Raw genomic sequence first — 144,179 nt, forward strand, 5'->3', positions numbered from 1 at the left:
TGATGGCGTGGGCTTAACAACCATACAGGACTCTAAACTCAAAGGATTTAACTTTTTCACAAGGACGGGGTTACGCACAGTTTTTCCATTTCTCAAAGGGACCTGGTTCTCAAAGAAAAAACATCTCCAAGGATGATCCGGCAGTACGAGCCATGAGCGTGCCTCAATGCTTCGAGCCTGCCTGTCAGTTAGGATCATATTACCTGGACTTATGAGCTTTCTTCCACTGCTGAAATTGTCAAAAGTTGTGCACAGTTAACAGCAACTCCCAGAGAGAATGACATCTCTGCTGAACAGACTCTCTCTGTGCCTCTTTGTCCTCCGTGTCTTTGGTAAGATAAGCGCTCATATGAAGTCTGATGAAAATGATATTTAAACATGTTTTGTGTTCTTTTAATACTATATATCTTTATCCCCTGCCTTTACTGACCCCTTTATTGTGCTGTGATTGTTTAATGTGTTGCCTATGCGCCGCTGTACTCCACTATTCGCAGCGATAAAGCAGCTGTGTGTCACACATCAAACGCATCGGAAGTTAAAAAAGGCTTTTTAAAAATATCATGATGCACACTTTGGTTTTCCTGTACCCTATTAAGGCCTAATACAGTATCTGAAGCATATTCATGAGCTATGTTTTGCAACCTCTAAAGGCATAGTCAGTTTTCTCAAGAATACATAGAGGAGGGCTGTTAGGAAACACTCCTGGCTTCTATTTCTGGAAAAACTGGTTGCTGTTGATCAATACGCTTCTTTCTGCAGCATTCATATGAACTCTGTGGATCCTCCTAGTGTGTATGTGTGTGCGCTGCTTAAGTATAAATATGTCATTCAAAAATGTGATGATATGATAAATAATATCCACACAGCCTTCATAAGACTTTCTACTACATATACTTAAACACAACACTCAACGTTATAAAATAATGTTGCTAAATTTACCCAGAAATGCAAATACTCCCATGTTGTCTACAGGTGTTCCGCAAGGCTCTATCCTGGGCCCACTATTCATTTCATATTTAAATACTATGTACAAACATCACTACTCAAATGTATGCAAAACATGTCAGAAGCTGCTGATGCACTTACAAAATACATGTTATACGGGTACTCCAGAGGTCTGAGTGATTTAAACTTTCGCTTAAAGCTCAAAGGGGATAAGGCCTGTGAGTCAGAATCAGTCAGACTGATCTGAGATAGAAGGTAAGGTCATTGTCTGTCACCATCTCACTATTGGCAGTCTGCCCTCATCTACCTACATACATATCTCACCATTGTAGAGATGTAAGATGTGTATGTGATTTAAAGGTAAGAGATCCTGATCCCGATTTCTTATCTTTAAATCACAACAGTGGACACAGGGCTTTGTGTCATGACTCTGAGTACCCTTCCAGTTTCTACTGCATTTTAGTGTGTTTTTTGTGTAATTTATGTGGCTTTTTTGTCTTTGCTTCAGCCATGGACATTTTTGTTTTTAAACAATACATCATAATTTTGCCTGAATCAGTCCTTAAGTTTATAGATTGGTGCTATTATACATCTTTTGTGAGACTTGGGGTGCATGCTTAAAAAACAAAAAACCTAATATTGTATGAGATGAGAACTTTGCAGGTAATTCATGGACAAAAATGACTTGGAAAAAGTTAACATGAACAGATAATGCTACACTAGACTGAAGAAAACCTTTCAATCCCATAAAAGCAGGGTAGGCTGGGCATCATTCCAGTAATGCAGCACAGGCAGATTCCAAAGTAGGTTTAAACATCAGGGTGACACATACACACACACATTCATGGAAAAAAAAACACACCTGTCTGATGAGAAGAGTCATCAGGTCTGCTGGTAAATGCATGATTCACATCGTACCCACCGACATATCTGAACAGATTCTACCACATCAGCTACTGAATCAACGTCCGAACGAAGCCATGAATGAAAATATGAATATTACTAAAAGCTCGAATGAAAACTAACTTATGTGGATAAACTGACTTATTCTAGCTGCTAGAAACCAGCTGAAAAGTTTAAATGAAACAACCAGAGTTTTCAGTTCTTGTTTCCAGATATATATGAGTATTAAAAACAAAACTACACCTTGTAACCTTATTAGGCAAGCAAGCTGTTTTTAGCTTTCAGCCTTTAGATGACAACCGGAAATGGTGGCATCGTAGTATCAATCAACTCCAGCTTGATCTAAGAGCAGCAATATGACAGCAGGCATTGTGCGTATAGGCAAAACTTCCACAAAATTGAATTCAGTTTTATTTTAGCATTGTGCCAAGGTGAACATGCACAAATGCAAAGAAGCATTAAATACAGTTTTAAACCGTGTAACAGTGCGCTGCACATATTGCAGGTAACGTGAAGGATTGTAGTCTGTTGAGAGCAAACAGGTTAGCAAACTGAAAGGAGGAAGGGGAGAAAAGTAAAAAAAAACCAAGATATTTATGTAAACTTGTGGTTTGCACTAAATAATGCTGCTTTGTGACAATGAGACATGTGATACGATGCACTTTGTGTTAACTTTATGTTTTCTGGGGTCCCTTTGTTTGTGTGCAGACACTGAGCATTTAGTTTCTTTGAAAGCTTATCTTGAACAACTAGTTATACGACATATCTTCACTTGTACTGACTCATGCTTATGATATACAGCTTGTTTTCTGTACTAACTCTGTGCCTTCAAACCTCATCCGTTGCCTTTAAACACTGCCATTTTTTAAAACTATGTTGCTGCCAGTCAGACTAGTGCACACCTGTCTCTACCGAAACTCTGCTCCTGAAACACTATATTAATGAAATCATTTTAAATGTTGCTTAGTCCTTCCAGACAGTTTGGCAAAAAGACAAAACTACTATCAGAGCTGCATTAAACCCTGCAGCTTGTTGGCTCAGCTTAACAGAAAAGCGTGACAGTACGAGAAGCAGCTCTGGCTTCCTGTGCTCGGACAAAATAGCCACCCCACATAACCACAGCTTGCTTACTCAAATAATATATAACTCCGGCACAGCCAGGCCACCATTTTCCACACTATTATGCTTTTAATTGAACTGGGACTTTTGACGCACGGCATAAAGCAGCTTCGCAAAGTTACTGTAGAACTGATGCAACTTCGTATTAATGTAAAACTGTATGCTTTTACTTTTCTTTAGGTAGCAAGTTGAAAACAGAAAACAAGTTAAAAGCCTTATCACCACTACAGCACACAAGTTACAGTAGTTACTGGCACATATAACTGAGACTTCTCTTTTTAAAGATACAACACTGTTTAAAAGTGTGATTTCTTTATATTTTGCCAGGAAAATTTAAAATAGATGGAATTATTTATATAGTGTATTTATAGATTTAATAAGAAAAAACTGAGATTGTGTGTTTCTAACAAGCTTTAAAGTCACTATTTGGTCACTTTATTTTTTTTTTTAACACATCCTGAACTCTTTCTTTTCTTCTAATTTTCTGATGTTGTTTTCAGGAATAGTTTTCCAGGCTTCTTGAAGGACATTCAAAACCCTTTTTGCTGCCTTTTGTTTCATCCTCTGTTGAGATGATAGTTCTCCATTGTGTGTTTCTCTATCCAGAAATGCTTTTGCTGCACTCTCAGTGTGTTTGGGATCATGCTGAAAAATGAAGCAATGCCAATCAGACACTTTCCAGATGGTACATTTCTGTATTCATAATTCCATCAGTATTCCCGATCTCCTACATCAGTGGCTGAAATGCAGCCCCAAACCTTGACAGCGGCTCTGCAGTGGTGCACAGATGTTGTACCTCTCTCCTGATGTCCTCTGTACATATTGATCCATCTCTCAGGTCCTATCTCTTCTTTGTTGGACATTTTTCTGTTTCTCATGGATGTGACTTTGAGATTAAGATCAAACAGTTAAGGTTTTCATTTTCATGTTCATCTGCTGTACGTCTTTTTAAACGCCTGCCGCTTGTTCAGTTCACCATTCTGAGATAGGCCAAGATTTCGGCTTCTAGCTCTTCTGGAATCAGCCTGTTGGTGCAGAATTGCAATGAAGCTGTGTTTTCATTTGCATTTTCTGTAGATTCAATTAAAGACATTGGAAAAAAATTCTTTGCTTTTGCCACAGGCTGGGATTAACAAGTTGCTAAAGACACTGTTTAAAATTGTTTTTCTTTGTTATGTTGTGTGTTATTTGTAGAGACAACCCTGGTTCTTCTATTAAGTTAGGTGGCTTCAGTGATTAATAAATTGCTGTTAGTTGTCTTAATGAAGAAACAAAGAAACAAGCATTCCTTTAAAATTGTTATTAATAAGGAGTCAACTGAAAATGATTGAAAAGACAGTCAATGTGCAAAGAAAAAAGAGCTTCAGAAAGCCTGTAGATCACTTCAAAAGAGTCTGGGGTTTGAGCCCAGGCAGAGTCCTTCTGTGAAGAGTTTGCTTGTGTTTTCTGAGTCTCAGGAGTTCCACTTTCTGGTTAAAACTTTTAAAAATGTGGCACTTGTAATGGGATTCTAGTATTTACGACCAGCGTGCCAAGCTCAGTGTCACTGTGTTAGAGATGAACAAGCCACCGTGCCGTCAATTAGCTGCAAGTACTTGATTCTTATATCAGATGAATTTATGGTCCTATCTTTCTCTTCCAGTGACAGTGATAAAAGGAGACTTTGTGGCACCTCCTCCAAACTATTCCTTAACTTCCCTGGCGGAGGAAGAGACCATCCTACCCTGTCGCTACGAGCCAGATGCCGAGAGTACAGTGGTGCAGGTCACCTGGTTTCAGGAGAAACCTGATGGTACCAAGGAGCAGATCATCACCGCACATCATGTAAATGGAAAAACAGGTAACTGGCACTGTGTCTGAGCTCCAGTTCTCTTTCTGCCCTCGACCTTGTCTTTACGTCCTCTGCCAAGTGCTAAAAACTAAATTGTCACATTGAGTTACTTCCCTTTTCCTCACAGTGGGAAATGTTTTCTTTATCAATCCCTCACAAAGTTTCCTTGTATTGCAAGTTAATGCGTCTGTTTTAGCTGACAAGAGTTATTTAGTGGCTTTGTTTCTCCTCCCAGTAAACATATCATGCACCAAGGCTTGAGCTCATAAATGTCTAAAAGCAGTTTGCCAGAGATTTTTATAGTTTGGTGTAATTTTAGGTGATATTGGAGTCTTTGCTCACAGAAGGCATTAGTGCCCACGCCGTAACGTAATTTCAGTTATAAGAGAGGGATTCAGACATGTGTACGGAACTGAAAATGCTAAAAAGAAAGCCTGAGGTTTGTTTGAACTTGCTGGATTTAACTTTCTGTGTGACATCCTTCCTCTTGGGTTCCCTAAACTGTCTTTCTCTTTTTGTCTCTGTCTGTCCTTAGCGTTCGGACCGTGGGCCGATCGCGTAGAGTTTAACAGCAACCAACCCACCAAGGACTCGTCTCTGGTCATCAAGATCACAAAGATCTCTGATGAGGGGAAGTACACCTGCCATGTCAGCACTTTCCCCTTTGGAAACTTTGAGACAGAGTTGTCACTCCTTGTGTATAGTGAGTCCTTCCATCATGACTCTGGCATACAATACACAACAGAAGAGACAATATGTTGTCTTCTCAAGGATGGAAACTAATTCATATTGTCACCAGGTTGTTAGTTTATTAAGGCGTAGCTAATACATGACTAATAATGTAGTAACACAGACAAAATATGAATAACACACTTACTCATGACTGTATTTGTCACTCGATTAAGCATTTGTAGCACCTAATAAGGCATTACAAGTGGTCGTATTTTCAGGTTTTTACATTTAAGGTTGTAACTGAAGTTTATTGTTCAGAAGTATATTTTGTCGTGTTTCCAACGTTCACATTATCTTATCGTCTTACTGTCGATATATGGTTCTACACTTTTGAATTAATAAAACTGATCAAGTGCAAGTAATAATCAGTATATAGAATTTACAAGTGCTTCTAGGATTCAACCTCTAACAACACGTTTCCTCTAGTATGTAGCAAAAGAAGCCTTGATCAGGTTGCACTGAAGATTTTCTGCTTTGGTTTGAATTCAGACCAGAATCTACCTCTTGATTATTTGCTTATAACTCATTAGGAGGCAAATCAACACTAATAACGTTATTATTATAATGGTATCATTAGTGTTAACTGCATTATTCGACAGCAAAATCAGTCATCATCAGCTCTACTTAACTCTGAAGAAAATTGTTTTTACTGCCTACAATAATTGATATTTGGTGATATAGCTTCATTTTTGTCCCTCTTTACTTTACCACACATGGAAAGTCTGACCGTGACAGCAGCAGCAAGATCCCACAGTACTGAACAGATATGGCACTGATTAAAATAGATACAGTATCAAGAGGATGTGGGGTGGAGGAAGGTTGCTTGCATAAGCTTTAAGAAACTGTAGGCAGGTTAAAGCACTTTAAATAAATGGCTTTACATGAGATTTGCTCAGTAGTAAATCAGCTGAGATGTCAACACTGAGATCAGCTGTTATCAGCTGATCTAACAAGACTGCAGACTTAAATGAACTCTGACTGCCTGAAAAAAAAACTATGCTCACTTAATTTTATTACCCTGAAAGCATTCAAATCTTATTTGAGCTTTAAATATTTAAGCATAAGCAGTTATTGCTGTTGTTACCATAAAGTTGTTTAATACTGATAAGTGAGGAAAGAAAGAAACTATGTATCTTATTTCTTCTCTAAAAACGTGGCCACACGCTCTTCTAATTAGTGAGCAAACTTTTGCTGCGACCCGCATGTTGCATAAGACCAGACACGCTTACTTAGAAAGACCTTTAAATATCTGTTTAAGTGTACAGCTGCCTTCAACACTGGCTGCTGAGTGTGTTGATCTAACCATCATTATCTCCTCCCTGATCAAACACTGTAACCACCCCTCTTCCAGCTCATCCCATTTCCACAGTGGACTCTGTGACTGTGGTGGAGGGACAGGAATTCAGCCAGGTTGCTACCTGCCGCTCCGTAGCCCGACCCCTGCCTCAGCTCTCCTGGGACACCGAACTGAACGGGAAGTCGATCAATCGCACCTCAGACACCGGGGCAGTCTCCTCTCACTTCTCCCTGTATCCCCTGAGAGGCATGAATGGAAAGAAGTTGGACTGCCTGGTTTGGCATCCGACTTACTCGGAACCCCGCAGGTTAAAAAACCAGCTGGTAGTGCACTGTGAGTTTCCCTCCACATTACACCCAAACTGGACTATGTTTTAAAAATCAAAAGAGTTGAGATGATCCAGTAGTGCAGAAATGAGACACATTTAAATCATGAAAAACACAAGCATACGTAGAGTTAAAGCAGTAATAGGACCGATGTTCTCACTTCCTGTTTTTATCACTGTTGTGATCCCTTCAGAGTCACAAGAGACTTTCTGAACACTGTGTTGCTACACACGTTTCTCTCCATATTAGCAAGTCTAGCTCACACTACCTACATTTTATATCTATAAAACTCTCTTCACCTTTCATTTTCAAGATGAAGAGTGTGTTAAATATACATAAAAAATAGTAGTACTTCCCCTCCTTAATTTTTAATGCATTATCATTCACAATACCTTACACTGACGTTAAGCCGTGGCAGTGATTTTAACTATTTGTAAAATGTTGCATTCATATTCGCATCAGCTGTAAGTCTGATTATTCCATCTCAAAGCGTTAAAGTTGGTAAATTATTATCCTTTCTCTCAGATCCGCCGCACGCAGAGGTATCTGGCTACAATGGAAACTGGTATGTGGGTCTGGAGAATGCTGCCCTGAGTTGCGTGAGTGGAGGAAACCCCAAACCACACGTCTTCACCTGGATCAGGTATGGTAGGATCCACCTATCTCTCCGGGTGTCTGCTGTTTGTATGACTAACTGTCTGGTCATGGTTACTTTAATCAGAAGTGCCAGTTGTGATGCCAGTTTTGTGTCCCATGATTTCACCACTTTAATTTAACGTTTGGTGAAAGCAAATTCAGGTCATCACCAACTTACAGTTACTTTATTACTTATTAATTATGTATTAGTTACTATTACATACAGCAAGTCTTGTTGGAAAATGCTTCGTAGAAGCAACAGTCACTGTTGTTTACACATTAGGAGTTTACTTAAACACACAGAAAGACACCAGACAATATGATTAAACTTACAAAACTTTTAATTACTACTGTAATACTCTTATGCTGGGTACACACTGCACTGCATGTGCACAAGTGCATACATGGCAAAATGAAAGAGGAATGGTGACACCACTGTGAATAGGTGAAACTGTGAACTGGAGTTACACAATGCCGGCAGTAGACTACACATCACGGTAGTTTCTTGTCTTTTGACATTCTTTTCATGGAAATGTGTAGCTAGTGCTTCCTCCCCAATAATTCCTGCGTACTTATGTTATTAAATCTAATGTCTGTGTCTAATTTATGAATTTATGGAAACTAACCCTGAATTTCCAGTTAAATGGACTAAAATCAACTTAAATATTGTATATTTTACATATCTAAAATATACAGTTCATGCACTTACATTTGAATTATATTTAAATATTGTGGTGATATCATTAGCATCAGTGTTTTTGCATTGATAATTGTGAAGGCCTTACATGAAATCCTCATAGTGTGCTTTTGCCATCATACATCTGTCAAATTTATTCCAGCACTTCACACAGCTAACAGATTTTAGCTGTGTGAAGTGATTTTTTTTTGCGAGTAACACAAAAGCACAAAGTTGCAAAAGCAAGTGAGCAAGTTAAAGAATTTGAAGAAAAGCTATCTGGAGCATGTGCAGACTGATATTAATCTTTAATAGGGCTGTCAAAATTCAGAGCAAACAAAAGAACTGCTGTATAATGCCCTCCGCTATCTTAGTTTAATTGGTTACATGACTGCATCATATGACTAACATGCGTCATTGTTTTAGAAAGTCTGCGTTTTTGAGTGTCCACACTGCGACGCAATAGCACCGTTTCCAAATGTATGCGTTTTCGAGAGCGTTTTCAAAATGCTGCGTTTTCCATCAGCAAAAACGCCGTCTCAGTGTGGACGGGAGGCCAAAACGGAGAGAAAATGATGCGTTTTCAAACAAAAACGCATTAGTGTGGACGTAGTCTTAACCAAACAACCTCATTTCACTGTCACTTCCTGCTTCTGCGGCCTCAATGGAAGGCTGGAAGGCAGCTCATTCAGGAGAAGCCCTGCTTTCAGCCAGCTGAGGGTTTGACTCAGGTGTTTCAGTTCTTCTGCTTGAGTCACCAGCTGTCATTTTAAGCTGTTTGTTTCAATGCATTAATATATTCTCAGGGTGTGGTGTAGCTAGAAAAAATGCAGGCCTTGAAAAGCTGGAAGAGGAATGGCACCGATTAAATCTAGGCATGTGACAGTTAGGCTTTCACGGGGGAAAAACACGCAGAAAATATGTTTATCTATCTGAAGTTTTTGAAAGAAACAACAAGAAAAAGAGCAAATGTTTGGTTATGTCTTCGCTGTTTTGACAGAAAGTAAAGCATCTAATACTTTTTTTTAAATAGTTATCAAAACAGGAACATACCTTATGAAAGGAGGTTTTGTGAGTAAAGATTAAGAGGCACACACCGTGTATACACGCTTACAGACTTATGAATGACTGTGTATGCACGTGCACACACACACACACACACACACACACACACACACACACACACACACACACACACACACACACACACACACACACACACACACGCACACACTGGGAAAACCTGTTAGTAAATGGCGGCAGGTGAAGTAATAGCTGCTGTCACAGTGTCATGTTCCGGCTTGTGCCGAGAGCAGACAGATGAGACAGTTTCACACGAAGGAGGGAGCAGGAGGGGGATGAGAAGTAAAAGGGAAAGGGATGAGCAATAATCAGAAGTTAACTAGTAGGAGCAGGTAGGCAGGGGTGGAGGGTGGAGGAAAAGGAAGCAGCGTGAGATCTGTGTGAGATGTTATCATGAAAATGTGTTGCATATGTGGTACAAGTATATGGTTCCTCCTTTCTGCTTAAAAGAAACGACTCTGTGAAACAAGAGTTCTATGCAACACACTTATGACATCTCTAATATAGATTACATTATAGAGTGGCCTCTATACAAAAGAAGATGTATTTCTGAGAATGTTCAAGTTGTGTCCTTTTTTAACTGTATGTAAAAGATGCAACCACGTCACCCAGTAGTTTCGGGGCTTTGCACTTTGAAGCCTCGTTGTTTGTCTTTTGGTCTCTATCGCGCTACTTTATTGGATCTAGAAGTAACCATTTTTGCGAGATAAATTATTATTTCATACTAGGACGCTTGGCTAGCAAGCTGCATTCATAAACTGTTCCGGTACAATGTACAGACAGATCCCTGCTAACTAATTTGGGTATTTTAACATGGTTGTCTGTGGGGAATAAGTTCTCTCTGTGGCTGCATTTCTCAGCCCCACAGGTAGCTGTTTGATTTTTGACATGATACAGTAGATAAACAATGTGTTCAGCTACTATATCATTAAGTTCTCTTCTAGAAGGTACAGAAGTATAATTAGTGTTGCTGGTGGATGGGGTGTTCAATTTTCTTTAAGATCTTGTGGAATTGATTGTTATCATTATGCGAGCATGCCATGTCCCACTGAATTATTATCTAAATAATACGAGGCTGCAAGCTATGAAAGAGTCTTTACTATAAAAGATGGTATAAGGTACACCAAAGTCACCCATTGCTTTCAGGTGGCTGTACGTTGAAGCCTTGGCATTATTTATTTATTTATTGCTATCATTTGTTTACAGCCATTATTCAGCATCTTAGGACCGGAGGGTGGAGTGACAGTTATCAGCTAATGCTAGCAAGCTTGTTAACCATTTATATCCCATAGCTGTTGTGGCTAGCTAGCGTGTTTCTACTACTGTTTTTGTATGTACACACTATATTAACGAAGATTAATATGGAAGTAAATCAGTAATAAGAAAAACAAATATTTGACAAATACTTTGTGATATTTTCGCTTTTTGTCCCCGAGTTACCTCAAACACTCCAGCTGGCTTTTATCTAGTGAGTCTAGGCTGTCGGATCACTGCTTAACTTATAATGCTGGGGGTGGAGCATCCACTTTGCAGGAGGTTATAAATCTTTGTGAGAGGAGTCTGATACAGGTCGATTAGTCAGCGAAACTCACTTCTGCATGATGACAGTGATAAGCACTTCTGTTTTTGCTCTTGCTATAAGCCGGTGTCACTGAACTTTCTTTGAAGTGGATCTAACATTGTTAGCGACTCGGACACTCAGCAAATAAACTCTAATTTATCTCATTTATTGGAGCGAAACTGCATTTTTTTTAGGACACTTGAGCCTAATAGGGTAAACATGTTTGTATGGGCTCTCTCTGGGTTCTTATCTGTTAGCCTTCAAACAGACTGACAACCTGTCCAGAGAGTTCAAGATTGAAGGTGACATTAATTGGTGTGGATTGACTGTGATGTAGTATTGTCTGTGTACGTTCTCTCTACAGGAAGGATGGAAAATTGCCGAAAGGCGTCATCGAACACCCGAATGGAACGCTAGCTTTTGGGCGACCCCTTAACCTTTCAGATGCGGGCACTTATCAGTGTGTGGCAACGAATAAAGTGGGAGTTGGAAAGACAGAGGTGGAGATTAATGTGGAAGGTAGATGGCAGCAGTATCAACATACTTCTCAAAGTAATATAAACTATGTGTATAGAAGTGGATATCCGTTTAATTCTAATCTTTCTAACTCTACCTTCACAGAAATTGCCCCGAAGCCGAGAGGTGTTGAAAAGGAGCTGATGTTCATTGTGGGGGGCGTGGCCATTGGGCTCCTGGTCTTGTTGCTCACCATCATCATTGCTGTCACATGTTACCACAAGCGCAAGAACAAGAAGCTAAAGAGACAGCTGACTGAGAAAAAGTATGAGATAATGTGATGTTTAATTAAGATGCGAAAAGATGAGATGAATTAATAATATCCGCAGGCTGAGAAGAATATATATAAAAATGGGGCAAATCACAGCTATTAAGAATATTCCAGCTGACAGATACAACAGCGGAGCGTGTAAAATTAGAGGAGCATAAAGTGTAAAATGCACAGGCTAAATGACTCTGTGTGGGGGACTTGTAAATTAACAGCAGGCACAAATATGCATGAAATCTAAATTTCAAAAATGAAGCTTTAGCATAACTTGAGCTGCCAGAGAATAACACACGTGGCATTATAAGCCTCAGTGCCATTTACAAATTAATTTTTCTCTCTTTTTTTTTCTCACAGGGAGGAAATACACACTCTCACAAGACAAGCCTCTATCAGGAGAATGAACTCCACGAGTACAGACACCAGGAGAACGGTACGTTTGCATGATTATTCTCTCACACTGCTCAGCACTGATCCAAATCAGTGGACCACTTGTATCACACAAACCTGTTTTCAACGTTCAGATTTCACTCTGACTAACTCCAAATACTTCAATATAACCACCGGCATCTGTTAGTCGCAACAGATAAATATTCATATCTTCTATCAATAATACCATCAGTTTTAAAGTAATCAAAGCATAGTATGGTAAGGTTTGAATGCACAGATTTTTTCACGATTTAGAATTTTGTTGTGTTTCTTTTGATTGCAGACAGAGGAAAACATCCCTCTGAGGGTGGAGGGAACACTGAGGAACAGCCTGTCTTCCCTTGGGGTCAGTCTACGTATCCATATAAATCTGCATGCAGGGCCAGGGCCCGGGACTGAGGCTTTACTAGCCAGATGCCAGATGGCTAAGTTCTGACTTTCAACATTTCGAATCTGCATGTAGTGCATCACAGCTCTTTTTCTCTTTCTCTTTTAACATCTCTGTTCCTCTCAATGGGCCCTAAAGTTCATGCTGAGAATTAGGCCAGACATTAGGCTGTTTTAAACTACAACCAACTACAACTGCAAGCCAGCAGCTCTAATTGGTGAAGTATAATGTAGCGTGGTGCAATTGGGAGGTTAGAAACTTTGTTACTGTGGACAGATGAATTTCCTCCTTTAGATAAGGTATAAAGCAAACAAAATTGAGGGGAGAAGAAGTTTGGGTTCACGTGTTTATACTTCTTGTCCTCATGCTCATTTTTATTTGATGCTTAGTTGGTTTTCTAGGCTGATAATAAGTCCATGATTTGGCCTTTACAACTTTATCAGAAGAGCAAAAATAGTGGCTGATTCTTTTAAAGAGAGTTAAAATGACAATGTTTAGCTCAGACATATGTCACTATGTAATGTGGTGTTAAGAGTCAGTAGTTACCTTTCACATTTTAGTGAGATCAGACTGGTTTAATAGTGCTCTGTTTCCTGAGCTAAATTACTGCTGGTTGTAGCTCCTGTAATTAGCATGAAGACATGGGAGTGGCAGGCTTTTATGTTTCAGGAAGAATACGCTGTAGCATATTTCCCAAAACAACAGAAAACCCATTTAATTTCATCTGTAGTGTCATCAAATGCAGCTTACTGAGAAAAGAAAAGTAACATTTTGTATGTGGCTATTCCCATTTTTTTGTCTTTTACAGCCCAACGTTTAGGCCCAAAAAGCTACTTTTTAAAGCTTTCATTGCCTAATTGTATGTCAGGCCTGATTCAATCAGGACCTGGAGTGAAGTTTGGGGCCTAAAATTAAATCCCTTATATCTAATATATTATCCTTTTTTTATATATATTATCCTTATATATTATCCAATACTGTCCTCCGAATTTCTTGGAAACGGTGACTAATTTAATGCAAATAAATAACAGACTATTTTCCATTAAAACTGAATGTATTTTATTATTATTATTATTTTTTTTTAATTATTTTTAACATAACTAATTATGCCATTTTTTTATTTATTTATTTAACATCAAACTATTGGCATCAATATTATGTCAACTCCTTTTTGGAAGACTTTATTGAAGACTTCCAGGTTTAGCTTTATAATGGTTAAAGGGATATTACACAGTAATACCAATTTTTTCATCTGTCAGCAAGACAGCACATTTCCCCAGTTAATGCTAAGCTATTGTTTTAAAACCACTTTTTTTTTAATATACATGTAAGTAAATGATCTAACTATAATCAGGGATTCTTTAAAAAATGTGTTTTTTATGTGAATTTGGGGAGAATGTTTGTAGCAATTCTGTTGTTTTGAGCATAGAATTGCTACAATCTATGCACCTAATCAGTGTGTCGAATAATAGTTACTAGTGTTTTGTTTCCATGCCATAAACAGGAGCAGCCTCACTGCCGTGACAGCCGATCTACTATCTCAGGCAGTCGGGGAGGAGGAATTGCGTATGACTCTCTGGGCAGACCAGCCATATACAACAACTCCCGGAGGGGGAGAGAAAGGCCTCTGGACAGAGACGAGGAAAGCCGTCTCAGAGTGGAGAGATATGTGAAAAACAGCTCTTTATCTTTGGTAAGTGTGTCTTAGTGTGCGTGTCAAGGCTTGAGTTCGCCAAACTGTGGAATGCCTCGGCTCCATATTACTAACCACTGCATAGTTAACCTGATGATGATGCAATCAAAATCTGTTCTGTGTCTTTGTAGCCGGAAACTCACTACCACGCTCCTCTCACGCAAATGCCTCAGAGAATGCAAACGCCCGACTTTCTGAGGTCGATGAACGGCAGCCCCATTGTCCCACTGGATGTGGGTTTGCGACTGGGAAGCATCACCAAAAATCACCAACACCCTCCCGTGAGCAGCACCTGCCCACCCATAAGGGACGACGATGATGAAGTGGACGAAGGGCTGGGCGGTCCTGCCAGTCAAGAGCAACCTTTTGATCAAGACAGCGAGACGAACAGCTCTCAGGTGTCTGAGGGTCACAGCGTGCCCTGCCACCCCAGTAATGGCCTGTTAAAATACAAAAGGATCCCAAGCCCCCATCCGGTCAATCCCCACGCCTCTATAATCCACAAGGCTCAAATAGTTTAACAGCTGGTGAGAAAATAATACGTGAAACTACAGAACTGCACCGCTTTTGTGGATGCGGTTGACTCCAAAGCATCTTTAGGGCATTTCTTATTGCTGCCTGCTGTTTGGGTGTATTCCCCAAATGTTTGCAGAGCTACTGGAAACCAAAGACAATATCACACATTTTCCAGTGCAGCAAATTCAGCATCATCACCGATGATATTCCTTTCTGAGCTTTCACAACACAGCTGTTGCTCTAACCAGCTGCAGGTGAATGCAGCTGCCCGAGCTTATGAGGGGATATCGAAAGCACTTGTTGTGGAAAAAACAGGAAATACAGGAGGAGTAAACAAGGGTGTGGGAAAGTCGGTAAATCTAAAAAGGAGATTGCAAGAGATTGTGGTGAGTGTAAGAGTAACTGCCTGTGTTACATTCTCTTACACAACATTGGTTGGGACCTGATCCAGATTTTTTTGGCTTGTTCATCTCTGGCCACACCTGCAACCTCCATACCTTCATATTGTCTTACTGTCCTGCCGCCGTAGGCACTGAGACAGTTTGAATCAGATGAAACCTTAATACCAAAACAAGATTAATGTCCCTTACATGTAGTGATCTGTAAATCTGTACAAATACACGAGTGATCTCCCTTTTCTTAAAAAAACAAAGAACAAAAAAACCAAACAAAGAAAACTACAAACGCCTTTGAAATGGAGCTGTAATACTTAAATCTGAAGTAACAAAGACACAGCATAGTAACAACAACAAATAAAATGTGCTGCATCCATCTGCCAGGTCACGCATCCTTCTGCCTCAGTGGCCTCTTTCACATGCACATAGTACATGTGTACTGCAAACATACTGATGTATACATATATAAGATTAGAGATGAAAAAGCATATACGAAGCATGCACACTTAATACATTAGAGTGCATTTATGTTCAGTCTGTCGATGTTTACACACACAGTATGAATGTCAACGTCAATGGAATCTGGAAAAGCTGCCAAACATTTGGAAAACATAGTTAGAATTGATCAGAGTCTGTAAGTATTCCTGGATTCTCACAAAGCAGATCATAGAAATGAAAAAAAGGTTGCCACACATGGACTTTCTGTACAGTTTGGAACATTTCCTCCAAAAGAGGACCGTGTCTTTCCAAAAGGAGTTTCACAGGGACATGTTACAGCCTTTGATTGCAGCATAAAAGCCAAACATGTATTGTTTATCTGTGTACACATTTTTAAAAAAAATATCTGTTATGAGTATTGGGGAAAATGTGCCAAAGGGAAAACATGAAAAAAAAAAACAGGTTTGCTATTCTGACAAATATGAAGTATTATATTGTTTGTTACATACATTTTATTGTACAATTGTATAATTGTATTGTTTCCTTTTTGTTATGTTATCTGCTGTAAATACGACTTTTTTCCGAGACACTTGTCTGATGTTGTTTTAGTTGTGTAAAAAGTGTGCTGGGACAGTTTGTGGCAAACTTAAAGTGATGTGTGACTATTATCTGGCAGCACCTAACAAATGAGAAGCCATAATGTCTGAAAGCAAATGCATTTGCAGACAGCGCCCCCTGGTGTATACTGCTGGAAAGTGCAGGGGCCTGACTGAGGCAACAAACTGCAGAACTAACCAACTATGAAAGATTGTGATCCAGATGATCTTTTTGGACATTTGCCTGGATTTCTAATTATTTGGAGAGCTTTGGATGGTTATCAGCTAGTACTGATGGGTTGAAATAAATGTATGTGGTTTTTCTAAAGGTGCAGGTGTACAGCACTTTAGTTACCCCTGTTCATTCATTTTTTAAACTATTTTTTATATTGTAGAAAAAACTGAAGGCACAGAAACTATTACATTTTGTAGTTTTCTTCTTCTTTGAGCTGCTCCAGTCTGTCTCTACCAACCGTCTGCATGTCCTCCTTTACTTCATCCATAATCCCCCTCTTTAGTCTTGCTCCCAAAGAACATCTTTGCCACCTCCGCCTCCCGACTTCATCTCCAAATCATACATCACAGCAGGTCTCACTTTTAAACCTTCCCTTATGGGTTTTTTTGCTGCCTATGTTCACTGTCTGTTGCTTTGGTTGATCCCAGGTATTTAAACCCATCTGCCCTCACAGCTGAAATCAAAAAATGTTCAAGTAACGCCAATTCTTGCCTCTTCAGTCTCAGTGCTCTCACTCAGTAGGTACTGTTAATTGCAGAATTAGGAGGCTAATTAACCTTTTCACTGCAGCTCCTGGGACTTCTGGTCTCCTTCCCCAGAGGCTCTCCTTGTAATAGGAGCTTCATCATCACATCAGATGGGTTTTTTCACTTGAAACAGAACTTGCTCAAAGCGGGGACGTTGGGATACCAACAGTTTTTGCTCTTTTGTTGTAGTTATCGTAGCAAACTAAACCTTAAAGAAACATCTTGGCCACTGAATAATTTACTATATTTTTAGTTCCTGTCCAATGGCTTCTACCACTGTGCATTGTCCATATATCCAATTGCTTCATCAGAGTTAATGTAGTCATCTTGGTTGCAACAGGATGAATATGTTTAAATGAACCAGCACCCACTGAGTCATGCTAACTGTCAGAGTCCTCGAACCACAGGCACAGCAGGAGGAGTGGCAGCCTTCCTCAAGGCTGGTTCTGCCCTACTTTGTTCCTGTTAAAAGGGTGTTTTTCCTCCCCACTGTCACAGAGTGCTTACTCATATGCGCTTGTTGTTGTGATTGTTGGGGTTTTCCTAAGAGTACTGTTGGGCAAGGGTGTCAAACATAAATCGGTCTGGTAAAGACTCCAGTTCAGACCACTGGACAGCTATGATAAATATGATGGAGTTTAATTTTTCCATGCATCTTAATGTTTTCCCCTCCCTTATGGAAATTCATGCATCAAAACTAATAGATAAACAATTAGATGACAGGACCCTTTCTGTTATTTTTTTAACTACTGATTCTGATACTATCAAAATGTCTCTTTTTTCATCCATAGTAACAAAACAAAACAAAAAAGATAAATAAATACATTTAAAAAACAGGATGTTTCCTGTGAATTAAGAAAAACGTTGTTTTGTAATAACAGGGCAGACTGGAGAATGAGCTACCATTTTTTTTAGAAATGTAATTTGACACTTTTATTTCTTAAAATGTATGCCCAAAGAGAGACGCAAGAGATTTCTTACATTTATGTGTTTATATTTAGATATGTTGTTGAAAGTGCTCTGCTTTTTCTAATACTAAGATCAAATGTGCAGTTAAACACCTTTATACTGACAGGAAAGGGCCAACTCAAAATCACAGAGGATGAATGTACAAAACGAATTGTTTGTGGTATTTTTACCTTCATCATAGATACTAAAGAACAGCCACTAACTTAATAAATAAAAACAAGCCATTTAGAACTAACGTATGCAGGGATTTTCTAACTCCTTAGCCCTTCTAATTTTAGAGTGAATTAGTGCATAATTTTCCCCATGTTTGCAATTAAACAAATGACCCCAAACCAGTGACTGTACAGGTCTGTGAGGGTCCATGGTTTTGTGGAAGGACTGCACACTTCACCTGCCTCATAATCCTGCCTGACCCTCAGAAAAGAAACCTGTTATAATGGCGTGGAGCAACAACACGAACCCTTTGACAACACTACCAAATATTCTATTCATTTTAGTTAAAGTTTTTAATTAATAAAGAAATAAATGTATATTAAATATGGTATAATACTGTAATTATATAAATAAATGCATTATTTACTGGAAGCCTCGTACGACGCTTTAGCTTTGTTAACAAAGTCATTATTCATGCGAAAAGGTTGCCCACCAACTAAATGAATGAATGAATGAATGAATGAATGAATAAATAAATAAATAAGTAAGTAAATAAAGTAAGTTTACCGTTGACCTGCGCTCGGAAGTGTGCGACGAGTGATGTCATGCGGAGGGAGGAAACCGATCTCAGCAGCTAAGATGGCGGAGGAGCAGCAAGAGTCATCACAGGGAGAGATGGAGGGTGAGAGAAACAGTTACACCAACAAATGTCAAGCAAAGTGCGCTGTCATTTCTCTTCTAAACAAAGCTCTTATTCACACGAGCATCTGTAAAGCGTTTCAGCCGTTACCTCCTCCGTGCTGAATCTGGCTGATGTGCAGCGGTGAGGGGCACACAGAGGCCAGAGCTTCTGGGCTAACGTTAGCTAGCTGCCACTGCTACACAAAGAAAAAAAAGCTTGTTTAGTTAATGTCAGGGCAGCAGTGAGTGACAGTTCCAGAGGTTTTGACTTTTGGAAATGCTTAAAATGTGTACTTAATATTAAAGAAAAGACGTCGTATTTTTAGTTTGTAAAACTGCGACTGTCGTCGTGGCTAAAATTTGTTTTGTTTTCGCACAAGTCGCGCTAGCCAAGTTTAGCTGACTGACGTTAGCTTGTAGGTTAACTTGTTTTCATGTTAAATGCTGACCAAGGGCTAAATGCGCTCTTGTTTGCTTATTGGTGTCGGCAGGTGACGAAAACGGAAAGGGGAAGTGTGTCTTTGTCAATTGATTTATTCCAGATTTTATTACATTTTGTTTACATGCAGCTGTCTGGCATTATAACGAAATCAGTGGTTTCGCCAGTGAGAAGGAAAACACCGAGCTAAAAGGGCTTTTTGACAAAAGACAAACATTTAAAGCAAAACGACATGCAGGACCTGGCACCGTTACTTTTATTAAGATACTAGTTCCTTACCTACACTGTATTACGGGTAATCAAGTTTATTTATTTATTTTTACATCCAAGATAATGTAGTCGCATTTAATTGTGATTGCTAAATCCAAGCTAGGCGTTTTTAAAAAATATCCTAGAATAACCAAGTAATATAAAGTTATTTCAGTTTTAGTCCCTGGCTTGTTCGGGTATTACATTGTCACACAGCGTTGCAGGTGCAATGCAGGTACACTGACAGTGTCACTAGGTCACATCTGCTTAAACACACCAATTGTAAAAATGAATGCAGTCAGCGATGGCCCAAATCGGCTTGTTCTGAATCCCATCCAATACCGATACCTTAGCTTTGCTAACTGCTAATACTGACTAGCGATAGGATACCAGTTTTAATTGAATAATCTATATCAATGTGAGCAAGAGACTAGAAAGTATTCTTTTATGTTTCAGGAAACACGAGACTCAAGTTAAAACATTTCCTAACTTTGAAAAAACTAAAAAGGAATGAATAAATAAATATAATTCTATACAATTTTTGGTATTTGTTAGTGAATTAAAAGAAAACAGCTCTAGGATACACGTGGCAAAGTAAACACAGAGCAACACAGAAGTGAATCGAATGGGCTGGCTCGTTATCACTGATAGCCGGTCCAGTTTTCACGGTTGGTATCGGATCAATATCCAATCCAAATATTGAATTTGTGCAACAGTTGTTTTCCTAGTAGCAAACGCTTGCATCCTAACTTTCTGAAACACTAGAAGGTGGAACTAGCTTTCAGTTCATCCTTTTTTCAATTTTTTCATTTTTTTAAACCACAGATCTGGGCAGTAGATCACATTAGGGTCCCTCTACTAAAGACGTTAACCTAATCAGTTTTTAAACATTAGAGTTTTCTCAGACTAGCATCCTTTGACGAAACATTAACACCTCTATACAGCTTGCACAGTTTGGGAAGATGGAGTTGTGCTTTGATACTGTAGATGTTTGTAGGGCAGTTTCAGTCTCAGTTTCAGAACTGTTACAGTGCTATTGTCTGTATATAGCACCATAAATGCTACTACATTTATGGTATTGTAAATCTGCTTCTAGTCTGATGTGCAGTTAAAATCCCAATGCCACAGCTTCACCATCCTCCATGTCGGCCAGTATGTCATTTAAGTACTACTCTACTCCTGAAGCCTCTTAAATATGTCACCTTTGTCTTACAGGAGTGAACTGCCTAGCATATGATGAGGCCATAATTGCTCAACAGGACCGGATTCAGCAGGAGGTAAGAAAGCCTTTAGTTTGGAAAGCAAAAAGAAATAAAGATGACTTTGTGTTATTCTCGGGATCCGGATGAGCAAATTTCCACATTCCACTGTAGGGCTGCCACGATTAGTCGACTAGTCACGATTACGTCGACTATCAAAATCGTCGACGACTGATTTAATAGTCGACGCGTCGTTTGAAGCTTTGTAAGATCCCAAAAGCAGGAATAAGTAGCAGGATTTAAGAGTGTAATAACGGACTGAAACAGAAGATGGCAGCACTGCATGTACAAGGATGCCAGCTGCCGTTAAACCCCGAAGAAGAAGAAACTGTGTCCCAGAATTCATAGCGCGGCCCAGCGCAGTTGTCAACAATGGCGGCAGCTAGTTAGTTTTAATATTACTCTTATTATTCTTTCTGGGTCACAAAATAAACGTTTAACATATTTTCAGGCGAGAATGTAGCTGTGTAAACCTCAAATATCGGCTCAGTTTATCAGGACACCACATATTTTCAAAAGCGCTCCGACGTTTTCAGAGACGTCTGTTACCCACTAGCTCGATAGCTAGCCGGGGGCCATGAGAGCACCGGACTCCCGGCAGATCGTTTTCAAACCCACCGCCCTACTCAGGTTAAACATGATATATAAGTCACTTAGATAACTTAAAAATGTTATTGTTTGGCTTTTTTCAGTATTTTATTTGTTCCTGAGTAAATCGGCTGAGTTTATTAAACTCCACCGAAACAATCTGCACATTTAATTAAAATTCAATTAACTATCATCTTGTCTTTATTTTTAGTTAGCACAGACCTTAAACACTTAAAGCTGTAAGCTAATGATAGTTATATAAGAGCAGATGCTGCTGGTGCAATAAGCTGTACTTTTACGTTCAATGGATGATGATCTGATTAGTCGACTAATCGCAAAAATAATCGGTGACTAGTCGACTATCAAAATAATCGTTTGTGGCAGCCCTATTCCACTGTCTTTATTTATTTATTTTTTATTTTTATTTTTTCACAGTTACAACTTCAGAAATCTCAGATGACATGTGGACAGGGCTATAAAAGCATCATTTGCACTCTGAACACAAATGAGATGCATTTCTTTGAGAATCTATCTGTGCAGTAATTACACTGACCTTGACCTGTAACAGGCTTTATGTGCACAGCTGTGAGATTATGATGAGCATAAAAAGAAATGTCACTAATGCATAATCACTGACATACTGTTTAATAAAAAGTCTAAAAACAAGTATTGAGATGGATTGCAATGACTAATTTGCAATTTTGTGTGTGTGGTTGTGCAGATAGCCAACAGTAACCCTTTAGTGTCAGACAGACAGGACCTGTCGGTGCTGCAGAGCGAGTACGCTGAGGATGACACGGTTTATCAGCTCAAGATCAAGGTCAGTCAGAGCGCTGCACCTCTCAGGTTACTGCAGCCACACGTCAATCCAAAGTTTCTCTGTTTAAATTCGCAAAAACTGTTTTGGATCTGGTGTTACAGATTTTTTAAAATTATTGTTATTACAGGACCTGCACAAAAAATACTCGTACATTCGCAAGACGCGACCAGATGGAAACTGTTTCTACAGAGCCTTTGGCTTTGCACATCTCGAGTCCCTGCTAGATGACAGCAAAGAACTTCAGAGGTGAGTGCCAGAGTGGTTACTGTGTGTGCTCTGCTGGCTGTTAGTGTCTATGCTCAAATTCACACTTCATCATCATCTCAGACGTTTTAAATGCGTTCTGCTGCTGTTCTGTCTGTTCATTGGATGTATGAGTGTGTGTGGGCAGTACACTGTGTTCTGTTTTCAATATTTTAAAATTCGGATAAGCACATAGGCGGCTGTAATATTTACAATTTTTACTTTTTAAATACACATTTTGTCTCATCAGGTTCAAAGCAGTTGCAGCTAAAAGTAAACTGGATCTGGTTAACGAAGGTTTCACTGAGTTTACTATTGAAGATTTTCACAATACTGTGAGTATTCTGGCAAACCTAAATGACTATTTTTGTGAAGTTGCTACAAATGCAAATGGATGTCATCTAGTTAGATACATTTGTTTTATTGTCTGGTTTTTTTTTACATTGTTGCTGTAAATAAGCTTAAAAAAAGAGGTGTAAAACCCTCAACCTGATTGACAGCATATCATTTGTTATGTTGGTTAAGGTGCAAATGATTTTTCCTTATTGATTAGCCAATTTTAGATGGCCATCTGCCAGAGCACATGTTTTGGCCAGTTAAATAGAAAGTTGGCAAGCTGAGGCCTGAGTACATGAGTCTAAACATGTAAATCTTGTTTTTCTTGCTAGTTCATGGACCTGATTGAGCTATGTGAGAAACAGCCGAGCCTGCAGGAGCTGCTGAACTCCTTCAATGACCAGAACGTATCAGACTATGTGGTGGTGTACCTGCGGTTGCTCACCTCAGGCTACTTGCAGCGACAGCATACCTTCTTTCAGCATTTCATAGAGGGTGGGCGCACTGTCAAGGAGTTCTGCCAGCAGGTGAAGGTTTTCCCTACGTAGATAATCATTTTCCTGCTTTTAAATTTAAATATAATGTACATAACTGTTGAACTGTTATGACATGTTATGACTGTTTGCCATTCTGGTACAAAAAACACGTTTTATTGTCTGAAACTCGCACCTAATGTGCTTTTTTCTTCTCTTTTTCCAAGGAGGTAGAGCCAATGTCTAAAGAAAGTGACCACATTCACATCATCGCCTTAGCTCAGGCCTTGGACGTATCCATTCTGGTGGAGTACATGGATAGAGGAGAGGGAGGAACAGTCAATCACCACGTCTTTCCCGAAGGCGGAGACCCCCGCATCTTCCTCCTCTATAGACCTGGCCATTACGACATCTTGTACAAATAGCACTCCTGGCCACAGCCCATCTCATGCATCTCCTGCTGTGTGCCGCAGCAGCGCATTCAAGAAATCCTACCAGCAGCCATGCTGATGAAGCGTACATCTGTGTATGAGATTACACTCGTGTATTTGGAAAAAAAAAAACGAAAAAGAGAGAGAAAATCACATTACTTGCCTCATTTGCCCTTCTTGCCCCAAACCCCCAAATTTACCTTCAGTCATGACAAAATGATTAAATTAAAAAAAAAAAATCTTTGGAAATATAGAAGTGACTCCAACCATTTAGAGTTGTACAGGGTTTTTTTTTCTTTTGTGGTTGTAAATGTTATCTACTTGCTTTGTTTCTTTTCCTTTGTTACACTGCGTTTCATTGAGTTTTATTAAAGCAATTTACATCTTATTTCTTGTGTCAGTATGATTTTTGTTTTTCAGTTAAATATTGAAAGTTGAGAATAACGTTCTAAGTCTTTTTGTGTAAACAACACTGCACGTTGATGAATATTTGATGTCAGAACTGTGCTGCATCCATCTGTAGGAACCTGGTATAACCATACTTGAATTGAAAGCATTATTGCATTATTCCTGCAGGGAGAGGAGAAAGAAGAATATGGGACTATACAGTAATAAATTGTATATGACCTACAAGAGAAAACGTACATGTTAAAAGGTTTTTGGTACCTAGAAAGCGTTTGATATGTAGTTCTCAATATACAGATGTCAGTGATGTACACGGACAGCTGCTTTTTGACAGAATGGTTAAGTGGGTGTATGTTGTTTACGCTTGCACTCACACACATGCGCAGTTCCGTCACTGCAGCATAACCGAACCAAAGATCGTCTATAACCATAAAATACTTTGCTCTTTAGCATTTTATGGACGTTGAGTCCTGTTGGTACCAAGAAAAAATACCAAAGTGAGAACTCTTACGTTAAAGGTTAGAGTGAAAGGCAAGATGTCTCCGTTTTTAAAGTCATTTTTGTCAGGCAGAAGAGTTTTGGGGGCTTATTTGCGGTATCATTCTTCTCTAACTGGTATGTATAAACATGTTATATTTTTTTAATACCAGGCTAGCCTGACTGAAATGTGTTCATGACATTTCATGCTACACGTGACTGCAGACTAATAAGCTACAGCTAGCAACTAGCTACAACACCTTAGCCATTCACAGAGACGAAGGACTCTGCTGTGACTGGGGTGCAAGCTAGTGACTTATTCACTGAAAAAAAAGCAGTTGTACCACGAGGTAGTCCTGTAGTACAGTCGGCTGCTAGTTTACACATTAAAGCCCATTAAAGGTCATCGTAGCTGTGTAGAAAGATGTGCTTTAAGTCTCTAATCGCAGCCGCAGTGTGCCTTCTAAACAATTGTGCAGACCACAGTTGGGCAACACTTAGCCAAACACCTGTCAACAACATCATAAACCGCAGCTTCCGAAAAGCTGAACCAAACAGCAAAGCATGTTTATCACGTGGATTTGACTGAAAGGTTTTGTGCATCTTTACAACAATATCAGCAATGCATAAATGTATCTTATACACACTGCTGTTGTATAAACTTGGAAATCACATTAAAGTTGAGGGAACTTCCTCAAAAGAAACTATTAATGTCTATTTATAACCTAAGAAAAGAGCTCAGTCATGATCATGCTAAAATAACCGATGTTTTGTGTATTACTGATAACTCCTGTGTCCCATCTTTGTTTCACTGTAGCTGAACTGATTGAAAACATGGATAAGAAAGCAACCTGGGACCGCTTCTACACCGAGACCAGCAGCGGGAAAGCCACCTTCAAAAACTTTGAGTGGTTTTTTGGTTTCGATTCTGTCCGAGACTTCATCATGCCCCTCTTGCAAACTATGTCTCGCCCAGACGCTGCGCTCCAGGTGGTGGATATGGGCTGTGGTACGTCAGCACTGGGACCCTCTATCTACAGGCACTCTCCTGTCTCCGTCCATGTCACTTGTGCTGACATTTCCCCCATAGCTGTGAAACTAATGCAGGAACACATTCAAGCTAAAGCCATTCAACCTCACAGCTGTTCTTCTCAAATTGAGTTCGTAGAGCTGGACTGCACACAGCTTGATAAACGCTTCAGTCCTAGTACTGTGGACCTTATAATTGACAAGGGGACCACTGATGCCTTGTTAAGGTCCAGGGAGGGGAAGCGAAATGCCAGCCTGGTCTTGAAGCAGTGTTTAAGGGTGTTGCGGAGTTCAGGGTCCTTGCTCCAGTTTTCTGATGAGGACCCTGACTCCAGGCTTATTTGGCTGGAGACGGCTGCACAGGATCCGGGAGTGATGACAGCAGATGTTGGGGTGCAGGAAGTTGGAGAGCTAAGGGGGATCCATTACTACTGCTACCAGGTGACCCCTCATCCTGCTCTATAACTGAAACTTTTTACTCCAATAAATAAATAAAATAATACAACACAATTGTAATATCATCTCTGAACTGTAAATCAGTGTTTCATGTTTGAGTTGCATAGATTTGGAAATCTCTCTCTTTCATTACTTGTCACACACTGCCATCTAGTGGCCAGCAGGCACCCAGCATCCAGGATTTCAATCCCATCCAGCAGAACACAACACTGTGATACAATTTGCAAAGTAAATGTTCTCTATACTTACATCACACATATGCCTCTTTTAGAGAAATATTTTAAAGACATGTAGAGTAGAGTAGAAACATTTCCAGGCCTGGAGACGGCAGTTTTAGGTACACGTTAGTAATGTTTAAAGCCCAGTAGTTTTGGGCGATCATATTATGGAAGTACTTCTATATATATCTAACTTATATATAGAGAGATAAGTAGGCAAAGTTGTTGTGATGTTGTGGCAGTGTGTTTTCCAGGTCGCGACCACATTGCTCATTTCCTCTTTGTAAACAGAAGAGTAGCTCTAGGTACAAAGTACCAAAGTTACAGTGCACTACAATAGGGAAGAAAGAAAAGGGAAGAAAAAACATCAGCTAGACACATTAATGGTTTCCAATCAAATTAATATTTTTTGGCAGTGATGGATCTCCCGCATTCAGATATTATTTCTGATTTATTAATTCATGTTACTCAGATTTATTTATGAGAAACATCTAAATACCTTGCAGCTTTACATAATGCATTACAAATGTCATTCGGTTCATCCAATTCTAGCTTTTTGGGAGGGTGGGTGGGTGGAAAAGGTGTCTCTCTAACACAAACACAACCGCTCACACCTATGGGCAAAACAACCTAACCCCACTGAGGCTTTAATGCCTCTGTGGGAAGAAGCTGGACTACTCACACACAGAGAGAAACGCCACAAAGAAATGATGATGAGGGATGCTTGTTGGGAGGTAACAGTGCATTGTGCATTTCAACCTGTCAGGCAGTAGTCCCATGCGTTTTCGAATCCTCCACCATCATACCAGTCTCCAAAAGACCGGACATGTCCACCTTAAACGACTTCAGGCCAGTGGCACTCACACCAATTGCCATGAAATGCCTCGAAAAACTGGTTCTCACACACATCAACCACATGGCCCAAGACACTGCTGATAGCCCTCAGTTTGCCTACCCCCCCAGTCAATCAGTGGATGACAGGGTGTAGCAATACCCTTACACCACGCTCTGCAACATCTGGAAAGTAGCAGAATGTATGCCATTAGATTTATTTCTTGATTTGTCCAGTTTTGTTGTGGAAGGTGTGAGGTTAAAATATTCATTTGAAGTCTTCTTGAAGTGGGAATGGCAAAATGCTTCTTCAGCTTCAGGATCTTCTTTGGTGTGATACTCCTGAACTTTGCCAACATGCCACCCAGTGGGACATACCAGTGGCCTTTAGTCTTTGTGTTGTTAGTCTGTGAGTATTGATTATTGCCACACTCCTACTGCAGTTTGTGCAGATCAGTGAAAAAAGTATCAGGAACAAAGTATCAGGCTCGACTTTTCTGAATTTGTTTTTATTTTCTTATGACATAAATGTTAAAACACTAATTTAACCGATAAACTGTTATGGGAAAATATTAAAAAAGAGAAACAGTGTGATTAAAAATAGATTTTAGAGGAAACGCTGCTCAATCTGATGAATGTAAAATATGTATGAAAATACTCTGATTAAATATTAGCATGAATTTTAACCAAATGAAGCTTGTTTATGAATGGCAGCAACGCAGTTCAGTGACTCATCATCATCATCATTGTCACCACCATTTGTAAAATCATTCTTTAAACAAGCTGAGAAATGTTACTGGCTCGTCTTCATCCCCCTGCTCAGCATTCATGCAGAAAAATGGCGGGTTGAGTTTTTGGGGATCGACTAATCCAATGACATTGTTATAGAAGCTGAAAAACAGAAACAAATGAAGCAAAAATGAATCAGAGGATGCCAACAGTTTTCTTCAACCAGGATCACAGATTCTCAGAGACTTTAGAGTGTGAGAAAAAGCCAGTGCCCTACTGAGGGACCCAGTTCAGTGTTTACTGGCAAATATTAAGGAAAAAAACGCAACGTGACAAATAGTTTTGGAAACATGCATGAAAGTTCTAGAACAATATTAAAAGCCTTCTGCCCACTGACCTGTTGACCACCCAGTCACCGCTGCTGGTGTGGTACAGAGTACTGACGGGGATGCATCCAAACTGGGTGACAGTGGTAAAGTACTTGGCTGCAGAAACAAGAAGTGGATCACATGGGAGCCGAGGCAGCGCAACCAGACAAGCAGGTTTGTTTGTGATCAACACAAGCTTATGTAAGAGAATGTCATGTGTTACAAACTAACACATGACTTTGCAATTTTTCGCTTTGATTTCCTCTTATTGTACCTGATCCCGTCTTCGTCTTCTCCTCCCCGTACCAACTGTTGACCAGGACTCCCTGTCCAGGACCAGAGGAGGCGCCCAACACAACCTGGCCCATCAGGGTGGCATTTCTTGGAACTGCCAGCGGATGGAAGTCAGGGCTCAGATGCTGCTTAGTGCATGTGCGGTTCTTGTTGTTTATTTTGTACATAACACCCTAGAGGACAGGGCACCATTACACAGTCATTTATGGTATCCAGGATAAACTTGAATGCAAATATTACTGCTGTGCCGTCGCTACCTCTCTGTACAGTAGAAGCACATCAAGGTGGTAGGTCTTATTGTCATAGAGTCCAAACTGTCTGAAGCGGATGCGCTCTCCCAGTCCATCATAGATGTACTTGGAGAATGCCAGCAGTTTCTGATTTGTAGTGGACTTTCAAACAGAGGCAAATGTTCGTCATTGCAGATTACTTCTCACAGATTACTCTGAATAACTAACAACTGCATTAAGTATCAGTTGTTATTGCAACACTCAAATGTAATCGAGGGATATGAGAGGAGACTTACCACAGACAGGCTTCCGCTCATCAGTGGCGGGTATCCTGTGAAAATTAAAGCATTTTGGAGGATTTACACTACAGATGTGCTACATTGCTAACTTGGTCATTCTACACTAAAGCAAAAACAAATCGGCACCATCAGTTCTGATGCTAAAGCAAGAGAACTGCTGCATTTGGAGACATTTGAAGAAAGAGGACTTTCTTCAGATGTTTGCGTACTCACTGCAATGCCGTGGTCTCTGAGCGAGACAGCCCACGGACAGGCACACAAGCAGGACGAGGACCTTCATGCTGTTCGATTGCAGATCTGAATGTTTTCCTCTGCAACAGCTGCTCATATGATACTGCTTCAAAAATATCACTTCCTTAAAAAACAAGCAGGTGATACTCCCATTCTGTTTTCGCTGCCAAGTTTTTTGTTTGTCATTTCTCAATACGCCAGTTATGTGAGAATAAAAGTCAAGGGGAATGTCTTTTAATAGTAGAAACTGCGTTTTAGCTGTTTTGACCCCTAACTAACAAACCAAGGGGAGGAGCTAGAAGGCTGACTGAAGAGAAAGTTGAGAGGATAGACTGCATGTAGATGTAAAAGAGCAGCATTTGTAACCTTAACCACTCCCACTTCATATGTACACAAACTACTTTAACAAGCTAGAAACTATGTCTGCTGGTAAAGGTGACTAGTGTCACCTCTCTGGTGAACCAACCCAGAAAGCAAGTAACAACTGGAAACCAGCAAGGTGGGCATTAAACATAAAGACTTTTGATCCTCCAGGACTTTTTTTTTTTCCTCTTGAAACCATTAAGTCACATGTTGTTTTTTTTGTGTCAATAGACAGATTGTGAGAATACATCCTTCTTTACCTTTTCTTATGAAACAAGAAATACACCGCATGCATTCATGCGTTACATTTATATTGATGAACACAAGATGTGGCCACAACACAGTGTTAGAAAATGGGAAGTAAGAAAAGCAAATATGACAGGCAATAACCTGTTACAAAAAAACCAAACCAAACCAGATGATTTGTCGAACCGCTTTATCATTTTCTGCATGCCAAAAAGATTGCAAAGTTCATCCCGGTTAGAGATACACAGAAAGAACAATGAGGCCAAACTCGTCCTCCATGTTTTAAACAGGAATACGGGGGAGACAGCATTTTACATGCAATTACATGCCATTCATTTTTACTTATATAATGCCAATTTCCAACATTGGTGATCTCAGTGCACTGCGTAAGATAAAAACCCGCCGAAGCCTTCACTGCAGCTTAAAGAACAAGCTGGTGAAATCTTCAGGCTTCTCTCCATTCGACGTCATCTCTGTTGGGCAGAAGTCGGGGGGGTTGAGCTGACCAGGGTCAGAAATCCCAACGACGTTGTTGAAGAAGCTGGTGAGCACAAAAAAAAAAAAAGGGACACAGCTTTTACTTGGACGGACGCAAACGTATTTCATTCTACATTTTTCACACTATAGACTTGAGAGGAAACGAACCCTGTCACCATCCATCCATACTCTTGTGTCTGGTACATAGTGTTGACTGGAATGCATCCGAATTCAGTGAAGGTGGTCAGGTACTTTCCTGGAAGGACAGACATGAAATGTGTCCATAAACAGAGTGCAGATAAACAGCCAGGATGACAGTTCTGAACATTAGATGCCAACTCACCTGTGTTTCCAGGAAGATTTCCAGTCCAGGTGTTGACCAGGAGTCCTTCACCAGGTCCAGATGAGCTGCCCAGGACGGCTTGGCCCACCAGAGTTGAATTTATTGGGATTTCCATAGGATGGAAGTCTGCCTTCAGAGGCTTTTTCTTGCATGTACGAGCTTTGTCGTCGATCTCATACATGGCAGCCTGGTGCATGAGTTGTGGGGTAAGAATGAGAATTTCTTTTGCTGTTACATACAATAGGATTCAGTCTAAAGATGATGGTTATTTCAGTAACTTCTGTTTGCTGAAGATGGAAATAACAACCAAAACCTAGCACAGAAATAACATATATGGGTGCTCACACCCAAAATTATGCCACAATATCTATTCTAATCAAGAGAAAGATGTGCTAACCTTAAACTAATTAAATATGCTGTCATTGTCGGGGTTTTTTTTTGTTTTTTGTTTTTTTTAAATATGGCCCGCTTTTTATTGTGTCAGTTGCACATGCTTACGAGTTCCCATTATATTCCAGTAAAACATTAAGGAAAGAAAATACTTTCTTATAACATGTTGTGTTGTTGGCCTCATGCGTCTCCACTTCAGTAGAATCGTATCAGCAGTGATTTGCACACTAAAACAAATATTTGAGACGTTCTTGTGTTTGCTTTGGTCACCTCTCTGAAGAGCAGCAGGGCGTCATAGGTGAAAGACTTGTTCTGGTAGTTCCCCAGCTCCATGAGCCGGACCCTTTGTCCCCATGCATCGTACAGGTATTTGGCATAAACCCACAGCTTTTCATTCTGTGTGGACTGGAGAAACAGAATGCAAGATTGTTGACATCTTTCTCGTTCACACAGAATATGAATGACAATTAAATGTGGTTGCACGTTTGGTTCAAGTACAACTTTCATTTTCTTTGTTTGCTTTCCACACTGTCAGACGTGCTCACTCGCCATAAACATCAATCTGGACCTTGACCTGAGCACTGAAATGTCTGGACTTGTATCTCAACACCACAAGACCACCTCATTCCTAACTCTGATGCAGTGGCTGACACACTTTTATTCTTTTTTAAATGCTTTTTACCCACTGTTCACCCAAACATTAAACAATGGGTCATATTTTATGTTTCAATCAAACATTGCTAATGCACAACAACAACAGAGGCTCATTTCTCCCTCATAATTAATAGCAACAGCAAAAGTTTTAAGTACACAAAGCATAAACTCACAACAGTGAGGGCTCCAGTCAGAAGGGGAGGGCTTTCTGCGTGAAATAAGAGAAAACAGAATTATTTATTAATATTTACAAGTCAGCGAGAGAAAACAGCAATGAGAACCCAACAGTGAGCTATCACTGTAACCACAACGGAGCTCGTCTCCGATTTCCTTTTTTACTTACTGCATGGGCGAGGTTTCTCTGCCAGGCAGCCTGCCAGCACGCACGCTAACACCACAAAGAGTTTCATCTTCGAGGAATCCGCAGACTTTCTCACAGGTAGTTGCGAAGTCTCTGTTGCTCTAGAGGAGCTGCACTTCCTTATATATGCTGACAGATGACCAGACAGGCCTAGATGCTTCCGGATTTTATTTTCAACCAACATCTGAGGGCTCAAGTTCAGATTCGGGTGTTGTCAGGGTGAGGTCGCAGTGTAAGCCCATAAAAGGAAATGTCTTTGTACATTAAAAGCTGGTTAATGTTTTCCAAGGGCAAGAGACTGATACAGCAGAGTGTGTGTAGACTGTAAATGCTTACAAATGTACAAATTCTGCAACAAAAGTGAAACATAACCCCATTATGACCACCTGCCTCATATTGTGTGATGCACTCTGTATCCTGACATCTTTCTATCAGAACCACATTTAATCTGAGCAACGGCAGCTCGTCCATTGCTCGTCCCCACGTTTTATCAGTGAGCCTTGGCTGTCCACGACCGAGTCTCTGGTTCACCACTGTTCTTCATGGACCACTTTTCATAGATACCCACACCGGCCACCGCAGATTGAGAACATCCCACAAGAGCTGCAGTGTTTGGAAACGTTCTGACTCAGTCTCCAAACAGTCACAGTTTGGCGCTCGTCAAACTCACGCTAATCGTTACGCTTGCAGTTTTTCGTGCTTCTAACACACCTTTGAGGGCAAAATGTTCACCTGCTCCCTTACATATCCCACCCACTAACGGCTGCCACGATGAAGAGACCATCGGTGTTATTCTTCTATCTGTAGGTGCTTATAATGTTATGCCAACTCTATTCATACAGTGCACTTACAGTGAGGACAAACTTCAAAAATACACCGCTTTCCAGTCGAATATTCACAACAGCGCTTAGTGATACTGTGTCATACTGCGCACAGTGGGCCAAGGGTAAAGCATGCTGTGTTTACAAAAGAGGGCAGCTCATAAAGCCCGAACAGGATTTTGGCCGAATGGGGACGGGTAAACATGTGCGCATGAATGACATCACTGTCATGTGACTGTAGAGGTGTGTGACTGCTGTCAGCAGACCTAACCACCTGACAGCTTTAGATAAACTTACAAACCTACTACTTTAAAATGCATTAATTACATATAAGCCTATACAAAACTTGTAGTTATGCTATACAAGAAGGCGTTTCTAATATTGCAGTTCACACACATCCTTTGCAAGTTATGCTATGTGTAGTATTACAGTGTAGATTCTCCGAATTATTTTTGCTTTCATCATTGTCATCATCTTAATAATTCTACTCTTGGCTGACTCAGTAATGCACCTTGTGAGATGTTTTTAATGTGTACGAGCAGAGCATTTCTATACTGTTATCATTTTCCATTTGGAAATTGAACAAACACCAACAGTTACAAGGGTATCTGACCTACAGGTGTAGACCTGCAGCGGTCATTTGTCGCACTGAAATGATGTCAGTCAGGTCTTTCTACTGTATTCACCTTGACCATGTTGCACACCCCTTGTAAAGATAAATGGACTATATTTACATTACACGTTTCCCCATTGGCAGTTTGCAAAGCACTTTGCAAAGGGCTCCATTTATTGACCTATTAACACACACACAGGTACACAACTAATGGTGGATCTGCTACACAAGGTACTATTCTGTTGTCAGAAGCCATTTTTAGTTGATTGTCTCTGCACTACATAAACCTCGCTGCCATAAAGCACGCTGCAGGAACTCATTCCTACCACTCTCTGTAAAGTTGTATAATAACTCTTCATTCTGTGACAGATGAACACACCTGTCAGGCGTATGGTCCCAAACACATTTTTGTATTATACCTTCATGCAGCTTTTTCTCACGATTTAATTTGTACATTTTATTTATTAATGCAATTTGCACTTCTCCCTTACAAATGTCAGTCTTACTAACATCATTTTTCTTTTTCTTTGTTTTTTATCACTGTTGTAAATATATAAATTCCTGCACTATCTCATAGTATAAGGCCCTTACCAGGCACCTGTGGCCCTTTTTTTTAACTGTGCTGTTTATTGTAGACTGTACCCTTCATCGTGCTGCTGTAACACATCAATTTCCCTTGTGCAATCAATAAAGTATCTTTTTCAAACATCTATCTATCACTCATTTACTGGACCATATGCACCAAAAACATTTCAGTAGAGAAGACTGCACAATAATCATCTTCATGTAGCCTGTTTACACAGATTTTACAGTTCACTAAACATTGCTGGCTTTTATCATCAAAGTTAATTATTTTTTTTATCTATATTGTTACAAAAGGACAAAATATGCAGTGATACAAACAAGAAAAGAAGACAATACAACAGTTGCACATATTTGCATATTTTACATGTCATTAGAATTGTGTGGGAGTCACATGTGCATGAACGCATTGTGTGGTTATGCGGATGTGCATTATGAGACATTTTGTCAAGTTGTGCAACATTACCAAGCAAGCACAGCAATAGAGGGATTTTACAGCCCTGGGATATTGGATCATTTTTCAGTCTAAGAGGAGTGGATCGGGGGACAGCACCACAAATAAAGGCCCCAGACCCCAAACACAACATGTTTTTATATCCCAGTAAAAGGACAGACTACTTAAAATCTTCCATAATAGCATTCAAAACGACTTCAAACAGCATCAGGTGATTCACTCCCTTTCCAGTTAGGCAGTAATCCACTCATAGAGAGGAGACAGTGATGGATAACATCTTTAAAAAAATATTTTTTCTCTTATCAAATCATGTTTCCTTGTGACTGCAGTCACATGGTTTTTGCAACTTCCAATTAAAAAAAAAAAGGTACAATAAGAAAAATTTCTGTCAGGCGTGAGATCTTTGACCACCTGATGAAAAGAGCCTAAGATGTTAACTGTTTGATAATCTGCTGACAATAATGAAACCACATAAACAATTTTGTAGCATTTGTCTTTTCAGATCCTTCTCTTATAAAAGAATGATCTCTTATCTCTTGTAACTAAATGTAGCACCCAAAAGCTCTTTGTAAATCTGTTACACTTCTAGCATTCCAAGAAAAGGGTGCACAATGCATTTATCGGTACATTTAAAAAAAAAGAAAAGCAGTCAGTTCCAAAAACTTGCCAAAACAAGCCCCTTAAATAATTTTCAATTTTTTGTGGATAGCAATAAATAGTGTCCAACGTCTCAAAGTTTTTGAGGAGAAACGTTTGAGTTTGGGTCCAGTGGAGGTAGTTTGAGCAGGTGGCAAATCTGATTGCACTCAGGTCCATGCTGATATTTCAGGAACAAACTGAGCCCTCTGGCAGCAAAGTTAGAAGGACCCTTAGGGATCCTGGTGGAGTGAATCTGTGGGTCTGTGAGGTAGGTCAGTCCTTTGCCGTTGGCTGTCACCCATCCTGTGGAAAAATAAATGGATGACTACTAATCTTTGTCATGTGACAATATTGCGTTCAGTGAAAAGCAGCAGATGTCACACACCTTGTAAATCTACAACGACTTCCTGGCCACCAGAGAACAGGTAGGTGAAGTGTCCAAATGCGAGGCCATAATCTGTAGCATGGAACATCTTCTCCTTCTTTTCAGTGTTGTTGGTCAGTTTGACAAAGTCTCCAAGCATGTAGGGCTCCACGGTTACACAGCCCACAATCTCATCTCCATCCAGAATCTGATCACCGGAAAACAAGAGAGATATTTTGTAACATTTGAAGACTGTTTGGATTCTACTGGTAGCAACAATATTACTAAAATAAATCTTTGTATTTAAATGTTACTAATCTCAGTAATCCATTGGCTCTATGTGTCTTTTGGGTTTGTGATTGGCTCTCAGCACACACATTGCTGTACTGTTGTATTGTGTTTATAAAGATAAATGGCAGTACACAGTCTGGTTTACACTCAGTGAATAATGATAAAGGCTCTCTGTCTTTGGCCCAAATCAATAAATACTTTCCACACAGAATTGTAAAAATTTGCAGATCATAGCACCTCCTAGACTAATAACCTACAGAATAATTGCTTGACTATATCACAAAACAGATTTCTAGCTCTAAACTGAAAGTATTACATTTCAAGCTGCTGCAGTCTGTACCAAACTCTGGATATGGGCTTCTATTAAAGCTGTTTTTACAAAGTAAGCACTTTGAATGCAACATTTGTTATCTTGAATTCCTTTAAATAAGTGTTTCCAGCAGTCCCTCACCAACAGGGCTTCTGACGGAATAAAGAAGATCTGAGCCATAACTTCTTTGTCGTAGAGACTTTTGTTGAATTCAGTTACATAGTACTGGGCTGTCATCTGTCGCTCCACATCTTTCAGAGGAAACTGGATCTGCTTTGGGTTCAAGTAATCTTTCCCCACATAACTAAGGACAAATACAGGAAAAAGATGAGACTTCAAGTCACCATATTTAGGTTGAACCAAGATTGCTACCATACTTGCTTAGCCGCTCCTCCTGGTGTAAAAACTGCACCCATATTGTTGTTCTCTGCGCGCCCTTCTCCCCCATTGAGTCACCAATGTAAACACAAGTTTCCATGGCTGTCCACAGTCCGGTGGCCTTGGAGAACTTTAAATGGAGAGCACCTAGATAGAGATCAACAGACAATTACAAGCTTTTTTGTTCTGTAAGACAAGGCTGGGGTTGATATATAAAAGCTACCCGCCTGCTGAACTCATTGGTGCTCATTTTCATGGAAAAAAAGATCATCTCAGCCCCTTAAATGGGGACATAGACCTATGGTCACGAGCTCTGGGTAGACACTGAACGAACAAGTGGCTGAAATAAGCTTTCTCTGTAGGGTGTCTGGTCTTTGCCTTAGAGATAGCACCTCAGCTGGCTCCTTTCGATGTGGTAGAGTAGCGGGTTTACTCAGAGCCTCTCCTAGATGACTGAGCTCGAAAGGAGCCAGCTGAGATGCTTTGGACACCTGATAAGGAAGCCTCCTTGGCATCTCCTGGGTGAGCTCCGGAGGGAGGGGCAGCCCCAGGACACAATGGAGAGATGATATCTCTCAGCTGGTCTGGGAACGCCTTCATGTTTCCCCTAGATAAGGTAGAGGAGGTAGCTAGAGAGGGGGTCTGGGCTTCCCTGCTTAGGCTGCAGCCCCTGTAACCTGGTTCCAGATAAATGGAAGAAAATGGATGTATGTAGCCCATTGAATAAGAAACTAAAGCAAAGCCATCTGTGAAGGTGGTAATTGGTCTAATTCTTATATAGCCAGATCTGTATGATATATATATAGCATATAGATCTGGGTGTGAGCACAGAAGCCCTACTTATATGGTTTAAACCTCCTATTTATGAGAGTGCAGCTAATCAGAAGAAAGTGAGGGAGGCTTAAAGGAGTCAGAACTGCTATGTATGAAGTGAGGTGCAGCCCAGTGTAGAAAGAAAATAAGGATTGTCATAAATGTGAATCATGCAAAACTATAGAATCAGATTCCAAGTATAAATTTAAAAGGGGAGCTGGAAAAAAATGGTGCAAAATGAAATCAAAGCAATGGAAATATCACGAGTGCTGAACATAAATATCTGTGCCAAACTCTGCTGGAATCCATCTAGTCGCCGTTGAGACACCTCACTCAAAACAGCAAGTGTGAACATCATGGTGTCACTACAGGGAAAGTGACAGTAGAATATATCGTTTGGGGACGGGGAATGTGAGTGTTTAAAATTTCACAGTAATCCATCCAACGCGTGATCATACATAATATATTTTACATTTAAGATATTTTTATCTAGAGTGACAGAATGATGCTGACACCCTAGAGACATAGTTCTTCTGTAGCTCACAGAAAGTACTGATGGTGACAAAGGAAGAGCAGGAATGTAAACTTACTGTGGGCAGTTTTGTACTGCTCCAACTTGAATTTTTTCTCATCATTGTGCAACCTCTTCAGCAGACAATCATTGCAAATGCCAGCCAGAAGGGCTCGGTAATCCCATTGTGACAACAAGAAGGGTTTCATAGGGACAGCATCAGCTACAGTGCTTGGGTCTAGGCAGCTGTAGCACATGGAGTTCTTCTTCTGGGGCACATTCTGCACCTCAGTTTGTTGACAACAACTTTGGTTTACCTCCAGGACTCCAAATGAACTTTTTGTAGAGGTTTCAGTGACAGGTAACAGTTCTGTGACAGCTTGGGATTGATTATTTTGCATTGCTAAAGTGCTGTTTGTTGCAGGTTGTACTTCAGTTTCCGCATTTTGGTAAACTTTGGGGCTTTTGATCGGTTGTGGTTTTAATAAAGCACGTATTTTCTGGTTTTTGCTCATGTGATCAGAAGGGGAATCATCTGTTTCAAAATCGACCGTTTCACAAATGAAGAAGCTCCCATCTGAATCTGGTGAATCGCTGTTTTGGCAAGCTCCTGCTTTGGAAATACTACTTGGTTGTGGTTTCCTGTATGTGGGAGAATTCAGATCAGCTGAAAGTTTTTCCCATGATGACTGGGAACCGAAACTGTCCCCAAGGGAGCAAGAGGATGTTATAGATAGCTGGGATAAGGACTGCACTACTCCTTCAGCTATTGCCTCAGCAGCATCAGACATCACGTCCTCTTCAGAGGTCAGCGTTTCTATTTCAGCTTTTATCATCTGAAAGTTTTCTGAATCCCTGCTCATGCTGAAGGAGGAAGTGGCAGGTAGTGCAGAACTGACACCAGAGTTACAACCCTGTAAGTTTCGCTTCTTGTTTTCATGGGGAGACTGTGACTTGTCGTCTGACCTTTCTTCATCATCTTCTGTGGGTAGACAGCTCTGATTGGTCGCTCCCTCTCTATGTCCAATAGCACTGCTTCCTGTATAGCTTCTGCTGGGCTGAGGAGAGCCTGAACTTGTTATGGACACTTCCTGCCACGAGGAGCCAAGGATATCTGTGCTTTCAGGCTTTTGAGGCATATGCACGCTGGATGAATGTGAGCCTCCCTGAGCCTCTGTGTTGAGTGTGCCAGTGGTTGTCCAAAGCGCTGTTATACACAGCCTTCCTCTGTCCATCTCTATCTCATCTTTAGCATCCCTACAGTGTGTGTTAGTGGTCTCACACAGTGACTCGTGATACTTTTGGAACCGCCTCATTATCTTAGCAAAACCTGCATGATTAAAATTTACAGAGGTGTCTTTGACATTTCTGTAGCTGTCAGGGACAAAAGACCCCTTGTCTGAATTAAGGAAAGGCTCCACTCGGAGAAGCAGCTTGACTTGGGTGACCAGGTGCATGATCTCAGTGCACAGGCTGTCTTTGTCTTGGGTACCAGCATGGCAGTAACTGTAAAAACTAGATAAAGCATTTTGACAAGCTTGAACTGCCTGTGCTACAACCTCCAAAGGAGTTCCAAGCCACTTGTGAGTGACAGTGAGGGAATAGGCAGCTTTTAGAAAGGTATGAAGCTCCTGCTTGCTGGTTACCAGATCACCCTCTGCTCTGGTGAGAAGGCCAATTGTAAATGCTTCTTGTGCCTGCTGGAGAAATGACTGTCTTTGAGAATCTGGACACTCCACAGAGAAACTGTATGATAGCAAGCAGGTACCTTGGGTTGTCTAAAGAAAAACACAAACAGAGGAACAATTACATAACCACAGGAAAGATCTCGTTTACGATCCTACATTCTGTGCAAGTCTTTAGCCACCCCTCATTTCTTTACTCACTCATTTTCAGTGCCGTTCTTGTACCTGACAGTATTCAAGCATTAAGAAGAACCTAATGCAATGCATGTACTAGTACTGTGTCTACACATAACAGACAAATTATCATAGAACCAATTTTGTATCTTTAGGCATTTTGTTATTAGCGGTCTGTCACAAAAACACATCATTTGTTCCCATTATTTTGGTTAATTCTGCGAAAAAGGTCAAAGATAACACAGCTCGACAGGCATATATTATTATTTTACTTAGCATATCTTGCCATGGTGTGCGATTTGTGATTAAAAAAACTGAGAATTGGAGAAGAGAAAAAGTATCAGGACTAAAAAACTATCTACAGTGGATGAACTTTTTCTGAAAGTCTTATCTTTAAGAAATACGAAAAAATCCAGCAAAAGGTTGACATAGGAGCTGAGGGATGCATCTAGCCCACTAGTGGATCCAGCTACTGTTTGCTCATCAAAAATGGAAATGGAATAGGAATGGAAATAACACACAAACTGCACTGAAAATCAGTGGCGACCAGAGTGACAAATCCAAATGTGAAATTTTTGGTTCAAATTGTCATCAATTTGTACAGAGTAGGCCAGGAGAGAGGTACAACAGCGAGGGTCTATGGCCATCTGTAGGCTCTGTCACTGGGGCTGCATTTAAGCCAGTGGTGTTGGTGAGCTTGTCAAAATAATGGAACCCAAACCTCAACATTACTGAAACACTGTAAGGTCAGTGGAATAAAAGCCATCCAGCATCCAAGTAAGAGCTTTGAAATGTCCTTTTAGAACGCTGAAGAGCTGTTCCCGAAAATTCCTTAAACAAATCAGAAGAAAGCTGCGTGCAGGCTGTGTTGAAGAATAAATGTGGAATTGTACTGTTTCGCCCTCTGTACTATATTGCCATGTATGTTTACATGTGTTTAAATAATTCACTGCAGGTTTTCCTATTTTCATAGTAAAATATAAAGAAATGAGGGGTGGCTTCAGAGTTTTGCGCAGTGCTATACATCCAAAAAAAAGTTGGGTCACTGTATGTAAATATAAGCAAACTCAAAATGCAACAGTTGACAAATCATTTAAACCCTCTATTTACCTGAAAATATCATATCAAGACAGAACGAAATGATGATATTCAAAAAAGGTCATTTTGGGAGAAAAAGTGAAAACCAGTATTGAATGATTGTGATCTTTGAACTATTAGACATTAGCAGAAACCACTGTCTGGGTTAAGGAACTATGCATGAAAACCAGGATCCAGAATATCCCCTACCTCTGGGACTGAGGCAAAGGGGAAAACTTTCCTGTGGTCTGACTGACTAATCAAAATTTATATTTCTGACTGAATCACTGACTTTGCATCCTTTGGGTTAAAAGGAGAGGAACCATCCAGCCTGCGATCTGGACACTATTCAAAGCAATGACATTGCTATGCACATGTGAAACTTGCATCTCTGTGAAGGCCTTATTTATGCTGAACTAAGGCTGTCAGACACCAGATTTTTACTCTGTTATTATCAGTGCTAAAAGCCACAATTACAGATTAAGAAGCATTAGTCAAATTCATCTCTAACTCGTGTTTTTTTGGGGGGCAAATGAATCACAATCAAAAAACAAGCGTTGGAAAGTGGAGAATCTCTAAGTAACTATACAAAACCACATAAAAATATTTAGTTTTTTAAATATCATGGTTATCATCAGTAAAAGAATACTGAAACATCCCTTATATGGATCAATATAATTTTGGGTTTTGGAGAAACACATTGCTTTTCAGGAAGGCCTCGCTTATTTCAGAATGAAAAGGCCAAACCACATTCTTTCAGGTATTTTAGCGGCACAGTGCAGCACTGTGGTTGCTTAACTGGCATGCTAAGAGTCCTAAGCTGTCACTAATAGAATCACCTGACACGTTATCAAACATAAAATATGGCAAAGGTGACTCCGTCTTGCTCAAGTAAAGTAAAATGCTTTATCAAGCAACAAAATTATTTGCCCTCCACGTCAGTTCCCAAACACAGATAGTGTTGAAAGACAAGCTGATTAACCACAGTAGTTAACATTGCTCAGTTCTCATGTGGTACTGAATTCAAAATCGCAAAAACTATCACAGGCTAAATACAGGCTTTAAAAATCGTTAAGAAGTTAATTAACATTTTAAAAATCCCTTTTTTTGATGGAGCATTGCATTCAAGGGGATAGAGAAAACAGTAGTTGAAGACCACAACACAACCAAAATTATTGCAAACATGTGCCATGGTTTGCAATGAATTTCAACCTTAGTACATAAGTACAGAAATTCATGCAGCAACTACTTAACATTAAGAGTCCAACCAGAACCTAATGGAAATTCCTCCTCAAATAGTGACGCAGGGTGGCAGATTAACTGCAAAATGACAAAGGTGCTCTGCAACCTTACCTTTACATAGGAATATCACCAGGATAAAACCAAATACAAGCAGCTGAGTTGAGCCCAGTGTTGCAAAGAAACGTGTCAAGGACAAGTTGCACTTATCACAGCAGACTGACTCATACTGATTGCAACATTTTGGCTGTTTGTGTTTATAAGTTAGACAGCAGTTATTTGCAGACCTTTAACAGTGTGTCTGAAAGTGATTGCAGGCAGTCTGAGTCTGTTCGCAACTGTTTGGAGACAGGTTGCCTCCCACCAGGCAACTTGTGCAATTGTTTTGTGATCAGACAGTTAACGCAGTCACTCTGGAGGTAAAAAAATCATAAGGTGTTTGCTGTTAGACTACTCTGGTGTAACTGAGCCGCAACAAGACTATCTACAAATCTGACATACATTCTTTTTGCATAGGTATTTATAACAATAATAATAATTGTCATTATTATTTATCTATTATTTAATCAGTCAGCAGTACCAATTTCATGCCTGAGTGGGGTTCTAATTAACAGACTCAAAAAAATAAGTCTGCAGGAAGGAAGATTTCAATATTATCAACAAAACAGCAAACACATTCAATGGAGGATTGCCTGATAACTACTTGCTTAAACATAAAACTTTTGCTGGACTATGAGGATTCTCTATCACTGCAGGAAATAAAACTTAGTTCAAATTAGTTATGCTGGGGAAGTTTCAGTTATCTGCGTCAGTAATCTATGCTGATAAACTAGAACTCTAAAGGTCAATTGCAGGCAAGTAGACAGAGATTATTCAGTAGAAGTAACTTACCACGTTAGTCAAAACATACAGTGAAGTATACTGAGTGTATACCACTGCCATCTTAGCAGCCTGGGCTGCTGAGAGAAGACGATGATTTCCATCCCCAAGTAACGTCTGAAAAAATGGACAGAATAAATAATGCAGCAAATTTTTTTTTAGAAAAAACAACTAATGAATGGAGATTGTGAGGCGGGCTTACAAAATCAATATCTGGATTAGTCCTAAAGGCATGGAAGTCCTCATTATTCATAGATACCAATATACTGGCCAGTATACAAAGGGAAGTTCCAATACCCTATAAAATAAACAGAGTTGCAGGTCAGAGGTTTATCACAGTGTGTAAACTGGGCCGACTAACATCTAAACCAGGATAGTCAAACATTAAACATAAGGCCTGGGGACCAGAATCAGTGTGTCAAAGACTTCAATCTGGTCCACTGAATGGCTTTGGAAAATGTGAAGGAGGACAAAAGTTTTATATTTTAAATGTATTTTCATAGATTTTACAGCTTCATCATGGCCATTCATACAACACCAAAGTAAAACAAATATCTGATAAACACTTAAATGACACAATCATTATCTGCTATAGAAATGCAGTATTTTTACAGTGTGTTCAGAGTAAAAATAAAAACAAAGCACATTCTGTAAATTAACAAAGATTTTCCATTTTTTTAATTACAGGAAAGTTTGAGCTAACAGAATCTTTTCTGTAATTTTACACTTTTATTTCTTACAATTAAAGCACACAGCAGCATTTCTTCATCATGTAGAAGTTACCTTTCTTTTGCTTATATTCAAATATCCCAGAGATAAAATGTGTACTTAAACTTCTTTAAGCTGACACAAAGCAGAGTGTCCCACAATGTCAAATGAGTTTGACATCCCTGATTTAAACCTCAACCAACTATGCCAACTATGGCAACCAAATGATAGTATTGTCTGTGGTACCTTTTTGTCAGGTTGAGGAAGCGAGTAGTACCCAACCAAGGAAGCCCATATTAGCTCTGCAGCCTCTAACCACAGGCCTAAAACACAACACAAAGACAATAAAAAATAATCACAAAATAATGACAATTATCTTTCACTTCACAAAAGTGATCTTACCCAGCTTTTGCAAAATCGTGCCACGCACTTGAACACTCACAGCCTGCACGAGCACCCGGTCACTTTCAGAGTGGTATATCCAATGACCTGCACATAAAAGATAAAGGCACATTATTTGTTTACTTTGTGGACTCAGTTTAATCCTCAATAAATGTCCGTGAAAAGGAACAGACAGGAAACTACCTGTCGTCCCGCTGTTGTTAATCAGGCTGCTCAGGATGTACTCTGCCTTCTGCAGTTTTCCTGTGGGGCAGATAATGATTATGTTTGCATTTACCCAGGTCTGCACAAGCCTTACTTAAAATAACCCTTTAATGAAATGTGGCAAAAATAACTAAGGAGTGAGAGCCGTTCATGTGCAATTTCCAGGTTATGAGTTTACGTCAATCACTATAATTTCTCCAAACAATAATTAGCACTAACATGTATCAAACAGGAGTTTATATAGTCGTTTCCAGCTCCAAATTGCTATTATTTCACTCTCCAAGAACGGCTTTGATTTATAGTTTAAAAAAATTATGTTTTTCTTATTTTGCTTTAGTCCATCCACTGTCTGAAAAAAAAGCTGCTTTAGCTCTTTCACCCCTCCCTACATGCCAAACTGATCTGTTGCCCCCTGCAGACAAAAGATTTGAACAGCTGATGGGTGGAGCTTCTGTAGCTGAAATTACCATATTAGATAAATCCCGTGTCACTGATATCACACAGAGATGAGAAGACAAAAAATACTTTAAAAGCATCGATCCCAATCTTTCACTGCACTGTACCCGAGTTAAAATAGACCCTGGCCTGCCGTATGACCAGCTGGGGGGCTATGGGGGTCTCGGGGTAGCGTCTGTGGAGAAGCTTGGCAATCTTCAGCAGACGGCTTGAATCATCAGTCCAGTAGAGGTAACGGTCCACTAAGAAGACAACTGCCAGTGCACAGTGTGCCTCCTCAGCTCTGATGCAGGCCTTCAGGAGATCCTGGCAGACACAAACACGACGTTTGGGATTGTGCTTATGTTTTTATTTACAATGACACCACAGGGTGCCAAGCTGAATAGGCTATTGTTTAATTATTACCAGCAGTTGAGACAAGTGTTTGCTGATGAGGTCATTGAGGTTGGTTTTGTCAGCGGCGCTGACAGACTGCTTATACTGCCACTTCTCCGGTGCAAAAGGCCATTTCATGTCCATGGCTTCCTGCAGGAGGGAGGCCAGTTCGGCACACAGCGAGTCTACAGGAAATAAAAATCCAGATGAGCAAACAGTATTGGGCTTAAGATACACTGATGCTTTCAAAATGTATTCACAAAAGAATATCTTTACCTAAAGTGACTACATTCAAGCTACACGGGGATTACTAGTACATAAACTGACCTCTTTATTTGAAACTTTGACCATGGTTAATATTAGCATCCACCATTAGAAAAAGTATATACAAAAAAAAGCATGAAAGATTCACATCAACGCAACGCAACACAAGGAAAAGCTGGATGGATTGCTGTTTAGAAATGTACTGCTGTTTGAACCAATAACAGGAAGTTCCCAAAAGGAAGACTTAATTTACTTAGACTTAGTTTAAGCTGCCTTGGACAGTTTTAGGTCTAAGATTCTAAAATAAGCAGCAAAACATCATTTATATGAAAAATCTAAGTGAAATGGAGCATGTTTTGTCCCTTGTTTAGCAGTGACATGTAACAGTACGTGTGTGTTGACCCTATAAGATGCGAGACACCAGCCCGCATTAGTTAAAGGCACATGCTTAACATCACAAAGTGTCAAATTCATGCCATGGAAGCTACAGAGCTGTACAGAGCTTATGCAAGCATAATTCCACCTCACCTTTGATCCTGACCCAAATCTCTGAGTATCTCACATGCTCAAAAAACACTAAACAGCACCATCTTGTGTCTGACCTCTGCAGCTGCAGTAATTCAGCCGCTCTTGTGTGGTGGGCCCTGCCTCAGAAACCCCGGTGGACTGCCGACCTGCTGCTTCTGCTGCCCCGAGGCACTCGTCCAGTAAATCTCCCACCTCTCGACTGTCCATTGTGGCAAACAGACGCAGTTAGCTGTTTTCGGAAAGGAAAAAAAATCCTTCTCTCTTGGCCTCCTCACCCCTGTTCCTGTAAGAGAGTGATCCAAGAGAGGGAAATTCCATGAAATGACAATACTGTTGAAATATTGTTGAGAAAGAGCGGCTCCACATCCGGCCCGTTTGTAATATTTTAAAACATTAACATTACGATAAAAATGTAAAAAAACAAACACACAAATAAGTCAACAAAACGCGTGATGAAATTGAACTTGTATACTTTTAAAAGGGGACTAAATATATAGTGTTAACGGCCTAATTTGTCAGGACTTTTCAAAAACTCCTCATCTAGTTCATTTTAAAGAATTTGCTTATAACACATAATAATGAATGCATACGGACCTAAGTTTAGTTCAGTAAGAATATTCTGAAATTCTTCAATAATATGTCGGATTTCAAACTATATAAAAAACATACACTATTCACCGAACTGCAATTTCATATGTTGTGTTGGCGCATGCTCAATCATCTGGACGTAAGGTTTTCAGTGTGAAAAACGTTTGGTCACTAATCTAAGCAACTTCTTCAGCCTCTTATATATATATAGATATAGATATATATATGTGTATATATGTATATATATGTATATGATATACTTGTACGTATGTTATTTCAATAAACCATACAGTGCATTTCTGCTTTTTGAAAAACCCCAACCACAGAAAGTATTTCTGCACTATTCAGTGTAACTTAGCCTACAGCTAATTAGCATACATTCGTAATTAGACACCTCGGTTAAGTGTGGCTAACCTCGAAGTATTTATCTCTTTTCTTTTCATGTAAAATGTATGAAAAGTTCTTTTTTTAAACGCACCTATGGTTAGTTCTTGCTCCCTGCGTCTTCCTGGTGGGGCGGAATCATGAAATGCTGCTTTCAAAGTTTTCGGAAACATCAAACTTGTACCCCGGAGCGTACGATATTTGTTGCATTATTTAAACCTTGGTCTGTAAAACCCGAACATGAAGAAAATAGGTTAGACTTAACATCAAAATACGTGGTATGATTTATTTAACTGATTATTTTTCTATTTATAAGAAGAAAATAAAAAATTATTTATATTATTATTTATACCTGTCGTCCCGCTTATTTATAAAATACAGATTTTTTTTAAATATTACTAAAAAATCTTATCAAATAAACAATTTTTGGTGGCTGTGCTTAAATTACTTCAGCAAAATACTGTATTTTTAGTATTTAATGTTTTCTCTGTTGTTTATACTTATTCCTGCGAGACCTGAATGCAACGCGTGACGTAATGAAGGGACACAACTGTGATCTACAGCAACAGGTAGCTGGGCTGTAGGAATGTGACTGAAATAAATAATTAAATGAATACATTTATGTATAAAATAATAAATATCCTGAAGGATCTTTGGGAGGACTTTTGAACTTTCAACGGATAAACCAAAATTCAAAAAAACAACTACATCATATATCATATATATATATATATACATCATATATATATCTGCTAAACAGCACTCACTCACCAAAACATTTACATTTTCATGAGTTTTTTTCAGGTAACACACGTCCACATTTAATAAATATGTGATCCCGGCTGATAGGACGCCTCGATCTCTCAGAAAAGCGATCAGACGATGAAAAGCCCCGTGGACAGGTTGTGGCGGTGTTGCAGTCATACTACCAATAGGCGGGACTGTGGCTCTGCAGTGTGTTTGTGAGCTGCACAGCTGGAACACTAGAAGACTGGCACGCGTTCCAGCTGCGAGCAGATAACTGAGCTCGGCTGCCTCCGCTGCACCAACACGCATCACATCCACAACGTGCTTCCGAGTGCGCCACTCGAGAACTTGGAGACAGCCGCATGGCCCGTTCACAGCAGCAGCATTAATCCCCCGAGGTCGGACCCCAGTTGTTTATCATCTGATGACTTCTTGCGGGCTCCCATCTTTGCCGACTCTAACACTCGGTCGCCGAACAGACTTTGTGAGTTCGACAGTGTTACGGTGATGTAACGCTTCCCATATCAGAGCTCACTCCACAACTGTTGTCACTCCAGCCTCTCCTCTCAGAGCATGGGACGCTTCAAACTCTAAAGGTAAGAAATCTCCTATTTACTTGTTAGTACAACACTGGTGCCACTTTTTTTCCTTTTTAATCTGCAAGGTGGAGCTCAACTACGGCACCTATTTCTTGAAGAAATCTGCTGAAACGTTACACGTCCTTTTCTGGTTCTGTTAAAAGCCTTTCACAACCTAGATAGGCTGACTAATGCATGAGTGCAAGTGTTACTTCTTTTGCAACAGTGAAATTGCGCATGGGCATGCCTGATTGCACCATCAACAACTGCATTGTCTGTCTGATAATTTCACGTCGATTCATTGTGGAAAAAAAGGAGGTGAACTTAGTGCTGCTGGGCTCAGACTTGCAGCTGCAGATACATCTACCTGTTGAACAGTGTTCAGACAGTGATGGTGCTATTCACAGGGCCCAGTGTGTGACTGACTGTGTGCTTGTGTGTTTGTGTATATCTAGCTTGCAAACAACAAGCGTCGGCGGCTGTGTGTAAGAATGAATGAAGAAATGCATTATCTTTGTGGCTATTAATAGACTCACTATAACCACAATATAAAGCTGAGATGCTTAGAGCTGCAGCTACACTGGCGGTGGTTGGGGCGGGGGTAGAGGGATGCCTATTTCTAAAATCTAAAATCTTTGTCCTGCTTCAGCTGGCATGAGAATGATGGTTAACAGAGGTCTGCTGGCACGCACAGTTACAGCTCAAGATGCCAAAGCTCCAGCTGAGTTCTTCCCTTTAAACCTTATGCATCTTTCAGAGCTGACAGCACAGTGAGGTGTGCTTTATATTGCACATGCACTGAGTCTCAGGATTACTGGCTGCTCTACTACTAAACCAACGGATGTAATGATACCTGCATTGAAAGGAATTTACCTCGACTGTAACGCAACACTGTAGGCCACATCCCAGCTGATTGTGATTCAGCAGGCCCGAGTGGTGAGTCAAACGAGTGACAGGTCAGGTGTAGCTTTCTCAGCCTTCAGTCAACCTCTTCATTGCTTGTTTTCTTGTGCAGACTGCAGCTGTCTTAAATGTAATGATTCAAGGTGATTTCGTGCCAATGCGTGCAGAGCAGCAGGGATTAGGAGGCATCTCGGAGTGTGTGGACGCTTACTCACACTGCAGCGTCTTCGCCAAGTTCACCCCAGCTTTATCCACCCTGAGCCGTGGTGTCAGAGCCGTGGGATTTCACTTGTAAGCTGGAATCCCTACTGATGTTTTTTTGCTGCATGCGAGAGGCTAAAACAGAGAAGTCACTTCAGTGTTTTCAGTGTGTAGCTCATTTGGCTGGAGCTACACGTTGCTGATGTAGCTCCCGCTGCTATTTTGAATATTGGACAAGCCTGCTTTTGTGCACTTGCTCATCCAGATTAGCAGCTGCTCATCTGGAGAATGCAAATGAGGCAGACATTCAGCATCAACCATCATGCGTGTGGCTCCCACTTACACACTTCTGTCAGCGACCAACAAATCAATAATAAAAAAAAAATAGTCCAAAGTCCATTTTGTCACATGCTGGCTCATTTGATCATCAGTCACCTCAAAGTCACCCATGGCCTCTGTGATCTCATGTACACAAACACTGAAGTGGTGCTTGACTTGAAAGGTAGAGCGCTTTAAAAAGACGGGATTTCAAGGATTAAAGTGCCTCCAAAAAACCGAGTGTAGAAAAAACTGAGTGGAAGAGATTAAAGTAGGAAATCTCTGCATCTCTGTTCTTTCGCGTTCTCCTCTGCTGCTGCAGTGCAATTACTTCTGGCCTGTGGAGCAGACACCCTTGATATTTAGCATCACTTCCAGCTGCCTCCTTCCACCTCAACCTGCAGTGGTGGTGCACTTATCAGGAAAGCCAGCTATAATTGGTTGTATTGTAAAAAGCTTTGCTGCTTTATGCCAAAGGACCGACAGCAACAAATTAGGGAGGAAGGGATGGTGAGTTGAGGAAGGCAAGAACTAAAACAGAACGGGGGGTGGGGGGGTGGAGGAAAATCAAGCTGAGAGAAAATAATTACAGAGAGCAGACAATGAGCAGCAGCTCAGACATGTGCACTGGATATTTGCCATCACCGGGATGGATGGTCCTGTGCTCTCTGTCTGTCCTCTACCTTCTCAAGTTTGCTTTTTATTAGCTAATCCAATTTAATCCTCCTTGATTACCACCACGGAGGCCGCCTGAATGTTGAAGTCTTTTTTTGAGCTGTTTGTTTGGTGATGCTTTTAACTGATTTAAACACCTGAAAGGAGAATTTAAAGGCACGCGGCGTAGGCAGAGCTGGAATCAGACTTGGTACGACTCCTACTAACTTGGCAGAAGAACAGCAATCCCAAAATTGTGACAACTAAGGATCTAATTGTGAATAGATGTGAACAGGGTTACTTCTAATTATGTATCAGCCTTCACAAACTGTTTTGCAAATGGTCTGCAAATAATTAAGCGGTCATCTGGGATATTTGGATTCCTCTGCTCCCTACTCAACTCTTCAGCTTGCAGCAAAGGCCACGTACTCTGTAAAAAGGTATGGCGGGAACACAGGAAAGAGAGGCGGCAGCAGAGGAGAGGGAGACATTCTGTAGGAGGGGAAGGTAGCGGGGGTGGGAAAGTGTCAGACCTGAAGAGCTATAAATCAAGCTGAGGCTTTGAATTCAATCAGATAGGGTGAAAGGCATTTGTGGGCAAATCCAAAGCTGATTACTAGAGAAATTAGCAGGTGGTTACAATATCACCATTATTTAAAGTTTGGGCTGAGTGGGGTCGCTCTGCACTGAACAGGTGTTAGGCGTGCCTCAGTTTCAGAAAGGGAATCGAAAGTGCCTGTTATCCCACATCTGCTACCAAGTAGTCTCTACCTTTGTTTTCCCACTCATTCTGTTTACAGTCTGTAATCTGTCAAGCTTTTTATCCGAATGTGCATAATATTTGGTGTGTTATGACTACAGGAAATTGAGGGCTTTGTGGTGTGCTCATGGATGTGTGCTGTTTTAGGGAGGAATACATAAACAGGAACTAGCCAGGGCTGTTAAAAAGCCTGCGGGGGTAAAAAGGAGGGTGGTTGTTTGAATGTGAAACTCCCAGCATTCACAACTAGTTCAAAATGACTGTTGTATAAAACCACTGTGCAGCTCAGTGAGCACATCTCTGACAGACAGGAGGAAATGAAGCAGATAAACATTGCGAACAGAACAAATTGGCCTCCAGAACTGCAGTTTGTGCCCCATTCTGCAAACCGCAGGCCTTTCTTCGAAGATCGGAGTTTGTGAGAATTAAAACATGCAGCATCACTTGGTATGTGGCCCTAACCAGAAGCAGTTTTTACAGCAGCTGCACAGCTGTGCCTCCTTGTTTCTGAGTCAAGGGTGGAAAACAGCACCTTTGGGCAATATAAGTAGCTGAGATTTATATTGCGAAGGTGAAGCGGCTTAAAAAATACTTTTCAGTTTTCTTTTGTTCGGATGATTTCTTGCTTGAGTATAGCACGTTACTGCTGACTGTTGGTCAACGTTTACATTCAAGGCTTTGTGTTAGACAGGATTTATGAAGGAAAGCTTCTTAGGTTTTGGGCAACTGCTCTTTTTGCAACAAGACTTCCGGCTCTCTAAAAGTCTATGCAAAACAAACCTTGTCCAGTGACCACCAAACTTTGTCCCAATAGACTCAGTCACTACTTCCAGGTCAAAGTTCATAATTTCATATTGCAAATGAAGGTTACTATTAGAGCGAGAAAGCATGGTCATCCAGGATGTGCTTATTGGCTAATGACTATCACTTATCAGTAGTGAAAAGATAGTGACAGCAAAAACACCCAGGTTGAGGCTTTTATGCACTAACCAGAGGGTGTTATCATTGTGACTACACCCATGTTTTACATCTTTTAATCTAGGGTTTAACTTTAACCTCATGTAAAAAATACAGAAAGCCTTAACCACAAACGTATTTTTCTGCTCTAGAAGGTAAATATAGTATGTAACAGCTTGCAGCTGCATAGCCTTGAGTAAAGATGGACAGTATTGCCTGGCAAACGGGGGATTACATGATTGTGTGTTGCACAAAGGGAAAACACAATCACACAACTAACTGGCTTTAGAGGTTCTTGTCTGTTAAGATAGCTCTTTGTTTTATTTTATTCTTTATGCTAAGCTAAGTAGTTTCTTGGCGCCGCTTCACATAAAGGTTTTCTTACATAAAAGTCTGACAAAAGTGCAAATGTGCCAGTTTCGCTCTGTTTAGAAGACTCACAACTCTGATCAGGAAAAAAAGGCTAGCCCGGCTGCATTCAAGGTCATAAAATCTGCTAAGTTAAACCCTTGTAAGCTAACTATAGGTAGCAATATCCTCATATTAACTGTGGAGACATGCAAGTAGAGTAAATTCCTCTTGGCAAATATATGAATGAATGTATTTCCCCTTTAATTTAAAATTTGGCCATTGGAGATGGAACACTTTGCAACAACAGGAAGTGATATCCCTGACTTCAGCAGAACACTAGAACACGAACCCTGACCGAGGCATGCTTTGAAGTTAATAGACAGCTGGCAGGAATCAAACCCAAATGCAGAATTCCATAAAATGATGTATCACATTGGGCCTTTCACACAATACGCCATGTGGCCTCATCTTTTACTCATCACGCAGTGAGGTTTGAAAAGGAAGTTTTGTGTGTCAGAGGGATAAATGACAGAGCGAGGAAAAACTCTAGCATATAGAGGAAATATGTGTGAAAAAAATTATTCATAACACTTACTCAAGCCGCTCTGTACAAGTGTGTTTGTAATAAGGTAGCAAAAAAAGAGAAAAGTGTGGACAAACAGAAGAAGTTGCCACATCTCACATACACATAGCAGCACACCCTTCCGGTATTTGTTGTGAAGCAAACTTTCACATCTGGTAAAGGACCCATATTTGAGCAGGAAGCTTGAACACAAAGCAGTGAAAACAATCTGACACAATGATGCATTGTCGCATTTGGGGGGGTGGTGGCAGGAGGCATACATTATAACACATGAAATCAGCCACGATGTCCTCTCTGTCTCCTGCGTTACGTTTTTCATTTGAAGTCAGAAATGGGAGATATAAGATATTAATTTGAGCCAGATGTGGAGCAGGATGCGTGACTTTATTTGTTAAAGGACACAACACAACATCCCACGTGGGTAGCTGCTGTCTCCCAGCAGGAGGACATTTACATATTTTTCTCCTTTTCCCCTCTCTGTTATTTCAAGATTACAAAGAAGTGCTGCTTTTCTCAATCTTTTGAGAAGCATTAGCATGAGTGCTTCCATGTGCCTATAGAAATTTCCCAGTTGCACTTTAATTTCATATATCTCATTGTGTCTTCTGTCAGTACTAACCCTCTATACTTAATCTCTTTCCTCCTTCGGCCAACAGTATCTTTTTGTGTTTTACTGAGCTGAAGCACACTCTTCCTGCCTCCCAGTCTCTCTCTTTATCACCCATTCAAACATTCCTCCTCTCCTCCCTCTGCTTCAACCCCTTCCCTCCCTAAGGAGCAACTGTAGCTGCTAATCTCAGTTTGCAGCCGGTGCCCCCCCACTGATGTGGCATTCTGCGTGTCCAGGGAAAGGGAAATGTTTCCCTTCCTGCTCTCAGTACCCTACAGTCTCTAAATAGAAGCCTGCCACCAGCTACTCTGAAGAACTATATCTGTCCCATCATGCAACACCCTTACTACAACTGGGGGATGTAGGGGAATAAACAAGGGTGGTGTGTATGAAGAACTGGTTTTTGTACGCGTATTACAGTCTGTCAAAGACAGGAAGATATGATTTAATATCATATACTTTTTTTTTAAAAGCTAATATCATTAGAAAAGGTTGTCTGCCTGTGCCTGCTGTTATGTTACATTTTCCATGGCCAAATTTGTTAGTGGAAATCTAAACGTAATGCTATTACAGTTTCTAGCTGTAACATATGATGAAAGGAAAACTGTCTTAGCATCATTACCCACCAGTAAGTGGTTCACAAAAATGGAAAATGGAACAGCAAAAGTAAAAAGGAGGCAGATAGGAGGAAAAGCCCGCGCGGGTGAAAATAATCAAAGGTTTTATAGGAAATCTGGCCTCTTTTTTTTCTTCTTTAAAACACGGTAGCTATTTAAGTCATTCATAAAGTATGTGACTAGACTATAAAACTATGTTTTAGTGTTGTTTTTGCATTTCTTCCACACAATAGTAAGAAACATTTACTATTGTAAACAATTATTACACGGTAGCCTCAAATTCAGAGCTCTTATATATTTGCTAAAGTTTTAGTAGAAGAATACTTAACTTATTTATTTCATACACTGAGGTTCATACAAGACTGACAGCTATAAGCAGCATCAGCATGACAATGTGCTCCATTAATTAATAATGTGTCTGCCATGTTGTTCAGTATGTCACATGCTTATATCTGAAGATTCACACCAAACACAACATAGAGCCGAGGTCATCTTTGTGTGTCTGCTTAAAGAAAGTTGTGACAAAAGTTGTAAGCACACAAAATATGAGGCCCAAAATGTACAATTTGGTAGTAATCCATCCAAACGTACTTGAAAAACGGGACTCTGTCCAATCAGTCTTGCTATGGCATTGACAATTTGAATAAAGAATCAAATTCTGTTAAAATTGTGTCTCTTTTCTTATAACTGTTATCCACAAAAAACGTGTTTTTCCCAAACGCCAATGAGAGAGGATAGAGCTAAATCAATGATTGTGAATTAGCATGTAGCATTTATCAGCGTGGAATTGAGTCCATTATGGGAGTGTCGATAAGACGATGGACATGATTATTGCCTGTTTGTCAATGCCTTATCATCAGTTAGTACTTTAAGACGGGAAAGTCAATAAAGATTTAAGCTCTCGGTTTTCTTCTAATGTCTATAGCTGGAAAAAGTGTGCGTTTAGCATAAGCTCCTTTTATTAAGAGTTCTGCTGCTTTAAGTCAGCTCATAAACTCTGCATTTGAGCAGCAGAACAGAAGCCGTCATATTTGGAATATCAGTTTTCACAGACATCCTATAAAACCACTATTTGTTATTATTAGTTATGTTAACCTCATTATTTTAACTACATGTATATTTCAGGTGCTTTTAAATGTGTCCAACAGGAGTCATCAATTCTTAAACAGTAGCAACAATAATATGTCAGCGTGAATTCACTGTTATGGGTCAAACTTCAAAAGCATTGGTGTAAAGTTGAGAATGAGCTGAAAAGCAGCTCGCCTGTTATTCTGTGACCGTGATATTGAAAACGAGAGAGGCAGTAGTCTGAAGGGGGTCTGACTGCGTCTAGCCGGAGGATGTGACCTTTTTCACTGCCCAGTAAAGCAGCAGCACACAGCAGATTCTGCATGGCCAGGATTGACCAGGCACCCGTCAACTTCCCTTTATCCCCGCTGAGCCCCATCCACCCCTTAATCTGCCTGATCGATGGCCCCGGGTCCTCGTCACCAGGCAACCAAGGATGACACTAAAGCTCTCGCAGTGTGTGCTTCTTTACAATCAATTCGCCGCTTTGCAGATATCGGGACTGTATTAGAAAGACGCTGTTGGAAAAACACTTAAAGAATGTCTAGAAAAGAAGGGAGGAGGGACCCTGTTTAAGACAGATCAGTCTTAATTCATATAAAAACTTAGAGAAAATTGTTCTCTGGGTAATGGCAAAGCGTTCCTGTCAGCAGGATGATGAATGGTGTATTTGGAAGATACCATCATCATCAAGATGGGCACAGTGTGTTCAGCAGCGCCAGACTAGACTCTGCGTTGGTGACACTTTAAAACACCTCTGCTTCTCCCTTTCTTGTTTTGTTTAGCCCCTGAGAGATGGGCCCCACACAGAAGGAGAAAGTGGTTTTAGGTCCTCATTCAGTTTTGAGGATGGACACTTTTGTAATAAACACTGAAAATGCAGAAGTGAAACAGAAGAGCACATTTTTTCACAGGCAAGGCCATCTCAGCTCAAACCTAGATGATCCTCAGGCTTATCTACTGCAGTGAGGAAACAATTGACTTCAAGGCAATTTTCATTCTCATTATATTCATGACATGCGAGCAGACGTAACTGCCAGTGCACAGAGCCAATACTGATGGAGTGTAGGCTCCTTTTTCTGAGCTAGGCATCACAGGTCTTGGTGTTTGTTTGCTGAGGTTTTAATACTCACATGCAACACTGCTTTACTTCCTGTGGTGACTTTAGCAACCCACCTTGAAACTTTCATATCTATTTACAGCAACACAAAAGCCTTTTTAGTTGTTCGCCATTTATCTTCCCGTAATCTGACCATATCGTTTCAGCAGTTTAATCTTGCCTACTGATCAGCGCTGTGGCTGATCGCCCTAACAATGTGATGATTTAAATTGCGGTTGAGGATTATACTTCTATCTCTTTCTCTACGTTTGCTTCCCCCACCATCCCTGCAGAACGTGGCTGAGACAGCTTGTGAAGCCTGTAATTGAGTGTGTCCACCCACCGCGTTGCGGCAGAGACAGTGCAGTGAAAGGCTTCATTGTGTCAGGCACAATGGATACGTACACATACACATCACACCCTTCTCACACTCACAGAGCCACCACATTAAAATAAAGTTACAGCAGTGCACAGTGTGTTGTTGGGGACTTTGTTACCTAACTTTGTTACTTGAGCTTAACCTTAGTGTCACTTTTACACTTATAGTGTCATGAAAAAATGTTCACACCTACATGTTACAGACCACAAACAAATTTTTCTATTAGACAAAGTCAACCAGAGTAAATATCAAATATTTTTTAAATAATAATTTCATTCAGTCAGGAAAAAAAAGCTATTCAAATCTATCGGGCCCTATGTGATAAAAAATATCTATCATGAAATTAGTTTGACTAGCCTCACCCAGGCCTGATTACAGCCACACCCTTTTTTATTTTTTTATTTAGAAATAATTTCAATTGAATTGAGTCGAGTCTGACACAGTAAAAATAGGCTAAGAGATATCAGATCATGGAGAAACCTTGGAGCGCTGATGAACCATCCCAAAATTACTTCAGAACCCAGAACAACTAAAAGAAAGTGTTCATGATTCAGTAATAAGAAAGAGACTGGGAAGAACCATCTGACATAAAAATAACACAGCATTTCATAAAAAGAAGATCCCACCAACAGTCAGACACCGTAGAAGTGTGATCGTCCACTGCTGCTTCATGACCTGGAAGGTGGTTCCTTCAATTACCTTGCTGTAATTGAAGGAACCATGAATTTTGCGACCAGAAAATCCTGCAGGAGACTGTCATCAGTTTGCGCCTGGAGGTTCAGGCCCACTTGGATTATGCAGCTGGACAATGATCCGAAACACATCTGCAAGTCCAGCTCCTAAAGCCTCAAAGAATTCCCAAAAAACCAAACAGATTTCAGAGCGACCTGGTCAAAATCTGACTGTCAAAGAATGACCTTAAACAAGCTGTTGATGCTTGAAAACTCTCCAATGAGGGTGAATGAAAGCAATTCTGCAAAGAAAAGTGGGGCAAAATTCCTCCACAGTGATGTGAAGGACTCCTCGCCAGTTATCGCAAAAGCTTGATTGGAGTTCTTGATGCCAAGGGTGGTGCAACCAGGCTCAGGTGGCAACTGCTTTTTCACACAGGGCCAGGTAGGTTTGGAGCCTTTTGTTTGCCTGCATTTTAGATTAACTTGGGTTATCTTTATTTAATACTACAATTATCTTTCATGAGCTGAAACATTTCAGTGTGACAAATATGAAATAAAGTAAGAAATCAGGAGGGAAGGCAAATCCTTTTTTCACTGCACTGGGCCGTCAATGTTTTGATCTGGGGCTATATAAAAATGAATCAAAATTACTAGTTTCTTTAATGAATGGATGGATGGATGGATACATTTGACCAATTAATCATGTCATAACTTGGAAGATGGTATATTTTACTGATCGAGACACAAGTAAAGAATTTGGGATTACTCCAAAATAGTTTTTTTGTTCTTCTACTGAAGGTATTTTGTGCTCAGGTGTGTGTATATGTTGTTAAAAAGTAACTGGTCATTAAGTTGTTGTTGCCATGGTTACTTGGAGCCAGACCTTACCAAATCAAGAAAAGCACAGATGCAAATTTTTAGCTTGTTTCCTATGAATATGTGATAGAATGAAACGCATGTCAAAATATTTGCTATTGTGTCGTAAATATTCATCAAACGTTTTTATAGCCTGCTGCAGACAGCATTACAGCATGTCAGGAAAAGATAAATAGTGGTTTCCTGCTGACTGGGCTTGTGGCTTAGTATCTGTCTGATAGAAAAGCCACACACATCGGTGAAAACTGTTTATTATGCTTGGCTCCAAAGTGCAGTTATAAAGCATAGAATTGGTGTGTAAATGTAAAAACTGATTTTAGTTTGACGAAACAATCAGCCAGGATTATAGATCTGATTCTTTACTGATACAAAACTAGCATTGCCGCAGTCTGAAAACAATTTATTATCGAAGCAGTAATTTGTTCAGCTGGTTAAGATGTAACGCAAATATTTATGTAAACTTCTGGGCAAAACAATTTTAAAAGGGTCATATTTTGTAATCAATCGTGTAAAAATTGGGCGTCTGTAGTTTAGGAAGTAGAGCTGGTCATCTACTAACGGTGTAAATAGTCATTTGATTACTCGCTGCAGCGGACACAAGCTACACACATGGGTCCAAATACCTATTGTTTCTGCATTTTGCCACCAGTGTATCAAAATATAAAACATTTTCTATGAGGCTGTAGTCAAAGATAATGTTGGTCAGCAGAAATCTACTATTGTGAATTTGCAGTATAGATAGAAGTAATCACAGCAATTGTCTGGCCAATGAGAAGCAAATGACCAACCACTGGAGCAGTTGCAGCAGTGGGTCATATCTTGGCATTCTAGATGCTAATGGCCCTGTTCTTGTTGTGGGTGAGAATCTACACAAGTAGCCTTCATGCTCTTCAGCTGACAGTATTTTGTGCTCAGGTGTGCGTATGTCTCATGAGGACCTCAAACGGACTATAATCCCTGGCTTCTTGGTATTGCCTTCTTTTTTTTTGTTTATTCCTTTATCGATCCCACAAATTTGACAAATTTGGAACACAGTGCTTGCTGTTAGACAATAATGATAGTCACATGAGCCTTCATATAAATAGCTAAGACTAGTACTGCATTCCAGAAACCTTTGTTAGGAAGTGATGTCCTTCTCGAGTTAGTGGGTTCCAGACAAAGGCAGGAAAAGCAGGATTTGTTTTGGTTCTTAGCAAAGTAGATCCATGCAGGTATCACTATGAATACAGCATAATATTTAAAAAACACAATCATGGATAGAACCTGATCAGTTTTCTGTGTACGACTTATTTAGGGAGTCAGAAATAAACAGGATTGGCAGTACGGATTAAAAGTTTGCAGTTTTACTTCTGTTTAAATTCAGTGCCGCCAGCTTGGATCGCTAATTAGGATATGTTGATATTCTAATTATTCATATTCAGTAATGCACTATAGGTGTAGTTAAGACTAGGTTTATGTTTGATTGGTCCTGATATCAAGATCCGGCCTTTGCTGTGAGGACCAGGCTTGGTAAAGACTGATTGGTGCAACTGTTCCCTGTAAACTAAAGCCCTAATTCACCAACTCATTTCCCCACACACAACACTAACAGACTGCAAAAACTTTAAACTGTTAACCCCGAAAACTGGGTCACTTAAAAGGTGCTTCTATAAGTAGAATGAGTTCATTGCAGATTTTGCACATTGACACCATGAATGTGTTTTGGCCATACTTAACCATCATATCAGATGACACTGACAGGCACATGTCCCAGTTAACTTACTGCAATGAATATGCTGCAGTGCTGAACAGGATATAGAAGAACTAACCACACAGCTATTTTAAGTGTGCTGCAGTAGCCAGAGTAAGTTTTGCTTCCCCTGTGTTTACTTAATAATTACTCCCCTCTCTTTTCATCTCCTTTTGTGTTCAGTGAGAGCCAACAGATTCAAACCACAGAGAGGTAAACGAGGTGGAAAACTGAGAGGACAGCTACGATGGAGTCCATATTATCGGAACAGTCTGCCACTGTGGACGAGCTGGTGGAAGCCTGCATCAAAGCCTTTGGTTGGTTATTTAAGTATTATTTCTTTTATATGAATTATTCATCTGCTTGTAAAGGGAGGCAGTAGAATAAAAAACACAAGCACAAATTGAACATGCTGAGGTATCTTCTTAATGACAGGTGACTCCCTGTTTTTCCTCATAGATGAGAAGGGCACTTTGAAGGATGCATCCTTGGTCCGCATGTTCCTCATGATGCACCCTTGGTATATCCCTTCAGCTGACCTGGCCAAGAAGCTCGTGCTGAAGTATCCTTCACCTCTGAGTGTTCTTACATCAGTGACAAATGTTATGTGTTTTTTTGCTTATTGTTTTTCTAAGAATGCTGCCTATGAATATATCTTTTTTCACACATAATGCACAGAGCAATGGAAATAGTGCCAGACTTTGTTCCCCTTCTAAATCTGTGAAATCTAAATGAGATTTTTGAATAAGTTGTTGTAGTGTTGCGAGGAGCAGCTCGGTTGCACCTTGACCTCAGCATCAGATCTCAAGAGGATGGCTGCACCGATGAGCGCCGAACAAAAATATGCCACCTCGTCAAGTAACAAACCATCTTTTCTGACTTCTGCTCGTCTCGTTGCCTTTTTCTAAGAGATCTTTGATCTTTCCAAGTGTCATTTCCATTTATCCTTTTATCCTTTCTAGTTTTTTCTATGGTCTTCTTCATGTGCTCCAATTAGGTGCTTTGTTTCATCAAATACCAAAACTATAATGCTATTTTAAATTATGAGTTGACCACAGCCCAGTCCTTTCAGTGTATGCCATCACGCTCACCTCTCTCTCTCTCCCTTTATTCTTTCTTCCAGGTACTGGATTTCTGAGTTTCCCGCAGAGTTCAATCTGAACCCGGAGCTGGCAGACCAGATCAAAGACTATAAAGACCTCTTGACCACTGAGGGCAATGAGAGGCAGAGTCAGCTCATTGACTTGGACAGCGTGTGAGTGAATAGGCCGCTGAATGCTGCGTGTGTTGTTGACAGTTTGAATGAGTGTCCCCATCTGCCGATGTTTATGTCAGCAAGCCCTTTATTGCCTGTTATTTGAAATTGCTGAGCTGTGCTATGCAGGGCCAGTGACCTGTCCTTTTCTGAGAAATGCCACTTCTATATGGCTCCGCTTTCTTTTATTGCTCCAAGGAAATGAATTCGTGGAGCTGATTTGATTTCTATGCCAGAATATCTTAGAATAAGCAGGGAAATAGCCTTCTAAAAATAACTTCTACAGCAATAGTTGGAGAGTTGTAGTTCAGTCTACAAATATGAGGTTTCTCAGGGCTTTTTATATTGTAGACACATTGTACTATCATCATTTTCTCATGGTAGTTTTTCCTTTTTTTTCCCCAACAGCCTTTAAAGGCCAGCTGTAACTTTTGCAGCGGCTATAAAAGTGATCCTTGTGTAGTTTTTTATGGTGCAGTTCCAAAAGACCTTAAAAGAGACAACCGTGCTTTTTCTCCCCTCTCAGGCCGTCATATAAATGGAAGCGGCAGGTGACCCAGCGTGTCCCATCTGTGTCCAAAAAGAGGAAAATGTCCCTGCTGTTTGATCACCTCGACTCCTGTGAACTGGCTGAACACCTGACCTATCTGGAATACAAATCCTTCTGCAAGATCCTGGTCAGTGTGACCATGGCTCTGTTTTTATTTTTTTTTTACTGTGATGTTTACAGCTCTTAAATTCTCAAGTAACTCTGTGTTTACATGATTCAAGGCTCACTGCAGTTGCTAAGCAATAGTTGTTAAAATCAACTTTAACTGGGCAGTAATTATATTTAGTGACTGGAAATAGTGTTCAATTTGAGAGCTATTTCAGGAGGCAAAAGAAATGACTGGGTCTGTGCAGAATTAAACGCTTGAGGATTCTTTTTGTTGATAATTTATTCCAGTGGGATGATGCTCGTGGCACAGTAGGGACAGTGTTAATGGCGTTTCTTTTGTCTTTGTCTTCATGGCTCTGCTAAAATAGAGTTTTGCCTAAAAGGAAACAAAAAATCGAATTAATGAGGATCTAACAACGAGTACAGCTGTAATTACACAATATTATTTGTCTGCATTTGACTGATTACAGACAGTTAATATAATAATATAATTTCATAAACCAGGCTTGCTGTTTCCCATAGATTGCATTAGACAGACGTAATGGCGTCATCCAGTGTTTGTGGGGCTAATCGGACTGATACAGCATTAGATGCTCATGTGATAGGAAGTTGTCAATTGTTTTCTGTCTCGTGGCAATTTTAATCCAAATTTGACTTGGACATGCAGCTCTATTAGACACTTGAAACTAACAAATCAGACCATAAATGAATCGGGAAAGGATCTGCTGAGGTTATAAATACTGGATAATATTTCTTTTTGGAAACAGATGAGTCTCCGCCTGCTTTGACTATTAGAAATAATGCAGGCTTACGGTACTTCTCATTTCAGACTGCGTCTGTATTTTGTATCCAGTCTTGTTATTTCATTGTTTAAAGTTCTGTGCTCAGCTAAGCAAACCAACTGCATATCCAGGTTTACTGTATGGACATAGGAGACTGTCTACAATCAAGAGGAATATATACAAAACAAGAGAAAGGCCTTTGCATATATGTTTGTCGTCAGGCATTTTCTAATATTCAGAATTGCTGTGGGATGTGAATATGATGTACTGTAATTTAAATAGATAAAGGCTTTCAATGCTTTACTTCTCCTTCTAGTTTCAGGACTACCACAGCTTTGTGATGCATGGCTGCACGGTGGATAACCCCGTCTTAGAGCGCTTCATCACGCTCTTTAACAGCGTCTCACAATGGATCCAGCTTATGGTGCTCAGCAAGCCCACCGCCCCGCAGAGAGCTGCTGTTATCTCCCATTTCATCCGAGTGGCACAGGTCTGTCTGCTGGGTCTGTTACAATCGGGAAAGCTTGGCGGTTCTGGGTTCATGGATAGAGAGTGTTAGTGGGTGATTGTTGGGGGCAGAGAGAAAAAAGCAGGAAAGGTGATTTGGAAGCAACTGTGAAAACCAGGAGGAGCAGAGAGAAGTGGAAAAGTCACCGAGGATCTCTTATGACTTGCAAACAAATGCAAAATATACTAGGATTTCCCATTAGCAGCACAACTGTGTGAAAAAGGGAACATTAATTCAAAAATGGCATTGGAGGTATTAGCATTCCAAGCTCCCTGCTCAGTGAGATAATGCTGCTGCCAATTTTGCATCTTTTAAAAATAAAGGAGATCTTTGGGCTCAGTTCCAGCTATCTATGGTTTTTTTTTTGTTCCTGTAGTTTACCAGAGTAGTTCTCTGTGACTCACAGTACCAAATAATCCTTACTTATCTCACGCTGAGTCTTGGTGCAGTCCATGACTTCATCCACCTTCTGAAACAAGCTTCAGTCAGCTTACTTCTGACTGGCTGACCCCTGGAAACAGTGGGTGGGCTTCTGTGATGCAGAAAGAGCTGCGTGTCTGACATGACCATATTACAAATATCCTCTCATATTTACATCACACAGAGTAGAAAAAATTGCAGCAGAGTTTTTAGCATAAAGCTTGACCTGTTGCCCTACAGTCATGCCTTGAGTTTAGAGGGTTTCAGGAAAATATGATATTTATGGTAATGGTGATATTTAAAAATGAAATATTTATTTTGCACATATGCTACAGACAACTGATTTTTCTTTCTGTTTACCTTTGTACACTTATGCTTAAAGATTCTCTTACCACCTCCATAAACTTGTATTTTGAACATTTTTCATTTGCCAAAAAAGACAACAGACACACAAAACAGTTGTAGATACACTTGACTGACAGAATTATTGCAATTATTTCTTTTTTTAAAAATTGCTTTTCTATAAATGCTTCATTAATATTATTATGATGTTTTGTAGTGGAGGAATCTAGTTTCCAACTAGAGAAATATGACTGAAAACTGTGCCCACCTTCCTGTTTCTGTACTCATTCGCTATAGCGTTATGGTCGTCTGCATGTCATGATCGCTCTAATCCTAATCTTCACTTAATCTTAATACTTCCACAATTTCCTGGAAGAAACTGCCAGCTAGCTGCGCTGTATGGTTTTCCAATCATATGTCTGGAGACTGTCGTCCTTTCACTACAGACGCATGTCTTTAAGTGGCACCCGGGGCTTCTCTGTAATTGATTTCAGTTCAGCTTGATGTTATCGCTTGGTTCGGTCTGCCAGATGGGCTGAGTTTCCCCTCCACGCGACAACTCAGTCATCTAAGCCGTTAAGAGGAAGCTTCAGTCAGCCATAGAAAGTGCAGAAAAAGAATTTTCATCTTAATAGCCTGCAGTGCTCTGTGAATGCATGCTCATTACTTACTGCAAGTCTAGTGTGGGTTTGTTTTCATCTTTATGAGTCGCTTAGGTCTACTCCCGTTCTCCATTTATTTCATCTTCAGCAGAACACATGCTAGACGCACATAATGTGCTCTGTTGAGGTACGCCAGCAATCTAACACCTCTGCAGGGTTCTTATCAGGGGAAGCCCAGCAGAGCTCTCCCAAGTGTTTCAAACTGAACACTTAAGGTTGTTTGAGTGTTTCAGGGAGCTAGATACTTTAGAGGTGAGGACAGTATGAACAACTAAAGTTCGGTTGTGCAGACGGTGGATAATGAGCTCTTTCTGTGCAGCCCGATCCAAAGATCGCCATCAAACAGCGGTGTCTATTGGCCAGTCAGCTGGTCACATGATGTTCTGTGCACCAATTAAACTCTTTTATATTTGTCAGTGGTTTAATTTGGATTGATACTAATCAAAAATAAAAAGCGTGTTTCCTTATCCACAATATTAAAGCAGTGCAGTGACTGAAGTGTGCATCCCTTGGATGAGTTGTAATGTGCTCTGATGACATTTGTTGTGTTGAATACACATTGGCCTTTGTGGTTGTGGATTGAAACAGCCTTCCAGCTGCTAGGTGGATATTCTCGTTTGTTATGAGATCCTTCGTAATAACGGTGGTGATCCCCACACTGCTGACTCACTGCCATCACCAGAGAACTCTTTGTTCTTCAGTTATTTGAAAAGAATGACTTGCCATTAGGCTTCATTTTATTTTTGCTGGCTGTTCGATAATGCAATTATACTTACTTTGCTCAAATGTGTACACATTCAGAATGCTAGTGTGTATATAAAGCTAGATTAATCAAAACTGACATCACCCAGATGTCAAGTTGAGCTAGTGGAATTACAGGAGGTGAAACACAGCACAGACTGAGTATCTCCAACTACAAGTACTAACACACCTGTTAATCAAAGTATCCTCAAGCCCAGCTGTCAGTCTTAACAGAAGCTGTTCACCCTCCTTACAGTTATTATGATGGGGAAATGATTCGCAGAGGTTAAAACAGTTCTCTGTCCCAGGCTATGCTTTTTAATTCTGTAAAGTCTGACTTTTAGAGCCAGCTTCAAGTGGCCATTATAGGAACTGCAGTGTTTCACATTTCCCGTTTGCTTCATTTTTCATCCCTGGAAATTGCGGCTTGATTCTGATTTTACTGTTAAAGGACCGCTGTGCTTGAGAACATCCTCACATACAAAGCTGGCTCAGTTTCAACCAGAGCAGATAACCATGGTAACATGAGCTGCACAGCTAACCCTGTTTGGTGAAGGTTAATTTGTGGCTTTATTAAGTAGAATGAATTCATGAATACAGAACTTCAGCTGATCTGTGCAGACATTTTAATGAAGCCAATGCTTAGTGTTAAATTCCCTTTTTTTTGGTCCTCTTAGGATGATTGTGCATGGCTGTCTATGCAGTTAATGATTAAAACCAAAGTAACTATCTTTCCCATGAAACACCTTACACCAACTCCACACATTTCAACTTCTTTATATTCAGATTCTGGGGCAGTGCCGTGAATGAAGCCAGTTTGCAAACATGTGTCCAATGCATCAGCAAAGCTTAACACAATCTAGTTCCTCACTTGAATGTACAGAGCCGTGAAAGATAGAACCACTGCTGACCAAAAAGAACACAGAGGCCGATTTCTCATTTATCTAAACCTCCCCCAAATCAACTAACTAACCAAACAAAAAAACCTGAAAAACATCTTGATTATCCCAAAGATTTTTGGGAGAATATTCTGTGGACTGACAAGACAAAATTTGAACCTTTTGGAAGAGTCAAATGTATTAGGCCATCAGTTTGTGCACTGAAGCTCAAGCACACTTTGTGCAGGATTATGCAGGACTGAAACAAACTGTACTGCACTTAAATTCGATTAAGATGCTTTGCATGACCTTAAATGGCGATTTATGCCCCAAAGTCCTCCAATAAGGCTAAGAGTGGGCCAAAATTAGAGCATACACATCTGAGAAGATCAAACCCTCCACAAAATTTCCTCATTCATTTTCCGCCCATTTAAAATGCCACAAACTTTGATATTCTCTGATGTATCCCAGGGCAAACACATGCTGGCTTCAGATGTATTCAGAGGCAGCACAGGAGGCAGTCTTATTGCACTTGACATTTCCTAAAGCTTCCCTCTGCTGGTTGTGTCCCATTTCGGCATCCTACTGGGAGCCCATCACAAATGACTCATGCTCATTAGTGTTTTTTTCTCAACTGCACACTTGCATTATAAATTCAATTGTGAACGTGGCTGCCTTCAGTTTATTGCACATTGTGTTCTTTGTGAATGTTCCACCTGCGTTTGATAAGCATACCGCATCACCAGTCCACTGTGTGCTAACTCTTAGGTGACAGGGAAAGGTGTGGCATGTTGACAGTGAAACCTTTCCCAGGCATCACTGATGAACACATGTATGCGTGGTGCAGCGACACTCTGCAAATGATGGCCTGCTTTCCATACTGCTTTGCAAATTGATTCTAAAGGTTGTTTGAGCTGAATCAAATGATCCCCTCTGGCAGCCCTCCCACGCAGCAGCGACCTCATTGATTTTCACTGAGATGCCAGCAGTCTGAAGGGCAGCGAGCAGCCCCACAGAGCGCCATTCACAAAGAGTTAGCCTAACTTTGACATAGACAGGTTAGAGCATTCACTAAATTCTTGGTATTCAGATTATGTGTGGATGTGTATTTGGCCTGCTAAACTCTTTCAGTATCTAACCCAGAAGTCTCTTCACCCTGTAACCATTTATTTCCATAGCTGCATCTTTCTGACTGCCTGTAAGTCTTTTTTCCTAACTTATACCACCCTTCTTTATCTTTTTCTCTCTCCGCCTTAAAAAAAAAATTTGGCCAGGTTGCTCTTGGCAGTGTCTTACACATTCATAAAATATCTCTTCTTTCACCCTCACTCCTAATTTTTCTTCCTCCTCCGTTCACAGAAGCTGCTACAGTTGCAGAACTTCAATACACTCATGGCGGTAGTGGGCGGCCTCAGCAACAGCTCCATCTCTCGTCTCAAAGACACGCAGGCTCACATCAGTGCAGAGACCAACAAGGTGCAGTAGCTGCAGCCATCTGTCATCTATTTCTGGCAACCGCAACCAGGCGCTACCAGACAAATTCAATGTTCGCTGCATGTCTGTGCGCTGAGCTAATAAGTGATAATGCTTCCTGATTGAGTATTCAGCATCTTCTGTGTAAGCGGTACCAAGCTCCCTGTCTGTGCCCATTACTCCTACACAGTGTCTTTTTAGAACTATGAATTTGAGTCACATGACTAGAAAGTTAAATGCAACAGTTGGGCGAGTTACAGTTATGCAAGTCCATCTGGAGCAAAGTTTTCGACAATATTTGTGATGCTTCCAAATCAATCTTTTCTGAGACAGGCATTCTCTTTTCTGCTCCTCAAACCTATATTCCTTTCACTCTACGACAGGTTTTTAACAACTTAATTGAACTGGTGACATCATGTGGCAACTACAGTCAGTACCGCAAGCGTTTTTCTGAATGCTCCGGCTTCCGGTTCCCAATTCTTGGCGTGCACCTGAAAGACCTGATAGCTGTGCATGTGGCACTGCCAGACTGGGCCGACAAAGAGAAGACACGAGTCAACCTGGCAAAAACCCAGCAGCTGTACGCTATCCTTCAAGAGCTGGCGCTCATTCAGGCCACGCCACCTAACGTCGATGCCAACACAGACCTGCTCAACTTACTTACAGTGGGTATAAAGTTTGTTCCGAGTCCAAGAGAAATGTTTGGCTTCAATTACCTACCTCTACAGAAAGCAGTTAAAGGGGTAATAAGAGACAAATCAGGTCCCGAATCAAGTTAGTCATGATGAAGTGGCATTTGTTTGTCAACCAGACGGCTGTGAGGAGGTAGTAGGAGGAAACATTTTATTTCCAGCCAGTGAAACAGGCAGTCTGTTTGACTTTGTTCTGCTGTGATTCGACTGGCTCGTGGTCAGACAGACTGTAGCCAGCTGGGACAAAATCTGTGCACAGACAAAAGTCAGAGATCATGTGTAGAGGAAAAGATTCAAAACATGAACCTTCAATCACAAAGCAAATGGGATTTACAGATGTGGTCCACAGTGGCATAACAGAGAAATGGTTACTAAGCGTTTGATTGGAAATGCACTGAAAATGAACAGCAAGATGAAGCAGAAGCGAGACAAGCTGGGTTACTTACATTTGCACTTACATGATGTTGTACAGCCGTACAGGAGGGAAAGAAATAAATGTGTCACAGGCTGAGCAAAATTCACAAAACTAAATGGGTAAAAAAGAAAAAGGCATCGTACGTTAGCTTTAATGCTAACGCTTGGGTGCAGAGAACATTAAAGAGGGCATTTAAGTCAGCATTGTTGTTTTCACTTTCGTAACACTGCTAGCCCAGTTCCACTGTTTGAAGTGACTCATTGTTCTTTATCAGGGACAGAGAGTTCTAACCCCTGCAGCATCGTTTTCACTGAACTTTAAGTTGTTAACCTGGACTGAAACCTCATGTCTATTCCTTTAGACTAAAAAGCTTTCCCTGTCAGGTTGCTTTAGCTTTGAAAGTACCCAAGGGGATCTCAGTAGCAGCAGTCTCTTCTTTGAAATCTGAACAGTTTTTCAAGAAAGCCCTTTACCTAAGAGATCACTGTACTAATAGCTCAGCTGTATTTATTCCTTTACTGAGGGAAGAACTGAGGAGGAGGCATGCGTTCACTGCTGTTTGTTGTCATGTGTATTGCTATACTTGCTAGCAAGGTGATACAAAGGCTTAAATAAAACTTAGTGAAGAGGTGAAGCTTGGGTAAAAAGTAACAACAAAGACCTTTGTGTTAAGGCCTGCTTAGGATCAGTTTAATTAAAATTGTAACATAGTGACATTGTGACATTTTCATTTTCATACGATTCTTACTTGGTTATCCAGATCAACAGAAATACAGTGGCGGAATTAATTGTTTGAACCAATGCTGAATTTTTCATTTTGAGGTCTGGAGACTATATTGTGGGTCACTGTTATGCTGGAAGACCAATTCACAACCCATCTTCACCCATCCACAACCTTCCTCATGATCATCCTCACCCTGTGAGGCATGATCTTGCAGATCAAAGGTGACTGATGGAAATTTTATATTTCTTCCATTTCTGAGAAATCGCACCAACAGCTTTTCCCTTCCCACAAAGCTTCTTGCTGATGGTCTTCTGGCCCATTCCAGCTATGTGCAGGGCTGCAATCATGTCCCTGATGTCCTTTGACAGATCTTTGGTCTGGCCTATGTTGGCAGAGTGGCTGGAATGGAAGAAATTGACTCTGTGGACATGTTTGCTTTATACACATAACTAATTGAGACCACATTCATTTGGACTGGGCTGTTTTGTAGTTTTACAATAATAAAGACAAAAAAAACTAAGTAAAAAGTATACACCTCCCTACCAGGCTAATGCAAGACTGTAACCAATGTTACCACGGTGCCAGTCAGTGACATCTGCTTTGACTAGTGGCACTCTGCAACAACAAAAGGAAATGGCTCATAATTTGTGGTTGACAAACATTTTGATAGAGAGAGAAATGAGAGGGTTTTTAGAGAGCACAGTAGCACACAGGAAATATACAGCAGTGAGGATATCCTCAGCTGTTTTTATTTACCCAGGGAAAACAGACTAAACTGATTTGCATTCAGACCAAAATCTAACTGGAATTTAAACAAAAGGCAATGTTTTGGATTTACCTCAATGACTAAATAAGTCAGTATAAAGAAATATATTTTAAGCAAATATTTTACTACACATCCACTTGAAATAAAGTGGATGTACTGTAATATCATGTAACAGTGAGTGAGAATGATACCTTAATTGTTGCTACCTGCTCTTTAGTTTGAAAGCTGAGGTGGTAGTGGCATTTTACAACTTCACAACCCAGTGTGTGTGTGTGTATATGTCAGTATTTTTGGCAGATGCAGACAAGAATCTCCTGAATTTAAGCGCTTTCTGAATTTAAACAATCCAAGGAGATCAATTATTGGTAGCAGGTGTTGCTGTGAGATTGCAGCTGGTTTCTCCTTTTTTCTCCTGTGAAAATAAAAGAAAATAACTTGACAGCTTCTGGAGCTGAGAGGCAAGAGAAAAAGTTTGCTGGACAGAGTCAATATCCAATTATCTTATGCCAGTGCTTATTGGAGTTGATCTAGCATGAGGCCTGCTGGGTTTGCAGCGATAAGATGGAAAGCAAGTCAATAAATCCTTCAAAATAATGAAAAGGGGAAGGCATGCTTTATTTTAGACAGGTAAAATAAGCAAACCACGCAGGTTATTTTTCTCTTCAGCTTTTCAGATGTACTTTGCTTTGCAACTGAACCTTTTCCCTGAAATGTCTGGAATTCTTCGAAATGACACGGTTCAATAAAAAGAAAATAATTTAGCAATTTTGTCCCAGCTGACTAAAACACAAGACACACAAGTACAGTGAGAGAGTAGGACTTAAGGAAAACAAAAGTGTACGAGGCCAAGCGTGGATGCAGTAGACGAGTACGTGTAGCAGCAGACCTAAATGTGTTAACCATAGACCGTATATGCCACATGTCTATGGTGTTTACAAGTGCAAAAAATAGATGCTGCTCTCTCACTTGTTGCTATAATGGCTCTGTACGCAAGAGATGACTCTGCTTAACAGGTCTTCTGAGAAATATGTTTCTGTGTGAAAGGGTCTTTGTGTTAAGTACTCGACAGATGCGTTCAGAAACTATATGTGAATACATTTATATTCAACAAATTGTTGTTATGAGATGCCTGGATTTAGGTGTTTGGATTATTGCTATTGTTTTAAATTTTCACAATATAAAGTAATTAAGCTTATATATTGTCTTTAAACTTACAAATTAACAGATGCATATAGATCCATGTTTATTGACTATCCTCAGCTTTGAACTACATTTGACAGTAAGTCACTTAATGGAGCTACTTCAGCTGACATCATGTGACTTTAGAGTTAACACAAGTCAAGTGATGACAACCTTTGCCTCCATTAAAGAATCCAATATTATATTGCACCATACAAGAAACTGGATCAATGCCCATTAAATAAAAGGTTTCAATGTGCGTATGTGGGCAGTAATTAGCAAAAGATTGCAATAAATGGTGTGCGCTCAGACAACGTGGCAATATATTTTTCAGAACGAAAGCATGCAGTTACTCTATATCACTATATATAGCAGGTGACAAGTGTTCTGAAATGGTTTGCAGCTGAAATATTAGGTGACTTCTTTTGAGTTCCGTCAGCTAGCAACAATAAATGGCTGCAGGCTGCTAAGTGTTGCAGCAAATTGCTAACAGACCAAAGAACCAAAAAGTAAATTTATATAAGCTTTCCAAACTCAAATGTTAGTTCTAAGCTATGATGTTTCTGCACATTAAAGCGAAAGACTTTTGGGTCTTCCCCTCTCATTACATTTAAATATGTAGCTTGCCTTCACCAGTGACCTAGAACAGCTTCTGACTACAGCGGAAAAGGAGTTAAATATATAAAAAAACTGGTTTGATGTAAATAAGTTATCATTAAATATAAAGAAGACAATATTGATTATTTTTGGCACTAGACAAATGAAAAATGTATCTAAAATAAGGGTTAATGGAATTGAAATTGAAAGAGTGTACGAAAATAAATTTCTTGGAGTGATAATTGATGATAAGCTGAGCTGGAAGTCTCATATAAACCATGTGAAAACAAAAATGTCAAAAACCATTGCTATTCTCTATAAAACAAAGCATGTCCTGAACAAAAAATCATTATACACACTTTATTGTACTCTGTTGCTTCCATATATGACTTACTGTCTGGAGATATGGGGTAATGCATATAAAACGAACACTCTTCCTATTTTCAAGTTACAAAAAAGAGCTATAAGAATTATAAACCAATCAAACTATATAGAACCAACTAACATTTTGTTTATTAATCTGAATACCCTGAAATTGTATGATTTAGTTGAATATAAAATGGCACAGATAATGTATAAAGCACAAAATAACTTGCTTTGCCCCAGTACTCAGAAGCTGTTCAAAGTCAGAGAGAGTCAGTATGACTTAAGGGGAACAGATTTCTTTAAAAAAAACAAGATGAGGACAAAAATAAAGCAGAGATGTGTTTCTGTTAGAGGAGTTAACCTGTGGAATAGTTATGACAGTGATTTAAAAAGGTGTAGTTCATTTTCCTTGTTTAAAAATATGTTTAAAAATACAGTATTAGAAAAATATATAAATCAAGAATGAAAAGAGCAAAAAACAAAAAAGAAAAAACAAACAAAAACAAAAACAAAAAAACCTCTTGATTCCTTTGCTTTGATGTAGTTACTTATCTAAGGTGGAACGTTTTTTTTTTCTTTTTCTTGTTTGTTTATTTGTTTGTTTGTTTTGTTTTTGCTTTGTTTTATTATTTGCTTCGAGCCCTGTGTACAGGAGCTGCATGCAAAAAGATCTTTTGTTAAAAGGGTTGGCGTAATAAGCAAATGCTTCAGCCAATACCTTTTGATTAGCCTTGTCTCATGCTTTCTTGCTTTGTGGTAGATCTTTGTTCTGTCCTCACTGAGATATTTGAATGCTAATCAATAAAATAAAATCAAATCAAATCAAACCAGTGTGTGAATGGGTGGATGACTGCATATGTTAAGCGCTTTGGAGTCCTTAGGCACTAGTAAAGCGCTATATAAATACAGGCCATTTACCATTTTAAATATGTATAGTGCCTTAGGTAACTCCAGTAGCTTGCTAACACAGTTCATACTTTAATAGCTAACTAGACACAGGCTGCTAGCATAAACCACTGATGTCTCAAAATGTCATATTTTTAGCTAGCAAACAATATTTTAGCCTTTAGTTTAGGTTTTGTAGGACTGATTTGGAAGGTATGAACCAAATTGTAACTCTATAAAAAACTTTACTTTTGATGTTTATAGAAAAAGTATTTTACATTTAAGAAATAAAAGTATTCTTATTTGAAATAACTGCTGGTGTTAATACCTGATTTTACCTGATAAATGGAAATTACTTGAATTTTTTCATGTGCCTTTTTCACATTGGCTGTTTGTGCAGGTGTCTCTGGACCAATACCACACAGAAGAGGAGATCTATCAGATGTCTTTACAGAGGGAACCACGCAAGCCAGTGGTAAGCAGCATGGTGATATACTCATCCCGTGTGTTCCCAGCCCCTCACCTCTCATGCACTAATATTGCTTTTCTACAGACTTGCTATGATAGATAATGGTGATTTTAAGCGTGCCTTCTGAACCTCAGTCTAAAATTGCCTGCATTTCAGACAAATATACTGTAGACAATATTTATCTTAAGATATTAAAATATCAGAATTGTTACGCTGGAAATCTTTTTCAAAAAGTATTTTCATTCTGATCCACCGAGGTTATTCCTGACTTCTGCCCTGTGTGGCAGCTTTCTTTGCTTCACTTCCCTGGTTTATTATTGATCTCATGGTCTCTGATTTCTCATCAACTGTAGCAGAACTCCAGCCCTGCCCCCGCACCTGATCCCAAGCCCAGTATGATTGATGAGTGGGCCGTTTCAGTGAAGCCCAGCGCTGACCCCACGATCATCAAGAAACACATAGAGAAGATGGTGGAAGTGAGTTTCTCTGCTCCCTTCATATTCACATCTCTCAGAGCCTGAGAGGTGCTACAAGGATAAGGATAAAAATGAGCTATGGCTGTACTCACCACCACAACTGTCAGAGATCAAAAGTTTAAAAACTGATACATCTCTAGGCTTTTACCACTAAAATGATTAATTCAAAAACAATAACGCTCACCAGTGCTCTTCATTATCAAACTGCTGGATTATGAAATCATCTTTTAGACTGCATGAGTCTGATCTACTACATTTTATTGGGCTTGTCAAAGATTTAGCAAATGTCAGAGTGTATTTTTTTAGTCTTGCACAAACCATAACTACCATAACTAGGGCGTATGTGTTTTGGTAACTTCTTCCCCACAAATGCACATCTGCAAATGAGTTGCATGACAGATCTACTCTGTCTGTAAAATTCTGTTTCAGCAAATGTTATTTTCCAGATGTGTTAAGTTGGTTGTCACCCAGTCAAAGTGTTAGCTTTGTTCTATCTACTGTATGTATATATATTTATAAAGTTTAAAGACAATCAACATTATTTAATAAATGTGACCTGCTGTGATGCTGTGGGTTTCTCTGCCTTTTAGGGAGGGAATACTTGTTTCCCAGTTTGAACATTTAGTTTTTTAGGTTGCTCTGAGAGGTGTTATAGGTGTTAGTATCAGAACTGCTAATTCATCAAAACTACACAATAAACAAGTGAAATGCAGATATATGACCAAAGATGGAAAAGAAAAATGTTGTGAAACTTGGTGCAGAGCTCATGCATGGACAAATCTGTGGATCTAAATTTTAAATACATAAATTTTTGTGTTATTTTTCAGGCAATCACAATAATCACTTTTCCCTAAAACAGCCTAATTACTTCACATCTTTCTTCTTTTCAGTCAGTCTTCAAGAACTTTGACACAGATGGCGATGGCAATATCTCCAGGGATGAATTTGAAGCAATCAGGAACAACTTTCCATACCTCAGCAAGTTTGGAGAACTGGACAAGAACCAGTGAGAATCTGTAGCTTTATTCACAAGCACTTTATAGACTGAGCCAACTTACAATCTGCTTTCTATGACATTCATCTCTTTCTGCGTCCTCTTACAGAGACGGGAAGATCAGCAGGGAGGAGATGATAGACTACTTTATGAAAGCCAGCTCTCTGCTGAACTGCAAGATGGGTTTCATCCACACTTTTACTGAGACCACCTATGTCAAGCCCACGTTCTGTGAACACTGTGCTGGCTTTGTGAGTAAACATCTATGCCTAAAACTTAAACAGTAGCCATCTTTTCAGCTTGTGTATAATTCTGCTTTTGACCTCAGTCCATCCTAAAATGTTCATGAAACACAGTCCATGAAAAACTCGATTTTAGGCACTGACTCAGCTGTAGGATTTATAAATGCCCCAGTGTCATGCACTTCATTATTTGTCTTGGCTGTCACTGTCAAGCCGTGGTAGCACAACTCTTTAAGGTTCCTCCTGTCAGGTCAGGGTAGTGCAATCACTTTGAGCTGCAGCCACACACTGCTGAAGTTGCATTCTGGGAAATATGAGAGGAAGTTAACTGGGTGAGATGATAACCCTCGTCTGTGGCAGTGTTAAGGGTGTGTGAGTGTGCGTCCTCTGGCCCTCAACGTTCCCAAAAGTCCCCCAAGGATCTCTGTGTTATTGAGACACAGACAGTGACTAAGCTGTAATGAGAACAGGCCTTTAATGTTGAAGTAGAGACATTCATTTCTTTATATTGCATTATAAGCGGACCAATTCTCGAGAGAGACGTACAGACAACCGTATGTGTTTCCATTAAAATTAAACATGTATACAGCAGCACGTTAAACTCTGGGGAAAGTCTGTTACTTTTAAATCGTCATGGGGGAAAATCAGAATACAGAGCAGGGAAAGATAAGGACCCTGGCAGTCTGCCTCTTCCTTTGGATATATCTGTGTGTGTGTGGCAGAGGTAGATACTGTACACCAACCACTTCCTCATCTGTCTGCTTTCCTCTTGGCTCCTGTGCAAACAAAATATTTTCCTGCAGCACATTTTTCAACACTTGCCTAAAACATGCTGTCCAATTCCAGCTGGGCCTTCTGTAAACACCAGCGTCCAGTCACCGGTATTCGCACAAGGATGTTCAGTCTGGTGCTGTGGTGCCTGCATTCTTCTTTGGTCTTTTATTTTAATTACTGGCTTACAGATTACAGAAGCAAGCCGACAATGCACCGTGTGCAAGCTTCTCCATCTCCGGAGGATGCAGCAGGCTTCTGGAAAAGATTCAAACAAGTTTCAGAAGAGAAATTACACAGAGTGATGCATCGAGGCTTTTTGACGCATGCTGCATCTCTTATTCTGTTTTGAGTTACGAGAGTGTTCATACCTTGTGACAAAAGATAAAAATATCTCATTACAGTCACAGATCTTTTCCAGGCTGCGTGTCTTATGCAGTATATACTTGATTTCCAAGGTACATTTGTACATGCATGTATGCTCATACTGCAAACTAGCATTTCTAAACAAGCCTACTATGGACATGTGTGGGTGACCTTATCCTGCTGGACTGCAGAGTTTGGTAAGAGTATGTAATGTCTGAAACTAAGTGTTTGGAGCTGTCGATGAGCTTTTGGTTTGCAGGGTTAATTGTACATTGACGTCATATTATGTGTTTGATATGGTTACAGGTTCTTAAACTAGCATAAAGGTCTACAAACTGAAAAATAATAATGGAGGTTAAAAACTACATGTTAAGTTTAACTCCCAGTCCTGAGCCTGATTCTGAAAGATGTAAAATAACGCGTCTACTCTGAGAATCATTTACAGTGAACAGTGATGCTTTACTGCAAATGATTTCACAGCCTTAAACATAATTGAGTGAAAGAGGCGTGCCCGTCCACCAGGCTTTCCTGCCTGCTGCGTCCTGCACAGGGTCATGCTGCTGCTCTCCCTGTCCCTGTTTTTCCATGTGTGCACATGGAAAGGGTTGGATGTGTGCTCTTTTTTTTTTACTTATGTGCATGACATAAATTACTACAAATTATTTTGTCTGACAGACTAAAATGTTAGTTCGATCAGTTAACCCCCTTCCTCCACTAGAGACAAAAAATAGGGTACTTTTGAGCTTGTCTAGATAAAGTGATTCCAATTCCAAATTTGCACATTTTCTTCCATTATTTCTTCCACAATAATGGCTGATGTCAGTCACTTAGAAAACAACTTGTTCCCTCATTTGAAAATACTTAAAATAAAATGGCGATAACAAAAAAAGGTTCATGGGAATTCAGTAGAATGATAAATGGAAACTTTTCTCGTCGTATAAAAGCCAAATTTTACCTTCTGTCACTTTTTTTGTGTTAAGCAATTTAGCAGGAACAGAATGACATTTGAGATTTGTTACAGTCGGGGCATTAAAGACAGCACAGTTTCCCTTATTTGAACTTTCCTATTTGATAAAAGATTGCCTTAAAATACCTGAGAAATTAAATACACACTGCTTGTCAGTGCTGGTTCAAAACTCAGCACTGAGGCACTAGAAATGATTTCAAAAATAGAAACATAAACGTCTCCCGGTGCATTTTTTAAATATCAAATGTGTAACTACAGCCAGTAGAGGTGGCAAAGCTTAAATTAAAACCAGCATGTTTCCAGCTGTTGTTTGTAGTGTGTTGTGTTTTAGCGTCTACAGAGGCTTTAAAGGTCAGTCAGCGTAGGCAGGGCTGTGATGATAGTTGTGTTTGGATATTCTGCTCAGAACTAACTTCTCTTTGTTTTAAAGCCTCTGGCTGTGTGTGTGTGTGTGTGTGTGTGTGTGAGAGAGACTTTCTTTGTGTCAGTGTGCAAATGTGCACCTACAGGTGTATGTGGCTTTGCTGTCATTCATGTAGGTTTGTGTGTGTCTGTATGTGTGTACGTGAAGAGGTCAGGATATTTTGTGCCTCCTCAGATGTGCCAGTGCGGTGTGTGATCTCCAGTTCAGCTCTTTCATGTCATTGTTCCCCCACTGCCTGTGCGCTCCCTGCATCCCGCTTGATCTCGGTCCCCCTCCACCCCCTCTGTCCAGCCGGCCTCCCGTCTCTCTCCCCCTTTCTTTCCCTCTATCTCGCTCTCACACCTTACGTGTCTCTTTGCTTCATTGTACCTCTTTCTTGCCTTGCTTTGCCAAGTGCTTACTCACAGTTGCCTGTTTGTTGCAGTTTTCTCTGTATTATTGTAGGGTCTTTACCTCATTATATAAAGCGCCTTGTGTCCTAAACAAAATAAAATCAGGATTAATGCCCAACCCCACTCCTTTTCCCCTCTCTTTTCTTTCTTTTTTTCCAGATCTGGGGATTTTACAAGCAAGGCTACAAATGTAAAGGTAAGAGAGGAGTCCTTCAGCTTTTGCTCGCTGTTTTCTGCACAAATAAACTTGTTCTAGCTACGAGGGTACAAGCTTCAAGGAATTAGTGCCTTTTTTTTGAAGCCATCGATTCCCATCTGTTGCACCTTCCACAGATTTTTGAGTGCTAAGTAAATGTCATCAAACATATCACACATTTAATTATATTCAAAGCCCTCTGCTTAAGCAGCTGGATAAACTCCATCACCGGAGAGCACACTATACACAATGGAGAATTATTTGCCCTTTCAGGCCTCCAAGTGGACCTGTGTTTGAGGAAGCTGGTTCATTTCACAAATGCACATACACAGAGGCCGGCTACCTTCTTAAACACATTTGCAGCTTGTCCACCCCCCCCTCTGTGGACATGCTGTTGGTGGTCCGTGCTGATGTTGTAAAGCAGAGTGATGATCTGCAGACGTTAAACTCTCTAAATAATTTGCAACAAATATGTTGCTCTCCAGATGTCAAGCAAAGGTTTGGACATGATGCCGGATCTAAAATGCAAATAAACCTAGTTTCCATCTGCTGTAGTCTTTTAAGGAGTGATTGGATACAGCTCAGACATCTGAGCGAGAAAGGTAGGGCAGATATTTCATAGATGGCGTTTCCCTGCTTTTTCTGTGTTGCATAAACTAAATTCCACGTCAGGTTTTTGCAAAGATTTCTCAGTCAGCCTTGCCTACACAGTTTGTTCAGTTACTAGCGTGAATATCTCATTATTTAGAAGAAGTTAAGTATTGTGTTAATGCAATGACAGCTTGAGAAACCTCACAGTAGTATTGTATTGTGTGCAGAGTCCTTGTGTATCGCAGGATGTAACGCTTTGTTGTTCTCTTGGAGCCTTGGAGGTCTAAGTAGGAGAACAAAAGGACACATGTGTTAACAAATACAGATATTTGTGTTTGAATTAGTGTAACAACTTTAAGGATTAGTAATTTCTTATTTTTCATGATGACGTCATGTTGACTAGGTCACGGCCATACCACCCTAAGCACAACCGATCTTGTCGGGCCTGGTTAGTACTTGGATGGGAGACTTGGATTAGTACTTCAGGAGAGGTAGAGCAGGTCATTTGCTAATCCGAAGGTTGGTGGTTCAATCACTAGCTGCTCCAGTCTACATGTCAAACATCCTCGGGGAAGATGTTAACACCAAGTTGCTCTCTGTTGTGTGACTGCTACATAGAAAAAGTGTAGCAAAAAGTGCTTGCGTGAATGAGGCAAGTTATGTAAGGAGCTTTAAATCTTTAACTTGTGTTTGTTGTTAAAATACAAAGACAAGCATGTGATTGCTTTAAAAAATAACACAAGCAGATCCACACAAAGAGAGCGATGCATTTCTCTGTGTATACAGACACACATACACACCACTGACCCTCACACTCTCCCGTGTCCTCTCCACTCTACAGGAGTGCATTCTGTGAGCCTGACTGAGAGTTTTAGTTCTGGCTTGTTCCATTAATGAGACCAGGGGAAGTCAATGAGAGAGCCCCACAGCCATTCATCCCCATTACCATTGTTAGCCCAAACTCAGGGAGGTAGACAGACCGGCAGGCACATAATTGAAATGAATCACCCACTGCAGTGCAGTGCAGTGCAGGAGCGCTCTTGATGTGTGTGGGTTGTCTGGTGTGTGTAATGGGGTAGTAGATGTCAGCTACTGAGATTTGAATCAGAAACCTCTCACTGTCTGAACAGATGTGGGGCTGTGCTCATGCCAGCATTCTAACATCCATATCACAGAAACATCTTTGCTTCTTTCTATCTCTTTGACGTTTTAGCAGGTAGGCTTCTTTTTTTTGCTTTAGACCTTAAGACTGCTCTAAGATCTCCTTGTTAAATTTGAATTGTCATCCCCCAGCTGCTTTGCTCACCATAGCATGAAGACTGGGAATAGTAGCAACATTTATAGCTTCATATACATTGGAAAGACATGAGAGTACATGAGAGTTTAAGCAAAGACTGATAGGTATGTGTCATTATTTGGGAACTGACGAATATCTGTGATAATTATTTTAGAATGAAAAATTCATAGTGAGTTAAAGAAATAAGCATTATAAAAAAATCCAGTATGATCAAAATTTGTTATATTGCCACTATGTAGGTTGTTACTGTTTTCTTCTCTTGATATGATGCTTATCTGCACACTTTATAGTTATTTAAAGTCAGGTGACTACCACCAGTGACAGTGAAGAAATGAACCAGGAAAGATTTCTGTTGCCATGGATTCCAGTAACTCAGTTGCTTTCCTGCTGCCTTGCTGGGTGACCCATCACTCCTCTCCTTGTAGACTACCCACAGCTGACAGAGCTGTTGTCGGGCACAGTCGGCCTTACCGTGTGCATGTGCCAGTGTTCGCGTGTCTGTACAGCATGTCGAAGCACTTTACTGTCACCGTTAGCTCTCCCGTTTGCCCCGTTTCATCAGTTTGCACCCGTCCCTTTGTCTGACCCTTCTTCTCCACCTCCATCTTCCTCTCGCCCCTGGCCCTCTCATCCTTTCTTCCTGTCTCGCCTGCTCTCTCGCCAATTGTCCCTCCCTCCCTTCCAATCCCCCCGTCCTCTCCTCCTCTCCCGAAACCTGTCCCTGCCTCCATCTTTCTCCCATCGTGCGAACATTCCCACTGCAGCCTGCGGGGTCAACTGCCATAAGGCCTGCCGAAGCCGGCTGGCTGTTGAGTGCCGGAAGAGGACCAAGAGCATCAGCCATGAAGCGCCGCCAGCTCTCCAGGCCAGATCTTACAGCTTCCCTCCTCCTGCTAACACCCCACCCAGCCTGCAGAACACTGGTAAGATGCATCTACATGCAGCTAGCATCCCTCATGTTTCCAAGAGGATGATTGCTGAAATGGACCCCTACACATGTCTAAATACGTATTACATTAAAAATTAAAAAATGATTTGTGATTCCACTGATAACTGTCTTTTAACAAATTTCCCACGTGTGGGACTAATAAAGGTTATCTTATCTCTTATCTCTTATCTTATAACATTTCTGATCAATTTCAGCCTTTTTGGATAGAGCCAGCCCTCCTATTTCTAGTGTATATATATATACACATATATATATATATATCTATGGTCCTTATGCAACTACCTGCTGCTGGTTGTGGCCTACAGGCATAAGCAAAAAGCCCCCACAGAATAAGTGTATTTTTCAAGCATCGAGTTACTTGTTTTTAGAATCTTTGTTTCTCACAGGAATGAATACAGTACCAGCTAGCTTGATATGTGTACAGACCTTAAAGTTTGACCCCTCGTGCTGATAAAATAGAATCTCCCATCGCAGGCATCAAAGATAAACAAGTGTAGCCCGGAGGAATTTTGACTTCATGTCACCACTGCAACACCTCCACTTTTTGATGGGGGCTTTTGTCTTCCTTTGAGTGTATGGGGAGCTGACATTTGGAGTGTTTTCTTCCAACAATAGAGTGTAATTTGCAATGGAAATGTAAATGGTCCACCACAGTGAGGCTAGTGACTCATAAAGGCAGTGTTTTCATCAGACATTAGCAAAAGTGGCGCCCTGCCTGGCTCAATTCTGTATCAGTGCAAACCTGCTCCATCAGTGGGCAGCACAATGCTGCCAGACGAATGAATTGGGAATGGTAAATAGACAAAGGCCGCACATTTCTGGATTTTAGGCGATGCTTTGCATTTCCAGATGGCTGACCAAACCGCCACTTATTTCTTTGCCCTCACCTTCTCTGTTCCCACTAGTAATTGCTGAGGAGGATATAGAGGCAGTGGAGGAAGGAGTATTTGATGTCCATCTATAACCAGGTGAGAGAGGTGCACTTTGACCGCTTATTTGCTGTTTAATAGATAATTGTTTTATATGTTTTTGCTGATTAGTTATGTTCCTAATTAATTAAATGAGTTCATAGCTTCCATTTTGACCTGGAAGAATTCTTGTTGTCTGTAAAGTCAGCAGGACCTGACACAGTCTGTCAGCTACCACAGTAATCATTAAAAGCCTGGCTATCAACCTGTAGCTCTTTCACAAATAACAAATTGTGTGGAATTAGTTAATTAGCTACAGAGTTGCTGGTCACCTTCAAACATGCGTACATATTTCCCAGTTTTCTAGCATAACTCATTTCTCTTCCTGTTAAAGCCACTTAACCCATGCAACCGCACAGAAAACACACCAGTGTGTTGTCGTTTAATCCTTTTCTGGCTTGAAACCTCAAATGAAAGTTCACTTCTCTTCTCAGCTTATTCCCACAGAAGTGAAACTAGTTTGAGTTTGACAAAAACGAAAAGTATCAGAGTGCATAAAAAAGGACCAGATATGGTATTGGAGATCATCCTGGAGATCTCTGTGAGAAGTAAACAAATATGTGGAGATTAATAATACTGAAATAATAATGATAATATTTACTCCTTTAAGGTCACTTAAAGGCGTTGCAGATGTAGTGCAATAAAATCGTGCACATTTCCACAGTATTTCACACCAAGTTACACACAGGGAATGTCAGACTCGTGCCTGATTTGCTTAGCTCGTGGTCTTCCCTTGAAGAGAGACAGTGCAATTATTCACCGTTACCACAGTTTCCCACAGCCTTTACACAGCATCGTCTGACTGTCAGTGTATGACAAATCTTTGCAGGAGTCTTGAACTGAAGAGCGGTTTTAATGAACAGGCCGGTGACAGATTTTGGCTCTTTTTTAGAATCCCTCCTACGGTCGGTGTTCGAGAAGCCAAATCAGCCCCTTTCGAGAGCGAGACGGAGAATGTGCTACAGTGTGTCAGATTTACAACCCGCAGCGCTGAGGAGAAATTGCACTGAACACGATCCAGGATACCTACATGCTGCCACACGGTGGACACACGCTGCAGCAGCACTCCTCTCTGCCCGACTCACAGGAATGTGACGACCAGTGGGAACCGAATGTCTCTGTATGATTTCTATGAAAAAAAAAGATGTGCATTTTGATTCTGTGTCGGCCACGAGTGTTACTGTAAAATACTTACTAAATACTTACTCTTTCGCTCTCTCTATATATCTATATCTATATATATTTAAAAGAAAATCCACAAAATTGTATTTTCTTGGTGAAATGTTCACGTCAGTGGAGTTTGTAAATTTGAGCACACTGCAGATTGGCGCAGTTGTCTTTTCTTTAAAACATAAAAGAGGTGCTGTTATTGCCAAGAATGTAAAGCTGCCACCCAGACTAAGCTACAGTCTCCTTTAAGTGGGAAGCTCAACTTTTTCCCCCCCCTCTCCTCTTGTTTGTTGTTTTGAAATACATTTCAGCGGACCAATAATAGGACCAATTTTGATGTCAGATAAAATATTTGTGGTGCCCGTCTGAAGTGCGATGACAACGGCAGCAAAGGAAACAGCTGAAAGAACCGTGGCGACGGCTGTAATTGGGATGGACTTTAATTAATGTTCTGTTCTTCGTCACGTTTACCTGAATATCAGTAACTATAGTTATTGCGGTTGGTGTTATTTTCAGTATAGAGTACTGTCTTGTACCAGTGCAGTGACAGATGACCCATCCTCCTGCAGTACTGTGAATGTAGCAGAAACAGGAATGCTGCTGTCACATGAAGAAGCCCATTTTTCTTTCCCAGTAAATGCGTTGAGAGCATTAAAGAAAAAATAAATGAAATAATCAAAAGAACAAGATTAGAACTGGAGCCGTTTTTTATTTGACAGCAGCTTCTAAAAACATTTTCCTGAGAAGTTTCCATGCAAGTTGTATTTTCGCTGTTTATAATCTGCATGCTTCTTCCTTCTTCCTCGTATTCTCCTGACAGATATTTTTTTCTATTTTTAAATTTGTAATTTTTTTTTTTTTACGTAGCACGCCAACTTTTCGTTTATTTAGCAAGTATGATGTCTTGAAATTCCACACAGAGGAAATGTTTCTGTCTCTTGGTGCCTGTGGAGAGATGACTTCAGACTTTGAGTGGCGTTTGCTTCAACTGCCAGTTTGTCGCTGAATGAGGCTCCTCAGTTTGCTGGTATTTATTTTTTTGGTAAAAAAACAAAGAAAAAAACGAATATGCCTGTCCTGTGCCACTCCTTGCCTGACGATTGGATGTTTGCTGTTATTCGGAACGATGTCATGCTATTCCTCGTGGTCTGTTTCTACATGATTCCTCAGTATTAAATGCAGCAGGCATCTTTCTAATATGTGTTCTTGTTATGAGATTCTGTGACTAATAATAATAATAATGATACTAACAGTAAAATTTGTCTTGCTTTAGTCCTCTTTTCACTTTGTATGCTGAATCAAAGGTGTATTCACATAAATCTTTCTCTTCTTTTACTTGAGCAGGGAACACTTTAAATTAAAACAGCTGCTTTGATCTTAAAGATGGTTGATTTTACTTAAACTTTGTGCTGTTACTATAAATACAGATAATGTTTCATAATGAAAGCTGGCGATTTTGGTGAAGAAGAAATTCTTTTTTTTTTTAAAAAATTGAACAATTGTGTCAAGTAAAACATCAAAGATATTCTTTCACAATTCATAAAAAGGGAGCTCTTTGTTCCCCTGTCTGAATCTGTCCATTCAAGATCAGCTTAGCTCAGTAAAACAGACAAAGAGGTTTAGCAGAGTGGAGGTGTGAAATCATTTAGTTAACACTAGCTGCAAACATGCTTAACTTCAGAACACGTTCTCACATTTAATACAAAACGGCCCAGTTTAATGTAGCATGTATGGCCTGCAGCACATTAAAATATCAATGCAACGTTTTTCTACGATTCCAAATTCAAGTATTTTCTAAGAGACAGTTTAACAGCAACTGAAAAAAGGTCTTTGAGATATTGCACCTATTATGGTCCTAGTTTTTTAATGTACTGCATAAACTGTTGGATATATACAATTAGGGTATATACAAGCAACCCATGTGACTCAAAAGCTTTATTTTCTACTCTTGACTCTGTGTGATGTCAGTGGATAACCCTAATAAGGTCATTTTTGGGCACACAGCTCGTTCTGTCAGTTGGCTAGGGAAAGGGTTGTGAGCTAAAGTCACTCGATTCACACTGATGGCCTGCACCACACCCCGGTGTGAGGTAAATAAGGATGAGCCATGGCTCATTTGACTGCCCAAGTCAAGTTTACAAATAAAAATATGGACCTGGAAATGAACACAATAGGTCCTTTTTAACAAAACAGGATACTACTGTACTACTGTACATTTCATTCACCCTTCATGTGACCATGATCCAGTGCCCTCTGCTGCCTGTCCATTATAGGCATTAATAACCAGCCTCGGAGTCAGTGCCACATGTAATTATTCTCTGAGATGAAGTCAGTTGTGGTGTCTGATTGCACAGCCCTTGCTCCGTGTTTTCTGTAGACTTTCTGCAGCCACTGGCTCGGCTCATATCTCATCCCTCCTGTCATCATGCTGCTAAATGCTCTCATGAGGGACTGTGCCAAATAAAAATGAGCTGATGAATTGGAGAGGTGATGTGTTGATAACCTGGCCTTTTGACCTTGGTCTATCACGCACAAGAATAGTGTCACAAAAAGTATTTGCTGCCATCTGGATTTCTTTGACCTTTAAATATTTCACATCCTCCAAAAAAATCAAAATCAAAAAATGAGACAGAGATCATCCAGAAAAAAATAAAATGCATTTTTTGTATGATGATCTAATTTATTAAGCTATGTGAAAAAGTAATTGCCACCTAAACGTAATAACTGGTCGTGCCACCCTTGGCAGCAAGAACTGCAATCAAGCCCTTGCAGTAAGTGGCAATGAGTGTTTCACATCGCTGTGGAGGGATTTTGGCCCATGCTTCTTTGAAGAGTTGTTTTCATCCAGCCACACACACCACAAGCTTTTGAATGGCCAGTTTGGAGTTATGCTAAAACATCTCAATCAATTTCTTTGAGCCATTCACAGCTGGACTTGCTGGTGTGTTTCACTGCCCTGCTACACAACTCAGGTGTGCTTCAGGGAACAAATTGATGGTCACACATTCTCCTTTAGGATTTTTTGGTAGAGGGCCAAATTCATGGGTCCATCATGGTCCAGGTCCATCATGATCTCAGTCATGGTTCAGGTAATGAAGCAGCAAAGCAGCCCCACACCACCACAGCACCACCACCATGTTTGACTGTTGGTATGTTGCTCTTTTTGCCAAATGCTGTGTTAGTATTAGATCATTTTGACCCAATCTCTTTCTTACTGTCGAATCATGAACCCTGGAGGCCTGCAGTTCTTTAAATGTTGTTTTGCTTTTGTGACCTCTGGATGAGTTGTTGATGCGCTCTTGTATACGTTTACACTCCTGGGAAGGTTCACCACTATTACCAGTGCACTACATTTGCAGATAATGGCTCTAACTCTGGTTTATTGGAGTACCAAAGGCTTAGAAATGGCTCTTTAACCCTTTCCAGACTGGTTCTTGAGTTTCTTTAGATTGTGGCACGATGTCTTCAAACACATGTCGATCAATGACTGATACATTCAGCTACTGAAAAGCAGCTTTATGAGATCTTTTAGCCTTCTTCACTTTGTCAGACAGGTTCTATTTAAGTCATTTCTTGATTCAAACAGATCTAGCAATAATCAGGCTGGGGTGTGGCTAGTGGAAATAATATAATTTGTTTGATAGTCTGTAACATTTAAGCATGACAAGGGGCAAATACCGCCTTGTACTGTAGATGCATTCAAGTTTAAGCACATTACCGTGCTACTGTGATACATTCAGCTTCTGTAGCCACTTGTTCCACCAGCAAGAAGGTCCAATTAATGATATCCAAACCAAAAAAAGTGTTTGTACCCATTTTTTGTACCTTTAAACTAAAGCAATGAATGAAAATCCGAAAAAGAAAGGAGACTCAAAGCAAAATTCAACAGACCCCACACAAGCAAATAAATGACCTTGATAATGATGATAGTGGAACCATTGTTCAAACTTGACATTAGCACAATCTCCTCTTTAAAAATCACCCAGTGTCCCCCGTATTTGTGAGACTGTTTTTGCAAAGTCTCTACAACCGCTCATCAAAGTGTGTGTGTGTGGCCATCGCCGACTACAGCTCTCAAACATCTCTTTTAGCTCAGTGACTGATGCCTCCCATTCAGCTATTGAAAAGCCCTACCAGCAGCGCAGCTACTTAGCCAGGAGCCTGAGCAATATCGATCTACAAAGTCTGAAATGAGGGAAATGGAATACCACCACAGCTAATTGTATAGTAATGAAGGCAGGAGGGAAATAACCTCGTGCATTGTTCACGCTCTCACACTGTGACCTTGATTGCAAGGAAAAAAAAGACTCCAGGGCCTGAAAGCTAAAACACATTCTAGCTAAGACCCCCCCCCAGCTGATGTTCAATTAGACAAAGATTCGACCCACAGCCCCCTGATAGACTATAGAGGCATATTTGTTCCTAGTTATTGGCATTTATTCGTTTCAGTTGCCAGAGATAAAAGATTATCATGTATGGAGAGAAGGATGTGGTGCAAAGAGTATCCACATGCAGTATTGATTTTTTTTTGCCTCTTTTGGGCAGCAGATCACTCTCAGATTTGCTCATGTAGGACTAATGAACAGATCATTGATTCCATGTCTGCTCATCAAAAACTGGGAATGCAGCCAAGCTGTGTGATTATTTGACGTCTGCTCGTCTCTTTGAGCCCCACAGTGACACCTGCATCTGCAGCGCCGTCCCCTTGTGCTGCACTGACTGCAAGCATCTGGAGCTGTTAACCTTCTGCCAAACCGGGGTCATGGCTGCTGTGTACCACTTGGTGGCAATGTTGAGCTATTGTAATCGAGCACGCAGCGATGTAGGGCTCTTAGCAGTGAGGTGGGAACCGTGCCAGTGATGTGACAAAAACAGAGCCACTGTCAGGGGTTCATGGTGAATCACAATGCAGCATCACAATGCAGATAACAGCGCTGGATTCCTCTGCCTTTTATATGTTTCGTCTCATAAAATGCAATAAAATGAAATAAAATAACATTTTTGAAACTGCCCAAGAAGATACATACTGTAAATAAAATAGACTGCTACTTCTTTATAAGCAGTCACTTATACTTGTATTTCTTATTCACCTGCACACAGACAAGCAATAAATAAATAAATAAAATACCCTCAGAACCGTTTCAGCAGACACATGCTAGCGGTGTTTAATATGTTTTCACCCCACAGCTTGCAGGTGTCTCTGCAGAGAAAAACGAGTGAGTACATGTGTTTTATTCAAAGAAACCACGTATGTATTAAAATCGCATCCACAGATGTCCCTCGCTCAAAGTAATCTTTAAAGTCAAACAGCATAAATGAAGTTGATGCCAAGTAAAGCAAGTCAAATAGGTTCCAGCGAAAGCGCCTCGAGCGCCTGAGCGCTGCTTATCTGGCTCTGTCGACATTTTTTAAAAAGCAGCCGGGCAAACAGTCGCAAAGTCGAAGCGGCTCAGTCAGGCTGCAGCCTTAATTGCATTAAGATCATTGCTGACTCTGGTGAAGCACTGGGCACTGTAGGGGGTTGGAATCCTCATTAGAGGAGAATCAGTTATGATGAATATTGCTTTAAGAAAATTTGACTTTCTCCAGAGAGACCCAGTGGGATGTGGCCAGGACCTGGTGTAACTTTAAAAGAATTAGAGAAACACTTCTAATGTCTGGTTCATCTCTGCAGTTTCAATACTCTCAAGGCTTTTTTTTTTTGAGAAGAGAAGAAGACAGCCAAGTAGCCAAGGTTATGCTATGTACTCAAATGCTATGTAAAATCAGCCTCAGCTGTCTCAAGACGTAAGATGAGAGACCAACTGAATCCTTAACCAAAGGGCTATGGACAAATATCAAGCTACCTGTAAACAAGGAGTCATTCCGAATGAGAAACCTGACAACCTTTCACCTCTTCTCCCATTCTTGCTGGGAGAAGTCTCATTTAGCCATTGCTGATACCAAATCATGTTACTGCGGCTTTGAGGATTGACACCAAATCAATAGCATTGCATCTGCAGTGGGGGACGCCTCGCATATTTAATATTCCTAAAGTGGCGGTACAGGGAGGAGGAGGAGAGGCAGGGAAGCACACCTCAGCAGCAAACCTGTTTTGACTGATAGACCCGCAGATTGTATCTCGTGACCCTGGCATCACCGACAGCGGAGCATCTGAGACTTATCTATGTATAACCTGAACAGCCGGGTCACCGTTGTTGCTAAGGGACCCCTAAAAAAAACAACTGAAGGAACGACAACAAGCTTATCCCTGGATGTACTTTACAGTCCCCATGCCTTTCATTCCCATGGTGTTTTTGAAGATTATAAGCAGCACTTTAGCGCATCTACCATTCCTGCTTTGAGGTATTCATGAAAGCACAGATATGATAGGCTATAAAAGTATGCATGCATAAATGGCTGCAATAAAGACCTGCCTCTAAATGCAGGCTATCATCGCTCTGAAAGGTGAGTTATATTTCATCAGTGAAAGCATGAAATAGTCTGCTTTCAGCCCAGAGCACCTCAGCAGTCCTGTGATTTCTACCCTTTGTAGCTCTTTGTCCTTCTGTCATTTATTCATTTGTGTGGTGTTGCTTATCTGTGTGGTGGAGGTTACTCAGTTGATTTATACCTGGAGGACATGAATTTAGTATTTATTATCCTTGGTTATCCTTTGAATAAAAGTGTTTGCTTTCTTTCTTTTTCTTTTTTTAATTTAACAAAACGCCAAGAATAATGACACGGAGATCTCAGAGTGTTGTTAATACTTCAATTAAACATTTATTCATACATTATATCCAAATGACACGCTGCAGAGCTTTGCTGTCTGAGTAGATGTCAGTTGTGGCTAAGACTGCTAAAAAGGAGTCATTCGTGGACATTTCTGACCACAACGTTTCTTCTCATTAGGCATAAATTTGTAGATTATTCATTTAATTGATTCATTTCCAGAATAAACTGATTAATGGTAGACTTTTACCGCTCCAGCTCCACAGTGTGAGATCTAAAATCATATCATATCTTGGATGGGTTCCTACTGCCCTCCACAGTCAGCTCAAAAAGTTCAATTAAATAAAACCCAACGGAAAATGAATCCTGGATTATTTAGCAGGAGAATTAGTTGCTCAGTGATGTACACTGTTTCATTTCAGTGTCCTTTTGCACCTAATATGTCCTGGAAAATGGCCAATTTAAACATATCTCTTATTGTGATGCTGCCTGGTTGCAGCCGCTCACAACTATAACCAGAATGTCATCTTTCTATCAGGAGGAATAGCCTCCTGTATCTACAAAACCATCAATCTGAAAAAGTTGTTATTTCAGACTTGGGTATTCTAGGTAGATTCCCAGGTAATCTGAGGATTGGTAGATTGCGGCAAATGTGGTCTTGAAAGGAAAAACTCGAGCCTTGCTAAGGTTTCTGGCTGCTATGGCGACGGGCTGCTTTTTGGCAAGCCACCAGATGACTCAGGAAAAGGATGCAGAGCCTTGCCAAGGCTGTTCTCAGCAGGAGACAAGAACTACTGAACCCAGCTGAAGATATAGTCAGGTAGAGGAAAGAAAAAAATCTGTAGACTTCCTAACACAACTCCCACACACCGCAAAAGAGGCATCATTAGAGATCTTGTTGGATACAATCTCCATCTCTTTTTCAGAGACCACGGAGGCAGTGGCAGTAGGTAATGGCAAATGGGTAGTATCTGACAACAAGACTGTTTAATAAAAAGAACAAAATGATCTTTCCTAGCAGGATATCTGGACTGTCCCTGAGGGATATCTCAGAATAGAACAGTCAGCAGTTGAGGTGATTTGGGAAAATGATTGACTTTCTCCTGCTTCCCTGCTGAAGTGTGGTCAGAGCCTTGAGCACACTAGAGGGATTACATATCTGGGTTGGCTTGGAAACCCCTTGCGATGCCCCAGGAAGAGCTAGAGGATGTGAAGAAGGATTTCTTAGCTTCCTTTCTCAGCCTTCTGCCACTGAGACCTAGAATATGAATAGAGAGGAAAGGGATAAAAGGATGAGCGCTCAGTTTCCCCTTCCATTTAGTACGTTTGCTTCCAATAACTGTAATTGTCGTCACCATTACGTGGCATCCTATTCCTCTCCTACGTCACTTTATTCACTTTTGCGGAAGCAAGGCATTGTCTCCTTTGTGGCTCTGAGGCAAACACATGCGTTCTGCCCAAAATAGTTGCTTTGTCTCAGTCTGTTCAGTTGCATAACCCACCTTGACAGCGGGCACAGAATGGGAAAACAGTGGAACTAATATACGTATCATAATGCCTCCGTTTTGAGCTGGGAGCACTCATAAGTTATTCACAGAATCTTTCTTTCTCCAGTTTTTTCTTCGCTGATCAAATCAAGCTGATGACAAAAATACTCCTAGATGTGCAGCAACAAAGAGGAACACAAGGGTCTGTAGGAAAAACGTGGAGGGGCAACAGGGCATTTTGGGACAGAGCATCATCCTAGGCCAATAATCTAAGGGTTATGAGGCTGTTGAAGGCCTAGAAAGTCTTCTAAAGACATTATTGTCATTGTGGTCAGAGGAGCATGCGAAGGATTTACAAGCCCATAAGAGACAACGATTTGCCAAAAACCTTCCAGGTTTTTTATGAGAAAATGCCCAAGAGGCATGTAAAGCCCACCATTATTAAAGGCCACTTAAGCTGCATTTATGACGCCTAACAGCATTTGCAGATGGGTATAGGCTTAACCTTGCTTCATGGGGTTTATGAGGTTTAAGGTTCATAAGTAGAAATCCTTTGGATGCAATGAGGAAGCATACCGTTCTTGTGTTTAAGAGTGATGCTTTCAAATGCGTTGAGTAGTTCCTAGCTATTGGACGCCTTTGGGCTAATTTTGCCAACATGTTGGTAGATTTTCATTTGTTTTTATGAGACCAGTCATTTTTGTTGGCAGCTGGAGCATATCCCAGCATGTGGCTGCAAGCAGGTAAACACCCTGCAGGGGTTGCCAATATAGTTTAACACCAATATACAGTAGAAAACCCTGACAAGGGATCCCTGACCTGGGGAGTTGATTCTGCTCAGAGCCCCTGCTCTCCCAGGCATGAAAGCTGAATCTACAGTATGTGACTGTGCAGTCAGCCAAGCCCACTGGCCTTGTGGCTAGGCCAGGCCTATCTCACTCTCTTTCTCCTGCTCTATTCATTTTTCCTTTGCTCTCATTCCACTCTCATAGCTTTGGTTTTAATTGCTTTGAAGCTGAGTGCTCACCTCAGGGAGCTCAACAGGATGTTTTACAGAGCTTTGGGGAGACTGACTATTAATAAATAATACCTCCCCTCTGTCCTCTTTCTTCACATCGCAGTCGACACTACACATTGCACACTGCAGTGAGATGAAGAGGAGCATGGCAGAGGGGTAACAACAGGTTGTGGTAACCTACAGTATTCTCTTGCTAAGGTTTAGGAGGCTGAACAGGTTAAAGGGGAAAAAATGAAATATTTCCCTTTTCTGCATTGCTATTAGCTACAATCTCAGTGTTCAATTTACAACATATGTGGATTCATTAAACGCACCTTTATCAGGTCTCATATTTAAACTTACCCTGTTTATTGAATATCTTAAAGTGGAGGACTGTGTTTTAACCTTGTGTTGCCAGTTAATAGATCCAGCACTCTAAGGGAGTAGGCATAATCGTACTTTCTTTATTGAACCATGATAATAATAATAATAATAATAATAATAATAATAATAATAATAATAATAATAATAATAATAATGATGATATATTTGTTTAAAAAAGTACAAATTTATCATTTGGCATGAAAAAAAGCACACACACGTACATCCAGCGTCTTCAGGTCTTACAAGCTTTCTTGCTACAAAGAGCTTTGGGGTTTTGCTTTGTTGTTCCACTGCAAGACAAGATGCACACCTTGGCTTTATAGTGTGCTTTCATAGCTGTATTGACCTTATAACTGAGCTAAACGCCAAAGAAACAATGATTCCCAAATGGCTTCACTAAAAGCTTGCCCATCCAGCGTCGTTCACTTGCACCCAAAGGGTAAGTCTTGACCTCCTCTTAAAGGAAACATCAAGAACTGTGATAATGTCATTGAAACAGCTTTTGTTCATGAGCCTGCATATCTTGACCCACTTTTTTTTGTTTTTTTGTTTTGTGCTTTATTTGCTACCGGTGGGATGAGATGGCTCACTTTATTTTCAGAACAAAGTGGAGTTGGCATACTTGAACAAGACATACTGTATATCTGAGTTTAGAAAAAAGTTCATTTTTGTGCTGGAAACAGATAAAATTATCTGCGTTTACACTTAAGAAGTCAACTCAAACTAAAGATTGAATATTTTTTGCAACACAAAAGCAACTCACATTAAAAACAGGCCAAAAAGTGAAGCGCATATGTCTTAATGTCAAAAAAACATACATCTGTCGGGAGAAGCCAAAGAGATAAATACTGTAATGTAATGCACTGACTCACAAACTATCCACATCCAGAGATGTTCCTTATCCTCCCTTTGTACTACCGTGTGGATATATGGGAGTTAGTTTAATGAAGACTTATCTACACCACTGGAGCCCACCTTGAATGTGCGGACCTGTTCCCCTGCTCCAGTTTCGCTCCCTGGGCTATGTGACTAATTAGATGCTCTAATGCATCATGATGGAAGGGGGAGATATTGGAGTTTAAAAAGGGAGGGGCCATGTGAGATTGATCTGGTCCTAAATGATAGAGGAATTGATCATGCCTGCACGTGGTGGAGGGAGCATAACATTCCCTAATGAGGAAGAATAGCCATTAGTGACAGAGTTAACAGATATGTGGGCAATCTCTCACGCTGATTAAAAAGGCTTATGAGCGGCTTGATGCGTTTGTCCTCCATATTCAGTGGGAACAAGGGGGGAAGGGAAAGACATGAAAAAGATGAGTCACAGATGAAGTCAGCAGTTAACCTCAGATTCTTTTCTAACCTATGGGATTTTACAAGCACGTATTACATATTAGATCCCTGATTTAAAACAATGGCTGCTGATCTCTATGTAAAAAAAAAGCATACTGATGAAATGGCTTGCTAGTAATGAATACAAGGAGCCCAAGGATTCACTGGGTAGATATGTAGCATAGGCAGACTCTGGGTGTATATACACAGAGGGCCCACAACACTGAAACCACTGTCAGGTGAAGTGGATAAGATTGATTGTCTCATTCAAATGCATTGTTCTGCTTGGAAACTTTGGACTGTGCTGCTCATGTGGAGACTGCCCACCTAAACATTGATGCAGATCAAGTACACTCCCCCGTGGCAATGATGGTCCCCAGTGGCAGCTGTCTCTAACAGCAGGACAATGTGCCCCACCACTCTGCAAAATCAGAGCCCCGGGCGCTGACGCAGCCTTCAAACTGCCCGCATAAATGGAAAGTGATAGAACAAGCCAGACACTCAGAGGCCCCACATTGGATGCTATTTGAGACACAAAGTCCTGCTGGTAGAGTCTTGGTGCCAGACTCCACTAGAAGTCCATGGACACTACGTTCTGGGCTAAATCTGATTGACCAGTCTTTGGTGCAAAAGTGAACGGTGAAAAGTTGTCAGCTGATTAAATTGAATATAAAATATTTAGTGCATGAATAATGCTTTTTTTCTTCCTTGGTCTCCTTTGCTCTGGATGTCTGGAGCCTTGATCTCCATACCTGCTTCATGCCCTGGTGGACGGGGAATTTGTCATTTCAATATCTCTAATTATATTTCTCATTTGTTGCACAGAATCTCATGAGAAATCTCATGCAATGTTTGATATTCAACAGGTTTTGCTTTGAATCTGCAGGTTGAGTCTTTTCATTTTTCAGCCTCATTTAGATATAAAGGGAACGTCTCTATGAACATATTTTCAATGACTTCAGAAGATTGCCCCACCAAACATGCCCACAGCATGCAAATCCTATCAAACAAGCTAGTCACTGGAGTTGGAGAAAATGAAGTATATCAGTATATTCAGTTTAACTTATATTTTACTGAGGTTTTGAATCAGTAGTCTATGGTTTCATGTTTTCCACAGCAGTCACTTTTCTCTGTGTAGTGTTTTCTAATTTGAAAAATATGCAAGCTAACCCAATAGTGGGTAGGTGTGGGCGAACTGTGAAGCTGTCTGGGCAGATCAAACCCACACTCATTCCTTACACAGGCTCAAGTGGAAGTGAAACGTCAAAACTGCAATGGGCCCCACGTGGACTAGCTTGCTTTGGCCCCACATGGGTTGTTCTCTGGATAAGCCCACTGTGGGGTCCCCCACCAAATTCCCTCTTGGGAAAGAGGAGGGCCCAAAAAACCCAAAAACAAAGCTAGCCTACAAGGAGCCCCACATGTGTTCTCCCGTGTTCATTTCCATAGTGGATTTAACCATACAAAACCAAAAGCACAAAACTGCTGTCAGCCCTATACGAGTACATCTAACTAACCCACGTGTTTGGTTTGTCCCACCCAGAAAGTCCCACAGATTACCCACAGCTGACCACTGTGGGCTTAAACATTTGCCAAAAACATGTCAGACGTCTTTGCAACAGGTTTTGGGTGGGTGGGCAATATCTATAAGATGAGTTGCTATTAAAAATGCAATATTGTGATCAAAATTGATTTTAACTGTGTTTTTAAAAATATGTTGGCAATCTTTGTCACAAACTAAATGGTGATGACCTCTTATCTAACCTCCCTTTGTTGTGATATGTATCTTGCCTGACAACCCACCAGAGTCGCATACTCCAGGCGCAGTAATGTGCGAAAGGGTTGTTGTCAGGACACTGTTTTCACATAGCCCTACACAACAGACACAAATGAATACATGCACTGATCCCTGTGATCCCTGTGCCCTTTCTCTCTAATGTCAGCAGACCAACCTGCAACATTCGCACTTCTGAGCAAATTTAGAAGTTGTTTGCAGAGATAAACCAACTTCCAGCTTCAAAATGTGTGTTACCTCTCTTCTCTGTTTACTCCTGTTTAGGTTTAATGCTTTGATGGGGTCAAATAACTGCAGACTGTTCTCAGTAAATGCATTACATTTGATTTTAAAGGGGGGAAATTTAATTTAAAGGGGTTTAAATTTACATCTGATATTGTCCCAAGCTGAGACCTCCACCCTAAGTTGCCCATGTAAACAAGATTGATGCCTTAGACAAATCCACACACATAAACACACATGCACACCCAGGAAAATCAATGGAATGCTGTTAGCATTTATATGGCTTTTACTTGAATATCACTAAGAGGGAGCCTGCAAGCGATAGAAACAAAATAAAAAAAGAGGATTGTTAGCAATGCTGTCCACTGGACGCAGTCCATAAAACACCACTCCAGACTAAATGGTTGTGTTTTAACACACAGATTCATGGCATTCATAAATGTTTAGTGTCACTTTTAACCTGGGTAATTTCAAGATTTATCCACTGTTTATTTATGGGCACTTTCTTTCTGTCACAACTGAAGACACTGATTGGAATAATAATAATGCAAGATATTGAATCTGGATTTTCTAGGTTAACATTTCTTTTTCCAATGTGAACGCTGCTTAAACAGACAGCTTGCATGATAAACTGCCTATGGACTGTACCTGATATCCCTGTTACAGGCCAAATTTAGATCCCAGGTATCCATTTCCCTTTCTCCCCCACCTGTCTATGGAACAGTAAGACACCCCGACTGAAATCTGGGGGAAGAAGGGAGGAGAAACGGTGCAAAAAAAAAAAAATGCAAGGGGAAGAGAGGAGGCTGAGAATAAAACTGAAACCTAATCTAGAACTATTGGGGGTAATCTTTTGATTTCAGCAATTTTCCCTCTACAGCTGAATCAAAAAGGTCTATTTGCATTTTTTAACAGATGAGGTTTTAATTTCCACAGTTCTGTGGATTACCTCAATTCAAAGCACCCTGTCAGAAAATGAAAGATCTCTATCTTTACTCTTCAGTCTCCTCCCTTCCTCTCCTGCTGTTTTTGTATATACATGTGGATGACAAAAATCTAAAATAAAAACCCCTAAACTAAATATATAGAAGATGGTATTTTTTGCATAATGTAATCCTTCACACTCCTATCCTATACATAGATACATATACATTTGATAATTGAAGTCGCTCCTGTCTTTTGGTTAAAATTGTTGTTCTCCTGCAAGGGACACTTTTATCATAAAGGCATCAGTTTGATGTGATGCGCAAAGACAACAAACATTATTCCTAGGAGGATTTTCGCTCTTTTAAACAATAAGCTCTGGTTTTAAGAACAGCGAGAGTCTCAAGTTGCTCCGTACAGAGGGACAGGTGGAGGCTGGGGAGGCAACGGCAGCCGAAAAGCAATTAACATTCACAAATAGCGCTAGGGAAGCTATCTGCAGAGGTTACACTGGTGCTGAATGTCACCTACTGCCTGGGCCCAATTCCTTCATTCAACCCTCTCGTAAGGGCAGACACTCTTAAATACATATTTGCATACAAAGTGCATTAGCGCTGCTGCTTCTTGGAGTCACAGTAGTAATATCCCACTCACTATTTGTCTATGTGTACTTGAAATGAGGTGGAATCGTGAGCGTTTATTGACTTTGTTGAACTGACTTCCATTGGATTCCTGTGGGTGTTTTGTCTTGGATTTCTGAAATACCTTATTCCCTTTCCATGCGGCTAAATCACAGCTTTAGTTTGCAGTTGCCATTATGACTGTGCTGTGTTTGATTTGGGGAATGTATCTCCTTATTGTGTCCTATAAAGCAAGAAAACAGTGAAGCACAAAAGTTAAATGATCCCAGCTTGAGGGAGCTGTGTCATTACAAAGCAATGCTAATAGGATACAGTATGTAAAGTATATATAAAGAACAGAATAAAGACATGCATTCATCAAGTCATTGTAGCATTCTAATTGGAAAAAACTGCAGAAGAGCTTCCTCAAAATAAAGCAAGAGAGCAAAACATTTCTTGCTGCTTTGTAAGCTTTGTTCTTTTTTGCAGCAGATGAACACTGACATTCTGGGGAAAGCCACTAAATATGCCAAAGGGCTGCAATGTTCCTACACTGCTGCTGAGGTTAGTGTGTACCCTACACCCAGACAAGTCAGCCTGGGCGTAGAAAGGCAAAGAGCAAGAACAAACACAGAGGAAGAGGACAGAATGAAAGTAGTCAGTAGTGAGAGGCCTGATACTTTTATTTGACTTTATTTATTTAATTTTTTGAGTCATAAAACTTTAAAAGATGCACTTCCTGACCTTATAGTCTCACCTTGAGGCTGCAAAAGGGAACTGTTGGAGTCAAGAAGAAGAAGAAGAAGAAAGAGAGAAATACTGCAAAAGCCAGAGAAGCTTGCTACTGTCTGAGTCGCTTCCATTCCTCCTCCACCTTCACTCCACAATAAGTAGGGTGCTGCGGCATTAAGATGAGGGGAAAAGTATTAAATAAGAAACGTTTTTCATTTTTCATGTCTGCATCTGGCCTTGACTATCTCTTTCCTCCTCCCTCATCTGTCCGTTGGCAGCACACACAGCCGTGAGCAGAGCTAATTAAATGCTTCTAAGTGAGTCGCCTCGCCTGCCATTCCAGCCTCGGCAAAAGGTCATCCTACTCACAGGCATGAGGCAGACATTTCTCATGACTGTTTTCGTTTTGAGAAATTTAGCAGATTGTTAATTATCAGATTACAAGTTTGCCTTTTTAAAGGCCAGGACGCCGCCCCGAGTTGCATGACTGGAAAAGAGAGAGAGGGAGAGAGAGACAGACAGACACAGAGATGAAAAATAGAGAAGAGGGGTATAAGCAGCAAAGATAGCTGAGGGGCTCTGGCTTTTCTCCTCTTTGCTTGAGTTAAGTCAGGGCTATGATTTGTGATCAGACAGAGAGAATCTGAGATAAGCAGAGGAGAGAGGGATCTCTGTCTGACAGTAACCCCTGTGCTCTCTGTCTGCTCCCACCATCCCCCTCTACCTCTCTTTCACTCCACCTAAATTTAAATTGAGACTGTAAAAGGAACCAAATCTGAGGGAGAAACACAGTCTTGCCTTCTGGAGATGGCCACGGCACACACACCAAGAACACTTCATTGCTACTTCACCTTTCATGAATCGTCCCAAACCATCCCGCTGTGTTGAGATGAACTCCAGGCAAGAGTGATGTCAGCTAGGTAGTGTTTTGCATTCTGCTAGTAAAGACAAATATATATTACTCTGTTGTCATTGTAACGATCAGAACGATGGGGGCTTAAATGCTATTGTTGGGTACCCACAAATAACTGGGAGTCCGTTTGATGCGTTTTCTGTGGTTGAAACATGCAAAAGGTTCTCAGAGTGACTTTTCTACACATAAACTACATACTAAACATCAGTCTTTGTGGTGGAAATGTCCCTGTGATTATTACCATCTGTTTCGCTATATAGTTGCAGCTGAGCCACGAGGCATCTTAAACCTCAATTTACAAGCAATGCTCCACTATCTTCTAAATAGCTCATGTTTAACAGTGATTCTTAAGCTGGATCCCTCAGCACCCCTGGGTTTAGTGCTTTTCATAGCCATCAATCTATAAATTGATACGGTGAGTTCATGAGCCAATAATCAGCTATGGAAATGGGCAATAGGAAGTCACTGATGAAATATCTGTGCCCTCTCAGCTGAAAACAAAGGGTGCAAACACTGCCCTGTATATGTAGGTTTTCAGCAAAACTAAGCAAACTTTGGTGTTCATAATTAGGTGAGTACAATAACAGCTAAAGATCACAGTCATTTTACACAATAGCGCTTCGGTCCTATTGCTTATCTAATGGTTTTACTTCGATCCTGTGGTTAAAAATATCCACAGACGTCCTCTCAAGTTAAACAGCATTTTGATCTTCTTTGCTTACTTCACTCTGTTGCAGTTCAAAAGTGAATATTGCACCTTTTATAAAATATCTGACAGCTCCTACAGTTACTTTGTAGAATAATATTTTACCTAAAAGCCATGTAATGAGCTTATAAAATATGTACTGTCACAGGGATTAAATTACCCAGAGGCATAAACTACTTAAAGACCAACGCTTTTCTTACACCAGTGTGCATGGAAACACTTCATGATCGCCATTGCTGAAGAACTGTAAACTGACAATTAATTAAACTTCAGTAAAAAGCTATTATATGGCTAACAAGGATTTAAATAATTAATAATGGTCTCAAACTATCAGTAATGTCATGATTCATATTTATCTCAATGATGTCCATGATGCAAATAAGAACTGTGGTTTGTATTGTACCATAGATGATACATACATTTACATTCTGGAGAGGCTCATAACATTCTGTGTACTTTTTTTTTTAATTCAATGCCAAATGTTGTTGTGGCTTATAAATAAAAGTTCCTTACCAGTCACTGAGCCTGTCCTCATTTCCTGGGTTTCACATACTGCCACTCAGTTAGAGATGCTTACATCAAATGTGCCCTTTAGTGTTGTAGTAGCTGTGATACATGACAAGACAACACTGAGACTAGTCTCACTTTTGAATTTTAATGCAAACCATAAGCTTTTCCTAAGACTATCCTGCTACTTTTGATGCCCATTTCTACTGCAATAGCTGGTGAAAGTGAAAAAGGAAAGCCAACTGAACAAGAACAGCAGCCTCATTACCATCCATCCATCCGTCCGTCCGTCCGTCCATCCATCCGTCCATCCATCCATCCACACACTGACACTTTACACATATGGTCAGTTTATAGTCACCAGTGTCTCTGGTCTGCAGGAGGAAGTCAGAGTGAACCTGATGGTGGATTCGAACCAACAACAGTTCTAACCACCACGGGACCGTGCTGCCTATCTTGTTACCCGGCCTGCCTATTTTCTTAAACATCAACGATTACATCTAGATAATCAGAAACAAATTAATAACCACCCAAGTAACAGTCAATGTTGGTTAATAGTTAAAAAAAACCTGAATCTAAATAAAGTTAGATTTAAAAAAGAACATTTTTATTAAGACTGATTCTGTTCCACCATCAAATGGAAGCATATTTATTAAAGTCCCTTTTTAAATGTAGAAAATAGGATCTTTTTTTTTACATTAATTAAGATTCATGAACCAAGAAAACATACAACTCTCACACTGATGTGTGATACTGATAAAATGACAGTGGCAGATTGTCATGCTCAAGGATAATTAATATGAACCAATAGCTGCGTTTAATTGGAAAGGTCTAAAAAGTCATGTTACAAATGTTTGCACAGATAATGCACGTTCTTCAGCAAATCCACTTCGCATCCTCCTATGCTTCTTCAAGCCTCACCTATTCCCCATGTTCTGACCTTCACCCTGCATTGGTGATTTGTAACTAATGTGCATAAGATGATATTTGTGTCCCTGCCTGGGGCGACCAATGCTCTCTGTCCAAACAGCCCACTGCCTAGCCAACTAAGTAAATAAATGGGACAAGAAGAGCAAATGAATAAGGAGATGGATGTTCCCTTCTTGGAGACACCGAAGCCTAATTTGAGCTAATAAAGGACCACATCAAGCGTGACCCCTTACTGAGAATGGAGGGTCGATGCAGTGTCTAAGAAGCCAAGCAATTCCAAGTCAATTGCTCCTGTGAGTAAATTGGATCTCATCACCTTCTTTTCGCTTTACAGAAAGAAGGTGTTAGAACAAGGAATGAGGAAGGACTGAAAGAGAAGGGAGGAGAAAGGTAAAGGACAGCCGATGTTTAAAAAAAACAACCACATTGTTCACCCTTTCAGTGCTCCTTCTGATCAGATCAATGCTAATCTGAAAAGGAGCCACTTAAGAAGAAACTGTTGTTTCGTATACCTACAACACTATGATGAACACTATATCGGTGGTAAAATGGCAGGGAAGCTGATGAGAGGAAAAAACACAGTAACAAAATTAGTCTCTAACCCTTTCACTCCTCCCTGTCACCAAGTCTCTTTGGAGTTAGCCACTGATCTGTGGGGTGGGGGGTTATGGATAATCGCCAGAGCACTCCCAGCACCAACTGTGATCTGATTTGTGGCAGAGGGCAGCCAATTACAACCATCGTGTCACTTTGTGCAAGACTGCTACTGCCTGTAGGGGTGGAGAGGGAGGGAACGAGAGTGGAAGAAGGAAAGGAGGGATACAAATTGTGAGGAAGGAGAAGATGAATAAGCAACAGAGGAAGAGGGAGGAGCTGATAGAGTTTTGAGAAAGAAGGAAAGGATGCAGAGAGGGATGGTAATGAGCAATGAAGAAAGTGCAGGAATGAGGGAGAGAGAGAGAAATTAGATGATGTTATCATGTACAGGATAAGTCATTCGGAGGCTTACTTTTGAAACTTTCCTGTTTATCTTGAATATCCATAATTTTCCTTTTTGAAACATGCATGATTAAAACATTACTGCAATGAATTTTTAAAGAATAACTGCACACATGCAAGTAAAATGCTATATATTTGATATGCTATAAAAAATTATAAGGTTATTTAAAGTAGAGGAAGAATTTATAGTAATTTAGTAGGGTGTGTATATTTTCTTTCATTTCCCATGACAATGTTGTGGCCAGAAATCACTAACTGTACTCATACAATGAATAGTTTCTTTTCCTTATTTTTGCTTAATAGCCGCTGTCATCTCTTTACATCTTGAGCCATTCCAATGGGATGCATCTCATAGAGTTGCTATTTTTGGCCATTTCAATATTGTGCTATATAAATCTATATTTCTATAGCACCAAATCACAACAACAGTCACCTCGAGATGCTTAATATAGTAAGGTGAAGATCCTACAATACTACAGAGAAAACAGGAAGGAACTTCCAGCAGAACAAACCTCAGGGAGGTTCAGCCATCTGCCACGGGTGTTTGGAGGTGAGGGGAGGGAGACAGGACAAAGGACATGCTGTGGAAGAGATAAGCATTAATCATAATAACTAAATCCAAAGGCATATAAACACACGAGAGGGAAAAAAGGTGAGTGAAGAAAAAGCACTGAGTGCATCGTGCGAAGCCCCCAGCAGTTGAGGTCAATTGCAGGAGGGAGGGTTCAGGATCTGGATCTGATATCCCCATTTGGGTGTTGCTCCTGTATCATCATAACAATGCTGGTCCATGATGACATTGCCTGACCCAGTGTTTCCTATGCCATGAAGATTATCTCGTTCCTTCTGATTAGTACTAAGCGATCTGTGTGATCAACGAGCTGAACAATTTCATTCTCTTCCACTAGAGGGCAGTACAACTATCTCATCTAATTAAATGGGTTGCCAACTGCCAGTAAAACAGAAAGAGACGAAGAAGAAACTACATGATAGTCATGCTGTGAGACAGCAATAGAAAAATATTTGAAAAGAAAAAGTAGTAAATCTGTCCTGGGTCCTGGAGAAAATTCCAACCCAGATGAAGGAGCTATTCAATTGAATTCAATTGAATTTTATTTATATAGCAGCAAATCACAACAATAGCTGCCTCAAGGTGCTTTATACACGATCTAGCATGAGTAGTGGTCAGAAGAAAGCAAAAAAGGTATACTGGGGACAAACTGAGCCAATTCCACTAGTGTGCAGGGGAATTTATTAATATGCTTTTTGTGACATGGTTTTTTTTGGGTGTTGTGCCGTGTGATTTTTCTAATGTGAAATATGTGCTGTGGCTTCAAAAGGTTGGGAAACACTGGTCTGACCATTCAGTTAGCATTAGCCAAGACGTTAGCTAATATGATTAAAAACTATTTTAACAATAAAAACCAGCATGAGTAACCTAACACTGGTTAACAGCAAACATAACTTGATAATATATTTGGTAGCTTGTTTAAATACACTTGAAATGCTTACCATTTGTTCAAGAAGAGTGTTTTATATAAACAATGGCACCAAATTCTAAAGCTATCAAATCACAATGACGTGACAGGTCAGTTGCAATGTTCATCCTGGATGATGTAGAAACAACACTAACACAGGGAATCATTTAACCATCCAGGGTCACCTGATTCAGCCCTAGCTTTAGCAATAGGGACAATTTTAAGCATAACCTCAAAAGCATCACAGTAGTATGATTTCTTTGCTTTTAAATATTCAAAGGATTCAAATCAGCACTGTTAACAATGGTCAAAAGGCAAAGGACATTTTAACCCCATCAAAAACAAGGTAGAGCACTACAAAATGCGGTGTGTCAGACTCCTGTTTCCTATCATTAAGTTCATTTCCTTTCAATGCTCCCTTCATTAGCACCCATGTTAAGCTCTGCAGAATTGCTAATAAGTTAATTGAGGCTTCTTAAGACTGTGTAGGTGACATTGAGAGGAAGATTGGCCTCACTCTGTGTGAGAATGAGCTTTGCATAATATTTAATGGCCACTTATTCTATAAACAGTGTAGCTGTAAAGACTTCTGGGCTCATATTGTCTTACACGCACGTGTGTCACACACACACACACACACACACACACACACACACACACACACACACACACACACACACACACACACACACACGTTCACGTAAATTTACAGAACAAAACATGCAGACTTTCCTGCTAGGACTATGGTGTCGGTATTAATTAAACACGCTGGTTTCCATGGGGGGGGGGGGGGGGGGGGGGGGGGGGGGGAGAGCTGTGTGTGTATGTGTGAGATCAACAACCGTCTGCATCATGGACCGAGCTGAGGTTTTAAGGATGAAATCGACTACATTAGAATTGTGACTGCTATTCCCTCTATCACATACACACTTTCACTGCAGTGCAAAGGTAATAGACTGTTTTTATCGTATGACGTATGCGTGTCTGTGTGTTTGTGGTCAGACAGGTTGACAGTGCATGCACAGAGTCAGAGAGAAGGAGTCAGGCAGGCAGGCAGAGGCTGTATTGGGACTTCCCTTTGGGGCCAAAGGTTTCCTGCCTCTCTTTCCCTCTTCCCCGTCTCTTTGCGTCTCTTGGATCTTCACCCCAGAGGCTTTGTGTAGACAGGAGAGACTTCCATCCACACACTCACGCTTCCTTCATAGCAGACCAATTCAACACCCACCAACAGGCCATAGATGGTTGTCTAAGTGTCAGAAGAAGTATACAGTAAAGTGAAATATTCAAAGGGAGGTCTAGTATGGTAATCCAGTCTCTTGAGTTTCTGTTTTGCTCCAGTTATGTGAGTGTGGGCCCATCTTTCTAACCGACTGGGTAAAGTAAGTTAGTCTTAAAGCAGAAGATGTTTTAGTGATCTTGGTATGTGAACAAGACTTTTGGAAAACATGCACAGTTCTTCCATTCTGACCTCCATTCTGTGGAGGTCACGTTTCCCCCCCTTTCATAATGGTTGGCTATTCGCTCTGCCCTCAAGTGAAACTGTACAGAATGACTATAAACACATTTTAAGTACTAATTCAGAGACCATAAGGCAGCCTTTGCCCACCCCATTATTTTACTGGCAGTGATGTAGCCTGACAATGCTGTAGCTGATTTGTGCCTTCTCAGCAACGTAATTACACATCAGACTCAAGCAGCTGTGGAGATACCAGGCGAAGACAGCAAGAGCTGTAATTAGCTAGCTAGCGTTTACTGATGCTAGTGGAGTAAAAAAATCAAGTAAAAGTGCTTAATTTTAAATGTTGGTACAAAAAGCACCTTATCATAACAGAACACAAAAGAATCAAGCAGCATACAGTGGGGCAAAAAAGTATTTAGTCAGCCACCGATTGTGCAAGTTCCCCCACTTAAAATGATGACAGAGGTCAGTAATTTGCACCAGAGGTACACTTCAACTGTGAGAGACAGAATGTGAAAAAAAAATCCATGAATCCACATGGTAGGATTTGTAAAGAATTTATTCGTAAATTAGGGTGGAAAATAAGTATTTGGTCACCTCAAACAAGGAAAATCTCTGGCTCTCACAGACCTGTAACGTCCTCTGTAAGAAGCTTTTCTGTCCCCCACTCGTTACCTGTATGAATGGCACCTGTTTGAACTCATCATCTGTATAAAAGACACCTGTCCACAGCCTCAAACAGTCAGACTCCAAACTCCGCCATGGCCAAGACCAAAGAGCTTTCGAAGGACACCAGGAAAAGTATTGTAGACCTGCACCAGACTGGGAAGAGTGAATCTACAATAGGCAAGCAGCTTGGTGTGAAAAAATCAACTGTGGGAGCAATCATCAGAAAATGGAAGACATACAAGACCACTGATAATCTCCCTCGATCTGGGGCTCCACGCAAGATCTCATCCCGTGGGGTCAAATTGATCATGAGAACGGTGAGCAAAGATCCCAGAACCACACGGGGGGACCTGGTGAATGACCTGCAGAGAGCTGGGACCAAAGTAACAAAGGTCACCATCAGTAACACACTACAACGGCAGGGAATCAAATCCCGCAGTGCCAGACGTGTTCCGCTGCTGAAGCCAGTGCATGTCCAGGCCCGTCTGAAGTTTGCCAGAGAGCACATGGATGATACAGCAGAGGATTGGGAGAATGTCATGTGGTCAGATGAAACCAAAGTAGAACTTTTTGGTATAAACTCAACTCGTCGTGTTTGGAGGAAGAAGAATACTGAGTTGCATCCCAAGAACACCATACCTACTGTGAAGCATGGGGGTGGAAACATCATGCTATGGGGCTGTTTTTCTGCCAAGGGGACAGGACGACTGATCCGTGTTAAGGACAGAATGAATGGGGCCATGTATCGTGAGATTTTGAGCCAAAACCTCCTTCCATCAGTGAGAACTTTGAAGATGAAACGAGGCTGGGTCTTCCAACATGACAATGATCCAAAACACACCGCCCGGGCAACAAAGGAGTGGCTCCGTAGGAAGCATTTGAAAGTCCTGGAGTGGCCTAGCCAGTCTCCAGACCTCAACCCCATAGAAAATCTGTGGCGGGAGTTGAAAGTCCGGGTTGCTCGGCGACAGCCCCAAAACATCACTGCTCTCGAGAAGATCTGCATGGAGGAATGGGCCAAAATACCAGCTACTGTGTGTGCAAACCTGGTAAAGACCTATAGTAAACATTTGACCTCTGTTATTGCCAACAAAGGTTATGTTACAAAGTATTGAGTTGTATTTTTGTTATTGACCAAATACTTATTTTCCACCCTGATTTACGAATAAATTCTTTACAAATCCTACCATGTGGATTCATGGATTTTTTTTTCACATTCTGTCTCTCACAGTTGAAGTGTACCTCTGGTGCAAATTACTGACCTCTGTCATCATTTTAGGTGGGGGAACTTGCACAATCGGTGGCTGACTAAATGCTTTTTTGCCCCACTGTACATATAGTACCTTTCTATGTAACTAAACTTCAGACTACAGAGTGCGGGGTCTTTATTTTTAACAGTGCTTTATACAGTTGACAAAATTCAGAGGTTTATATATATAACGGACACACAGGTGAAATACAGGACTATTTCTTTACATTTTTACCTTATGACATTGCTTAAATAAAATATCTGGAGACTTCCTACACAACTGCTCTGGCACATTAAAAACAATTCTATTATTGCTATCAGGCAGGCATCTCTGGCACTGAAATCAGAGCAGTAATTTGAAGCGATAACACCCAATTTGTATGAATTTGTTCAAGTTGGAAATGAAGCTCATTACGCTTGAGGTCTTGTTAAACCCCAAGTGAGAGAAGGAACATGAATTTGAAATGCTTTTGAAATACAGATGGGTTGCTCAATGTTGCTAAATGAAAATGTGAAAGCCTTGCAAATCAAATCATGACCAGTCTGGAGAAATCACTTCAGTGCTGTGTTACATTCTTCTCTCCAGGAAATATCACCCAAGTGTAACAGTTCATTTTATCCTAAAGAGCCATGTATACCGCCAATAAGAGCACTGTAAATGCACATGAGTCGAGATTCATGTGCAAGGAGCTCAATCACCGAGCTTTGTAATGAAGAAAGAGCACACAATGCAGGATTACCAATTCCGCACACAGCTGGAGTGCCCGCTGTGAATGATACCTGCTCCATGTATAGTGATTTTGTTAAGTGAATCTCTGCTTTCTCCTGCAACCCCAATCTCAGCTGTTCTGTCATGCTGGACAAGCGGTTATTGAGTAAAAGATTGAAAGTAAGAAAGAAGAGATTGGGTGAGAAGACTGGAGAAAGAGAGGGAGGGGTGCAAGGGCAAGAGACTCGGCTGGAAATAAAAGCAGATCCACGAGGGCGCAGGATGAATGCGGGGAAAGGGAGAGGATGACAGAAGGTAGATGAGTGAGAGAACGAAGTGTTGGGATAATATGAAAGAAAGACAAAGAGGGATGGACGGACTTGACTGAATAAATAAGAAACGTATCCTGACAGAGACAGTACAGGCAAAGTGAGAGACTGACATGGGAAGCAAAAGATTTGGTGGAAGGAGAGGAGAGGACGGCACAGCTCTGCTGCTTGCTATTCCAGGTGTCATCTTTTCCAGTCGCTGCTGATTAGTGCCTGAACATATCTCCTGGGGAGAAAATTAAATATTGATCTATTTTTCTCTCTTCATTCTAACCCCCGTCCTCTTTTTTTTTTTTACTCGGCTTCTTTTTTGTATAGACAAGACCACAGCCGATGGAATTTCTAATGTGACTGACTGCTCAGGGGAAAGCTTTTCACATATGACAGAAGACGAAAAACCCACCTTGCCCCCAGTGGGCTTAAATTCGCTCACCCAATGGGTTGTTCTTTTTTTGGCACCTGTTCAGGGCAGTGAAAGCTGCTCCACATTACATATTTGCCAATACTTTGGCCGTACTCCCATTGCATGTCATGTCAAAGTCCAAAAATGCACATTTCATTTGTCTTTGTTGAACTTTCCATCTGATCTTCAGGAAAATTAGTCAATAAATGTTTTACTGTGTTCATCACCTATCTGCTGCTATGGATGGATGGATGGATGGATGGATTGACAGTGGAAGGAAACAAGTGTAAGAGACGGGATCATGATGGTCAGACAACACTGCCATAAATCTCAGTGTGCAAGCAGTTGTCTGTGGTGAGGCCATTGCATTGCCATTGATTACTTCTGAAAGTACACAGAAGTACACAAGGACACAAGGATACCATATGACCAGAAGGTGGATCATATATAAAAGACAAAATAATAAAACTATTAATATCCTTCACGCCCAGTGCAGCCTCCTATCCTCTCGGTGGTATCATAAATCCACCTGCTCCACCTGAGTCCTCTGGGTGGCATAAAAAGAACAGCCAAGCATTTAAATCCTCTCCTTTATGCCCCTTGTCCCTCCTCCTCTCCCCCATGTCCTGTTCTTCTCTGCGGAGCACTGGCTTTCATTGTGACGGCCTCAGCCGTGAGGGCCCAGAGTGGTTGTGACAGGCCAGGATAGCAGCCGTTCCCCGCTGTCTGGGAGGATTAGGCCTACTTTTTCAGGATGACTCGGGGAAGCCTCCTGGCCCCCTTACCTGGCTTCTATAGGGTTTCCTCCATATGACAGGACAGACAAGGCCACTATAAAGTTTGGACACAAAGTGCAGTTGTGATGATTTGAAGAATTTTAAAACGCGTTGATCTTGGATCCTGTGTAAAAACCTGTGTCATTAATTGCAATTAAACATTAACAGCATGGATTTATGCTACTTTGCCCACCGTCTCCTAAAGGTGCTACAGCACATGCTCTTGTTTTGGATGAAATAAACAACACAGATGTTAGAGTTTAGTGTAATTACTGTACACAAACAAGACTGTGGTATAGGCAGGCAAGCCTCCTCCGCACTACAAAGTGTGTTATACCATACGCTGTGGACTGTTTAATGGAGCACAACAACAAGTGAGCCTGCTAGTGTCATCACTGCAAACACAGGTAGGCTGAATAGACATGATGCTATTGTTTGAATCAAATATGAGTGTCATTAATTTTTGTTTTCTGCACAAGGTTTATTTTTCTATGTAAAAACAGCAACCAGAGACAGAGCAATTCTGCTAATTTTCGGTACCCATTTTTAACAGGTGTGGTATGATAAGATAGTTATTTTGAACCAAATCTGTCTGAAATTATCACTCTGCTCAAACCAGATGATACACATTAAGACATGATACACTCTCCTCCTATCTATTATGTTGTAAATAGCAACATATATGCTGCCCATGAAATAACAAATGAGGTTTTATTGTGGCTTATTTCTGAGAAATAAAACCTCTGACAGTGTCTGGAGGTACTGCCTGCAGGTTGAATACACACAAGAAGGCAACAAGCAAGCTGACTGCCAAAGCAGGTGGGTGATTGCCTTTGAAAGTACACAGAGGTACACAAGAGCATAATGCCAGGTAATCAAAAGCTGAACTCAAGTTGTTAGCTAGCTAGTTTTTTGATCACAATCACAAGTCAACCCAACAAAGGTATCGCCCCTAGTAAAATATATGTGAATAGCTGCTTCAGTAGGATATACGTATGAAATGCGTATGTAACATGTTTCGTTTTTGCTATATGAATCCACTAATTAACTTTCACGTTGTTGTGTAATTACAGTGTGTGATAATATGAAAGGCAAATATGTGATGGTTAGTTTTTTCGTGTGCTCATGAAAAATGGATTGAATCCAGGAAAGCTCATTAAGCTTGAAGCTCAAGCTGTGCAAATATTTCAATTTGAAAGTAAAAGTTAAATGATTTTTTAAAACAAACATTCAGTTAAGTGAACAATCTGACCGTGATGAGACTTAACACAAATAGAGACGTCGTTAAATAAATAAATAAACACTACGAATACATGAAAAACAAATGAATGAATAAGTAATAAAGCCAAAATGTCTGCAATCCTTATGTGCAGTAGATTCTCTAGTTCTAAATGTCAAATGCATGTGGGTAAACCTCTACAACTTCTCCTGTGTGCTCATTTGCATTTATAACTGACATTGAATCTCCCTGGTGTGTCTCTTGTCAATAATCTTTCCCCATAAGATGCCAGGACGTTGGAACTGGCTTCATTCACAGTCACAGGCAGAGCAGCAGCTGACTATGTCTGTTGTATGTAAAAGAGCAGTGTGAAATCATGAAATTATCAAGTTATCATAGACTGTGGACCAATTGTTCAGTGTGAAATGGATTAAATCGTGCCATTTGCCTCAGCGTGGAGTCTAATATCTGCTATACAGCAAATGCACTCAGAATGACAAAAGCAACTGTAAATTAATTGTTAAAGCAATCAGTGCACTGCAACATCTCTGTGGTCCAGCTGAACCAAATACACCACCGTGCTATTCTAAAATTAAGAAGACAAAGTTGCATCACTGGCATATATTGTTCCACAAATGCTGAAACCACATACTGTATGTGCAGCATTTGTTTTGTATTTTTCATCTTATCTGAATGGATTTATGTTTGATGTCACACTATGAATAAATCAAAGTTCTGCAGTTAAGCTGCTTGGGAAGGTTTACAGTGGCAGGCAAGACTAATTTCTTCATATAAAAGCCAAATGTTTGTCTGCAGTCTGATTTTAGTTTTATCATCATCTGTCAAGGCCTTTTAATAACAATGTGAGATCTACGTGCTTTTGTAAGGTTATTCTTAGAAAGAAAGAAAGAAAGAAAGAAAGAAGAAAAAAGAAAGAAATAAACTGCTTGCCAAGCAGGGGTCGTTTAAGGGTGGCCAATCATCCAATTATCTGGATAAAACAGGTGGCACCTCATTGGGAAAGCTCATTAAAATGGCGTTCAGTCTCAGCTCTTGGCTGCCTCTGGAAATGAAAGCACATTTCCTGTTTGGCCTGTTCAGATTTTTCAAATAAAGTCAGGCTCTGTAGAGGAAAGGCTTTCCCTGACACTGAATAATTGGATGTTTGGATCTCAGGCAGTCAAGATTTACTTGCTATTTCTTGTGGAAGCTACAGTGGACTGGTCATCATGATTGAGTCTGGTCCTAGGCCTTGGGCTTTGTCAGCCGAGTGAAGCATCCCATCTGTTCTGGAGTCAACCTTTTAATGCAAGAGCTGTTTTGCTGTTTCCCCCCTCAATCTCATGAGTTTACAGTATCTGCCTGATGGCTCTTTATGGTGCATGAAAGTTCAAAATGAACTTGTGGATCAAGGTGACCACACCAAATACACACACACACGTATTATATAGGCGTTTTTCTGCCCAGAGCTTTTGAGGGCTGTTGGCTTTTTCCTCTAGTACCAGAGGTAGTAAGAAGAATCACACTCTGGCATTTTTTTCTGTAACGCAAATGGTCCATAAAAACAAAGGTCATGCATTTTTTCATAGCGATTGTTCACCAATGTGGAAAGGAGAAGTCGATTGGGGAAAAGTGAGAATTGGTTTGCAAGTGCCTGCTTTACAGTTACCATGTCAGGGACAATAAGTCTTAATGGCTATATGGGACAAACAGGAAAGAAAACACAGTGTTCGCACAGCATTTTTTCTTCTAAATAGTAGCATTTAACTGGTTAACACCACTCATTCATTACAATAACAATTCCATATTATTTTCTTAAACACCGTTAAAAACATCATCACATGCATCTCTGAGCTGGCACCTGAGCTTAATAACATCAGCAGCACAGCCTTGGTCTTATTAGTACCACCAAATATCAGTCTGTTAGTATTATGGACTGGTTCTTATATAGCACTTTCTTATTCTTCTGAGCACTCAACTTGTGCATTCACCCAAGCAAGTGCTTGTGAGTGCTTTTTAACTATCATTCACACACTCATACTCCGATGGATGCATCGGAGAGCAATTTAGGGTTAGTATCTTGTCCAAGGATATTTGGCATGCAGACTAGGGAAGCCAGGAATTAGAACCACCAACCTTCCGATTAGTAGATGACCTGCTCTACAACCTGAGCTACAGCCACCCACTTTAAACTAGTGATACTTTTAATGTATCAGAGATACTCAAAAGTATGTAAAACAGCCACCAAGGAACAGATGAACCACGTGAATAAACTAGCTTTGTGATGAACTCATCCTGAGTCTGTAATCTGTAAGGCTACAGCCCATAACATCACATGTGAGTTTAAATCACGCTGACTCATGACACAGTTTCAATCCCAGGTTTGTTATTTGTATAAATGTACTGTTCTGAAAAGAGGACAGCTGTAAGGATGCACTCACTGAATGCTTACATGTGTGTTTCTGTGGCTGTCTCAAACCCAAAGGTGTGAAGTAACAAAGTTCAAATATGTTATTAGTCTATTTAAGTAGATTTCTTCGGTATCTGTACTTGAATATTCTTTTTACTTTTCCTCCCCACATTTTTAAACAAACGGTTTCTACTCGTTTCTCATTTTCAAAACTTCTTTTTACTTTTAGTTTAATGCATTTAGAGGGGAGCCGTCACACATCATAAACAGTAACACGTGAAAGGCAGTCCTATTCGTTTATTAATTTCAAATGCAATGTTTTTATCAGCTCAGAAAACATCAGCAAACTGTTTGTGTGCAATTTGTCACACAGTGTGTCGCTAGCTAAAGGTCCAGCTGCTGTATTTCACAGGGAGATAAAAGAAGGAGAGACTTCACTCAGAGATGGAGAAAGATAAGAAAGACAGGACAGGAGAGGAAGAAGAGATGTTAGATTTAATGGTAAGGACTGCACAGTGAGGTGTGATAAACCGGAAATGTAAAGATTACATGTAAATGCTCATGTTTTTAAATCACATATTAGGTTTGTACAAGTGATATTATGTTTGTTTATGATTGTGAAATGTGCTGCAAAACAAACTGAGGTAGACTAAATGTGTTATTTACAATTGGCATTAAAATACTGTACTCATTTTCCAGTTTAGAGGCAAAGAAATTTTTATTTTTATTTTTAATTTATATAATTTAATTCCGTTTAATTGTAATTTAATTTTAATATTTTTCTCATGTTCTACATAAATGATTCAAGCTAAGAAAATTTATTAGAATTAAAATTTAGAGTGAAATAAAATCTTTATTCCCATATGCTAATATTATTTTAATATTACATTAATACATTCATATAGCACAGGGCTCAGCTAGCTTTGCACAAAAATAGCTGTTAGAAACATCCTCCAAAAAGCTACTGTTTACTTTCTTACTCTGAGTACATTTCAGAGGCTTTAGTTTTTTACTTGCATCTGGAATTTGAATCAGTTCCTTTACTGGACAGTAGTATCTGAACGTCTACGTAAGTACAAAATGTTTGTACTTTTGCCACCTCTGTCCAAACCTGTCAAAACATTAATTTTGTTGTTGTGAAGCTTTCCAGCAAACTGTTTACTGGGGGTGGCTGTAGCTCGACCCCTGGCTGTTCCAGTGTGCATGCTAAATATCCAAAGGTAAGATACTAACCACAGGTTTCTCTGATGCATCTGTTGGAGCATGAATGATAGATAAAAAGCACTTAAATGTAGGATGAGGCAAGTTGTATAAGGCACTTTGTGTGCTCACGTAGAAAAGGGCTTTATAAAACCAGTATATTTATCATTTAGTCATCAAGGAAAAGTAAGTGTCAAAGAAAAGAAATCAAATAAACACACAGCTATTTTTCACTTTTGCAGGTATCATAGTGAGGAATTAAAGTGAGCTAAGAGATTAAATTGTCTCAGAATAACTTTTGCTAACACTTGGTGATATGGCCCTCAAGGGGCGCAGTTCTATTGTAAGTGAACTGAATTTCAATGTATTTTATTTGAAATTGCAATGTAATTTATTTATTTACAAATCTTACAAACATAAGGCAGACATAAAAGGGTATCAAGCAGTAAGCAAATAAGTAAGTAAATAAATTTAAGGAGTAATTTTAGTAATTCGTGGTAATTTTGCAGACAAATAAAAAATATTTCCCTTTTGTACTTTTTGGAGTGAAATAATTTTGCCTTTTTTACATCTGAATTTTAAATCTCTATATTTAATATTCATTATGTTGATGAGCATGATGGCTGTTCTATTTTTCAATTGCACTTTTATTTAACCAACATAAATGTAATAAGGACTTTTCTCCCTTTACTACTTTTATAGTAAAATACCTGGGAGGTAGGCAAGATTACGCCACCCCATAATACAGCCTGCAGATCAAAAAGTACAGTAGACTTACAATGTAAGATGGGAAAATATTGTTTGTTTTTTGTCAAAATTATCAAGAAAATACACAATACTTGTAATTACTAACACAATAATTATTATATATAATATATATATTGTATAATTTTTGTTTCATTTCCTGTAAAAAACCCACAATTTGTGCATTCCTTAAAATACCTAAAATGACACTTTGCTTATAATATTTAAATCACCCATGCGCTAAATAAAGTTACTGACAAGCTATTTAAATGTACTTATAATTTTTTTTTCTTTCTTGTAAACAGCTGACTTGTTGTCCCCTTATTCTAGTTGACTTACATTTAAGTATTTGTAGGTAAATATAATTAGTTGGAATTTCAAATAAAGTATATAAAAATTCCATGTAATTACACCCTTAGCCATATTATAAAGTGTTACACAGGTTTTAGCTGAAATGTGAGTATTCAACAACCTCATCACTGTGTTTACTTCAATTACCTGCAAAGCACCTGCAAAGTTTGAGGCAGCTGGATTAAACAGCTGCTGATAGAGAAGAAACAAAGGCTCTGGCATTATTAGTAACATGTTATGAAAAAGTGACTGCTATTAATGTCATGGGGTTATATGTAAGACACTATGAAAAACATTAGTAACTGTAAATCACTACAGGACTTGAGTAACTCCAAAGGGTACAATAAACAAGGACCACCACTTGTGCCTGACTGGGGACCTGACCTTTCCACAGTAGCTGGCCCTCAATTTCTCAACCCACACACCCATACAGGTAGATAATAGGCATTCTCAGAAGTCCCTATTACATCCATGTATCTATACAGTAGGGCGGGCAAGGACACACACTTTAATGTGTGCATTCAAATGTCAGGTATATTTGTTGGTAAAAGGCCACTGACAGGGACAATATCTGCTTGGTAGTGGAAGTGGAAATGTGGTTATTAAAAGTAAACTTGTAAAGGACAGTGGAGTAGAGGTTGTGCAGAGAGAAATATAGCAATCAATAAAAGAATGAAAACACTTGTTTTATGTATGTTATTTACATTTAAAATAAAAAAGGTTCAAAATAGGAGAAGCTGATAGCATCCCCTTCAGCTGTGGAATCATCATCACTTAGTTTAAGGTGGTTTTCACCCCAAATTTGGACTCTACCCCTACAGGTCTGTTTTATAGAGACGTACAACGTTTTAGTTTTACACCTACTTTTCCCTTTGGGTCAATCTCAGAGCTCAAAAGGCACATGCTTTCTATCAGAAAAACAAATAGACAGTAAACCACATGCCTACCACCAAACAGCAGGCACAAAGATTTAGGAACTTGCTGGTGAACTCGGCTGAGCATTACTAATTTAATCATGGACCACAAACAGAGATAAAAGGGATAGTAAATATTGGATTACCATTCGTGAATGGATAAGAAAACTAATTATAACTCTAAATATACTTGGGAAATAAAGACAACACCAAGAACTGTAGCTTTCTCACTACCCTTCAGAATAACATAGCCCCTCCCCTAAGCTCTGCTATGGTGAGTATGCTACACATTATCCCAGTGCTCAAATGAGACTAACCCATTTAAAGAATTCTGAAACTGCAACAACTGGAGAGAGCTTTAAGGATGTAGTCAAAGACTTTCCTTAATCGCCTCTATCAGAGGAAGGGAAAGATTTGATATAGCAATATGAGGCAAATGGACATCTCAGATGGGATGATAGTTTGAATAACAAATGACATTTGTAGATTTTGTCTTATATTTTCAGTAAGATAGAATCGATCAGCTCTGTTTGCTTAGTCTGAAGGGTAACTGTGCTGAAAGAAAATCTGATATGCTGTTTAGTAGCATTGATTCCAAAAGTCCTTCTCCACTGTGTTTTTAAGGTGTTCTGAGCACAGAACAATAACATATTATAACACAATTTGTCTGAATGTGGATGTTAAACACTCACCTTCCTCAGTGTGCTGATAACTCAATCAATTTTCTAAACTGCTTATCCAATTCAAGATTACAAGGGGCTGAAGCTTATCTTTGCTATTAAGGGGCAAGAGGTCTATCACAGATATGTAAAGCCTCAGTACTAGTTAACATAAAGAATCTCAAACTAATGCAAGAAGTGAACAAGCATTTTCTTAGAATCTCCTGGTCAAGTTTGCACAGCCTCCTTTTGCCAGAGACGCTTCTCCTTCCATGGTGCAAACATTCACGCGTAAGTGTGCGCCTCCTTTCTCTATAACATAATGTTTAAATGACTGCATTGAATCTGGACTACATATAAAAAATACAGAATCTAAACACACTGCCTTTAATGTAACATCAAGGGGAGCAACGCCACTTCCTGTTCTAAAATGGGATGTTTCCACACTGTTGTCATGGCAACACTTACTGACCTGCAAAAACAAAGTGCTCTAAACTTGTTGTCACTTCCTGTCAACAGAAGTGAGAATGGCATCATTTGTCGTTTATCTATGCGTGTATGTGTTTTTGTGTACTCACAGATGTTTCAACCTGAGAGTCATGCGGGTGTGTGCACGGGTGGTGCTGGTAGGAGGAGGGGTTGGGCAGACTTGGCTGAGTAATTGAGTGTTTAATCCCATCAAAGACTGCTTCATGCTGTCCGCTTCTTCCATAATCTGCCCATAATTACACACTCACAGCATCTCACACACATATGCACAACACAAAGCTGTTCCTGCACGCATGTAAAGAAAGGCACTCACTCAGACCCTGTTGAGCATCAAAAACTGTTTATCTTAAGGGTATTGATTATATTGATAGTGACATTATCCCAGTGGTGAATTAAATAATCTAATTTGTGTCCACAGTTTCAAAGGACTGGCAACTGTCTGTCTGTGACATTTACTATTCTAAAGGTGGATGCTCATTAAGCATGGCCAAAGTTTCACATAACGAGGCCAACATCTGTTCAAGTATTCAGTGTGAGCCAAAAGCTCAGGCATCCGACTGTTTTAATACTTTTTTTTAAACTCTTGGCTCTGCATGATGTCAGTTAGCGATCATAGCCCTCACATGGGCACCAAGGCTCTGGCAGCAAGAGCATATGCCCCACCCACTTTCCATTCTTCTTCTTCTTCTTTTTTCCCAAAGGGACAGCCAATCAGAAGAAAGCTGGCTTAAAGGGAGCTAAAGCAGCTTATTTCAGACAGTGGATTAACCAAGGAGCTAAGCAAAGGCCCAGTATGAGATAAAAAGGATTATTTTAAACTGTGAATCATGCACAGCTGTTCCAGTAGACTCTAGGTGAGAAAATCTGCCCTCTAAAATGAGCATATTAGGTTCCGTTTAATACAGACTTTTATGGACATAGCTCATTCTTTAAGCTAAAACGTGCTCTAATTAGAAGTTGTCTTTCTGTTAGCATGAGTAATGTTGTATAAGAAAATTGGTATTAGGACTTTGAGCTCTGGAATTAATAGTCTTGTGAATTAATGAAAAGCAGCGTTTTCCCACTATTATGCAACTATATGCATAAAGGCACATCAAAATTTCACTGCATACTATCTGTTACATAAGTGAAACTGTGTACAAGTTTCTTGTCATCTCGCTGATGACACAACATCGACTGTCTTCATCTAGTGTTTGGTGTACATTTGATAAAAATCCCAGATTAATATCTTCCTCCATTCTTTATAATATCGTTCCTGCCACTCACTTTATATGACTTTTTTCCCGTTGCAGAGAGAAATCCATTAGTGTCCGTATTTGGTTTCAGGTTGTCCACAGAGATACAAAACCATTCATCTGTCACAGTATGATATATATGCTACACAGTGAATGAAACCCACTCTTAACCCGTGGGTCAGTGCAGTGAATCGCTGCACTGACACATCTTTGATCAAGCTACTAAATGGCTTGAACAGGATAGTTGTCCCACATAAATCCTAAATGATCCAGGAAAGCCAAAGAAAAGGAAGAGAAGGAGGAGGAAAATGAGGTGTTTTTTCTTAGCCTGGCATGGCCAAAGGGGCTAGCACTGATGGTAGTAAATAATATGGTAAATACTGACGCTTTTATTCCTGAACACTCCCATCTGTCTGGCCCAGGGAGAGAAAATAAATACTGGTGGAGTGGAAGAGGCAGAGGGAGTGTGATGAACCAGCAGGACCCACAGCAGATTAGAAATGCAGACTTTTGACTAGAGGCTTCCTGGAACCCATATCAGCCTGGAAAAAAAATTGGTAGGGAAAAATGAGTGTGTAAAACCTACTCTGCACCGTCAACCATCATCAACGTGACCATGAGCAAAGCACCAGATTGCTTCTTTAGAGGTGCTGGTGCATTGCTCTGCAAAATCTACATGTGAATGTGCTTCAGAAAGTGAAGTAAGTAAATGCAATTAGAAAATTAATACAACTTAATTAATGTAATAATTATGTCTCAGTTAAAACAAATTACATTAGCCAAGTTTTTCTTGGGTTACTAAAAGAACGAGTCAATGAATGGCAATGTTGGTGTGCCAGTCAGTCTATTGCTTTAGTGCAGATTCAATATTTTGTTCAAGGAATTTGGTAAAGACAGGCTGAATCCTGAAAATAAAAAAATAAATGCTATTGCAACAGAAAGCCTTACAGTTTTGTTTAAATATTCATGGCTCTTGCATACGGCACCATCATCAGTAAAAAATTTTAATTTAGTCACATTTCCAACCAGTGTACTCGCAACTTCAGTCCAAGGGAATTAAAAGCTTCCCCAGAAATTTCATTATTTGCATTTTCATTGCAGTGCAAAGTCCAAAAAAGTTTAAGGAAATTAGACTTGTATATAAAAAAAAAAAAGCAATGGCTGTTTCTGCAAATTCTTCCACTCATTTGTAGTGTGAGGATATAATGCAGAGGACCAGTATATTATACACAACCAGTCAACGTTTTGGACACACCTTCTCATTTAATGGTTTTTCATGATTATTTCCATATTAGATTCTCACTGAAAGCATCAAAACTATGAATGGACACATATGGAATTATGTAATAAACAAAAAAGTGTGATATAGCTCAAAACATGAAAACATGTTGTAAGTTTTAAGCAGCTGGATAGTGTAGTGGTAAGACTACACACCTCTGGAGCGAGGGTCGCAAGTTTGATTGAGTTTACCCCTAATCCTAAAAAAACAGCCCTGGAGTGCAGCCTGTTTGCAGTTCAGGACACAAGCATTTCACTATATGTTGTACTGTTTATGTGACAAATAAAATCGGTATATTATGGATTCTTCAAAAGAGGCATCCTTTGCTTTGATTACTGCTTTGCACACTCTTGGCATTCTCTCAATAAGCTTCCTACGAGTCACCTGAAATGGTTTTCCAACAGGCTTGAAGGAGTTCCCAGAGATGCTGAGCACTTGTTCGCCCTTTCGCCTTCACTCTGAGGTCAATCTCATCCCAAACCATCTTCACTGGGTTTAGGTCAGGTGACTGTAAAGGACGGACCCAAAGATCTCAAATTCGGACTCATCAGACCTAAGCACAGATTTCCACTGGTCTAATGTCCATTCCTTGTGTTTCTTCACCAAAACAAATCTTGCTTTTCCTTAGCAGTGGTTTCGTAGTGGCTATTTGACCATAAAGGCCTGATTCACGCAGTTTCCTCTCAACAGTTGATGTGGAGATGCGTCTGCTACTGGAGCTCTGTGTGGCATTTATCTGGGCTCTAATCTGAGGTGCTGTTAACTTCCGATTTCTGAGGCTGGTGACTCGGATATAATAATAATAATATATCCTCAGTTCCAGAGGGGACTCCTGGTCTTCCTTCCCTTAATTATGCAAATTCTCATGACCATTGATCAACAACCACTGACCAAAACCCACTGATCAAAGACCACTGATCAATGGCCATGAGTACCATTCACAGAGAGTTGGGGAATGGCTGCAATCACAGCATTGTAAGATGGCGAAAGATGTACCCTTAGGCCCCCTCATCGATTCAGAGATGGTCTTTCCCTTTTCTTTCGCCATCTTACAATGCTATGCAATTAAGATTAAGGAACTGACCTCCCAGCCCATTGTTCCTTCAGTGGGCTGGTTTCAGTCATTATGCAAATGTACTGTTTATAAGATTGGGGAAACCTGCAGTCAGCTGAGACTGAAGAAGTCACTTGGATGAGTGACGAAACGTTTCTCCCACAAAACGCTACGTCCAGATGAACAGAATCAACATTTTGGAGATTTACTTTCCTGAATGATTGAGAATGCATCAAGACGTTACCATAATGTGAATTCTAACAGTTGTCAGCTGTGTACCAACCTGACTTCTACACAACATAGTTGATGATCCCAACCCCATTAAGAAGGCAAGGAATTCCACAAATGAACCACCTGTGAAGTGAAAACCATTTCAGGTGACTACATCACAAAGCTCATTTGAGAGAAGGCCAAGGGTTGGCAGTGCTGTCAACAAAGCAAAGGGAGCTGCTTTCAGGAACCTAAAATGTGAGACACATGTAGAGTTATTTATCATTTTTTTCTTTGCTACATAATTTCATATATTGTGCTTCATATATTTCATGTCTTCAGTTTGTATCTAAAATGTGGAAAGTAGTAAAAAGTTGCGCTGCTGTAGATGTAATTCATTGCTTTACAAATTGGGTCATTGAGTCAGTGAAAGAAAAGAGATGAGTGGTACTAGCAGGTTGAATTAATAATGTCTGAAGTGCTAAACTGAAAGTAAATAACTAGGTCTTACAGGGTATTGTGGAGGTTGACCTTAAATCACAGTAGATATTTATAAAAATTCAGGGGATACTCAACCAACACTCAAAAACGTTCAGGGTTGCAGGCCCCCTTCAGAAAAGTCGTCTCAGTACTTCTAGATGTGGTTTGTGGATTTTAACAAACATGGATGTAACTTATTAAACTGTAAAGAAAATACAGCATAGTGAAATAAACTTGAGAAAACATTATGCCTGAAAAATATTACAATACTACTAGTTTTGTCAGCTTGGCTTCACAGAAAATATGAGAATCCCTCCATATGTTGATAGTGCTGAATGAGTCCACTGGTGTCACTGCTGTGCAGTCCAGGCCATCATTAAAAGCCACTTTAAGTCCTCTGACCATTTGAATAGACTTTTAAATATTTGGTTTTAAAAATATGTAAATGAGTCTCTGTGAGCTTTAGTTAAAGTTTGACAAACACAGATGTTTTCAGTGCATCATCATTGCATGGAGGTTTAAATAACTATCTGCTGGTTGAATTGTGATGCAGTGTTTAGTGTTCTTACCTGAACATAAGTAGGTGAGATCCTACAAGGTGGCTTAACCCTTTTTGTCTAATCGCATATCTCACTGTGCTTATCTGCTCATTTGCTGTAAAAATATAGAATAATTACAGATATTCGATAAAGGTGTAGTTCAAGAGCTTTTACCTTTACATCCTGATTTATCTGTCACAATGTTAGGAGATTTATATAAATAATAAAGTGTGTTTGATCCCAAGAAACGGATGCAGGTGCAAAAAGAATAGACTTTGACAAAAGCATAAAAGAATGTGTTTACCTCTGTGCATTTCATCTCATTTTATCTGCATTTTTCTCCCAGAAGGTTTACGATGTACAATGTCATCATTTAGGAGGATCCTACAGAGGAAAAACAGAAATGATGAAACACATGCAAACAAATAAGATTACACTACATACAGCACCTTAGAACACAAACACAAATGGTGTGCTCATCCTTACTTAAAACATACCGGTTAAGGAAAAGTATTTACCCCCTTCCCGATAATTGTGTAAATGGGTATAAAACACTTTGAGTGCTTAGGTAAAGTAGACAAGCGCTATATAAAAACCAGTCCATTTACCATTTACTGTTGAATCATGAAAACTGAGCTTAATAGAAGAAAGTGAGGCCTGCGGGTTTTTAGATGTTGTTCTGTGTTCTTTTGTGAAGTCCTGGATGAGCCATCCATGCACTTTTGAAATAACTTTGATATGTTGGGCACTCCTGAGAAGGTTCAACACAGTTTATTTTTCCATTTCTGGATAATGACTCATATCTTTCTATACCTTAAAAAGAAATCTTTCTATATCTCAGTTCCACTGTGATTTCAAAGCACAAATGGATGATGTAGAACAAAGACTTTTAAGAGAATATAAACATTAGCAGGTAAAACAAGCCTGAATCATTTCAAGAATACAATTTCAACGTTTAAACACCACTTGGATTTGAACAAATATAGACAAGAAGATTTCATGTGCCATTCAAAATTCACGTCTGACTAAATATATGGCCACTACTATTCACAAGTATTGGCACACTATATGTTCTGTCCCTATTATGAAGGGCTATTTGAGCAAGCTGCCACAGATTGCGTTCAAAAGACCCCCCAATCGTAGAAGCGTGTCAGTAAAAGCAGAGCTTTCTTCTTCTTCAACTATGTAGAATTTACAAATGCGACAATTCAGCAACGTAATCAGCGATGTAATTTTATTTATAAAACCAAGGCTCACTGGAGCACCAAAGCCTTAAAAATGGCTTTGTAACATTTTCCAGACTGATAGATATAAATAGCTATGTTTCTCATCTGTTCTTGTGTTTCTGTAGATCACAGCATTTTGTACAGCTTTTTCTCGATTCAGCAGTAATCATGTCTGGGTGTAGGTGGTGAAATTAAACTTAGCTATTCAAAAACATGTGGTTAGTCACAGTTATTTCATGATTTAATAAGAGGAGGCAATTTTATGTGGCCAGGTAGACTTAAGAAATGAAAAATTCTTTGAAAAATTGCATTTTGTATTAACTCAGATTACATTTGTCTTATTTTAAAAATTCTTTAATGGTCTGTAACATTTAAGCATTCCACAAACAAATTAATTACAAAGATCCAATAAGACATCAATAGTGCTTGCTTAAAGAGCAAAGAAAGCATTTCTACTCCTGTTTTTACTTTCAGACTTTCACAAACAAAAAGGAAAACAGGTTGTTTTAAGATGATAATTCAGGGATAATGCAAAGGAGTGAAAAACCTGATAAAAACAGAACTTTTATTTGATTCAAAATTAGTTATGAAATACTATAATGCCTGCAAAGAAAAGGGCTATTGCATGAATAGAAAGACTTGGAACCAAAAAAATATTCCATAAAAGAGGGGCAAATTAAGATAATAACATTTTAAAATGAACCTAATTGAGTGTCTTTTCTATACGCACTGCAACAGTTTCAGATTTCATCTCTTTGGCATCTTAGACGGTTGGCATAGAACTCTTAGCCAAATCTAGTGAGATGAAACCGTTTTAGTCTGCCTGCAGTTGGTGCAGCAGTTGAAGTGTTTTACTCTCTGGCTTTTCATGTATGTACTTTAAAGGCACATAAAGTGTAAATTTAAACTGTGCCTGAAAACAAAACTAACAAAATTTATCTACTGTAAATGAATGGGACAGGAGCAGCAGGAAGGGCCTAAATTAAAGAGGACAGAAAGAAAAAAGGCATGCTAAATATATACACTCATTTATTACAGCAACCACTCACATACGCATGCAGACACACACACACACAAACGTTTACTCATGCTCCGTGAAAAGGTGGAAGTGGGCAAACATGCTTGGTGGCCAGGCTGACCCCTTGTCTTGCTCCAGTGTCTATCAGCTTAGACAGAGAGGGCGCCAGGAGAGGTGGTGAGGGGGAAGGAAGGGGAGGAGAACCATGATAGGACGAAGCAGAGGAGGCAACAGACTGCCAGATCACTGTGTGGCAGAGTAGTGTGGCCTCTGGCACTGTCACAACTGCTGCCACTGCTACTTCTGTGGTTGTTGCTGTCAGATGACGACAGGACAGAGAAAAACAGAGAAAAACAAGTGAGGGTCGGGTTAGGGAGGACAGTGCTGCTGATTGGAAAGACTGCCAGAATATCTTACTTAAGTAGAAATGCTGTCACCTTGTTTTTCTTAATTAGAAGTGAACTTAAACTGGAAATGCTGTAGGGCATACTGCTTGACTTTCCTATAGCATTTGCTCGCATTAATCCCTAATAAATCCCATAAAAGCTCTTCAGCTCGGTGCTAAAGTTTCTAAACTGAAGAATTAAATAAAGATTAGACGACTGAAGCATTTTAGATTTTATAATGTGTCCTTTGATCTTGACATTGTATCATTTTCCAACTTAAGTTTTGGCTATAAGCTCACATTTGTGGCTCACACAATTCTATATCTAAACTCACCTGCAATCGTAGTAAAGCTTCTACAATTCTAATTTGGATATATGTTGGAGTTTAATACGCTTTGGTCCTCTCACTCCTCTCATTTTTTATTCTAAACAAATGCTCAGTCCGTCTCTTAGACACTGGAACATGTGCTAAATGTTTCAGGTAAAATGCACACTTGGAAAACGTAGAAAAAAAAAGTATGAAACAGATAGCACATTAATTTAGAAAACGATGCTGTACAGCTAACACCTAAAACAATTTCCCCAACAGTCATAAAATGTTCAATAATTCAGTGAACAAATGCACTTTATATGAAAAGGAATATGAAATGAAACTGTGCAATGCAGGTATGACTTCCCTTTAGAGGAGCATGCCGATAAAGTGAGTAAATCTCTTATTGCTCTTGATGTCAAGGCTGTTGCAAATGTAATCACAGCTTGCAAATCATTTCGCTTGATAAATATTTGAGCATACACTTCTCCTTTTCTGGAAAAAACACAAGTAAAGAGGCCTTTATATATGAGCGGATCACTAATTAGATTGGAAAAGTGATCTTTTCCAATAAGAAAGAGCAAAGATGTGTGAAACTGTTAGTGTTCAATAAGTAGTTACTAGGGAATGCCTGAGAAATGACTCAGTCAGACACACATTAACACATTAGGTCATGATTTGTCTTAAATAACTATAAATTGATATACTGTAAATGTATTCATTAGTAGATCCTGATTAATGAAATCAGCCACTTACCACAGAAATAAGGACCTTTAACATTAACTTACTTAATTGTTAGCTGCTCCGTGTGCACTCTCATGAAGGAGTTCTAGACCTCTTAGGATCTATTAATGCGCCACTTTGCTTGAGAAGGCAAAAAAAGCAAGTAATATTAAGTAACAATTAAATAATGACAGCAATTTAGTAAAATGTATATAAATTAATTATATCTGAAGTTTAAAACTTAAATAACTTGTACATAAGTCATATTTTCTTCAAATAAAGTAGCTAGTATCTACTACAATTCCTTACTGAAATATTGTAAAACAGTATAATAAACATAAGGAAGGAACTTAATATTTTACTTCACAGGATATTAAGTTTTTAAAATCTTCTGCTACAATAAAAATACAATTCTGTGATTGTTAAAAACACAAATGTTTGAAGGAAAGCAGAAATAGTTACATTTATGGCACAATCAGAAAGTAACAATAGGACAGCAACTTTGGTGCAATTTGGAAAAACTGATGGCTGCCTGGTGATTGCAATGAAATTGTTTTGCTGTTTGAGTCCATTTGCAAGTAGTTGAAGCAGCCAGCTTGTTGCTCAGAGGTTACGCATGCAAGAGCCTCAACCTCTGGGTGATTAATTTCATTTCCAAGGCAATTGTACACGTCACCTGGTGGCAGGTAATGTCACGGCTGGCGGAGTGAGCCGTGTGGTGTGGAGGAAAAGGAGGACCCAAAATGCAGCAAACTGATGATACGAGTGAAGTTTATTTACACGGTGGCAGTGGCAAAAACAGGCAATGAAGCATGAGTAAATGACAAACCTAAACTGGGAGAAACTAAAGAGCAAACCTGAAATCTTACAAAACGGAGAGCGGAGCAGAGAGACGCAGACCAAGGACCAGGATACCAAGAAACACAGACGAGCCGACAACGAACACAGACCGACACCCACTATATATACACACACACACACACACACACACACACACACACACACACACACACACACACACACGGTAATCGGGTAATCGCACACAGGAGGGAAGAACAGCTGATCTGAATACACATGATGACTGGAGGACACAAGCTGAACACAATGACAACAGACACAGACTTTCAGAACAAAACAGGAAATCTAGAACCCGAACCGGACACAAGGGGGGAGGACACAGAATAACTAGAACAGAGGGAAATAATCACAAAACACAAAACGCTGGGTCAACGACCCAGGACCATGACAGTACCCCCCCTCCAAGGGCTGGCTCCAGACAGCCCAAAACAAAAACAGACGACCAACCCAGGGCGGGCGGCGGGGGCCCAGGACGGAGGGACCAACACAAGCTCCAGCGAACCGAGAGAATCGTCCAAAACAAAAACACACATGCTGGAGCACGAGAACAAAACACAGTTCAGGAGGCCGGCCCGGAGGCTGACAACTCAGAAGTCCAGGACAGTTCATCTTCTGAGGCCGGCCACGTCGGCGACGTAGATCCATAAGCCGACCGAGCGGAAGGCAGCGGTGGCGGAGTGGAGGCAGTTCAGGGGGCCGCCCGTGCACACGGCAGCGGCGGCAACAGGGAAACCGTTCAGGCGGCCGACCGTGCGGACAGCAACGGCGGCGATGACAGAAGTCTGGAGGCCGACCGTGCGGACGGCAACGGCGGCGATGACACAAGTCTGGAGGCCGACCGCGCGGACGGCAACGGCGGCGATGACACAAGTCTGGAGGCCGACCGCGCGGAAGGCAGCGGCGGCGTCTAGGAGGTCGTCCATGTTGACGATGACGCTCCACCAGCGGCCTGGCAGATGACTGCCGATGTCGAGGCGGCAGTTTGGGACCCGAAGGTGGCGTGGCCGTCGCAGCACCAGACGAGACCGAAGCAGAGGCTGGACCAGACGAGGCAGCTGATGAGGATGCTGAAGCAGAGGCCGGACCAGGCGAAGCTGAAGCAGAAGCCGGACCAGGCGATGCTGACGAGGATGCTGGAGCCGGGCCAGGCGATGCTGAAGACACGAAGGCTGGAGCCGGACCAGGCGATGCTGAAGACGAAGCTGGACCGGGCGAGGATGAAGGCTCGGAGGCTGCAGCTGGCGAGGATGATGAGGCTGCAGCAGGCGACGGCGTGGAAGCCGGAGACTGTAGCGCTGCAGGCGTGGAAGAAGCTGCTGCTGCCCGTGGCGTGGATGAAGCTGCAGCTGGCGAGGATGATGAGGCTGCAGTTGGCAGCTGGACGGGCTCCTCGGGCCCTCCAGCTGACGAGGCAGGAGGCTGGCTAGGTTCTCCTGAACCTCCAGCTGACGAGTCTTGAGGCTGGACGGGCTCCTCGGGCCCCCCAGCTGACGAGTCTTGAGGCTGGACGGGCTCCTCGGGCCCCCCAGCTGACGAGTCTTGAGGCTGGTTAGGTTCTCCTGAACCTCCAGCTGACGAGTCTTGAGGCTGGACGGGCTCCTCGGGCCCCCCAGCTGACGAGTCTTGAGGCTGGACGGGCTCCTCGGGCCCCCCAGCTGACGAGTCTTGAGGCTGGACGGGCTCCTCGGGCCCCCCAGCTGACGAGACAGGAGGCTGGCTAGGTTCTCCTGAACCTCCAGCCGATGAGTCTTGAGGCTGGACGGGCTCCTCGGGCCATCCAGCTGGCGAGACAGGAAGCTGGGCGGGCTCCTCGGGCCCCCCAGCAGGCGAAGCAGGAGGCTGGACGGGCTCCTCGGGCCCCCCAGCAAAAACAGTCTCTGGACCAGTGGGCACCGGGGCCCCTGGAACACACAGGTCAGAGCCAGCAGGCGCACGGGCCTCTGGCAGGCACAGAACAGAGCCAGCAGGCGCACGGGCCTCTGGCAGGCACAGAACAGAGCCAGCAGGCGCACGGGCCTCTGGCAGGAACAGATCAGAACCAGCAGGCGCACGGGCCTCTGGCAAACACAAAGCAGACTGCAGCTGCACAGAGCATCGACTCAGCTCAGGCAGCGACAGCCGGATACAGTCCTCAGCTGGCTTCTTAATCTCCAGGGGTCCAGAGTCGGCCGGGGGCTGGGACCCAGCCTCTGGGGAGGCCCTGGAGTGTGTCACAGTCTCTGGGCTGGCCAGCTTTTGAGGACTGATTACAATATTATGTGGTGTGTCTCTCTGCTTGACATGAACAGGTGAAAAATAGTTCTTCCCGGGTTGGATGGACTTAACTTGTTGTGCAGGAGGAGTTGGTGACAACGATGGCTGAATAGGTGATAATAAGGCGGATGAGTCTCTTGTCAACTGAGCTATTGGCTGAGCTATGGATTGTAACCAAGTGTCTAATAGGTCTGGCTGTGACTGTAATGGGGGTGACGGTTGAGTGGCTAACTGAGCTAGTGGCTGCTGGGCAGCTAACTGAGCTACCGGCAGGGCAGCCGACTCAAAAAACACAGCCCCGGAATAAGACGAGACCGAAGCAGAGGCTGGACCAGACGAGGCAGCTGATGAGGATGCTGAAGCAGAGGCCGGACCAGGCGAAGCTGAAGCAGAAGCCGGACCAGGCGATGCTGACGAGGATGCTGGAGCCGGGCCAGGCGATGCTGAAGACACGAAGGCTGGAGCCGGACCAGGCGATGCTGAAGACGAAGCTGGACCGGGCGAGGATGAAGGCTCGGAGGCTGCAGCTGGCGAGGATGATGAGGCTGCAGCAGGCGACGGCGTGGAAGCCGGAGACTGTAGCGCTGCAGGCGTGGAAGAAGCTGCTGCTGCCCGTGGCGTGGATGAAGCTGCAGCTGGCGAGGATGATGAGGCTGCAGTTGGCAGCTGGACGGGCTCCTCGGGCCCTCCAGCTGACGAGGCAGGAGGCTGGCTAGGTTCTCCTGAACCTCCAGCTGACGAGTCTTGAGGCTGGACGGGCTCCTCGGGCCCCCCAGCTGACGAGTCTTGAGGCTGGACGGGCTCCTCGGGCCCCCCAGCTGACGAGTCTTGAGGCTGGCTAGGTTCTCCTGAACCTCCAGCTGACGAGTCTTGAGGCTGGACGGGCTCCTCGGGCCCCCCAGCTGACGAGTCTTGAGGCTGGCTAGGTTCTCCTGAACCTCCAGCTGACGAGTCTTGAGGCTGGACGGGCTCCTCGGGCCCCCCAGCTGACGAGTCTTGAGGCTGGACGGGCTCCTCGGGCCCCCCAGCTGACGAGACAGGAGGCTGGCTAGGTTCTCCTGAACCTCCAGCCGATGAGTCTTGAGGCTGGACGGGCTCCTCGGGCCATCCAGCTGGCGAGACAGGAAGCTGGGCGGGCTCCTCGGGCCCCCCAGCAGGCGAAGCAGGAGGCTGGACGGGCTCCTCGGGCCCCCCAGCGAAAACAGTCTCTGGACCAGTGGGCACCGGGGCCCCTGGAACACACAGGTCAGAGCCAGCAGGCGCACGGGCCTCTGGCAGGCACAGTTCAGAGCCAGCAGGCGCACGGGCCTCTGGCAGGCACAGTTCAGAGCCAGCAGGCGCACGGGCCTCTGGCAGGCACAGAACAGAGCCAGCAGGCGCACGGGCCTCTGGCAGGCACAGAACAGAGCCAGCAGGCGCACGGGCCTCTGGCAGGAACAGATCAGAACCAGCAGGCGCATGGGCCTCTGGCAAACACAAAGCAGACTGCAGCTGCACAGAGCATCGACTCAGCTCAGGCAGCGACAGCCGGATACAGTCCTCAGCTGGCTTCTTAATCTCCAGGGGTCCAGAGTCGGCCGGGGGCTGGGACCCAGCCTCTGGGGAGGCCCTGGAGTGTGTCACAGTCTCTGGGCTGGCCAGCTTTTGAGGACTGATTACAATATTATGTGGTGTGTCTCTCTGCTTGACATGAACAGGTGAAAAATAGTTCTTTCCGGGTTGGATGGACTTAACTTGTTGTGCAGGAGGAGTTGGTGACAACGATGGCTGAATAGGTGATAATAAGGCGGATGAGTCTCTTGTCAACTGAGCTATTGACTGAGCTATGGATTGTAACCAAGTGTCTAATAGGTCTGGCTGTGACTGTAATGGGGGTGACGGTTGAGTGGCTAACTGAGCTAGTGGCTGCTGGGCAGCTAACTGAGCTACCGGCAGGGCAGCCGACTCAAAAAACACAGCCCCGGAATAAACAGACACACAGTCCAAAACAGAAAAAGGGTCCTTTTCACTCACCACAGCTGGCAGTTCCAAAGTCCTAGTCTTCGGCTGTGGGGTGATGCGCCGACGGCGCGATCGTCGCTTCCTCCCGGGCAAAACCTCCGGCGGGCCGGGCAAAACCTCCGGCGGGCCGGGCAAAACCTCCGACGGGCCGGGCAAAATCTTCGCCGCCGGGCTGAGTTGGGAAGCGGTAGCGGCTGGTGGGTGAAGGTGCAGTTCGTTGAGTATGAAGTCCTGTGCGAGCGGGTGAAGAGAGTCCAGCAGCCAGGAGTGAGCAGAGATGAGCTGCTGTAGCCTGGCTTCTACAGCGCGGAGACACTCTTCCCCCTCATGCTCGAGCCATAGGTTAACCAACCTGGAAACAGAGTCAATTAGTTCCTCCCGAAGCTCCTCGGGAGGTGCGGATGCCGCTGGGTCCATGTTTGGTCGGCTCGTACTGTCACGGCTGGCGGAGTGAGCCGTGTGGTGTGGAGGAAAAGGAGGACCCAAAATGCAGCAAACTGATGATACGAGTGAAGTTTATTTACACGGTGGCAGTGGCAAAAACAGGCAATGAAGCATGAGTAATGACAAACCTAAACTGGGAGAAACTAAAGAGCAAACCTGAAATCTTACAAAACGGAGAGCGGAGCAGAGAGACGCAGACCAAGGACCAGGATACCAAGAAACACAGACGAGCCGACAACGAACACAGACCGACACCCACTATATATATATACACACACACACACACACACACACACACACACACACACACACACACACACACACACACACACACACACACACACACAAGGTAATCGGGTAATCGCACACAGGAGGGAAGAACAGCTGATCTGAATACACATGATGACTGGAGGACACAAGCTGAACACAATGACAACAGACACAGACTTTCAGAACAAAACAGGAAATCTAGAACCCGAACCGGACACAAGGGGGGAGGACACAGAATAACTAGAACAGAGGGAAATAATCACAAAACACAAAACGCTGGGTCAACGACCCAGGACCATGACAGGTAACCTGTCACTAAACAATTCCGGTCCAGCCACACATTGCAAATGAGCTTAGTCAGAACACAACTCGTCTACATCACATTTCTTTTGCATTAGGACTGACCACCTTACTGAAGGAATGGCTGGACAGCACTAATCAGTGGGCATATGAAACAAAAGCCAGCTCATTATCTTACTATCACCAGACAAACACCATACAAGACAGCTTCAGGCCAGACAGTATCAGGTAAGACACCAACTCTTTGGGGACAAATGTAATGGTCATTGTGGGTTATACAACCGTTGTAAAGGTGACAGCAAGTAGAGTAGAAATGAAATTTACGCATTAGCTCAGATGTAACAGGCTGTGCAATGTAATCAAAGTGCCCTCAAAATCAGCTTATCTATAAAGAGACACGGTATTGCGACCGCAGGTTATAAAGCATCTACCTGCCTCCTCTGTGACAATCACACCCCAATCAAGAATGTGGAAAAGCGAATAAAATACTACTACAATACTCTCTGAAAAGGTAAGATATGGGGAGGAGAACACATAGCCTACCTTGTAGTTGTTTCAAAACATGATTAAAACCAGCATAGATTGCACTGCAATTTGCTGACAGCCAATACACAAGCCCCGGGCAAGACAAAGGAGTCAGTGAACGAGAGGGAAACCTGCCTGACTACATCCTGAGGAAAAGCCTCATAATTAACTTCCAGATGTTTTCCTGACTCCAGCATAACACAGGGAGGGAGCGTCTCAGCAAATAGGATGGCCTGACTGACTACCTAAGGAAATGCAATATATATATTTAACAACTTGTTGTGGCTAAGAGAGATAAAGATGCGTTTAAGTACTAGTATGGGTTTAAGTATAATAGTAGTATATCACTATACTGAAATATAAACCATATCAGGAAAAAATCACATGTAATCCATGAATTCGTTTTTTAAACAATGGTTTAGGAATGAAATGATGTTTATTTAGTTTTTCTAGTCTGATGGATTACTGAAGCAAAATTCAGCAGTTTAACTAACAACCGACCGTGGCTCAGGGGGTTGGGAATCGCATCTGTAACCGGAAGGTTGCCGGTTCGATCCCTGGGCTCTCTGTCCTGGTCGTTGTGTCCTTGGGCAAGACACTTTACCCTACCGCCTACTGGTGTTGGCCCGGAGGGGCCGATGGCGCGATATGGCAGCCTCGCTTCTGTCAGTCTGCCCCAGGGCAGCTGTGGCTACAACTGTAGCTTGCCTACACCAGTGAATGAATAGTGGTATTGTAAAGCGCTTTGGGTGCCTTGAAAAGCGCTATATAAATCCAATCCATTATTATTAACACACATGTATGAAACATGTATGTATTCAACAGGATAAATTTGGCCTTCAATATCTTGTTGTAGGCCAGCATTTGTTCTAGTTTTATTATATAATGTAAAAAGAAAAGTTTGTATTCAAAAGTCCGCTATCTTAGGCCCCTCAGTGACTGTCTCTAAAAACCATCAGCCAATAGCACAAAATGTGCATCCCCTGACCAGTTTTGAGAGATTGCTGGTAGTCATTGCAAAACTGATTGCTAGTGCCCTGATCACTTAGGTCTAGAGACTGGTCAGTGAACCCCTGGCAACCAGTGGTTGCTAGGGAAAAGTATGTATTGTATGACCAATTGGTTAGCGGTTGAAAAGTGCTAGCAATTGCGAGCATTAAAATAGTGGCAAATAGGTGCATACTGCTGCATTGAAATCTGCCTAGCAACTTCTTTGGGAACTAGCATTTTCCAAACCGTTTCCAAATAGTTTTTGAACTTTGCAGACAAGTCAGCATCTTCCACGCGGACAAATGCCCATTGCATTAGGTGACCACAGCAACTTCCTAAAAGCAATCCTGAGGAGATTTTTGGTGCAGCACCTTCTTTGCAACAACTTCCACTTCCAAGAACCGAAAAGCACTTGGTTTGTTTACTGCTGCCTTAATGAAACATGGTGTCAATTTACATATCAAAGTTTGGACATTATATATGCTGGACATTGAAGGCTTATTTCTCTTTCATATTTCAACAGAAACAAGACAACAAAAATGAACATTTTTTTTTACTTCTCCTTTTTTCAGTGTGTTCAAAATACTTCAATAATACCAAATATAAACTTCAAAGTATTGTGTTTTTCTACAGGCAGCATACTTTTTAAAAAAAATAGGCAAGCCAGCTGGTTTTGTTCTTATAGCTTTTATGTAAATGACTGACTATGCATGTGCTGTTGACTGAAAATAATAGAGGACATACGAGGTTCTGGCTAAAATACCACATCACACCTTTGCTGACAGTCAAAACAGGAAATCCAACATTAAATTCTCCACTCATGCGTGTCAAACCCATAAATGCACAAATGCGCCCACGCATATGCGGTGGGGACGTTTACATCACTGCTATTCTAATTAGCTATATTCACACTTGGCTAGTTAGCAGTGTAAGCCTGTAAAAAGTTCCATCTGTTTATGTATCACAACTATGTGTTTCTCATACCAGCTTTCACAGGTCATTTAGTTTGCCAGAAGGGAGTCAAGCTTTTACAAATTCCACAAACAACTAAGCTGTCATTGTATTATTGTAGAAAAATCCTTTGACAGAGGTTATGTGGTTATAAAGGTGGATGTTGCAGCTGTTCTAAGATGGCACTGACATTTACCACGGTGGCTTCCGTGCGAGTTGTAGCTGCTGTAGAAGATGTGAATGTTTCCATGGCTTGACATGAGGTGACTATTTTTAGCCAGAGGACATTTGATGATTTGATGAGGATTTCAGTGTCAACAGAGTTTTTCTTTTCCAAGAGCGATGACACGGAGCTAATCCTGCAGTGAGACAGATAGACAGTCAGAGAGTTTCATCCTTGGTCTTAGTGGAATGGCCCAAAACTTTTCACACATGTTCACAAACACACACACACACACACACACACTCACTCACACACGCATGCACACACACAACTAATGATTATTACAGAAGTGCAAATCATCAGGCTTAATTAAATGCCATAATCACAATTAGACTGACAGATAAAGACAACCCCACACACTTATGAATACTCGCATTGCAGTAGATACACACATCATTTCACCCCATCTGTACATATTAGACTGACAATTTATTATGTGATATAGGCATTGCAAATATTATTTCACAACCTGACTGGACTGCCAGGTTTAGCAGCTAAATGTCTGTCTTACAGCAATGTTGTAGCAATCTAGGTTGTATAAACAGGAAGTTATCAGGGAAGATCGATCAAAGCTATCGAACAAATGATTACTTTGACTGTTTTTCTCCTTTCATTTTCAGTCCGTCCTTGAATGTCCTTGAAGCTTTATGTGTTTGAAGCTTTATGGTGACAAAAGGCAATTTATATGATTTATATGCTGTTTTTTCTAACAGTTACTGATACCAGCAATGGAAGGACATGTCATAAATGTACAGTGCAAGGTTTTCTAGCATCCCCTTGCTCATTGCTTGCCCCATTACTGTTACTATTGTTATCATCATTGTTAACTCGCTTTCGTAGATTTGTTTTTTTGTTGTTTGTTTTGGCCACAGCGGGTGAAAAAGTCCTAAAACCTCAGCATACGCTACCTGATCGCCTCAGCAAAATCAGCTACTTGCGGGAAAATGTGGTTCTGATATTTCCCTCAGAAGCCAGAGGCCAAACCAGATTAGCTACAAACCATGAAAAGATGAGTGAATGTTGGGCTTTCATCTATCAGGTGGCCAGAAATTTAAGTCAAAATATATACTAGTGTGAATCCCTATCTGCTTTATGTCTGTGCCATGTTTACAGCTTATGAAGAAGAAAAAAATCAGTAATTACAATCTTCACTACGGGGCCATTTTGGGGAGTTTTATTCCCTGGTAGTGATAATTTTAAAAGTCAGATTCAGCAATTTTTCCACCAGTAGCTTTATGTTTGCAGGCGGCACTCTCACAAGCCTTAATCATAACCCCAAACATGACAGTCCATGGTGTGTGCATCTATGTACGCAGCTGACTGGAAAGGCTGAGAGAGTTTTGGGTGTGAGCCTGCAGCTATAACTGAAGTACTGTTGCAGTCATCGGAAATGTAAACCACTTATGAGAGCCAGAGGAACATTTCCTAGAGCAACTGTAAATGCTTTTATGAACCAGTTTGAATCACTATCATGTTCCACACAAAGAGAGTAAGAAGGAGAAAATAGCCAATTATTTGAAAAAGTTGTAGACTAGACTATTACTTTAAGAATGCAAAGAGATAGGGGAGCTACATGTGAGCAGCTGGGCTTCAGGCAGTGGACTGTGTGGGTTAGACACTTCATTACTTGGACTGATCAAACGTTTTTTAAATCTTAATTACCACATCCATGGGTATGCTGGGGCCCTTCAATCAGACACTTTGTTACAGCAGACTGTGACACTGAGCTTTGATGGTGTTGACCACTGTGCTCGTGTCATTTTCCATCCATCTTTTCTTTGATTGCATGCGGTGATATCATATCTGTCCGTTTGTGCATATTTTATGTGGTTTAGTTGACCCATCAGTGTAGATTCAGTGTCAGTGTTACACAGGGCTGAAACTGATGGTCCATATTTATGATTCTCTCTTTTCCCATTTTGCATCACCTCCCAGATGACCTGTTGCGATGGCTGTTACCATTGAGCTCTCATTATATTACTAATAGAGACATGATAGGGTTTTGACAAGAAGAGACATCGTAAAGTGCAGCAGCTCCGTGTATGAAGGAGGATTAGGTGACAGTCATGGTGAGGAAACTGAGGTATCTGTCTGCAATCTTCTTACCTTCTTAACTAAGGTTTGTGATGAAATAGTCAGGCTAATTGGACATCTGTTTAGCCACAGTCTCTTCTTCTAAACACATTTGGTGATGATCCAGAAATCATGTGTAAAAGGGTGAGTAGCATTTGAGAAAAACACCTTGCCGATGTGGAGTTAGATCCCTTTTCTCTTCAGAATGGCCTTAAATATTTATGGCATAGTTTCAACACGGTGCTGGAAACATTTCTCAGAGATTTTGGACCATATTGATGTGATAGCATAACACCGTTGCTGAAGATTTGTTGGCTGTACATCCATGATCTGATGTTCATCCGCATCCCAAAGGTGCTCTGTTGGATTCACTACCGTGAACTCATCGTCATAGTCAAGAAAGCAGTTTGAAATGATTTGAGCTCTGCCACAGGGCTGAAGCAGGCATCAGTAGATGGATACACTGTGGTCACAATGGTCAGTAACTATGCTCAGGTAGGCCAAGCAATGGTGTTTCTTTTGTTGTCCAATTTTAGTGAGCCCATGCAAAGTAGGGCCTCAGTTTCCTGTTTTTAATTGACAGCAGTGGTACCTGGGTGTGGTCTTCTGCTGCTGCAGCACATCTGCTTCAAGGTTCAATGTGGTGTCTATTCATCTATTCAGTGATTGACCTGAATTCAACCAAGGATATACAGTAGTTGGGTCTTCGAAGTCATACTTTGAGGATCTCCTCAATCCCACTGACATGCCTCGTATAGAGGAAGTAAATACAAGTATATCTTTTGTTTTTCTCTTATGTGGAAGCAAAGCCGTTTGAGGTAATGGTCAGACAAAATTTTGCCTTTTACACTTTAAATTATATCCTGGATTTGCCAAAGCAGCAGAATGTTTTATAGCCTTTTTTAAACACATCTTTTACAACACAGAAGGCTAATTACTTAAAGAGGTCATGGATAACTGTAATAGATTTCAGCACGCTGTGGCTTTCGACATTGGCCCCGACATCAGTTTCTATTCATCAAAGGAATTAATTGAGGAAACTAAATAGCAAATTGCCTTTCTTGCACTAATCTTAAGACATAGTACCAATCACTGTATACTTATGTCCAGATTGTTAGCCTGAGTCAAAGCTGCAGTTGTAAAAGGAAAAAAAGAAAAACACCAGACACGATTCCAGTGGCTGTATTTGTGTCCTGTCCGCCCTGGCTGCACACATGCCACACAGTGTTTGCACACATGCATGTGTTTGTCCACCTGTCTGTCCCTGTGTACAGCGTGTTAGCAGGGCTACCTCCATTACACTGTGACTGTTCATCAAAGCCCTGCTCCCAGGCAACCTTGTCGCTTGGCAACGCGAGTGAGGTTCACCAAGGGGAGACTTAAACCAGGCGCGAAGGGAGAGAAAACAGAAGGAAAAAGAAAGGGCAGGACACTCCGGTTCCACCTCGAGCTCTTTTACCTTTCGGTTTGTTCTCCGCGCGGCTCTACATTTACTCCCAGAAAAATTTGTCAAGTCCATTTAAAATCTACAGTTTGGCAGCGTCCTGAAAAACTGCTTGTTCTAATACAAGCCAAGCAGCTAAGGTGAGTATAAGTGTGGCTTGCAGCTCAGTATCACTGTGCCAATTATGTCACCCAGCTCCGTGTAGATATAGGACCGCGGTCTATCACCAATCACCAAATGTACATGCATTGATACTGGAGGCAAAGTGATTGAATGTGAAATGCGTCTTCATTTTAGAACTGTTACACCGTAGAGCTGCAATTACCCACTGATGCCTGCTTACCGCCAGGCAATCAACACTCCATTAGCCCCTCCACACTCAGCCCTAAGACACACATATGCACTGACACCCACAGACACACACTTGCGCTGGCAGACACAAGTACGCACAAATGCACACTACCCTCCCAGCAACTGTGATTCTGAAGGCGACACAAATCATTACTGACTGCTAAGGCTGTTTTTCTCTTTTTTGGGGGTTGATCTATCTCTTCCAGCTTTTTTCTTAATCGTTAAAATTGTGCTGCTTCCTTAGCTTCTGCTTCCTTAAGCAAGGAAGACAGAATTTTTTTTTCATTTTTAGCATATCCTAGCAGAGGAAACTGATCATGTAGTTCTTCGCCTCAGGTACAGTTGATAGTAAATGTGTTATTCATGGCCAAAGGCATTTCTATCATGTTAAGTGGAAAATTCGCCACAGAGAGGTGACTGGGATTCAGGTGGTTCTGAAATAAACACAAGTACACACTGATTTAGTCAATCACACCCTCAGACACACACACACACAGCTGAAGCATGTTTATGAATCACAGATGAATACATTACAAACAGACACAGTCAAAAATAGGGAGGTAAACGCTTAAACCTTCCGTGGTTAAAATAGTAGCTAAGCTTCTGCAGGGAGTTGTGCATCCAAGTCCCCAGCTTTAGCCTGGTATATACTCCTATTTGCTTCTGTTTTCTTTCTCTTAGCCCGACGAGCATGCAGGCACCCTCCAAGTCTATTTTCCACCCGCAGCACACATTACTTTCCTGATCAGACCTGTGCTCTCAGCATGTATGCATTGTCGTCACCGCCGCCCTTCAAACACTCAAGGCAAGGAGCGGGCTGTCCTTCATGTTGCCTTCTTTAAATTGCAGCTCTTTTGGGGATCTGTGAACAAACATTCAGCCCAAAGCGTCATTATTCATACCGATGACTCACAGACAAGAAGATGTTTTCCTGTTGGATCGCTGACTGAGAGAAAACAGTCGACACCCCATATGGTGGTGTATCAGCGTGGTAAATCATACCATGCCTAAACCACACATGCGTGAACAGTCAAGCGTAACACGGCATTGTAACCACCACACAAATGTTTTTCTCCTCCTATATATGCTAGGTGTAAGGACAGAGGTGTAAGGCAAACATTTTATACAAGGAAAAATCTCTGAATCGGTGCTCGAGAGTGTCACACGTTTGGGTTTTTGCCATTGATTTATTGTGTTTAATTGATGCACTCTTTCACCCCTTCAGACCGGCCGCTTTCACCGCCAGCCCGCTGAATCACCTGATCCGATCACCCAACTACTTACCTGTTTCCATTCTCCCAATTAGCCCCATCAGTGTATACACTCCTAGCTTTCCACTGCTCAGTTGCCAGATATCTCTTTCCCCCTGTGCCTGAGCTTTTCAGGGTACATCTAGAATAGTCTCTGCTTGCTTTGTGAAACTTGTCTTTGGATTTTGCCTCAGCAGGGTTTCCTGGTCTTTGATTGCTAACCTGTTTTATTGTAACCTTGAACCTGCTTTTTATTGAAGTGTCACTAAAGTTGGCTTCTTTGTTGCTTTGAACTATATTTCCAATAGCCATTACTATGTGAATCAAAAGAATTAAATAATTACAAGTGCAGCGCTGTCAGGTTTCTAAGCATCAGAAAAGGTATGGCGTAGTCATAGTCGGCGGTTAAACTCTGATGCCTTTGATCTGTGACAGCAGACTGTTCAATATTTGCTCAGATGTTTATTTATAAACCATTTTATCTGAATGGTGACATAATTATGAGACTACAAAGGAATATTACATCATCTGTGAAGCCATAAAATAAGCACAAGAGGCTACAGTAAACTTACTTTGTAAAAACTTTTTTCCCCCAGCTAAGATTAGCTGAAATCCTTCTATACCAGAATAACCTTTGTGGTACAGTAAAGTAAAACAGTCCGCACATTTGCTTTTGAAAACAACCTGCTGAAGCTGAACTGTGGCATCCAGTTTGAACTCACACATTTAAGTCTCTTTTCTGCAATACAAAGTAAAAGCAGGCAAGCAGAAAAATAACCTCTGAAGTGGAACATTTATGAAAAGTCTCTCTAAAGCCCCATTGATTGTTCAGACCTGTCAACCTTACAGTGGGAGAATGTTTCAAATGTGCTTGGAAATGCAACTGCAATTTAATGATCTCCATATAGGCAGAATGCAAATATATTTATTTCCTGTGATAGACATGAATGCAGTTATTTATTTAGATATTCAGTCAACACCCACGGCAGTGCTGGACAGCGAATCCCTGTGATGCCTCCACAGTCAATTAATGCAAATAACTGAAACGTGGCCTTCAGCCTGCAGTGAAGTAATTCAGTTAGGCTATAGACTGGAGATGGAGTAGTTAGTTCATGAAGAAAAGTACACAGGTTAATATGGATTAATGCTGTAACTGCGCTCCGTGATAAATGCAGGTCAAAAGGATTCAGCCAGAGACCAAAGAGATTAACGGGGGTATTTAGAGCGGGTGTTACGCATGTTACCATGTATAACACAAACTCACACATCAAACGCATCACTGATGCTTCACAAAATAAATAAATTAAAAATCACGGCTTACACGCAACACAGCTCGAGAGCTGTGTTTGCAGTGTTTAGGTGCACAAATGAAGTCAGTTCTAACAACTCAGACATTAAGAGCAAGAGCAAATCAAAAGTTAAAAGGGGCAGTTTTCTTCCTCTTTGGCTGCACCATGGGCCTTTTGTTAGAGCTGTACAGTGAAAGTGAGGCGGAATCTAAACACTAATTATGTCACTGTAGCCATTAAATTGTGCAATAAACATTAACTTCGTGATTAAAGCAACAAATGCGCATATTGCCATTTTTTGTAAAAACGCTACATTTCATTTGCAATCTTTGCATACCCCTAAGGACAAAAACACTCTCTTGTGTAGCATTTACTCGGATGACAACTGCAGACACATGCTGGTTGCTGTGATATACAATTTAATTTCAACTAAACAGTGTATTGGCCATAAACACTTTTATGTCTCTATACTAGGGCCATAGTCGTTTTGACTCTGTATGGGGATCACAAATAGCTGCCTATTATTCTGGACTTTTCCATGGGGTTGCAGAGGGAGGTAATGCTGTGGCAGTACTGCTCTTCTTCCAATGTTTATTCTCTTTAAATAAAGTGGCAGCCACCAGAAGTATAGTTCTTGTGCGCAGTATTCAGAGTAAGACCCACCGGAGAATTTCCCTTTTCACTGTGAGAACAACACAAGTTTTATTTCTCATTTTTCACTTTGATTATTTTGCTATCTTGGCTCATTTGTTCTGTTTGAAAGTACAAACTATTCAGCAACTAAAGTTTTAGTTTTATATTTTATGTTCCATTGTGTGCTTTGTATATTCTTAGGCTGTTTGGGAGCAGTTTTAGAATACCACATTTGTGCATGTTCCCCCTACTGTGTGTGTTCCTACCTGAAACTGTACCTGCAGGACAGAAGAAAGTCATTTTTGTTCTCCTGGTTTCTGTGCATTGAGCTGAGGCTGCAAGACCATTCATTTCAGTTTTGGTCAGTTGCAGTCATTCTGTCATTTTTTGGTCAGGCATCTAGCTATTGCTCTGGTGGCAGTGGCTCAGGAGGTAGAGCACATCGCCTATTGATTGGAAAGTTGGTGGTGTGATCCCCGTCTGTTCAAGTCTGCATGCTAAATATCCTTGGGCAAGATGCTAACCCTGAGATGATGCTCTCTGATGCATCTGTTGGAGTGTGAAAGCACTTGTATCAGGAAAAAAGTGCTTGTCTGAATGAAGCAAGTTGTATGAAGAGTAGAAAAGTGCAAAACTTTAAGAACCAGTCCATCTACCATTCTTTCAGTCTGTGTTATGCACAGTCACCAATATTGCCAAGACTAATGGTTGATGAGCACCAACACCAAAGAACACCTAGTAAACAACAAGAAGATGCAGCAAGTGTCTGAAAAAACTGTTAGATTAGGACGTGCTCCCTTCCATCTACAGCCAAACAGTGTAATCTCTTATTAGAAAAAGCACACATTTCAGTAATAGTGTAGAGTCATGCACAAATGATAGTGTTTTCTTTAATTATGCTGTATATAGCACCTACTTCTACCTCACTAGTGATGTTATGTCACATTTATAGATAAAACACTGTCGCATGGGTAAAAACTGACCGCTCTATTAACCACATTGCATGCAGCGTAAATGCAGTTCACTCTAAGTCAGCAAGAGGAAGCATTGTCTTTTTTTTTTTTTTTAAATCACAAATCACACTCGATCCTTTTCAGTGACACTGCCAATGTACATAACTATGCATAGTACGGAGAAAGCAAAACAAAAACAGGGGGGAAAAAAGAGGGGAAAAAATCTCCTATACAAACATCTTATCAACCACCACCCTGTCAAAAATGAGCCACATTCCAGATTGCAGTTTTCGATCTGTATGTCAGTGTATTGCTGAAAGTAGTAATTAGGTTGTCAAGGAGAGAGCATGCGAGAGAAACATAATAACCACCACACACATACACGCGCACAGAGAGACACACACACAGAGTCTCTGTGGAAGGGACAGCTGGGGGACAGAAGAGCCATTATAAGTAAGCTGATGGCAGTGACAACGGTGTGCTGTATGCCTTTGCTCCACTGCTTTACTTCCAAAAGCATATTGACTATGTATTGATGTAATTCATCTTCTAAATCAAAAACATACACATTAGTGACAAGTCATTTAGAGCTAAATATGCATCTATTGTAGCAGCACTGCTCTCTGAAAGATGTACTGCACTGACATATCCAAACAACCGAAGAGGAACTTTATCATTTCACTCGACTCTTTATGCTGCATTATATGACTCAAACAGAGCATATTAAAGTGACAAGAAGCACTTAAACTAGAAGTTTACTTGTAGACTAGAGGAGTCAAACAGCTATCACTAAATATGCATCATTGTCATAAAGTTTCATTAGAGCGACATATGTTGGCCAATTTGGTAGTAAGCAGTGTTGCCCCCAGTGACTAGGCAATCTGGGGTAAGGCTTCTCTTTGCTAAGGGAAGTACAGATAAAAAGTGCGGGCACACAAGTTTGTGTTTACAGAGGTTAAAATTCCAGTAGTCAGATGGAACAAGGCT

General features: G+C 40.8%; 7 protein-coding genes across 7 annotated transcripts; 4 read left to right on the plus strand and 3 right to left on the minus strand.

The window, feature by feature from the left end:
- The first annotated feature begins 277 nt into the window (after positions 1-277).
- nectin4a (nectin cell adhesion molecule 4a) lies at positions 278-14,921 on the plus strand. The gene is made up of 11 exons (XM_085351108.1): positions 278-332; positions 4,610-4,807; positions 5,334-5,501; positions 6,882-7,160; positions 7,679-7,796; positions 11,474-11,628; positions 11,731-11,890; positions 12,248-12,323; positions 12,603-12,665; positions 14,212-14,400; positions 14,532-14,921. The coding sequence occupies exons 1-11, from the start codon at positions 278-280 to the stop codon at positions 14,919-14,921; spliced, it is 1,851 nt and encodes a 616-aa protein (XP_085207234.1).
- A 3,908-nt stretch (positions 14,922-18,829) lies between these two features.
- On the plus strand, positions 18,830-24,096 carry LOC146636907 (ubiquitin thioesterase OTUB1-like). Its single transcript, XM_085351111.1, has 7 exons — positions 18,830-18,911; positions 20,814-20,875; positions 22,167-22,265; positions 22,393-22,511; positions 22,759-22,843; positions 23,177-23,371; positions 23,545-24,096. Exons 1-7 carry the CDS (start codon positions 18,830-18,832, stop codon positions 23,740-23,742), a joined length of 840 nt encoding a protein of 279 aa, XP_085207237.1. The 3' UTR covers positions 23,743-24,096.
- Positions 24,097-24,689: 593 nt separating this feature from the next.
- On the plus strand, positions 24,690-26,154 carry cskmt (citrate synthase lysine methyltransferase). The gene is made up of 2 exons (XM_085351113.1): positions 24,690-24,768; positions 25,448-26,154. The coding sequence occupies exons 1-2, from the start codon at positions 24,690-24,692 to the stop codon at positions 26,122-26,124; spliced, it is 756 nt and encodes a 251-aa protein (XP_085207239.1). The 3' UTR covers positions 26,125-26,154.
- Positions 26,155-27,642: 1,488 nt separating this feature from the next.
- Positions 27,643-29,575, minus strand: LOC146636909 (ependymin-like). Its single transcript, XM_085351114.1, has 6 exons — positions 29,298-29,575; positions 29,082-29,116; positions 28,813-28,947; positions 28,536-28,728; positions 28,291-28,378; positions 27,643-28,055 (listed from the first exon to the last, which is right to left on the minus strand). The coding sequence occupies exons 1-6, from the start codon at positions 29,410-29,412 to the stop codon at positions 27,932-27,934; spliced, it is 690 nt and encodes a 229-aa protein (XP_085207240.1). The 5' UTR covers positions 29,413-29,575; the 3' UTR covers positions 27,643-27,931.
- Positions 29,576-30,053: 478 nt separating this feature from the next.
- On the minus strand, positions 30,054-32,319 carry LOC146636910 (ependymin-like). The gene is made up of 6 exons (XM_085351115.1): positions 32,132-32,319; positions 31,962-31,996; positions 31,405-31,539; positions 30,745-30,931; positions 30,570-30,657; positions 30,054-30,465 (listed from the first exon to the last, which is right to left on the minus strand). Exons 1-6 carry the CDS (start codon positions 32,196-32,198, stop codon positions 30,336-30,338), a joined length of 642 nt encoding a protein of 213 aa, XP_085207241.1. The 5' UTR covers positions 32,199-32,319; the 3' UTR covers positions 30,054-30,335.
- Positions 32,320-35,349: 3,030 nt separating this feature from the next.
- Positions 35,350-47,020, minus strand: alpk1 (alpha-kinase 1). The gene is made up of 14 exons (XM_085351116.1): positions 46,983-47,020; positions 45,991-46,199; positions 45,155-45,309; positions 44,857-45,055; positions 44,273-44,332; positions 44,090-44,176; positions 43,934-44,010; positions 43,182-43,277; positions 42,992-43,096; positions 38,005-39,703; positions 36,601-36,748; positions 36,365-36,527; positions 35,644-35,830; positions 35,350-35,561 (listed from the first exon to the last, which is right to left on the minus strand). The coding sequence occupies exons 2-14, from the start codon at positions 46,121-46,123 to the stop codon at positions 35,350-35,352; spliced, it is 3,321 nt and encodes a 1,106-aa protein (XP_085207242.1). The 5' UTR covers positions 46,124-46,199; positions 46,983-47,020.
- Positions 47,021-47,889: 869 nt separating this feature from the next.
- On the plus strand, positions 47,890-83,600 carry LOC146636912 (RAS guanyl-releasing protein 2-like). The gene is made up of 17 exons (XM_085351117.1): positions 47,890-48,231; positions 60,176-60,309; positions 60,452-60,554; positions 60,794-60,850; positions 61,116-61,247; positions 61,774-61,924; positions 63,004-63,177; positions 67,598-67,714; positions 68,095-68,376; positions 73,736-73,810; positions 74,158-74,280; positions 75,171-75,286; positions 75,384-75,525; positions 78,596-78,632; positions 81,285-81,443; positions 82,375-82,437; positions 83,330-83,600. Exons 2-16 carry the CDS (start codon positions 60,240-60,242, stop codon positions 82,431-82,433), a joined length of 1,797 nt encoding a protein of 598 aa, XP_085207243.1. The 5' UTR covers positions 47,890-48,231; positions 60,176-60,239; the 3' UTR covers positions 82,434-82,437; positions 83,330-83,600.
- Positions 83,601-144,179: the final 60,579 nt, after the last annotated feature.

This window comes from Diplotaxodon limnothrissa, linkage group LG3 (genome assembly GCF_057381915.1).
Source record: "Diplotaxodon limnothrissa isolate DT_005_m linkage group LG3, D_limnothrissa_male_GT1.1, whole genome shotgun sequence".
NCBI lineage: Eukaryota > Metazoa > Chordata > Actinopteri > Cichliformes > Cichlidae > Diplotaxodon > Diplotaxodon limnothrissa.

Coding starts and splice junctions, on each gene's coding strand:
- LOC146636909 (XM_085351114.1), bottom strand. CDS start 29,412: ATGAGCAGCTGTTGCAGAGGAAAACATTCAGATCTGCAATCGAACAGC. Junction 29,117..29,297: donor TCAGAGACCACGGCATTGCA/GTGAGTACGCAA, acceptor TAATTTTCACAG/GATACCCGCCACTGATGAGC. Junction 28,056..28,290: donor GGTGACTGGGTGGTCAACAG/GTCAGTGGGCAG, acceptor TCTGTTTTTCAG/CTTCTATAACAATGTCATTG.
- nectin4a (XM_085351108.1), top strand. CDS start 278: ATGACATCTCTGCTGAACAGACTCTCTCTGTGCCTCTTTGTCCTCCGT. Junction 7,797..11,473: donor CACGTCTTCACCTGGATCAG/GTATGGTAGGAT, acceptor TTCTCTCTACAG/GAAGGATGGAAAATTGCCGA. Junction 12,324..12,602: donor GTACAGACACCAGGAGAACG/GTACGTTTGCAT, acceptor TTTTGATTGCAG/ACAGAGGAAAACATCCCTCT.
- LOC146636910 (XM_085351115.1), bottom strand. CDS start 32,198: ATGAAACTCTTTGTGGTGTTAGCGTGCGTGCTGGCAGGCTGCCTGGCA. Junction 31,997..32,131: donor AGAGAAACCTCGCCCATGCA/GTAAGTAAAAAA, acceptor TATTTCACGCAG/AAAGCCCTCCCCTTCTGACT. Junction 31,540..31,961: donor TGACTGGAGCCCTCACTGTT/GTGAGTTTATGC, acceptor CTGTTTCTCCAG/TCCACACAGAATGAAAAGCT.
- cskmt (XM_085351113.1), top strand. CDS start 24,690: ATGTCTCCGTTTTTAAAGTCATTTTTGTCAGGCAGAAGAGTTTTGGGG. Junction 24,769..25,447: donor GTATCATTCTTCTCTAACTG/GTATGTATAAAC, acceptor GTTTCACTGTAG/CTGAACTGATTGAAAACATG.
- alpk1 (XM_085351116.1), bottom strand. CDS start 46,123: ATGGACAGTCGAGAGGTGGGAGATTTACTGGACGAGTGCCTCGGGGCA. Junction 45,310..45,990: donor GAATTACTGCAGCTGCAGAG/GTCAGACACAAG, acceptor TATTTCCTGTAG/ACTCGCTGTGTGCCGAACTG. Junction 45,056..45,154: donor AACACTTGTCTCAACTGCTG/GTAATAATTAAA, acceptor TGTGTCTGCCAG/GATCTCCTGAAGGCCTGCAT.
- LOC146636912 (XM_085351117.1), top strand. CDS start 60,240: ATGGAGTCCATATTATCGGAACAGTCTGCCACTGTGGACGAGCTGGTG. Junction 75,526..78,595: donor GTGAACACTGTGCTGGCTTT/GTGAGTAAACAT, acceptor CTTTTTTTCCAG/ATCTGGGGATTTTACAAGCA. Junction 81,444..82,374: donor ACCCAGCCTGCAGAACACTG/GTAAGATGCATC, acceptor TGTTCCCACTAG/TAATTGCTGAGGAGGATATA.
- LOC146636907 (XM_085351111.1), top strand. CDS start 18,830: ATGTCATGCGGAGGGAGGAAACCGATCTCAGCAGCTAAGATGGCGGAG. Junction 18,912..20,813: donor ATCACAGGGAGAGATGGAGG/GTGAGAGAAACA, acceptor TTTGTCTTACAG/GAGTGAACTGCCTAGCATAT. Junction 23,372..23,544: donor TCAAGGAGTTCTGCCAGCAG/GTGAAGGTTTTC, acceptor TCTTTTTCCAAG/GAGGTAGAGCCAATGTCTAA.